Consider the following 141,399-nt stretch of genomic DNA (forward strand, 5'->3'; position numbering starts at 1 on the left):
CATGAAAAGGTGCTCACATCACTCATCCAAAAAATCAAGCAATAAATGCTGGAGAGGGTGTGGAGAAAAGGGAACCCTCCTACACTGTTGGTGGGAATGCAAACTAGTACAGCCACTTTGGAGAACAGTGTGGAGATTCCTTAAAAAAATTGCAAATAGAACTACCTTATGACCCAGCAATCCCACTGCTGGGCATACACACTGGAAACCAGAATTGAAAGAGACACACGTACCCAATGTTCATCACAGCACTGTTTATAATAGCCAGGACATGGAAACAACCTAGATGTCCATCAGCAGATGAATGGATAAGAAAGCTGTGGTACATATACACAATGGAGTATTACTCAGCTGTTAAAAAGAATACATTTGAATCAGTTCTGATGAGATGGATGAAACTGGAGCCGATTATACAGAGTGAAGTAAGCCAGAAAGAAAAACACCAATACAGTATACTAACACATATATATGGAATTTAGAAAGATGGCAATGACAACCCTGTATGCAAGACAGCAAAAAAGACACAGATGTGTATAACGGACTTTTGGACTCAGAGGGAGAGGGAGAGGGTGGGATGATTTGGGAGAATGGCATTGTAACATGTATACTATCATGTAAGAATCGAATCGCCAGTCTATGTCCGACGCAGGATACAGCATGCTTGGGGCTGGTGCACGGTGATGACCCAGAAAGATGTTATGGGGAGGGGAGGTGGGAGGGGGGGTTCATGTTTGGGAACGCATGTACACCCATGGTGGATTCATGTCAATGTATGGCAAAACCAAAACAGTGTTGTAAAGTAAAATAAAGTAAAAAAAAAAAGAAAGAAAGAAAAGTTGAATAACAAAGATTCTTAAAGTAAGGGTTGGGGGTAGTTGGTTGGTTTGTTTCACCTTAATGGCTCTCTAGTTGTTCCACCACCACTTGTTGAAAAGACCACCGTTTCAGGATGCTTGTTGCAAGTCAGCTGGCCGTATATTTGAGGGTCACATTTCCCTGGTGGCTCAGATGGTAAAGCGTCTGCCTACAATGCAGGAGACCCGGGTTCAATCCCTGGGTCGGGAAGATCTCCTGGTGAAGGAAATGGCAACCCACTCCAGTGTTCTTGCCTGGAAAATCCATGGACAGAGGAGCCTGTTAGGCTACAGTCCATGGGGTCGAAAAGAGTTGGACACAACTGAGCGACTTCACTTCACTTCAAAGAAAAATAAGTACTTACAAATCAGACAATTCTAAATACAAGTGAAGTTAACCTAAATGAATATCCGATTCACATGAACTGGGAAATATTCAGTATTAAATATCTAGTATTAATGTTTGTTTGCTAATCTAATGTAGACATGTCTAAGAGTCATTAACATTAAGCATAATGTTTTCAATGTGCCTAGGTTTATTATAAGTTAAATATTGTTATATTGTTATATCTGCTACAAGTTTGTCAACAAGGAAAACTCTAGGGGGAAAAAAAAAACTCCTAAGAAATGTAAATGAGATGTGAACTTTTAGATACACTATTAAGAATAATTATATTTTAGGAACGTCTGTCTAAAATAGTCTCTCCAGATTGGGGTAACTTGAGTTTCTAGGGGTGTGCTAAACTAAGTGACAGAAGCTTATTGAATAGCTAGGTCATTTCCAATAAAATGAGATTCTCAAACATTCATTACTGAACACTAACTTCCTCTTAGAGAGAAACTAGAGATTTTGGACCATTAATGAATAATGTTTGAATCCATCCTGAGATGTTCTCTAGAATTTTCCTTAGAAATTATCATTGGTAATTATGTTCACCAATCTATAGAATGCTAATATAAAGGTCAGTTCTTGGTTGATTAAGGAAAGCAGGATGTATGTTATCAGTAAAAAAGATATGAGAAATGAAATTACATTTTATGAAGGGAGAAGGAAGTAGGTCTGACTTACAGGTGGCTGTTTCAGGATGGGAGAACAAAGAAAAGGATACAGAACGTGATGAGAAGGTTTTATGGGAAGTGGACCCCAAGGGAAGAGTTTTGTGCATAAATACAAGTTTTCTTGAGATGTTGAACTGCCTTTGATAATGGATTTCAAGTTTCTTCATCTCTGAAGTAATCTACGTTTACCTTTGAAATCTTTTGTTAACTTTGGCTAAGTGAGTAACTATTGTTTCATAGTGACTTATATGATCCAATCCGACTGAGTGTTATAAACCCGTTTGATATTTATTGAAAACATTTCCTAAATCATTGACTTCTAGCTAACTTTGGGGTGCTTCTCAGGGCCCCTGAGACATCCTGAAGAGAGGTATTAAACTACCTGAGTCCATCTGACATGTTAAATTACATGGGGAGCATTGTTGGAGGAGTGATGAATCTTCTCAGGTTATATTGTATGGTTGATGTTACTAATATGGATATCCTAGAAGGTATGTGGAATTCATGAAAATCTGATATGTCCTGGTAAAATGTTGTTAGTTATAATTCTAGTTATCATATTAAAGTGTTACATATCACAGCAATGATCAGGCTACTTTGTCAATTGCAATTTAATCAGATTTTAAGCATGCCTTCTATGGTCTCATTCTGAGGCCTTTGCAAGAATACTGCTACTTCAAGATTTATGGAAAAGACTTCTAAGATTAAACGATAAACACATTTTGTTTGTTTGTTATCTGGTAAGCTGGTACCAGACTGGAATTTAGTCTTCTCTGTGTTAAGAGAACAAAATTTTGTTAGAATGAGGCCTTCAAAAACAGATTATGAATTTCTTTGGCCTTTAAGTGATTTACATTTGTTTTTAAAATCTTTTGTTAATTTGGTAAAGTAAATAGGCATTATTTAAGATTGGAGCTTCCCTGGTGGCTCAGAGGTTTAAGCATCTGCCTGCAATGTGGGAGACCCGGGTTGGATCCCTGGGTTGGGAAGATCCCTGGAGAAGGAAATGGCAACCCATTCCAGTGCTCTTGCCTGGGAAATCCCATGGATGGAGGAGCCTGGTGGCCTACAGGCCACGGGGTAGCAAAGAGTCGGACACGACCTGAGCGACTTCATTTCAAGATTATGGAACTTGTAAAAGCTCATTCTGCTTCCACAAAAAATAACCCTCATTGTTAGACTTTTGCTATTCTGATGTCTTTAAAACATGGCAACAGTCTACTCCTAAAATGGGGAATTAAAAATGCATGAACAGTAGCTGTAAATCAAAGAGTCAGGGGCGGCACTTGGCTTTTCCCGGCTCCCTGACAAACCTCATTTTTAGTTGATGGGTTAAAGCCTCCCTGGCTACAGGGTTAATGCCCTCACAATGACAAAAAAAAATTATATTTCACTTAATATTAAGTGAAATTTTGTTAGTTAAGGTCTGTATTTACTACGATTCACTTCTGAGATAGTTCCTTGTTGTTATGTTATATTGCTAAAAGGTTTAATTAATTAAGTTATTTAAAAGGACACTCTAAGTTTGTTTCTAAAGCTTATCTCAGTAACCAATCTTTGGATAAAGGTCAGGTCCTCCATGATGTACAACCAGGAGATTAACACCTGGCTATAATCATTTAACTAAGTCAGATAGCCTGATATACTGGGCTCTACCTAATGAAAGTTCTTGACATAAATTCTTGCTTGTGACCTTACTAATAACTGCTAGCTATGTTATTTACTGTTGCCTGTTTCAGAAGATTGTTTCTTACATTACTAAATGTGTGACTGACCTGTGATAAAATGCTGATATGCAGTCCCGTATGATGTCAATGACTGTAATAATGCAACTCTAGATATGGAAAGAAGCAACAAGAGGGAGTATTCTCCTGGGCCAAGAGGCTAGTAAGACAGGTATGGCCTGAGGCTTTTGCTACTTGCAAGGTCTGGTCTAGTAACAGCACACAGTGGCCTGTCAATGGAATCTTCATTAGACCCGGGACACAAGGGCCGTGAAATGCCCCAAAGCATGGTCAGATCTGTGGCTATGAAGGGACCCTGCTGACTGGAAGTTGGCACTTGCCAGCTGTCTCAACAAAGATTACATCATGACCACTGCAAGCTGCTGACCTTGAAAGGAGTTCAGGGTGGAGATCAGAAATAAGGCACTCTGTGCTCTGGGAAAAACCCAGAAGAACCGGCCGGCAGAGAGTCGGGTGTTTTCAGGTAAAGGTTATTATGAGCCCAGCTTCTCGCCTCTTCTTGCACCTAGAGAGACACTAACGTCGCAGCCCAATGTCTGATCCTGGTTCTCCCCCAGCTCCTCAGGAGCTTTTCTGCTTCTCTCAATCTTTGGACCATGTATCTTTAACTTTCTTGTTAAGTTTGCTTCTTCTAGAATACAACAAATCTCCAACTGATAGTCTGACAAGAATATTCCCTGGCCAACACCCAGACAACGCTGAAACAAGCCGCCTTATCATTCCATGGACTCTCATCTCGTTCTGTAAAGGCACCCTGGCAGAGAGCAGGCAAAGGGAACCTAGAGCCCACGACGCCCCTACAGCCTGAAGAAGCCAGAGTGGTCATCGCCCCTTTTCCCCTGAGGCCAGATTCCCATTGCCTGAGAAGGGAAATAGGTAGATAGTTAGACATGAGCAGGGGTATCAAACGGGGCCAAAGAATGGGCCCTAAAAATAAAGAGAGGGAGGAAGGTGGAGACCGAGGACGGAAGAGCAGAGAAGACCAAGGGGAAGGGAACGCAGGAATGGAGGACCCGCCCCTGACCATCCTTCCCTCCCCCATGGTGTGCCTACTAATGGATTTCAGGTCCTCCTGAGCAGTATAACCTGTCTCCCCTCCTGGCCCATAGGGAGAAGGTCTTTGCTTTACTTCCCCACCCTCCCCTTCTCATCCAATCAGCAAATGACCCACAAGACCCCTATCCTGCTCCCTGTACCCTGGGTATAAAATTGAACTAAGGGCCCCTGTTCAAAGACGGTTCTCTCTTGAGCTGGCCTCTAATAGCATCTCCCACTCAAATAAACTTTATTTCCCTCTCACGCTGTCTCATGTCAGGAAATTATTTTCCAACCAGCGCCCAGACCACAATTTTCCTTACTGCTGTTACAAAATACTGATTAAATTTTCCTCTCTAAAATAGGAATGTCTGATTTACTTACAAGGATGACTCTAACTGACACAGGAAACCCCACGAGGCTATCAGGGGATGTCTCAGAAGAAAACTACAGGCCAGGAGAGAGTCAAATGAAGTATTCAGAGGGCAGAGCAATAAAATTGCCAACCAGGAAAACTCTATTCACCAAACTTATACTTCAAATATGAAGGGAGATAAAGGCTTTATTTCTGGAGTTCATCACCACCAGACCGGCCTTGCAAAGAAGCTGAATAAGTTCAAGCAGAACAAAAAAGATGCAAAGAAACACATGAACACACATATGGTGGCTCAGAGGTTAAATCATCTGCCTGCAATGCGGGAGACTTGGGTTCGATCCCTGGGTCCGGAAGATCCAGTGGAGAAGGAAATGGCAACCCACTCCAGTACTCTTGCCTGGAGATCCCATGGAGAAGCCTGGTGGGCTACAGTCCACGGGGTCACAAAGAGTTGGACACGACTGAGCGACTTAACTAACTTAACACACGAACACACACAAAAGTATATAACACACTAGGCAAGGTAAAAATATGTAGTCAGATTTAGTTACTTCCGATTACTTAGAAGAGGGCTATATGAACAACTTCAAGTATAAAGGCTCAAGGAAAGGATGACTAAGAGTAACTACAGCTAATCCACCTTATTACCAAAGACAGCATAAAAGAGAGAACGGGACCATCAAAGCCTTACAGAGGAAGAGGTGAATGGGGGCCGCTTAATTGGCGAATAAAGACCGGCTGCAATCAGCACAGGAGAAACGGCTTTAGGTATACATTTTACTGTAAGCTTCATGGTAACCACAGTAAAAATCTAGAGTAGATGCAGGAAACATAGAAAGGGGAAACAATACCCCGATGAAGAGCCACCAATTTACAAAAGTCAGAAACGGAGGGAAGAGGAATCAATGGAGACAAACAACAACCAGAAGGCATCACCCAGACGGCAGGAGTCGGTGCTCACACATCCACACCCAGTCTAAATGCAGCCAGAGTGGGCGCACCAACAAAAGGACACAGGTGCTTGTGAAAATAAGACCCGACTGTGTGCTGTCTACAAGAAACGCACTTCAGCTTTAGGGATACACAAAGGCTCAAAGCGAGGGGATAGTAAAGGTATTTCACAGAACTGAAATCAGAAAGAAAGGGAGCATGGTAATTCTTCTATCAGACAAAACAGACTTTAAGAAAAAAACGATACAAACATCAAGGAGGCCATTGTATGACAAAGGGTTAATACATCAAAGAGTATACATACACACACTCCTACATATGCAAACATATAAAACAACATTGGATCACCCAAGCATTTTAAGCAAACAATAACAGATCTATGGGAAAAAAATAGGCAACATTACAAAGACGTAGGGGGTTTCAACATCTCGCTCTTAGCAATGCATAGATCATGCAAACAGAAAATCAAGAATGACATGTTGGAATTAAACCAAGCTTTAGACCAAACTAAACTGAGAGACATATAGAGAACATTCCACCCAACGGAACCAGAATACACATCTTCTCAGGTCTACAGAAAACCTTCTCCGAGGACAGATAACGTGACAGACAGGACATAAGCAAGTCTAAGCAGACGTCGTTGTTGCTGCAGATGTTGTTGTTGTAACGTCACTCAGCTGTGTCTGACCCTTTGAGACCTCTGTCCGTGAGATTTCCCAGGCAAGAATCCGGGAGTGGGTTGTCATTTCCTTCTCCAGGGGATCTTCCTGACCCGGGGATCAAACCCAAGTCTCTTGCATTGGCAGGTGGATTTTGTACCATCTGAGCCACCACAGAAGCCCCCAAGAAGTGTATATTGCATGTGTTACAAATAATTTTATTCCCTTAAAGACAGTAAAGTGCTGGCTTAAAAATTGTGCACAACCTAAAAGTTTAGAGTTATGTTTTATTCAGCAGAAATTTTTAGGATTTCAAAACAGGGAGAGAGCATCTCAAGAAAACCCGAGGGAACTGCTCTGAGGTGAGGGGGGAACCAGGTTATGTAGAAGTTTTGCACAAAGGGCAAGTAGTCAGAACATCAGCGATTATTGTTAATTAAAAGAAAGCCAGATATCTCAAGTGAATGAATTCAGCACTTTTCTATGTGTGGGAAGATGCAAGAGGCTGGGCTCACTGAAATCCTTGCTTGGATATGCATCTCAGCTGTTTGGGGACAGGATCCTGTGGTTTTGCTTTGAAAGGAATAGCAGTCTTTATTTATTTATTTATTTGGCTGTGCCAGGACTTGGCTGTGGCACGTGGGACATTTTAGTTGTGGCATGTGGGACCTAATTCCCTGACCAGGGATGGAACCCCGGCCCCCTGCACTGGGGGGCACAGTCTTGGTCTTGAAGTAGGATCTTATTTCCCCATCTAGGAAATGAGCCTAGCTGCCAGTCCACCAGTGGCTAGAGGCTACAGGCTAAGTTCCTTGATTCTTACTCCATTTGAAAGCAAAAATGTTTCAAGGAAGGAAAGACTGCAGAACAGGTGCAAAGTTGTTTATATAGAGACAGAGCGCAACATGCAGGAGAGCACGCAGAGAAATAATTAATTACGTCAGAAGCACGATGGTAGCACAGACTGGGAGAGGAGCACGGGGGTGCTGAACGGGGAGCGCAGTCAGGAGCCGGTTTAAAGCACTTATACAGGAGTGCCCTTATATGGGGTCTTTGTTCACATTTGGCCAATTATTTTGTTTCTTTTCTCACACCTGGCTGGTCCTTCGACCCTAAGATGCTTGTGCAAATTTTTGCTAATATGGATTCCACCACACAAGCCAGTAGGTGTATGTCCTCACTTATGGTGCGGGACTCCCTTCCCTTTCTGACCCTCAACAAGCCTTCCTGCACATGTGTGGACAGAGATGTCCTCTTAAGGAGTGAGCACTGTATCTCTTTACTTCAGCAGAGCTCAGTGTTTGCCACTAGCTTTGTCCTTGGAGTGTCTGGGTGAGAGCAAAGCTTCAACTTTACTCCCCTTGACAATCACCACGTGTCCAGGCTGGGACCCATCTCTATCCTACCGCATTTTCCCATCTTGAGTTCCCTCGGGGCTCGCCATGGGGCACAGCTGCAGTCTGAAGGCTGCCAAAGGGCAGATAGCCTTTTCCTCCCGAGTCCCCTCAGGGCGTCACCAGCTCAGCTTTGGCTGGCGGCTGCAGCACTGATGACTGTGAAATCATTTGTTACTGATACTGTTGTAGCCACTCATTCCGGGAAACAAACTCACTCAGGACAATGCAGATACTGGAGTGCAGTTTACTACACCGGCGGGCCCAAGGCAGAGTCTCCTCTTAGCCAAGGACCCCGACCAACATTTGTGAAAATCTTTTATACCCCATGTGTACGTGTCTGAATCACCACTCCAAATTCCTTGAGACTTACATAAACCAAGGAAAATACAATCCCAATAACCCCATCATTCACGTGCTATGTGCTCATGTCCTCAAAGAGTCAAACAATAAGCCAAATATCAGTAAGCCTGAGGTTACACTCCAATACAGAAGACTTGATGGCCTGTCTGGAGGAAGGGTGATAGTGTATGTTTTCTCTTAGGCGATGAGGAACCTAGATACGCTCTTCACGGTTCCCCTGTCTGGAGGGGGTCTTATCCTTCTGTTGTTGTTTTCATAGGCACTAAACCCAGAGTTCAGAGTCCATTGGAAAGGTGGCCGAGCATGACCAGCATGAACAGGCCTAAGATGGAGTCCAGGCCCTATGAATTCCTTCTTCATTATGGCAGGAAATATTCCATTTCTCAACGGGAAAGCAAACGTATAATAAATTCTGATTCCTTAAAATATAAAACCTGCTGACTCAACCACCATGAAGGATTTTAGCACTTTTCTAGATACCAAGAGGTACAAGAATCGGTCTTATAAACTTGACTCCTGAAAATATCTATCTGAAGCCTTGTCCCACCAGCTTCTCCCGCAGCAGAGAGGGCTTCGTTCCTGCTCTCCACCCTGAGCTCCTCTCAGGGGGTGCTGAGAATCAGCAGCTGCAGCAGCGCATTATTTAATCCTTGCAGAGGCGGAAGGCACGTGGCCATTGCAAGCGCCAGTTTGCGGTTGACAAGCCTAACCGAGTGCGTTTTAATACAGCTCAGTTTTACCTTTTCAATATTTTCTCAACTACTTCCACATGACATCACTGTCAGCTACAAATCCGCACTTGTAAAGAGCACTCGACAGGGACTGACCCGCAGCAGGGGATTTGCCAGCTGCCTCAGGGGAGACGGAACCCTGTGCTGCTGAGGTGCCGAACTTCAGCATCTGCTGAGGGGGATTCAGGGTGGAGAAGCAGGCACCCTGCTCCAGGGAAACTGGCGGAACAGGGCTGTTAGATAGTCAGATATTTTCAGGAACTGATTTCTTGATCTCAGTTCTTACATTTCTTCATATTTAGAAAATCACTAAATCCCTTCTTGGTGACATCGTGACCAGCAGAAAACCTTTTGTAAAATAAGCGCTTGATTGCACTGAACTCCCCATTCACCAAAATCTTATATATTGACCTTCTCCCACTGCCTCTTTGGAGTAGTCTCTCAGAGTTATCTGAGGCACTGTCTCCTGGGCTGCAGTCCTCATTTTGCCCCAAATAAAGTTTAGCTTGGCAACTATCACATTGTGCACATCTCCAGTTTTCTCAATGAGCTCTCTCAGTTCAGTGCAGTCGCTCAGTCTTGTCCGACTCTTTGCGACCCCATGAATCGCAGCACGCCAGGCCTCCCTGTCCATCACCGTCTCCCAGAGTTCACTCAGACTCATGTCAAGTCCATGATGCCATCCAGCCATCTCATCCTCTGTCGTCCCCTTCTCCTCCTGCCCCCAATTCATCCCAGCATCAGAGTCTTTTCCAGTGAGTCAACTCTTCTCATGAGGTGGCCAAAGTACTGGAATTTCAGCTTTAGCATCGTTCCTTCCAAAGAAATCCCAGGACTGATCTCCTTTAGGATGGATTGGTTGGATCTCCTTTGCAGTCCAAGGGACTCTCAAGAGTCTTCTCCAACACCACAGTTCAAAAGCATCAATTCTTCGGTGCTCAGCCTTCTTCACAGTCCAACTCTCACATCCATACATGACCACAGGTAAAACCATAGCCTTGACTAGATGGACCTCTGTCGGCAAAGAGACCCCTCAGGCTGAGGGAGTTTCACCAGGCCCCTCTCCCACAATTAGCATTTTTGAGATAGAATGGCACAAGGTGTGTCATCCCCAGCCATAAAACAATTGACATGAATACTGATTTATTGAGCCATTATCAACCCAAGGTTTGAGACGAAAGTTAGTCTTAGGCAGAACCGACTTGAAGAAAGTGAGATCCCAAAGCAAGTACATAGTTTCATTAGCATAGCTGAAGAAACACATTTCCATAAGAAAAAAGCATTGTTTAGCTCAAGGTTTGAGAAAAGTTAGGTTCAGACAGAACCCGGTGTCACTTGCAGCTTATTTCTTTCTGCTGCTTTGGGGCCCCTGGCCTCCCTACCGAGGCTGCTAACACTCTCAGTTGTTACCATTAGCACCACCAGGCAAGCTCTCTTCATTTAATAGCTCATAAAAATAAAATAAAAATCACTTTCAAATGGCAAGTGATCCTTCTTGTTGATTCTCCTCCAGTCAGAGATTCTGGGACCAGCAACCTTTATCTGTGGATTTTCCATCATCAACATGTGTTCCTTGGGCTTATTTCACTCGGTCGTAAAGCGGAAATGCATGGCACATCACGGGGCATGTTTCCATAGCCTGAGCGTATACACGGCAAACACCCCTTCCACATTCCATTTACTTGCTGGGAACCACTTCCATGTGAATTATCTGTCCTTAGGGCTCCAGAAAATGTGTGCCTTTTAGAGGCTGCAAGTGGGGTATCCGAAATAACTCACCTTCTGAGCAGAGCCCTTGGTCCAGTGTTGGTGCCTGTGCAGGGAGGCGGGGCACAGGTGCGCTCACTGTCCCCGGGCCTGCACATGCCCTCTGGCTGGTGCTGGGACAGGGCAGGTGTCCTAGCCACTCCTGCTACAAGCTCACCTGCCTCTGCTCACATCAGGAGCACAGGCCTCCTGAGACCACCCATGCCAACGACCCGCCTATTGTTGCTGGAGTCAGAGGACACGTTTGCCTGTGCCTGCGCTTATGCAGCTTCTGATCCAAGCCCCTTGGTACAATTTGAAAACTAAAGCCTAGAAAGAGGCAGACTTGTCCGGAACACAGTATGTGAGCAGAGGCCAGTAGGAAAGTGAGGACCCCAGCTCCCTAAGCCAGTTCACAGTCCTATTCTTCACGCTTGCTTTAGAAGTGAGAGACCCTAAGTTCCTGGTGAACTCTACCAACCTGGCCCCATTTGGGCCATTATTCTCTGTGCATTTTCATGCTCACACAAGCAGGCACAAACAGAAATAGGGTCCATGGTGGGGGACGATGTGAGATGGTAAAGGAAGAGAACACACAGTGTCAGTGCTGGGAGTGCAGGAAGGGCTGGAGGCAGCTCTGCCATGGAGCAGGGGCCTGCACACCCCGCTCCTGGCAATGGGCGATGCGTTCAGAAGTCCAAAGCGTGAGGGGATTCTCCACATTCCCTGAGTCCTGTCTGGGTGTGGGCCCTCTCCACAGTGTTCTCCAGTGAACACTGGCTCAGTCCCACAGTCCACCTTTCCAGGCTTTTAAACCCAGGCTGAGCACACACCCCATTCCCCAGTGTAGACGGTGCTACAGGACAGAAGGACTTGCTTTCCTTTCCTAAACATTGTGTGCTTGCTATTGGACCCCCCAGGGCTCACTCAGTACGCTTGGGAAATCTGTCCACCTTGGTTCTCCACCTTTGACCCCTGTGTTCTGAGAGCTTGGGAAAATGCTTTCCACTCACAGAGGCCCCTCAGACGAGAGAGGAGCTGAAGGAACAAGGGCTTGTGGTGGGCAGGAGAGGGCACAGTTGTGGACTCAGAATCAGGGTTCCAGAAAGGAGACCAGCCCTAGCCGGGTTCTAGAGGTTCTCATCTGAAAGCAGGAGGAAATCATTGTCCTGTGTGAGCCGAGGACGCAACATGAACGAACTAAACACCAAAGAGAGGAGAGGAAATGAAGAATCAGAAGGCGATTCCTGGGTCTCTCCACAGCCCTGGAAGCCTGCCTGAAGCACACTTTCGTCTCTGGAACTCTGGAGAGCCTCCACCTTGAAGACCTGAATGAAGGTTCCGGTTAGTCCTGCAATGCTAGCGCGGGCCACCAGGAGGCACCAGGTCGGGGTTGCTGGCTGAGCTTTGCTGGAGCAACTGGAGAGAGAAAAAGGATGGCGGAGGTCATTGTGGCCATGCTCCCGCCTCAGAAACAGCATGCGCTTCCTAGTAAGAGTGATCATCTCAAGAAACTGACCTGGACAGAAGGGGAAGGGGAGCCCCAGGATCCTCCTGTTTATTTACTCAGCACCCAGGCTGTGAGTACTCACTCTATGCCAGGTGACTCAGTGGTACCGAGGACAGTGCTGAAAATGACCAGTGGCCCCTGCCTTTCAAGAAGCTCTCAGTCTGGAGTGAGGAAAGAGAAAAGTATGGAAACCAGATGGGAAGGAAAAGAACAAGAGCTCTACAGAAAATAAAAAAGGGCGTTGTGAGGGAGGCCTTGGAGTCACTGGTCAGGAGGGTCTAAAACACCTTGCTGCGGTGACCAGGCTGAAGGGAAGGCACTGGGCCTGCACAATTCCAGGAGAAGCACGTCTGAGAGCAGGCAGCCCTCACACAGAGACATGGAGGCAGCAGTGAGCCGCCAGGTGAGGCTGGGAATGTGAGCGTTGTGTCTGGAGGGAGGCTGGTAGGCGATGGTGCTCAGTGGTGGGGTCAGTTCCTGGTTCCTGGTAGACCGTGCTTTCTGTTCCTCTCTGACAGCATTACTCCAAGACTGCACTCTTAAACCTTGCCTATTAAACTCCTCACAGTCTGTGAGCCAGAAATGGCTTACTTGGGTGCTTCTGCCTCAAAGTCTCTTTGCTGCTGTGGCAGAGAACTCAGCTTATATTATTATGGAGCTTCAAAATCATTGCAGGTGGTGACTGTAGCCAGGAAATTAAAAGATGCTTGCTCCTTGGAAAAAGAGTTATGACTAACCAACACAACATATGAAAAAGCAGAGACATTATTTGCCAACAAAGGTTCTATGAGTTAAGGCTATGGTTTGCCCACTAGGCGTGTATAAATGAGAACCAAAGAACTGATGCTTGAAAACTGTGGTGTTGGAGAACACTATTGAGACTACCTTGGCTGCAAAGAGATAAAACCAGTCCATCCAAAAAGAAATCAGTCCTGGATGCTTACTGGAAGGACTGATACTGAAGGTGAAACTCCAATAATTTGGAAATCTGATGAAAAGAAATGACTAATTTGAAAAGACCCTGATGTTGGGAAAGATTGAGGCAGGAAAAGAAGACAACAGACGATGAGATCGAAGGATGGAGCCAACAACACCAAGGATATTAGACTGAAAACTCTGAGACTGTGCTAAGGATACGGAAGCCTGCCGAGTGGCAGTCCACAGAGTTGCCAAGAGAGGAACACTAGTTACTACACAACTGATATGAAATGAATGAATTCATGCATGCAGGGGAATTCCGAGGGCTCACCATTCACATCCTAACACACTTCTGGAAACATGTCTGCCCACCTACCCTCTCCCCTTTAGGGGTCTCCCCACCCCAGACCCCTGCCTGAGGACAACCCCTCGCCAGACACCAAGAAACCCTTGCCTCAACTTTGCTCTCCAGTGAGGTCCACTCCGATTTCTATGCTTTCTCATGGGACACTCTTCTAGCGTTCAGGGTCCTGGCACCAAAAGCTGCCGGGAGAGGGGCACATATGCTTTTCTCCCTTCAGAGCCGTTGGTCAAGCCCCAAAGCAAGCTCATTCCGAAAGGCATAGGCTTGCTGCAACTTTGGATTCATTGCTTCAGCTCCTTTTGTGTCTCCGTGGCCTTTTTCCTTCCTTTTCCTTCTTCCATTTGTTCTGATTGTTGTTGTTGCTGTCGTTGCTTCCTTTGTTTGTTTTGGGTTTTGAGGGTTTTATTTTTTTGTTTTTTATTTATTTCTTATTTTTGTCTGTGTGTGTTCATGTTGTTATTTATTTGCTGCTTGTATTCTCTTTCAAATTTTATAAACACTACTTGACACATACAGTCGTCTTTCCAATTCCAGGCTCAAAACGCACTATAACTCAAGGTATAAAAAAGGTTTCCCTCCTGGAGGAGGATGACTGTTGCTTTCCTTCTCGGTGTGGGACAGGTGTGTTTGTTTGCTCTCGCGTCCTGGACATTATGCTTGCCTTCCAGGACGATGGGGGTTTCACGGTCCACGTGTTTCCCATACATAGCTGAAGCGTTGATTCCGTGGATCCTTACTAGGAAAGAACGGCCCTGACCCCGCTTTCTTCCTTAGCCTCTTGCACCCCTCCCACCTCCCGCTTCCCCATCCCATCCCAGGACCCTACCACTTTGTGCTTTATCGTCCAGGTGCTCACACCCTTGCTGTCCTCTTGCCTCCTTCCCATGGCACAGAGAAGCGAGATCAGCCAGTATCTTTCTCGCTTTTGCACGGATTTCCCCCAGCGTAAGGCCACCTTCCCACTCCCTCTGCCACGCCGCTCCAGTCGCCATTCTTCTCCTTTTTCTCCTTCTCCTTCTCCCTCTTCTTCAGAGGGGGTGGGTGGGGCAAGCAGTAAGTCCATTGGAGACGATGGGGCGGAGGAAGATGGGTGGTGATGATGAGGGAGGGCTGTGGGTGGCTCCACGTCCTCGCGCGGGGCACGCTTGTTCCTGTTCTTGGGGGAAGATACTGCTCATCATTCTTTTTCCTCTCCACCTGTGGAGGGCATGGTGCGCTGTAGGTGAGCATGCGGGGGAAACGAGCCATCGGAACGTTCTCTGTTCCTTGCCACGCCGACTGGCGCAGTCAGCAGCCAGTTGTCCCTCGAGGTCTGAGGTGTTAAACCGCACATTCCCGGTCTGCCCTTTGCTGGAGGGTTTGGGGTTCGCAGCCGTCAGCCAAGAAACAGAAATAAAACGCAAGAGGTGATCGATAAAGGTCCTCAGGCCCCCCTCCACCGGGTCACGGGTATCATGAGGCAGTGGAGAAAGCAGCTAGGGGAGGAGAGTTTCCCCACCGCCCCAGGCACTTTGGAGGCCGGCCGCATCTCCTCGAGTCCAGCGGCGTTTGTCCGGGGCCCAGCTGGAAGGGACAACTGACTGCCAGGCAGGACGGGCAGAGTCGGAAGTCCAGTTGGCTTGCTATCCCAATCTAGGGTAGGCTCGGGTCTTTCCTCAGGGCAGGGAGGACCTTTGCTTCCAGAAATGAACGCTGCGTGACGGATCTCCACCTAGGCCCTGGTGCACTGCTGGTGGAGAGGTTTCTTTGGCACTGGTTGGCTCGCCTTTCTCCCCGTGGCCTTCATGTCGGTGCTGGTGGTGCCGGTGGTGGTGCTCACGGCATTGTGGATCGCGTCTCCTGTTTGGCACTTGGCGCTTCTCCAGCACGCTCCTTGCACCGGAAATGGAGCCCCAGGGAACTTTGCCGAGGAGAGTCCTGCCGGGGACGCACGGATCCCCGCCTCATTCCTGCCGGACCCTCTGCCTAGTAGCACGAGGCCTCCCGAGGGCAGCCACCCATAAAGACTGCTTGCCCATCTTCTCCGCAGACGCTGCTCGACGTTTGGGGCATTCTCGAGAGCCTGGCCGGCCGGAAGGACACTGTGTGTGGACCTGCATCCGCTCTTCCCTGCACCTCCCCCCCGAAGGGCTCCGGAGAGCGTCTCCTTGCTCGGCTGGCTGTGAGCGTTCTGTGAGGCGTCTCCAGGCCGCGTCACTCACCAGAGGCCAGCGGTGCGGCCAGGGACTGGAGACGGGGGAAGAAAGGCAAAGCCACACCCAAAGTCCCATCCAGAGAGGACTCTCCCACCCTCGCAGAAGTGGCAGGCCCTGGCACCGTGCTCAGACCCGCTCACGCACCCCATTCGCTCCGCCCCGAGCCGCTCGGGCACAAACCCGTTCCCGGGGAACACCGAGACCCCGGGCACGCTCCAGGTACCGCCTTTTCCCCCCGGAGGCCGCATCGTCCTCACCGCCAGAGAGGAACTCGCTCCTCGTCGGCACTCTCGCTGCGTCGCCCAGGGCGTGCCCCACGCAGAGTGTGCCCGGGCGTCTGCACGCATGTGCATCAGAGCCGGCCTACCGCCACAGCCCCAGAGATGGCCGCGGCTTCTTGTTCCTCCCCTTGGTCGCTCTGGCCCTCCCGCTGGCACAAGGGCCGCGGTCGACGTCCGTCGGCCCCGGAGGCGGGGTGTCCGTGCTGGGCCGGTCGAGCCGGTGGTGCTCCTGTGCGGGCGGCGGGCGGTTTCTCCCTCCTCCAGGTCTGGACCGGTGAATCACGACTGCGCCGGCAGGCAGGGCAGCCTGGACCTTGCGCAGCTCCAAGGCCGGCTTCGGTCGGTTGTGTTCTTGCAGGCGTCTCCACTGCTCTAAGCTCATCCCTTCGGCCTCTGTGTCCCCCGGGGACTCCTGCGACCCAGGAGCTCTGCCGCTGGCATCTCCTGCAGGCTGCCCGGGGTCTGTGGGGTCAGCCCCGAGGGGGGCCGCTGCCCCTCCCCCAGCGCCCCCTTCCCACGCACCCTCCCGGCCGTAGAACAGGACGTAGGCGCTCTGGCTCAGGGCAGCAGTCTCGTCACAGGCGGTCACCTTGGCATCGTCCATCTTATACCATTGGCCGTTGCCCGCTCGGACGTAACAAAAGTAGTGTCCTCGCTCACAGCTCCACCCGGAGTGCACCAGCACGGCATAGAGCACGTAGCCCAGTGGCCCTGCCTTCCCCTCAGACGTGTAGGGCTGCACGTCCAGGCGCTGGGGATAGCGCACCTCCTGAGCCCTTTTGGCCCCGCTCAGCTGTGTGAACCGCTTTAGCACCAGCATCAGGACCTGGGACGTGCTGTGCAAAGTCAACCTCTTGGTGGCAGGCACCTTCCGGAGACAAACGCCACAGTCATAGGCATTTTCCGCCTCCAGCTTCTCGGGCTTGACCAGCTCTCTCAGAGCTTGCTCCACACTCTGAGCCGCCGTGATATCCAGGCTGACGTCCAGATGAGGGTCGAACGTGTCCGAGACACCGAGGCAGTGGAGACACTGGATCTGAGACCTCCACGTCCCGCCGAAGATCTGACGGACGACGCTGGTGTCCTCGGAGGCGTGGCCCGACGGCTGGGATGCACTCAGGCACCCTTGCTGCATGCCATTCAGAGTGAACATCAGAAACTCGTGGGCATCTTCCTGCTGGTGTCTGTGGAAGCCCGCCAGCAGGTCCTTGCGGGGCCGGATCACCTCTCCCGCGTGAAGGAGGGCTCGGGTCACGTGAGCTCGCATGGCACAGAGCGTGCAGGAGCTGCCGGCCGGACAGAGGGTGGCGTGCTGCCGGGACACCAGCCAGCTGGCCAGGGGCGGCGTGTGGCTCAGACACTGCAGCGCCGCGTTCACGTAGCAGGTGTTCCCCAGATTCTGAAGCCCAGGGCCCACCCACCATGGCCCCTAAGCTAAAAGCATAGGAGAAAGGAAAGTTATAAGCATTTGAATGCAGAGTTCAAAAGAATAGCAAGGAGAGATAAGAAAGCCTTCCTCAGTGATCAATGCAAAGAAATAAAGGAAAACAACAAAATGGGAAAGACTACAGATCTCTTCATGAAAACTAGGGATATCAAGGGAATATTTCATGCAAAGATCGGCTCAATAAAGGACAGAAATGGTATGCCCCTAACACAAGCAGAAGATATTAAGAAGAGGTGGCAAGAATACATAGATCTGCGCAAAAAGGATGTTCATTACCCAGATAATCACGATGGTTTGATCACTCACTTATAGCCGGACATCCTGGAATGCGAAGTCAAGTGGGCCTTAGGAAGTATCGCTACAAACAAAGCTACAGGAGGTGATGGAATTCCAGTTGAGCTCTTTCAAATCCTAAAGATGATGCTGTGAAAGTGCTGTACTCAATATGCCAGCAAATTTGGAGAACTCAGCAGTGGCCACAGGACTGGAAAATGTCAGTTTCCTTTCCAATCCCAAAGAAAGGCAATGCAAAAGAATGTCTAAACTACTACACAATTGCACTCATCTCACACACTAGTAAAGTAATGCTCAAAATTCTCCAAGCCAGACTTCAACAATACATGAACCATGAACTTCCAGATGTTCAAGCTGGTTTTAGAAAAGGCAGAGGAACCAGGGATCAAATTGCCAACATCTGCTAACTCATCAAAAAAGCAAGAGAGTTCCAGAAAAACATCTATTTCTGCTTTATTGACTATGCCAAAGCCTATGACAGTGTGGATCACAATCAGTTCAGTTCAGTCAGTGTCATGTCCGACTCTTTGCGACCCCATGAATCACAGCATGCCAGACCTCCCTGTCCATCACTAACTCCTGGAGTTCACTCAAACTGATGACCATCGAGTTGGTGATGCCATCCAGCCATCTCATCCTCTATTGTCCCCTCCTCCTCCTGCCCCAATCCCTCCCAGCATTAAGGTCTTTTCCAGTGAGTCAGCTCTTCACATGAGGTGGCCAAAGCATTGGAGTTTCAGCTTCAAAATCAGTCCTACCAATGAATATTTAGGACTGATTTCCTTTAGGAAACCTTTTGATCTCTTTGCAGTCCAAGGGACTCTCAAGAGCGTTTTCCAACACCACAGTTCAAAAGCATCAATTCTTTAGCTCTCAGCTTTCTTTATGGTCCAACTCTCACATCCATACACGACAACTGGAAAAACCATAGCCTTAACTAGATGGACTTCTGTTGACAGACTAATGTCTCTGCTTTTGAATACACTATGTAGGTTGGTCATAACTTTCCTTCCAAGGAGGAAGCAGCTTTTTATTTCATGGTTCTGCATTCGCTATCAGCAGTGATTTTGGAGCCCCCCAAAATAAAGTCTGTCACTGTTTCCACTGTTTCTCCTTCTATTTGCCATGAAGTGATGGGACCAGATGCCATGATCTTTCTTTTCTGAATGCTGAGCTTTAAGCCAACTTTTTCACTCTCCTTTTTCACTTTCATCAAGAGGCTCTTTAGTTCCTCTTCACTTTCTGCCATAAGGGTGGTGTCATCTGCATATCTGAGGTTATTGATATTTCTCCTGGCAATCTTGATTCCAGCTTGTGCTTCTTCCAGTCCAGCGTTTCTCATGATGTACTCTGCATATAAGTTAAATAAGCAGGGTGACAATATACAGCCTTGACGTACTCCTTTTCCTATTTGGAACCACTCTGTTGTTCCATGTCCAGTTCTAACTGTTGCTTTCTGACCTGCATATAGGTTTCTCAAGAGGCAGGTCAGGTGGTCTGGTATTCCCATCTCTTTCAGAATTCTCCACAGTTTCTTGTGATCCACACAGTCAAAGGCTTTGGCATAGTCAATAAAGCAGAAATAGATGTTTTTCTGGAACTCTCTTGCTTTTTTGATGATCCAGCAGATGAAGGCAACTTAATCTCTGGTTCCTCTGCCTTTTCTAAAGCCAGATTGAACATCTGAAAGTTCATGGTTCATGTACTGCTGAAGCCTGGCTTGGAGAATTTTGAGCATTACTTTACTAGCATGTGAGACGAGTGTAATTGTGTGGTAGTTTGGGCATTCTTTGCCTTCGTCTTTCTTAGGGATTGGAATGAAAACTGACCTTTTCCAGTCCTGTGGCCACTGCTGACATTTCCAAATTTTCTCGCATATTGAGTGCAACACTTTCAGAGCATCATCTTTGAGGATTTGAAATAGCTCAGCTGAAATTCCAACACCTCCACTAGCTTAGTTTGTAGTGATGCTTCCTAAGACCCACTTGACTTCACATTCCAGGATGTCTGGCTCAAGGTGAGTGTTTACACCATCATGATTATGTGGGGCATGAAGATCTTTTTTATACAGTTCTTCTGTGTATTTTTGCCACCTCTTCTTAATATCTTCTTCTGTTAGGTCCATACAATTTCTCTTCTTTATCAAGCCCATCTTTGCATGAAATGTTCCCTTGGCATCTCTAGTTTTTTTTGAAGAGATCTCTAGTCTTTCCCATTCTGTTGTTTTCCTGTTTCTTTTCATTGATCAGTGAGGAAGCCTTTTTTCTCTCCTTGCTATTCTTTGGAACTCTGCATTCAAATGGATATATCTTTCCTTTCCTCCTTTGCCTTTTGCTTCTCTTCTTTTCACAGCTATTTGTAAGGCCTCCTCAGACAGCCATTTTGCTTTCTTGCATTTCTTTTTCTTTGGGATGGTCTTGATTTCTGTCTCCTATACAGTGTCATGAACCTCCATCCATAGTTCATCAGTTACTCTATCAAGTCTAGTCCCTTAAATCTATTTCTAACTTTCACTGTATAATCATAAGTGATTTGAGTTAGGTCATACCTGAATGGTCTAGTGGTTTTCCCTACTTTCTTCAATTTAAGTCTGAATTTGGCAGTAGAGATTTTATGATCTAAGCCACAGTCAGCTTTTGTTCTTGATTTTGCTGACTGTATAGAGCTTCTCCAACTTTGGCTGCAAAGAATATAGCCAATCTGATTTTGGTGTTGACCATCTGGTGATGTCCACATGTAGAGTCTTCTCTTGTGTTCTTGGACGAGGGTGTTTGCTTTGACCAGTGTGTTCTCCTGGCAAAACTCTATTAGCCTTTGCCCTGCTTCATTCCACATTCCAAGGCCAAATTTGACTGTTAGTCCAGGTGTATCTTGACTTCTTACTTTTGCATTCCAGTCCTCTATAATGAAAAGGACATCTTTTGGGGGTGTTAGTTCTAAAAGGTCTTGTAGGTCTTCATAAAACTGTTCAGCTTCAGCTTCTTCAGCATTACTTGTCAGGGCATAGACTTGGATAACTGTGATATTGAATGGTTTGCCGTGGAAACGAACAGAGATCATGCTGTCGTTTTTGAGATTGCATCCAAGCACTGCATTTAGCACTCTTGTTGACCATGATGGCTACCCCATTCCTTCTGAGGGATTCCTGCCCGCAGTAGTAGATATAATGGTCATCTGAGTTAAATTCACCCATTCCAGTCCATTCTAGTTCGCTGATTCCTAGAATGTCGATGTTTACTCTTGCCATCTCCTGTTACACCACTTCCAAGTTGCCTTGATGCGTGGACCTAACATTCCAGGTTCCTATGCAATATTGCTCTTTACAGCATCGGACCTTGCTTCCATTACCAGTCACATCCACAGCTGGGTGTTGTTGTTGTTGTTGTTTTGCTTTGGCTCCATCTCTTCATTCTTTCTGGAGTTGTGTCTCCACTGATCTCCAGTAGCATTTTGGGCACCTACCAACCTGAGGGATGTATCTTTCAGTGTCCTATCTTATTGCCTTTTCATGCTGTTCATGGGGTTCTCAAGGCAAGAACACTGAAGTGGTTTACCATTCCCTTCTCCAGTGGACCACTGTTTGTCAGAACTCTCCACCATGACCTGTCCATCTTGGATGGCCCTACACAGCATGGCGCATAGGTTCATTGAGTTAGATAAGGCTGTGGCCCATGTGATTAGATTGGTTAGTTTTCTGTGATTATGGTTTTCAATCTGACTCCCCTCTGATGGACAAGGATAAGAGGCTTATGGACACTTCCTGATGGGATAGACTGACTGAGGCAGAGTCGGACATGACTGAGTGACTGAACTGAATTGACTGAAACTATGGTGGAGGTAATGATGATAATGGTGACCTCTCAAAAGATCCCATGCGTATACTGCTACACTCAATGTCCCCAACCCTGCAGCAGGCCAATACCAACCCACACCTCCACCAGAGACTCCTGGATACCCACAGACATGTCCGGGACAGTCTTTTGTGGGGTCACTGCCCCTTTCTCACGGGTCCTGGTGCACAAGGTTCTGTTGTGCCATCCAAGGGTCCATTTCCTAGTGCGGTGTAGGTTCTGGCAGCTGAACGGCGGGCTAATCACAGCGTCCTCAAGAGGGCTGCTGCCACTCCCAAGTCTGCTGCACCCAGAGCCCCTGCACCTGTGGCAGACCACGGCTGGCCCGCACGTCCAAAGCAGACGCTCAAACACTGGGGATGGCAATGGTTGTCGAACCACTGATCACGCAATCAAACCCTCTTTGGCATACATCTTCAGTATTCTAATACAGTCTTCTATTAGAACCTGACAGCAATCTCCTTAAAGATTGTCTAAGCCATCCTCACACTTTTTTTTTTGTTTGTTTTTTGCTGTATTTCACATCCGTCTCTATCATAGTGAACATGTTTGGTTCAGCTTGACTATTTCACATAATGAGCCCCCATCTCTGCCTCCTAGAATGAGCACATCTTTTCCAGTGTAATCTTCTGATCCTGATACCCTGAAAAGTGAAGAATGAAAGTGGTTCAGTCATGTCCGACTCTTTGTGACCCCATGGACTATACAGTCCATGGAATTCTCCAGGCCAGAATCCTGGAATGGGTAGCCTTTCTCTTCTCCAGGGGATCTTCCCAACCCAGGTCTCCTGCATTGCAGGAGGATTCTTTACCAGTTGAACCACAAGGGAATCCCACAATGATAGCCTGGGGTATATGCCAAATCACTTTCCACCAAATTAACAACCCCACTGAGGATAAGAACATTTCGAAATTGTTTTATTTTTTCATTTTTATTAATTTATTTTTTTATTGAAGGATAATTGCTTTACAGAATTTTGTTGTTTTCTGTCAGACTTCAACATGAATCAACCATAGGTACACATATAACCCCTCCCTTTTGAACCTCCCTCCCATCTCCCACCCCATCTCACCCTTCTAGATTGATACAGTGCCCCTGGCTTGGAGAATTTTGAGCACAACTTTATTAGTGTGAGATGAGGGCAATTGTGTGGTAGTTTGAACATTCTTTGGCATTGCCTTTCTTTGAAATTGCAATGAAAAGTGACCTTTCCCAGTCCTATGTGGCCACTGCTGAGTTTTCCAAATTTTCTGGCATATTGAGTGCAGCACTTTCACAGCATCATCTTTGAGGATTTGAAATAGCTCAGCTGGAATTCCGTCACCTCCAGTAGCTTTGTTTGCAGTGATACTTCGTAAAACCAGTTGATTCACACTCCAGGATGTCTGGCTCTAGGCGAGTGATCACGCCATTATGTTTATCTGGGTCATGAAGATCCTTTTTGTACAGTTCTTCTGTGGATTTTCGCCACCTCTTGTTAATACCTTCTGCTTCTGTTAGGTCTATACTGTTTCTGTCCTTTATTGAGCCCATCTTTGCATGAAATGTTCCCTTGGCAACTCTAATCTTCTTGGGGAGAGCTCTAGTCTTTCCCATTGTACGGTTTTCCTCTGTTTCTTTGCATCGATCACTGAGGAAGGCTTTCTTCTCTCTCCTTGCTACTCTTTGGAACTCTGCATTCAGATGGGTATATCTTTCCTTTTCTCCTTTGCCTTTCACTTCTATTCTTTTCTCAGCTATTTGTAAGGCCTCCTCAGACAACCATTTTGCCTTTTTGCATTTCTTCTTCTTGGGGATGGTCTTGATCCCTGTCTCCTGTACAATGTTAGAAATCTCCGTCCAAACTTTTTCAGGTTTAATTCCTTGAATCTATCTGTCACTTACACTGTACAATTCTCCTTGGAGGGGGAAAGGCTGCCCACCTCAGTATTCTGGCCTGGAGAACTCCATGGATTCCAGAGGACTGCAAAGAGTCAGACATGACTGGGCAGCATTCACTTTCACTTTTTACTGTGTAATCGTAAGGGATTTGATTTAGGTCATACCTGAACGGTCTAGTGGTTTTCCCTACTTTCTTCAATTTAAGTCTGAATTTGGCAATAATGAGTTCATGATCTGAGTCATAACCAGCTCCAGGTCTTGTTTTTGCTGACTGTATAGAGCTTCTTCATCTTCGGCTGCAAAAAACTATAATCAATTTGATTTCAGTATTGGCCATCTGGTGATGTTCAAGTGTAGCGTCATTTCTTGTGTTGTGGGAAGAAGATGTTTACTATGACCAGTGCATCCTCATGGAAAAACTCTGTTAGCCTTTGCCCTGCTTAATTTTACACTCCAAGGCCCTAACTTGCCTGTCACTGTAGCATCTCTTACTTCTTACTTTTGCATTCCGGCCCCTATGATGAAAAGGACACCATTTTTGTTGTTGTTAGTTCTGAAGGTCTCGTAGGTCTTCATAGAAACGTTCAGCTTCTGCTTCTTCAGCGTTAGCGGTCAGACATAGTCTTGGATTGTGGTGATCTGACTGGTCAGCCTTGGACACGAACAAAAATCTCTTTGTTGCTTTTGAGATTGCACCCAAGCACTGCACTTTGCACTCTTTTGTTGACCCTGAGGGCTACTCCATTTCTTCTAAGGGATTCTTGCCCACAGTAGTAGATTAATGGTCCTCTGAATTAAATTTGCCCATTCCAGTCCATTTTAGTTCACTGATTTCTAAAATGTTGATGTTCACTCTTGCCATCTCCCGCTTGACCACTTCCAATTTGCCTTGATTCATGGACCTAACATTCCAGTTTTCTATGCAATATTATTCTTTTCAGTATCAGAATTTACTTCCATCACCAGTCAAATCCACGATTGGGCATTGTTTTCGCTTTGGCTCAGCCTCTTCATTCTTTCTGGAGCTATTTCTCCACCCTTCTCCAGTAGCATATTGGGCACTTACTGACCTGGGGAGTTCATCTTTCAGTGTCATATCTTTTTGCCTTTTTTTTTTTTTTTTTAACTGTTCATGGGATTCTTAAGGCAAGAATACTGAAGTGGTTTGCCATTCCCTTCTCCAGTGAACCACGTTTTGTCAGAACTCTCCACCATGACCCATCCATCATGGGTGGCCCTACGTGGCATGCTCATAGTCTAACTGAGTTAGACAAGGTTGTGATCCAAGTGATTAGTTTGGTTAATTTTCTGTAATTTTGGTTTTCATTCTGTCTGCCCTCTGGTGGATGAGGATAAGAGACTTGTGGAAGCTTCCTGATTGGAGGGATTGGCTGTGAGGGAATCTGGGTCTTGCTTTGACATGCTTAGTAAATCTTTAATCTAATTTTCTGTTGACGGGTGGGGCTGTGTTCCCTCCCTGTCGTTGGCTTGAGGCTGAACTATGGTAGGGGTGATGGCAACCTCCTTCAAAATGGTTTACGCCAGGACTGTTGTACTCAGTGTCCCTGACCTCGCAATAGCCATGTTAGCCCGTGCCTCCCCTGGGGACTCTGGACACTCACAGGCGAGTCTGCCTCAGCCTTGTGAGGGTCACTGCTCCTTTCTCCTCATTACTAGTGTGCTCAAGGTTTCGTCTGTGCCCCCTAAGAGTCTCTTCCACCAGTCCCATGGAAGTTCTGTAATCAAACCCCACTGGCCTTCAAGGTCAAATTCCCTGAGGGTTCTCAGTCCCTTTGCTGGATCCTCATGTTGGGAAATCTGTTGTGGGCCTTAGAACTTTCTTTGGAATAATTGATGTCCAGTTTGTGAGTTGTCTACTCGGTGGCTCTACGGTGGGGCTCACACATTGTGCTTCCCCAGTCTGCTGAAGCCACAGCCCCGGTCCCCGCGGCAGGCCACTGCTAACCCATGCACCTGCAGGAGACACTCAGACACTCAAAGGCAGGTCTGGCCCAGACCTGCATCCGTGTTTTAAAAATGTGACAAGTTTCCTTTTTGCACTAACTTGAATGCGAGAATCTCATTTTGAGGTGTTGTCTTCCTCTGTCCCACTCTTTCTTAAGGACTGTTAGGGGTTAATGTTATCTCCAAGGTGAAAACAGCCTTGGGAGGAGCAGCCTACACCTGGTGTATAAAGGCAAAGTCTGCAGGAAGAAGAGTTGCGGGGTGAAGAGTGTCAAGTGAGGTTTGTAGTTTGAGTTATCAGTCTCAAGGAGGAAAAAAGAAAAGTGAGTCCTCATCATTTGATCATGGTATTCAGAGCCAGAGGCAGGGACCTTGGGAAAGTGAAGAAGAGAAAAGGAAAGAAAAATGTCAAAATAAAATTGGGATGTATGGGGGCAAGAGGAGGGAGAAAGTCTGAGAAGATGGGGTTGGGTGTATGATTGCATTGATTTGCTCCTGTTGTTTAGTCTCTAAGTCGGGTCCAACTCTTTTGTGACCCCACGGACTGAAGCCCACCAGGCTCCTCTGTTCATGGGATTTCCCAGGTGAGAATACTGGAGTGAGTTGCCATTTCCTTCTCCAGGGGAATCTTTCCAACCCAAGGATCAAACCTACCTCTCCTTCATTAGCAGATGGATTCTTTATTGCTGAGCCACCAGGGAAGCCCAATCACATGGTTACTGGCCTCAAACACAAAAATTTGCTATTCCTAGTGAAAAATGGAATCAGCTCATTTGAGTCACTCAGTCCTGCCTGACTCTTTGCAACCCCATGGACTGCAGCACGCCAGGCCTCCTTGTCCATCACCAACTCCTGGAGTTTATTCAAACTCATGTCCATTGAGTGGGTGATGCCACCCAACCATCTCATCCTCTGTCATCCCCTTCTCCTCCAGTCTTCAATCTTTCCCAGCATTAGGGTCTTTTCCAATGAGTCAGTTCTTCACATCAGGTGGCCAAAGTATTGGAGTTTCAGTTTCAGCATCAGTCCTTCCAATGAATATTCAGGACTGATTTCCTTTAGGATGGACTGGTTTGATCGTGCCGTCAGAGGGACTCTCAAGAGTCTTCTCCACCACACAGTTCACAAAGCATCAATTCTTTGGCGCTCGACTTTCTTCGTAGTCTAATTCTCACATCCATACCTAACTACTGGAAAAACCATAGCTTTGACTAGGTGGACCTTTGTTGGCAAAGTAATGTCTCTGCCTTTTAATATGCTGTCTATGTTGCTCATAACTTTTCTTCCAAGCACCAAGTGTCTTTTAATTTCATGGCTGCAATCACCATATGTAGTGATTTTGGAGCCCCCCCCCCCCCCCGCCAATAAAGTCTGTCACTGTTTCCATTGCTTCCCCATCTATTTGCCATGAAGTCATGGGACCAGATGCCATGATGTTAGTTTTCTGATTGTTGAATTTTAAGCCGACTTTTTCACTCTCCTCTTTCACTTTCATCAAGAGGCTCTTTAGTTCTTCACTTTCTGTCATAAGAGTGGTGTCACCTGCGTATCTGAGGTTGTTCATATTTCTCTCGGCAATCTTGATTCCAGCTTGTGCTCCATCCAGCCCAGCGTTTCTCATGATGTACTCTGCATAGAAGTTAAATAAGCAGGGTGACAATATACAGCCTTGACGTACTCCTTTCCCAGTTTGGAACCAGTCTGTTGTTCCATGTTCAGTTCTAACTGTTGCTTCCTGATCTGCATACAGATTTCTCAAGAGGCAGGTCAGGTGGCCTGGTATTCCCATCTCTTTCAGAATTTTCCACAGTTGATTGTGATCCACACAGTCAAAGGCTTTGGCATAGTCAATAAAGCAGAAATAGATGTTTTTCTGGAACTCTCTTCCTTTTTTGATGAGCCAGTGGATGTTGACAGTTTGATCTCTGGTTCCTCTGCCTTTTGTAAAACCAGCTTGAACATCTGACAGTTCATGGTTCATGTACTGTTGAAGCCTGGCTTGGAGAATTTTGAGCATTACTTTACTAGTGTGTGAGATGAGTGCAATTGTGCAGTAGTTTGAGCATTCTTTGCCATTGCCTTTCTTAAGAATTGAAATGAAAACTGACCTTTTCCAGTCCTGTGGCCACTGCTGAGTTTTCCAATTTTGCTGACATGTTGAGTGCAGCACTTTCATAGCATCATTTTTGAGGATTTGAAATAGCTCAACTAGAATTCCATCACCTCCAGTAGCTTTGTTTGTAGTGGTGCTTCCTAAGGCCCACTTGACTTCACATTCCAGGATGTCTGGCTCTAGGTGAGTGATCACACCATCGTGATTATCTGAGTTGTGAAGATCTTTTGTGTACAGCTCTGTGCATTCTTGCCACCTCTCCTTAGTCTCTTCTGCATCTGTTAGGTCCATACTACCTCTGTACTTTGTTGTGCCCATTGTTGCATGAAATGTTCCCTGGGTATCCCTAATTTTCTCGAAGAGATCTCTAGTCTTTCCCATTGTATTGTTTTCCTCTATTTCTTTGCATTGATCACTAAGGAAGGCTTTCTTTTTTTTTTTAATTTGATCACTGAGGAAGGAGATATGGAATAGTTTCTGCCATATCAATAAACAAAGGATATCGCAGTCATCAGCAATTGCAGCCACCATGGAAGGTAAGCTAGTGAGCCCTGAGGGTAGTCAGGATGGAAATAGTGCCTGCCGTCTAGCAGCCATCAAACTGCAGCCTTTCCCTATGGTGAGTCCTGAGGGATCGCAGACGTGCAAACAGACTGCTGGCCCCAGGTAGTTGAGGGCGTATCAAAGGAATAACCTCAGTAAGCCTAGTCTTTTGCATCCTCCTTTACGTAGAAAAGCGCTAACTTTCTCAACTTGCGATATCTGGTTTTCTTTAAGTTACAAAACATTTTTGACGTTCAGACTACCTACACTTGGTTGCAAAACTTCTGTGTAACCTGTCCCCCACCTCCCTGCCTCCTCAGAATAGTTCTCTCAGGGTCACTTGAGCTGGTATCTCCCGGACTTGAAGCCCTAAAAATTCTCACCGAATAGAACATAACTCTCAACTTTAAGGTTGTGAATGGTTTTAAGTAGACACTGGCTTAGATTAAAAATAAATATGTATGCGCATGTATTAGTGTGCTATGTTCTGACTAGGTAGGTGATGAGATGCTCTTTAAGAAGAGTGAAGACCAAAGTTATTCAAAGGTGCTCCCTTAAGAAGAGTGAAGACCCAAGGGTACTCCGACCTCCCAGCTGGATCTGAGCCAGACCTGGCGCAAGATCAGGGAGAAGATCCTGGAAGAATGCTGCAGGTACATTTTTCCCAGTGGAAACGGTGGCTGGAGAGGAAGCCCCAGACTCCTCCAGCCAGTGCCCTTCAGCCTCAGACCTACCTCACTGGGAGCCAGACTGCCCAACCCAGCTTGCCTGAGCTGCAGTGCCGCCCTCCGCCGAACGGAGGCAGCGTGACCTGCAGCGCGGCGGCAGCGGCGATGCCCTCGCCCCTCTTGGCGGCGGCGGGCGGAGGCCGGCCCGCGGAGCCCTCGCTGATTGGCCCCGGCGCGGCCGCTGCCATGTTGGCGGAAGTGGCGCTCTCCGTGCCGCGGCGACTGGCTGTGGCTGCGGCTGCGGCTGCAGCTGCCGGGTCGGTGCGCACAGGGCCTTCCTTCTTCCCCTCGCCCGGGGTTGGCGCTGAGAGGCGGCGTCCGGCGGGATGGAGAAAAGTAGGATGAACCTGCCCAAGGGGCCGGACACGCTGTGCTTCGACAAGGACGAGTTCGCGAAGGTGCGCGCCGGGGCTGCGCTCTCGGAGCCGGGGCTGCGCTCTCGGAGCCGGGGCTGCGCTCTCGGAGCCGGGGCTGCGCTCTCGGAGCCGGGGCTGCGCTCTCGGAGCCGGGGCTGCGCTCTCGGAGCCGGGGCTGCGCTCTCGGAGCCGGGGCTGCGCTCTCGGAGCCGGGGCTGCGCTCTCGGAGCCGGGGCTGCGCTCTCGGAGCCGAGGCGGGTGGCCTGCCGTCCTTTCCCTCCGGGGCCTCCTCGGGCTGCTCTTGCTGGGTCCTGGGCCGCGCACACCCCGGATCAGCTCCCGGCGGGACCTCGCTGCCTTCGCAGTGAGTCTTTGGGCCTCAGGTGTGGCAGGGGCAGCCTTCTGTGAGAAGGCACTTCTGTGAAATTGTGCATAGTGACCAAAAGGCCTGAAGTTGTGAGCAAGTGGTTTCGCGCTAGGTGTAAAAGCTCCTGTTATTACCCGAGCCCGTTACCATGCAGTGCAGTCGGAATTGCCAGATCCTGGGCAGACAGAAGTTTGTCGACCGCCGCCTTGCACCTAGAAGCTCAGTACGAATGTACTGACCAAATCTCTGGACCCACGTCCCTACCCAGGGATTCAGTTCAGTTCAGTTCAGTCGCTCAGTCGTGTCCGACTCTTTGCGACCCCATGAGATTAGGTGGGTGGAAAAGGCAATCGAAAGTTTTTCCTTAACGTTCGCCTAAAGTTTCTGAATGGGATATTTAAAAGATTAGAATCGTATTACTGATTTTGTTGCAGTACAACAAAACAAACCCCAGAAACAGAATTGCTGGATCGGATGGTAGGCCTATTTTTTTAAAAGGTATACACACTTAAGGAGTATAGCATTATACTTCAACATCTGTATAACTACAAAGTGAGCACCATCACAAATTTAGTTACCAGTCATCACCATACAGTTGGCCCCCTTCCCCTCTGGTAACCACTAATCTAATCTCTGTATCTAGGAGTTTGTACTGTTTATAAGGTGAACTTGAAGTTGGTCTGCAGGTAAATATAGGACATAAGCTTACATAAACAGAATTGAAATATTATGGATATTAAGGGTTTATCAGGCACAGCCTTGAAAATGTCCAAGATTTGAAGCAGAGCTGGGTGGAACTTCGCATATTTTTTTGGTGCAATGCTCTGGGACTGTACATACACCATCAAGAAATACAGTTATCCTGTATTTCTAAGGACTGAGGTTTTTGATACCACTTAGTGGCTGCTTTCAGTGTTAAAAAGTTAAACGTTTTGGCTCAGTAGACACTTAAACTTTTGAGCAACTGAATTTAAGTCTTACTTTTCTTGTTTTTTTGATGACTTCAAGTCATAGTATTTTTTTTCTTTGTAGCTTCATTAGTTTATCTTTTTGATACTTGCATTCAGCTCACAGTATCTGGTTTTAAAAAGTATTTACATCTGTTCTTTTTTATAGCTGAGTAGTATGTACCACCAGAGAAGGCGATGGCACCCCACTCCAGTACTCTTGCCTGGAAAATCCCATGGATGGAGAAGCCTATTGGGCTGCAGTCCATGGGGTCATGAAGACTCGGACACAACTGAGTGACTTCACTTTCACTTTTCACTTTCATGAATTGGAGAAGGAAATGGCAACCCACTCCAGTGTTCTTGCCTGGAGAATCCCAGGGACGGGGGAGCTTGGTGGGCTGCCATCTATGGGGTCGCACAGTCGGACATGACTGAAGCAACTTAGCAGCAGCAGTATGTACCACATGGACATGAGCTTGGGGAAACCTGGGGAGACGGTGAAGGCCAGGGAAGCCGGCGGTGCTGCAGTCCATGGGGTCGCAAAGAGTCAAGTGTGACTTGGGGACTGAACAACACCGCATCTTCTTTATCCATTCCTGTGAACTTTTAGGTCGTTTCCATGTCTTGGCATCTCAAATAGTGCTGCAGTGAATATTAGGGTGTGTGTATCTTTTCAAATGGTGAGTTTCTTCAGATATATGCCCAGGAGTGGGGTTGCTGAATGATGTGGTAGTTCTGTATTTAGTTTTTAAAGGAGCTTCCATATTGTTCATAAAAAAGAGCAGGATAATGCCATTTGCAGCTACGTGGATGGACCTACAGATTATCGTACTAAGTGAAGTAAGAGAAAGACAAGCACGCCATTTACATCCGGGCTCTAATAAAGGTGATGCGTGCACGCGTGCATGCCCAGTCGTAAGCGACGCTTTGCAACCTCATGGACTGTTGCCCGCCAGGCTCCTCTGTCCATGCAGTTCTCCAGGAAGGAACCCTGGGGTAGTTTGCCGTTTCTTTCTCCAGGGGATATTCTTAACCAAGGGGTGACACTCACATCTCCCATGTTTCCTTGCTTTGGCAGGTAGTTGATTTACTACAGAGCCACCTGGGAAGCCTGAGAAGTGATAACAAAGGAACTTATTCACGAAGCAGACACGCAGATCTCGGCATTAAATGTATGGTCCAGTTCAGTTCAGTCGCTCAGTCGTGTCTGATTCTTTGCGACCCCATGGAGTGCAGCACACCAGGCCTCCCTGTCCCAGAGTTTACTCAAACTCATGTCCATTGAGTAGGTGATGCCATCCAACCATCTCATCCTCTGTTGTCCCCTTCTCCTCCCACCTTCAGTCTTTCCCAGCATCAGGGTCTTTTCCAACGAGTTAGTTCTTTGCATCAGGTGGCCAAAGTATTGGAGTTTCAGTTTCAGCATCAGTCCTTCCAGAGAATATTCAGGACCAATCTCCTTTAGGATGGACTGGTTGGATCTCCTTGCAGTCCAAGGGACTCTCAAGAGTCTTCTCCAACACCACAGTTCAAAAGCATCAGTTCTTCAGTGCTCAGCTTTCTTTATGGTCCAGCTCTCACATCCATACATGACTACTGGAAAAACCATAGCCTTGTCTAGACAGACCTTTATGGTTAACAAAGGGGGCACATGGGGAGAGGTGATAAATTAGGAGATTGGGATTAACATATACACATTACTATATATGAAATAGATTAGCAAAGGTTTACTATATAGCACAGGGAACTCTACTTAGCACTCTGTAATAACCTACATGGGAAAAGAACCCAAAAAAGAGTGGATACATGTCTGCATAGAAACGACCTACTTTGCAGTACATCTGGAACTAGCACAACGTTGTATGTCAACTAGAATAAAAAAAATTAAGTGATGTAGTTTTTTTTAAAAAAGCATTTCCATCTGGCTCTTCTCCAGTGTGGCCATGTCGTCTATTTTATGCAGGCCATCTAGACCCAGGAATGATGTGCTCTTGTTCTTGTACAGTGATATTTCTGCTTAGCCTCTGTAACGAAGGGCGTAATTTGAAAGGGAGTGCAGAGTGAACTTGCTGATCTAGAAACACTTTGTTCCATGTCCTGGCTGAGAGCTGTCCTGGAGCAAGGGGTAGAAGGAGAGCGTGATGAGGAGAGGTGTGATGGACGAAGCCGAGGCACAAGCAGCGATTAGGGGTTTGGCCTGTTCAAGAATCTCGGAACACAGAGAGCTTAACGTGACCAACTGTTGCCTCCTTCAAGGCTTCCTTCAGGCTCAGCACCAGCATTCTTTCTGACTTGCTAGCCCCACCATGTTTCTTGCTCTGAACTGATAGAATGCCTTTGGGAAGAGAGGGTTCGGAAAGTAGAAACCTCAGAATAAGTTCGAAAGTAGAACCTGATGAAGGAGAGAGCAGACTGGGGGGGTGGCTGACATGGCAGCAGTTTCACATTCTTTCATGCCTCTGAGTGTGCTCTGTAATTTGTAGTGCTAACAAATGCGACCGCTTCACATGTAAGAGAAAAATACACAGGACAGCTGCCCTGTGTCGCATGTTGGTTCCTCGGTGAGACTCGGAGATAAAGGCTGCTTGCAGTTCATGTTTCCTTCAGAGAGACATTTAGAAAGTTCCGGTCACATGGCAGAAGTGAGAGAGAGTTTGCCTTCGGGGTTATATTTCTTAAGTCTGTCTGATTCAAAGCATATTGTAATTTGTGTCTGTGAGAAAGTTAGAGAATGTCCGATTTGCATTAGGAGAGTGGAGGTTACTCAGAAAAAATCCAGTCATTGGAAACTTCGTTTCCAGTCAAAGGGAACTTTGTCACACACGTGATGAGGCCCTGTTAGGACAATGGCAGCAATCATTCATTTAATAAACAGGCACTCATTGATCACCTTGGAGAAGGAAATGGCAGCCCACTCCAGTATTCTTGCCTGGAGAATCCCATGGACGGAGGAGCCTGGTGGGCTACCGTCCACCGGGTCGAAAGAGTTGGAGACGACTGAGCGACTTCACTTCACTTGACTTCACTTCAGATAAGATTTAGGCTTTTGAGTATGGTCACAGAAAGACCACAGTGTGTGCTGAGAAACTGGACTTAGTCCAGAGAAGCTGGGAGGATGACCGGAATTGAGGCGGGAAAAGTAGGACAGCTGGGTGGGCTGCGGGCCGCTCTCGTGTGCCGCACTGAGGGGCCTGCGCTGGATGCGCTGCGCTCAGGTGTGAAGCAGGGAATGGCGTAGTCATGTCTGCTGCTTTGAAGCCGTGTTAGAGGATGCCGTGCCACTGGTTACCTCAAGTTAAATTAGGGTTCTGTTTCAAGGGGAAATTATGGTGCATTTGAACTGATGAGCTAGTATTTTGGTTTGGGACATTCTTGCACATGTATTTCAGCCCTAACTCAATGTCATAGTGGTATCTCAGACTTTTAGGAAGTTATTTAATAAAAGCTTAAGAAACAACCAACTACCTTTCTGAACTCAGAAAAAAGAGGCTGCTGAAAATGCTTCAGTGGTCCTTGTAAGATCTAACGAGGGATACAGAGCAGAGGACAGATTCGTGAAAGGTGTAGGGTGATCAGAAGACGAGAGTGGCCGATGGTAGTAGGCTTCTATCACTTGGTAATAGAGGTGGTGATGACATCACAGCGTTAGTTTTGTCAGCTTAAAAAATACAACAATCCTTAGCGAGGGTTGATAGCCAAGTAATACATGAAATAGGACATAAGATACTAGTAGTACGGGACAGAAGAGGCTGCTAACAAAGACAGGTGAGACCCATTCCCCTAGGGGTGCTGCTGAAATCTATCCTTCTATCCCAGCATATGAGTCCTATTTTATAGAAAAAATAGTGCCATCAGGTGGGGACGTCGTCATCTTAACTGATGACTGCTCCCTTCCTGTGTGTGTGCCCATCCCCTTTCTCCTCCTCGCCTGTTTAGGAAGGGGTTTCCTTCCTGAGGTTGGTCCTTCCCACCCCGGTCCTTCCCACCCCACTCCTCCCCGTGCTTGCAGCCCAGACCCCCTGGTGCTCTCCTCTGACCTCACCCCCGGGGGCTTTTAAACACGCTCCTGCTTTGGTCTCTTCCTCTTGGCCCTCCTGCCTCTAGTCATTTCCATATCACTCTCTTCCGCCTCACAGCCAAACTCTTGAGTAGTTTTTAATTTCTTATATGCTGATTGGCTATTTGTATATCTTTGGAGAAATGTCTATTCAGATCCTTTGCTAATTTTTTAATTGGTCTGTTTGTCTTTTAACTGTTGAGTTGTAAGAGTTTTTATACTCTGGATATTAGACCCGTGTCAGATACATGATTTGCAAATATTTTCTCCCTTTCACTGGGTTGTCTTTTCACTTTTTAAATAATGTGTTTTGACGCAGAAGTTTTCATTTTGATTGCGTTCAGTTTATCTGTTATCTTGATGCTTTTGTGTCAATGACTGCCTAATTCAAGGTCACACATATTCTCACCTGTTTTCTCCTTAGAGTTTTATTGTTTTAGCTCTTCTATTTGTCTTTTAATCTATCTTGAGTTAAATTTTTTGTATAGTGTGAGGTTGGTATCTAAATCCACTCTTCCATATGGATATTTTCTGGATGATAATGTCAGTCGCTGGATGCTTAGCAAACCCGCAGTATAAAGTGAAACTTTGTGGTGTATGAAGTGCGGCAGCTATTCTGCGCCACGTGAGTTTGAAGCTGCTTGCTCCCATAGCAGAAGCTGCCCCATCCAGTATCCACACGCGTTCTGGGTCATTTTCTCCTGTGTAGTGCATCGTTTGTCTATCCGGGAACAAGCAGACAGATGGCAAACTGAGCACTAATACTGGCCAGTAGCATTTGTTAGAGCTCCAGCTCTGTGATCTAGAATGCCGTCATGGAGCTCAGACCTGAACTGCGTCCATTTGGAGTTCCTGCTCTCAGAGTAACAGGCCGAGTGCTCCGCGCAGCCGTGCGGCGGGTCAGTACCGAGGCCGAGACGTCAGGCTGAGCCCTGCCCCCACATTCTTTCTGATTGTTGTGTGACTGTGAGTCTAAGGTGCTATCTGAGGTAGTCTCAAGAAGTAAAAGAAACAGATGGTTTTCACTAGGTGGCTGTGAAATTATAGTTTGGTAAGAAATTGCTTATCTGACACTGTTACAGCAAGTGTTTGGGTGATTAGTTAAGAAAGTCCATTTTTATAAGTACTCTTGCAGAATGGTGCATGTTGTCCTTAACATACGTGTACATCTGTTCTACATTGATGCGGCATGAAATTATTTTCTCTGAAAATTTGTCAGTGAATTGGACTTTTTTGTTGTGCTTCAAGTTGAATGAGAACCCTAAGGCATTTGCAGAGAATCTGGTGGAGAATCCTTCAAGATCTGTGTGATCCTCCTTTGCACAGTGCTGCCTGGCTCGTGGTCATCTCGTATATCTAATGTGATTCAGCAAAGACTGTCTTATCAGTTTCTCAGCATCAGGTCTTTGCAAAGCATCTGCCTTAGTTTTCATGAAAACAGTTATCATTTTGTACTTATATTTTGTTGGTTTATACAATGTTTAATAAAATTATGTAATTTTGGTGATAAGTATAAGTGGCCTTAACAAGTTTGGGAATCATCATACCTGATACTTGATAACCAAACAGCTCAGTTAGTACCAAAGTCATAAGTAGACAGTGATTTGCTGTCTGTATGCCTGTGTGCCTACCGGGGGCATCAGAACGTTATGAAGGGAAACCGGGCATAATGATTCTGTGAACAATGCTTGGAAGTTGGTTTTGAAAGATTTTGAACATCTGTTCAGTTGAATACTCAACATCCATATAAAAGGTCAATACCAATTAATATGTATTATGAAAAGACATTGGAGTTATATGTAAAAGGAGAAAAATAGCTTAGAAAAGGTTTATTAAGATTCTGTGTATGTGTATGTTTGTGCGTGTGTGTGTGAACATAGATAAAGGTCAAGGGTTTCATTCAAGGAGGATCCTACAACACTTACCTCGTCCCGTGGACACATGAAATCAGTAGCTAAACCTGGAATAGTTTCCTCCTCTGAGCAACTCCTGCACATCTGGCCAACAGCCCACATCAAAGTGGATAGGAAAGGCTGAGACATGGTCTCACCGTCCACCCAACTCTCAGCATGGTGACCCACAATTGGAAGGAAGCTGCCATCCCCAGCTGCTGCCTGAGAAGTGAAGGGTGTGAACCCTAAGCTTGGCACCCCTCCTGTAAAGACTTGCATCTGGGAGCTGAGCCCCCAGATGTCTACCTTTGAAAGTCAGTGGAACTGCAAGACCCACCAGGCTCATGATGGGAGAAACCGCTTTTGAAGGGCAGCGTGAATTTGGTCATCCTCCTGGGGCCTGGCACGGGGACAGCAGCTGAAAAGGGCCCAGACTTTCTGTGAAAGAGGCTTGTTTATCTCAAAGCATCATCAGCCTGAGGGGCCGACCTCTAATTTAACACTCTCTAGGGGCTTGGCGGCGGGCAGGAGCCGTCTTTGCTCTCTCTGCCTTGTTCCAGCCGGACAGTATCTCCTAGAAAGGAACTTGAGTACTTGTCTGGTGCCCTGATGTTTGCAGTTGCTGCCCGGAGATAACTCTAGGTCACCCGGCTTTGGTGGCCAGTGAGGCTCACACTTGTAGGTCCCCAGTGTTCACTGCAGGATTATTTGCAATAGTCAAGACATGGAAGCAGGCTTAGCATCCACTGACAGATGAATAGATAAAGAAACCATGATCTATACACTCCGCACACACAGAGGAATATCATCCAGCCATGAAAAGGAGATAAACCTAGACTCCCCGGCGGCCCTGAAACGGAAAAGTCACGCTTTTACATGGCCTCCTGCTCTTTCTGCCTGCGTAACTCAGCTTGCTCCTTGCAAAGTCAGTCACGTAGGTCACGTAGTCTCAGAAAGTGGGGACGCAAAACACTAGGAACTGGAGCTTATCTCGCCACCCTTGTGCTGCTCTCTGCAATTCCCCAGGCCCTGTAAACCTGCTTAATCATGCCTGTCCATGTAAAGGTCAGGCATTCCCCCCCCCCCGCCCCCCGCCCCATCTTGACTGCTGTTCCCGTGCACACGGAACTGCTTAGTTTAAACCAGCCTATTAGCAGCTAGTGTAGCCTGCCGTAGTCTGTCTGTGAAAACTCTGTAACCCCTTTGTTTGGGGCCCAGAGCTTGGAGTGTTAACTGCTCTGGGCCCGCTGGCATCATAAATGTGAGTTCTCCAACTCTCTGAGTGTGCTGCTTGGTGTCTCGATGACTGGTTTCTGCAACACTCCAGTGGCTAAGAATCTGCCTACCAATGCAGGGGCGCAGGTTTGACCCCTGGTCCGGGAAGATTCCGCCTGCCACGGAGCACAGGAGCCTCTGAGCCACAGCGGCTGTGCCTGTGCGCTGGAGTCCATTGCCCACAACAAGGAAAACCACCACAGCGAGGAGTCTGCAGACGGCAACGCAGAGCAGCCCCTGCTCACCACAGCTAGAGAAAGCCCGCCCGCTGCAGTGAAGGTGCAGCACCGTCAGGAACAGTAAACAAAGGTGTTTTTAAACAAGAAAGAAATCTTGCCATTTGTGGCAACGTGGATGGACCTTGAGGGCATTAATGCTACGTGACATAAGTTAGGGAAAGGTGATCATGATCTCAGTTTTATGTGAAATATAAAAAACAAAACAAACGTTAACTCAAAGGTACTGAGGACAGATTGGTGGTTGCCAGAGCAGGGGTTGGGGAATGGGCGAAATGGGTGCAGGGGTCAAATGGCACAGAGTTACAGTCCATTAGTTAAATGACTCATGGGGATGTGATGCGGAGCATGGTGACGGCAGTTAATAATGCTGTGCTGCACATTTGAAAGTGTAAGAGAGTAAATCTTAGAATTTATCATACCAAGAAAAGGAGATTTGTAACTGTGTGATAGATGATACCTCATCGATCCTCACAGTGAAAATATTTGGGGAAAAAATTCCAGAAAGTTTCAAAACACAAAATTTGAATTTGCTGCAACAAATAGTTGGCAACTATTTGCATAGTATTTTCCATTATCTATATAACATTTACATTTTATTACGTGTTATATAATCTAGAGATGATTTAAAGTGCATGTAAGTACTGTGCCATTTTGTATTAGAGACTAGGACATACTAGATTTTGCTGTCCTCGGCGGTCCTGTAAACAGGCCCCCATGGATGCTGAGGGATGGCTTTATTTATAGGTTGAAATTGTCAGAGTGAATATTTGTTACTTTTAAAACTTAAGGGAAAAGAAACTATTTCTGTTTTGAGAAGAGCCTATTTAATGTGTGTAGTTAAAAACGAATGAAATCCCTTTTAGGGTTTAGGCAGCAGGAGAGAATGCTCTCGGTCAGGGGCCTCCCTCTGGGCACCTTGATCGCATGCAAGCGCCTTTATGTCCTGTGTGTTTAAAGGGCTTTATCCTGACAGCAGTTAACCTTTCAAATGGACAGAATGGTGTTTCTCTGTTATTCTCCCTCCTTTTATTTTTATACGTAAGATGTGATGTTGTTGCGATAATTCTTTTCTTCTGGCTTTATTTTCAGGAAGACTTCGACGTCGATCACTTTGTGTCTGACTGTCGGAAGCGCGTCCAGCTGGAAGCGCTTAGAGACGACCTGGAGCTCTACTACAAGCTGCTCAAAGCAGCCATGGTCGAGCTCATCAACAAGGACTACGCGGACTTTGTCAACCTGTCGACGAACCTGGTAGCCCTGCCTGCGCGGCCCTGCCGCCAGTGTGCTCGCACAGGCGCTGCGCACCTCCTTCCTCAGTCACGCTCAGTCTTGCCAGCTCTGAGTCGTTTTAGAAACCTTTCAGTTATTTTTTTTCCCCAGAAACTTGAAGGGATTGCTAATCTTATTAATAAAGGACCGAAGCTTTCTTGATACACATTTCTTGTTTTTAGTTTAGTTTGATTTTTTTTGAATGACTTATTAAGAAGTGTTGAAAAGTAAAGGATAGCAATACCAAGAATGTTTGTTTTTGTTAGTTGCTAATTGATTACCATGAAATCTCACCAGTTTAGACTAATTTCTGAGAGCAGATATCAACTCTTCTTAAGGAAATGTTTAATTTACTTTCAGGTACATGTGCTAGCCAGAGGTAGGTTGAGAAGACATTGGCCAATATTAATCATTAAGAAGCCTATTTTTACACATTTTGTAAAAGTGTAGGAATTGTTTATAAGAAGCATGTCAATTACTTGGAAAAGTTGCTTAGAAATACTTGAGTTCTCATGGTTGTGAAAGTCTTCTTCATATTTTAAGTCTGTTTGTCAAAAGACAAATGGAAAATAGCCATCTGTATGGGAATTTCAAGAAGCATTGAGAATAACGAGCCATAGTTGCTTTTGGGAAATACACCACTAAGATAAATGTTCCAGTAGGATTAGAAACCCTGAAAATTTTATTTCCATCCTGTTTAATTTGGATTTTTCTGAAGGGTTGTAATAATGCTTAGGAGAAATGTAGTCCATCAGACTTTCATATCAGCTGGTTGACTGTCATAAACAACAGATATAGCTATTTTTCCTGTTAGTTTTTTAAGTCATTTAAAATTTCATCCAAAGGCAAACTGTGCATAGGAATTTTTGATTTATTATGACTTTCCTTATTTTTATAGTTCTTGTATATCAACATGTTTTTCACATTCAATGAGCAATATTTATGGCAGAGTAACATTTTTGTTACGTGGTTGCTAGCAGCGTATAATTGTGCAGAAAGAATAGCCTAAGTCTGGTACGGCTCTGATCGTTAAGCGTAGGCTTCACTGTTAATCCTGGCCCTGATGTGTTTGTGCCAACTTGCCTTTAGGTCGGCATGGACAAGGCCCTCAATCAGCTTTCTGTGCCTTTGGGACAGTTACGAGAAGAGGTTCTGGTAAGTCCCCAAATAGCAGTAAACAATCTACCATAAGGCGTATTACACTTGTTTGCCTTCTCCAAGAATTCTTTTATTAATCTGTTAGAGTGTTGTTGGTGGTGTTTTTTAATGTTCCATGATTATAGTATAATACTTTCAAAATGTAAATGATTTGCATGTGATATTACAACCTAAGAAACATATTTGGTTTGAAGAAGGCAAATTCTCAAGAGTAGACACTTTTAAATGTCGGGGAGGAGGAGAAGGGTATTTCAAAATTTAAATTTGTTAATACCACCTCACCCAGTGGTCTCCAGCTTAGAACTGGCTTACTTATATTTTAAAATTTGTCATTTTACAAGTATTTTCCCAGACAATATTTTATATGTAGTTAGATTCGTGGACCAGTTTATACCAGCCATTTAACCCCTGATGTAACTGAAGGATAATATAAATGTCATGTAATACCTAGTTTCTCTGAGAAGATCTCTCCCTTGGGAATGGAACTGTCTGCCTCTAAGCCATGAGAACAAGGACTTCATCCAGATGAACAGTGGAGAGGGAGTTTCGGTATCACCTCCGACAGAAAACTGTGCCGCCCTGTCCCCCTCACCCTCTGAGCTGTGCTGGGCACCTGGACCTCCATCCTCCCCTAGCTGTGACGCACTGCGCCGTCACTTCCGGTGTGAGTCAGTGCTGGGCCATGCCGGACCCAGTGGCCTTACGCACCTTGCCTCGAGACAGCGGCTGGCACACGCAAGGCTCTCAGCAGATAGTGTGATAGCGAGCTTCTGCTTGGATAAAGCTTCAGGAAATGCAGGGCAGTGGGAATGGCAGGGCTGAGAAGTCCCGAGGAGGCCAGGCAAGAAATTCGTAAAAGAGGTTGAGTTGTGAGCTGTGCCTTGAACTAGCAGGTTGTTTGAAAGTTGGTGTCTTGTTTGAAGTTTACAAAGCTTATTACAGTGCCTTTTGTTGGAATGGAAAAGAAAGAAGTTCTTGGTCTGCTGCTGGATTCCACACCAGCCTCTGTGTGGCCTTCCTGCCCCCTTTTCAGGACTCCTCTTCCTTCTCCCAACCTGTAGCCATGACAGTTCCCGAACCCCATCCTTTATTAACCTTCCACTTGTCTCCTCCACTCTGCTGACCTGTGCTTGAACTTCCTCGACGGCTCTCATACCTTCAGGCTCTTGTCCTGCACTGCCAGCTGCCAGCCCCACCTCCCGTCCCTTACTCTGCAGCTGTCTTTATAACCTTCCTTCTCCTCATCAACCATAGACCTTACCTGCCTTTTTATTCTCAACTCAAGAAGCTTCTCTGGGATTCTGAAATCATTGAGGGATAAGACTGTTTCTGTCCAATTCATCATGTATCCTCATTGGCTGACAGTTGGTAGACATTTCATGGTTGCTGAATGAATTAATTCACTTTTCTGTAAAATCTTTGTGATTTGGCTGGTGGTGGTGGTTTAGCCACAGAGTCGTGTCTGACTTGCGACCCCGTGGACTGTAGCCGCCAGGCTCCTCTGTCCGTGGGATTCTCCAGGCAAGAGTACTGGAGGGGCTGCCATGTCTAGTTTCTTCTGATCGTTTCTTTCACCTCTGTTTTGGCCTGATTCTTCACATTTTGTTTAATTTTTTAGCTTCTGGACATGTTTCTCCACCTGTGAGCTGCCTTTTCCTGGCCCTTCTGTTCCTCATTCCTTGATTCTTAATATCCTTAGAACAGCATGGCATCGTGGTGTATCAGTGCTTAAGGACTGCTTAATTCCTGATAGAATCTAGTCTAACATTCTCCTAAATCAGCCCCCCACCCGTTTATTTCTGCTTCTCTCCTAAAGGAAGCCTGCTGTGCATGCGGGTGTACCCTCCAGCCCCGCGTGTGCCCTGGAAGCTCTGCCCCTCCACCCTCTGTCTTCTAGCAACTCCTCCCCTCCACCGTCGGCCCCCTCAGCTCTCCACGGCAGACTCGAGTTCCATCCCCTGTGCCAGATCCTCCTGTTCTTTGATTCGGGCGATTCTTTCTGTTCTCTGACCAAGTATGACGGTGATCGTATATGTATTGGGTTGGCGAGCAAGTTCCACTGGTTTTTAGGTAAAAATAAAAGCAGTTTTCATTTCGACCAAGAACTTTTTTGAGCAGTGTATTCACAGTTTTGTTCCACTACCTTCCGCTGTTTTTTTCAGGCAGCTTCCTAATTCCATCTTCCCAAAACTTTTCATATTTTTGAGCAAAGAACTGTTGCGAGTGTCTCTTATGGTCTTCCAGGGAATTGAAATTTTTCCATTAAGAGAATTTTGAAAGACCAAAATAAGTGAAAATCTGAAGGTGCAATGTCTGGTGACTGTGATGGATGAATCAGAGCTTCCCAGCCAAGCTGTAACAGTTTTTGCCTGGTCATCAAAGAAATGTGGTCTTGAGTTATCCTGGTGCAAGACTGTGCGTTTTCTGTTGACTAATTCCAGACGCTTTTCATCTAGTGCTGCCTTCAGTTTGTCTAACTGGGAGCGAGTGCTCGTTAGAATTAATCACTTGGTTTTCCAGAAGGAGCTTATGATAGAGAGCTCCCTTCCAATCCCACCACGTACACAGCATCACTTTTGGATGAAGAGCAGCCTTTCGTATGATTGTGGTGGTTCGTTTTGCTTGCCCCACAAGCGCTTCCATTCCGCACAATTGTACAGTATCCACAGGGGAAGAGATGGTTGGATGGCATCATCGACTCAATGGACATGAGTTTGAGCAAACTCTGGGAGATAGTGAAGGACAGGGAAGCCTGGCGTGCTGCAGTCCACGGGGTCGAAAAAACGGACACAACTGAGCCACTGAGCAACAACAGCAGTCCAGTTTTCTCTCTCTTGTCACAATGTGTTGTATTTTATTTTTTTTAATATTTATTTATTTTAATTGGAGGTTAATTACTTTACAATATTGTATTGGTTTGCCATACATCAACATGAATCCGCCACAGGTATACTCGTGTTCCCCATCCTGAACCCCCCTCCCACCTCACAATTTGTTCTTAAAAATTTTTTTTGTTGCTTTTAAGTAGAGAATTACCTGTGGAAATACGGTCAAGAAGGTTCTTTTTTCACTTCACTTATGTGGAACCCAAACATCAAAATGATTCACATAACCAAACTGGTACAAATGGTGTTTAGCAGTTGATTTGAATGTTTTGAGTATGTTGGCCATCTCCTGCATGGTATAATATTGAGTGTTCTCAGTTAAGGTCTCAATTTGATTGCTGTCAACTTCAACTGCTCATTTCAACCGTGGCGAAATCTATCCAGTTAGAAGTCTCCAGCACAGAACTTGGCAAGGCATTTTGACACTTGAGTCAGTCACAGCAGCTTCTCCATACACTGCACAAATCTTCCTTGCGTTTCAGTTGTATTTTTACCTTTCTTGAAATAATAAATCATAATATGTAGAAAATGTTGATTTTTTTCCTCCTTTCATATTAAAATGACTACACAAAAATGCAGTAGTCTTGGTTTTTTTTTAGTGCACACTGATATGACAGCTGTCACAGTACAGTCTTACAAAATTATTTCTAATGAAATTAAAGACAGCCAAGCACTACCAGAGCCATCTTATGATAAAAAGTAAGCTAACTTTTTTGCCAACTCAATATTATTATTCTTTTGGCCGTTAATCCTAGCTTTATATGTCATTTTGCCCTCAATTCATGAGAACCCTCAACAGCAGTTGTATTTGATATTATGTATTTTTGTCAATATCTACATAATACTGGCCCAAAGATACTTAAGTCACTTGGAATTTAGTGTATAAGTTTCGTAATGCCACGAAACAGTTTCTGCAGTACGTTTTCTTTATTCTTTTAGAGTCTGCGGTCATCTGTCAGTGAAGGGATTCGGGCAGTAGACGAGCGACTGTCTAAGCAAGAGGACATTAGGAAGAAGAAGGTATCCTTGAGCGTCAGACTGGGAAGCATGGGCTCATGGTAGCACCTTGGCACTAGCGGCACTGTCATGGATGCGGTGTGGTATACTCCTCTTGGTACCTTTGCAGAGAGGAGTGTGGGACCTCCCTTTCTCTTTGGGCATCAGCATTCAGCCAAGCTCCGGAGGGGTTCAGCCGGAGCTGGAGCCCAGGTCTCCTCATTCCTTGGCTGATTAAAGTCCTATTAATAAGAAGGGTGTGGTGAGGTGACTAATGGAAGAAAAAGACGAAGAACATTGCATATTCTTCTTGTGCTTTATTAACGACAGCGTGAAGATTTAAATGTGGATTTCTCATGCTACATGCCAGCTAAAAGCCTCATGTCTTCTCACCTTCTCACCATATGAAACTTTTTTTTTTCTTCCCAAAACTGTTTCTGTGCTTCTAATGTCATGTTAACTGTTTGAAATAAAGCAGAATTTTAGAGGTACCCAAATGGGCACAAAATTAACATTCCTCAATTTTTCCAGAATAAGAAACAGCAATAACCGGTATCAGTGAAGCATTTTGCAGTTTAACAGGCATGAAACTGATTTCTCAGCACCCTCAGCAATTTTAGTGATTAGGGAGCAAGTAGGCCTCTACGGCCAGCTCTCCCGGTGTTCTGCTGCAGGTTGAAAGGCCAGTGAGTCGCTCTCTCTTTCTGCCAGGTTCGCTGCTTTTGTTTCCACTTCGTAACTGCGCCTCTGCATGCACCGCTTTTAATTTTTAGCAGTCTTACGTTTTGGTTTTATTTTCTGACTTTAATGGATATATAACATTATATATCCATTATTCTATATATTATAATAATATAGAATATATATCATATATATCCATTATTATTGGATATAATAGGATTCGAATTTGAGGCCATTATCCGCTTTTGCCCGGAGACGTCAAGCATGCAGTGCCTTCCTAGAAAGGCTGTGAGCTCTCTGAGAGCAGGGGCGCTCTGACTGTTCCATTCCGTCGCGCCCTCCCTGTCTGGAACAATGTCTGCACAATAGGTGCTCAGTAACTGTTTACATATTTTATTTTGTCTTTTTTAAACTAGTTTCTATTGGCGTATGCTTGCTGTACCGTGTTTTAGTCTCTGCTGCACAGCAAAGTGAATCAGTCACGCAGTGTGTTGCATGTATTCCCTCGTCTCTAGGTTTCTCCCCATTCGGGCCACCGCAGAGCACTGACTAGAGGCCCCTGTGCTCTGCAGTAGGTGCTGGCAACTGTCTGTCTAATGACTGACTTCATATCTTTCTGTTCTTTTAAGGATGGGATTTTTTTATACTGCTCAACTTCTTCGATAATGTTGTGTAGTAATGTCATTAATGAATTGGTGCTTAAGCCTATAATTGTGTCATATACATGTAAACAGGGCAAAGATGATCAGAAGCTACGGTTACAACGTGAAAAAGGCTCATAAGAAGAAAATGTAGCACCTATAGAGAGGTTCGTTTAAGACAGGACAAGAAAGGAATAAAAGTGTGGGAAATGAGAAGACAAACAGTCTGGTTTTCTTCTTTAACTATAAACTTGCAGCAGAATATTGAAAATGTGCTTCTTCTTGACACCTAAAATTGAGATTTGCGTTCTTGGGAATTCAGTTTTATGTAGAAGTATTCAAAATATAGAATGCCCTACATACCCTAAGTTGACTTTTTGCTTTGTATTTCCCTGTATTTAGAATGGGGAAATAAGATGATTAAGATTAAATATCGTGATAACTTTTTTTTTGCTTAATTATTATTTTATAGATATGTGTATTGCGGCTTATACAGGTTATTCGATCAGTTGAGAAAATTGAAAAAATCTTAAATTCTCAACATCCTAAAGAAACATCTGCTCTAGAAGCAAGCAGGTAAGTATTTTCTTTACTAAATATTACATAAATTAATACTTCACATCTAGCCTAATTTTTCTTTTTCTTTTTTTTTCTGTTAAAATTCATTTCTGAAAGAGAAGAAAAGCCAAGTCTGTGGTTCAGTGTTTTTGAGTGTAGCTTGTGGAAAGTGGAGGGTGTGAGATGGTAAAGTTTGTAATACATCCTTATAAAGCCTTTATGGTTATGGGCCACAGTTCCAATACATCACTTCACAGGGAATCAGAGGAGTGTGTTTTATTGCAATAATTTTATCTTTGGAATTGCCTTGTAGAAGCACTGGCAAAATTTTGTTGATCTTCAAGATGTGAAATAGCTTTCATCCTTCCTAAATTCATTTAGACCAGAGTAACGCCCAGAGTGTTGTCACTTAAGTGGCTAACTCTAGCATTACATCATTAAGAAGCAGGATAGGCACGTTTAGTTAGCATTTGTCAACAAGAAAAAAAAGCTTGTGAAATTAGAAAAAGATGACCATTTTCTTTTTGTTATATACTGCAACTGTCTTATCTTTCTAGTCTGAATTTTAAATCAGCCAGGTAGGTGAGTGACTCGGAAAACGAGCCGCTCACACCAGCGCCATGGGAAGCGCCGCGGCGCCGTGGACAGGTCTGTGCTGCATACCCCACTGGGCAGCCTGAGCCGTGGAGCCCAGCTCCTGGTGTCGTTGACAGTGGGGGGCCAGTGGGAGCTCCGCTGGCAGGGCTGTGACACTGAGACACCGCCAGCCCCTGCCTGGCATGCAGTTGGCCCTCCGTTCAGTGTCGTTGCCCAGTCGTGGTCGGCTGTTGGTGACCCCGTTCGATGGGTCGTCCCCCCGGCCCGTCCAGGGGCGCCGTTGCTCTCCGCTGTTCCAGGCCTCTCGCCTTGGCAGCTCCTGCCGGCCTGTCCTCACTCGGCATCCGCCGTGCCTGCCTTCCTGATTGCTTCCCGTTCTTGCCCAACCCTGTTCTTCCTGGGATAGAAGTGCGCCACAAGGTCTTTTCCTATAATACTGTCCCTTAGTGATACTCCATCTTTAATGTAATAGATGCCATGCTGGTTCTTGCTCAGAATCACCTTCGAGGACTTTTTCAAAATTCAGATCGGCAGCTTAGGGTTGTAGAGGAGGGAAACCAGGGCAGTGTGATGAGAAGAACAGGGCAGAGCTGGAGGGTGGGGAGTTAGAATGAAGAAGGCCCCGAGTGGGGGAGACTGGGGCAGGAGCTGTAGACACCCACGCTGGCCTGGCCACTCTTGCTTCTCGGCTGGACCCTGTGGTGGGGCTGGCCGTGTCGGGCGTATGCCTAACTGTTAGAGTTTCCCGCTGCCCTAGAACAAGCTATAAAAGCTCATGGCACAAAGGATGCTATAGCTTCTGCCTTATAACAGGGGGGCTATGGAAAAGCACGATGGAAGCATCAGGATTGCTGATCGTGTGATGTATTCTTGGAAATTAAAAACCTTTAGGAATTAACTCTTTTCAATTGTCTCCACTAGCCCGCTTTTGACTGGACAAATTTTGGAGAGAATTGCCACAGAATTTAATCAGTTGCAGTTTCATGCTGTTCAAAGCAAAGGCTTGCCTCTTTTGGACAAAATAAGACCAGTAAGTGTTGTTTTAGATTTTCACCCTTTACTATTTAGGAATTTGCTAAATGGTACAGGCAGACCTTGTTTTATTGCCCTTAGATTTATTGTGTTTCACAGATATTGCACTCTTTTTAAACAGTTGAAGGTTTATTCAGCTCTGCGTCAAGGAGATCTATCACCATGCCAGTACCCTTTTAACAGCACTTGCTCCCTTCACGGGCTCTTATCCCTGTATCTCATTCTGGCAGTTTCCACAGTATTTCAGACCTCCACCAGCAAAACGATTGTAGCTTACTGAAGGTTCACATGACGATGGCATTTTTTAGCAATAGAGCATTTCTTAATTAAAGTAAGGTCTGTATCTTGTTTTTCTACATATAATGCTTTTGCAAACTCGGTATGCTCCCTGTAGTACAGTATAAACATCCCCTTTATATCTGCTTGGAATCCAAGAAGCCCCATAACTGGCTCTGTTGTGGTGGTTGTCGGCTCACTGCGGCCGCCTGGAGCCGCCCCTGCAGTATTGCCAGCACGCGCCTGTTTTCTGACAGTTGTGGTCTGCAGGATTTTGAAACTAGCTGTGAGTTTTCTCTTTCAGTTTTTGTTTTTAGGCCCCTGCCTCCTAATGTGTCGCACATTACAGATTTTGTGTAAAGACACAGGCATATTCTCTGAATTATGAGGGTAAAATTAACTCTGCATTTCATGTGATTGACACACTGTATGATTTAGTCAGAATTAATTTACCCAAAACTCTTGACTGGACTTTAGAATCATGATGTTTGTCAGGTTTACTCTGTAACTTAAAAGAACCTCATTCTGAAGTGGTATCTAAATCCTCCTTTGATACAGCCAGGATTAACTTACAAAGAGATGTGAGGAGGAGGAGAGATTCATTGTTACTCTCCAGAAAATGTTAATATTCAATCTTACGCATCTTCTGTTGGAATAGGAGACGTGTTCTGTGTGTGTTTGGATCCTTAGAAGTTATTTCAGCTGGAGCTTTTTAACCTGTCTCTCTTGCAGCGCATAGCTGGTATCACAGCCACGTTACAGCAGTCACTGGAAGGCCTGCTACTAGAAGGCCTTCAGACTCCCAGTGTCGATATCATTCGGCGCTGCTTACGGACTTACGCCACGATCGACAAGACCCGGGATGCGGAGGCCTTGGTCGGTCAAGTCCTCGTGAAGCCATACGTAGACGAGGTTTGTGTACTGTGGGATGAGGCCTTCATTCAGCAGATGTTCGTGGAGCATCTGCTCTGTCTTGGATGCTTTACTGGGTGTAAGGGGCGGCTTAGAGGCCTTTCTGTAAAGATTCTCAGTTACTGTAGTACCATCAGTTGTGAGAAAAGGTTGGTCCCTGGTGGTTACAACCAGCATGCCGGAGTCAGGCACCTTCTCAAGTGTTTTTAGTGATGCTATAGCCCAGGGGTCATGTTAATTTAGTGGGAGGAGGGTCTTGCCTAGGGAGAAGGAATGTTATCAAAACATTTTTAGGTCAGTTTTATGGTATGTGAATTATTTGCCACTAAATTCTTAAAATGAATTTTTAACTACTGGTCTAGTGGGTAAAATGGAACGAGTAAGCAGATACCGGAACTGCAGTGTCGCTGGTAAAGGAGCCTGCTGAACCCCTGCCCATGGAAAGCCTGTGCTGAAGGGTGTCTTCACAGAGATGTGGCCTAAGTCTTGACTACTGAGCAGTCTCTTAGCCAGGAAGATGGGAGGGAGGAAACAGTCACTGACACAGGCCTTTCATAGGCAGATGAGCGGCACAATACCCTAAGTCCAGAGCTTGCCTATCCAGTGTCCTTCATCTGCAAGGATACAGTTAAACTTTGGAGAGTGAGCATATTCCTTTGAGCAGCCAGAATATAAACTGTACCACATGAAGCTGCCAATACTCAACATTTTTTGACACACAAAAATGGCAGCTTCATCTGGTCCAAACTGGTGAGAGTCACAAGCCCGCCCTCAGTGTCTGCAGGCTTCTCCAGTCCTCCGTCGGCGCGGACTCTCTTTCTGCCCAGTAAGCACAAAGCCCTGCTCTCCGTGACTTTGGGATGAAAGTCTCCCATCTATAAATGAGGGAAATTGAATCTCACTGATAAAAATGAAACTTGAGGATTAACGTCAGTAATCCTCTCAGCTTTTATCAGAGTTACTAAAAATAAATGATCTGTCAGACTCCTCTCTTCCTATCCTGTTAAGTTTCATATCTAACTTGATAAGAATGAAAAAGACAAATTACCTACATTATTTCTTTATCAGTAAGTGAAAATCGTTACTAACTTATGCCTTTGTTTTTCATTGAACTGAACCTAATGTGCTAACTTAGAGAAACATTTGATGTTTCAGTGGCATATTAAATAAACTAAGGCCACATTTTAATTTTTTTTTAATTCATATGCTTATCTTGTCATTAACCTTTTAACTCTCAACCTTAACACAAAAGATAAAATAATAAAGTAAACTAAAATATATATTTCCATCTTTCTCTGTCTCACACCTTCCCCTGATCTAAATTATGGTAAAAGAAAAGGCCAAGGTCAGTACAGGGAGGGGCTGTCGTTATGGGAAATTGTCATTTTATTTTGCTTTCAATCTCGGGAGGGAAGGAGGCAAATGTGCTTGGCTTCCCAGCTTCAGGCCAGTCTCTGTCACCCAGCCTGTGTCTCCCCTGGGTCAGAGCTGTGCTTCCAAATCTTGAAACTAGTTCTGAGTATAGCTGTTACTGTTAGAAACATGTTAGCTGGGGAGGAGGGGCATGAGGAAGCATACTTTTGAGGTTTTCTCTATTATTTTTCCTGTAGTGTGTAATTCACACCTCTCTTTTAGATGCTTTTTAAAAAATGCTGTTCGTTTAATAGGTGATTCTAGAGCAGATTGTTGACAGTCATCTGAGTGACCTCCAGCTCATGTATGCTAAGCTCTTGGAGTTCGTTCCCCATCACTGCCGCCTTCTTCGAGAGGTCACAGGAGGAGCCACCTCAAGGTAGTTTGAGCAGCTGTACTTAGAGCTTGCGCCGGCTGATTTCCGCTGCCTTGTTTGGGGCGGGTTCCTCTGCACTCTCCTAGTGAATTGTTACCGTGGCACTGCGAGGTGGGTGTGGGTCATCCCCTCAGAAGGTCATCGTCTTAGAAGGGAGCTGTAATGAGCAGGGCAGAGGTGAAGGCAGCATCTTTCTGAATTCACGACCCATACTTTCCCCTTTTCTATACTTTTTCCTAAATTACTTGTGAAATAAAAGTTGGTTTCCTTACATTATTCTAATGTTGTAATCTGTTTATAAATATCAGTTCAGTTTAATTCAACAAGTTTTACATTAATTGTGGTTAAAGTCATCTTCAGTGTTCCCTCCTCTTGCCTGATTTCCATACTTTTAGCTTTGTTTCATAAATACCCGACTGCCTTTCACCATCACCACTGGCCTGATCCGGGCCTTTGTCATAGTTTTATCCAGAATAACAGGATCTGCCCACCTCCTCTCCCTGCCTCCACCCTCTCCCTTCTCACCCTTTCTCTCTGCCCTTCGGCTGTTGCATTTACCCGCAGTTCTGATATTTAGGCACTGCCTTCTTCCTAGGTCTTCAGTGGCTTCTTGCTGCTCATCGGGGAGTCTAGGCTCTTGACGCGGCACTGCCTTCTCCCTAAGCCTGCAGTGGCCTCTTGCTGCTCATCGGGGAAAGTCTAGGCTCTTGACGCGGCACACGAGGCCCTGCGTGCTCTGGCCTCGGCGGTCCTTGCACGTGGCACTCTGCAGGCTCCCCTTGCTCCGCTGGCCCCCAGCACACACCCCGTGGGCCTGGGTTTCCCTCCGAGTCCTCTGCCTTTCCCTTTCTCCTTGTTGGTCTGTCATTCCGTGTGAAGCCCCACCTCAGATGCCACTTCCTTCAAGAGACCACCTTTCATCCTGAAGTCTAGCTTTAATCCTGTTCTCTGCAGGCGATTGCATGTTGCTTTTACTTCTGTTGAGGACTAATTTCCATCTTAACAGCTTGCTCCCATCCTGCACAACGCATACTCCCCACCCTTGGCACAGTGTCTTAAGACAGCAACTATCCAATGTTTTTGAAATGAAAGACTCCGTCAATGTGCAGCATTAGAAAGGCAAATAGAGTCCCTTTCTTCATGGAGTAAAAATTATTTTTAGTCTTGAATTTTTTCTTTGAAAGGAGAAACCTGGGAATCAATGTGCCGATAGACGGTGAAGTGCCCTCTCTGTTTCCACTAGATGACTTCAGATGAAGCTTTGTTTTGCCACTTTTGTTTAATAATCATGAAGATTTAGTTGGATTTGGATTTGGGGTAAGAATTTAACAGAAGTCATCATGTGAAATTAAAGAGGCCACAGTAACGAAACAGCCAGTCATTAGATTTGACAAGTCTTGGTCCTGAAATGTCAAGTCTCATGCCTCATGTTTGTTCTTTTCCACAGTTTTCAGTGTGGCAGAACTCATGTAGAAAGCTCAGAAATTTGAGTGTCTAGACTGTGCCTTGGTAGGTCATCTGCCTTCGCTTTACGCCCCATCGTCTTGTTGCCCTGGACCCTCCCTTGCTCAGCATCTGCCTTTGGGTGCTTTGTATGCCCGGCAACACCAGTGATGTTCAGGAGTTATTTTCCAGAGAACGTAGATTAGCCTTTCTAATTGTTGATCTTGCAGATTTAAATTTTCTTTTTGAGGCTTTAACTGTATATTTAGTTTGGAAATGAGGTGATCTTGTCATTCATTGTTGCTCATATTATGTGCATTTTTATTATAAAATCTTCAATTTTGTTCTCTCTTCCTATACCTGATTAGAGCTAGTTCTTATTGTGATTAAAAGCATGATATGATACGTGGAATTGGGTATGTGGGACGTAGGCATCTCCTTTCCCTCATTGAATGTAAAGAAGATTACCTTAATATAGAGCATGTTAACAGTGCACCAAAGTGGGTAGGTCAGTGAGGCGGTGTTGCCTAAAGATATTTACAGATTTTTAAGTGCAGAGAAACTTAGGGAGCCCACCTTTTTTATTTACGTACTGTGTATTTCACACTGTTAACGTAGTACTTACTATATGCTGCTGCTCTTGCTGCTGCTAAGTCGCTTCAGTCGTGTCCGACTCTGTGCGACCCCATAGACGGCAGCCCACCAGGCTCCCCCGTCCCTGGGATTCTCCAGACAAGAACACTGGAGTGGGTTGCCATTTCCTTCTCCAATGCATGAAAGTGAAAAGTGAAAGGGAAGTCGCTCAGTCGTGCCCGACTCCTAGCGACCCCATGGACTGCAGCCCACCAGGCTCCTCCGTCCATGGGATTTTCCAGGCTAGAGTACTGGAGTGGGGTGCCATGGCCTTCTCCCTACTATATGGTAGTAAGTGCTAAATGCTTTACAAATCTTATTTCATATAATGACCCTATGATTTTAAAGATGAGGAAACCAAAACACAGAGAAGTTCAGTGACCCGAGATTTGAACTGAGGTGCTGTGGCTCCTGAGAGCATGAATTTGTCTCAGTGTTCTCTCTCACCTAAGTGTGTGAATTAGGAACTCAGGATTTGGCCTTTTTGCTGACGATGCAAAATAGAGCATGTTCATATGAAACCATGAATGTTAGCAGTCTTCTTTATTAAGGTTTGTGATCCAGATTCTACGTGGAATGAAATTTTACATCAGACCTGAAGATAGTCAGAGGCAGCTGAGTCACAGAGCTGTTAGTGATTGGTAAATTAGTGTGATTTATAGTGTTTTAGAGTTGAGTGTGGAGAAGGCAACGGCACCCCACTCCAGCACTCTTGCCTGGAGAATCCCATGGACGGAGGAGCCTGGTGGGCTGCAGTCCATGGGGTCGCTAGGAGTCAGGCATGACTGAGTGACTTCAGTTTCACTTTTCACTCTCATGCATTGGAGAAGGCAGTGGCACCCCACTCCAGCACTCTTGCCCGGAGAATCCCACGGACAGAGGAGCCTGGTGGGCTGCCGTCTATGGGGTCGCACAGAGTCGGGCATGACTGAAGCGACTCAGCAGCAGCAACAGCAGCAGAGTTGAGCGGTGTTAAGATTGAATACAAAGATTGCTTTTCCTGTGGTACTAGATTGCTGCTTTTTCAAGATAGTGTGTAAACGTGGTAGCCCATTTTAGGGGAGAAAGCTGTGCCACGGCACGTCGGCGTGGTTTTCTGTTACCTTGACCCCAGCTGTCTGCTCTGTGATGATCGTAGGAGTCGGGACACAGAGGGTGTGTCAGGCTCTAGGCGAGAATGAGATCAAGGAGCGAGAGAGAAGTCTGGGCCTGAAACAAAATAATTGACAGATACAGTTGGTTTAAAGGTCAAAGTAAATTTTAGGCTGAGGAACTTTTATTTTAATAAAACACCACAATGGAATTTTGCTTTTTGTAAGTAGATGTTTCTGGTGTATTTGACTGAAATTTTTCTCTTATCTCACAGTGGAAAGGGCAATACTGTTCCCGGCTATGATTTTTTGGTGAATTCTGTCTGGCCAGAAATAGTACGAGGATTAGAAGAAAAATTGCCCTCGCTGTTTAATCCTGGGGACCCTGATGCATTTCACCAGGTACCTTTTCCTCTGCTGTCTGGACTTTTGATGGTGCTGACCTGAGATAATCATGTCTTTTTTGCAGTCTTGGTTCTGTGGTTTATTGAAAATCCCAATCTGAGTTGCGGAGCCAGCATTTACCTTAAAAATACAGACATTGTTTTATTCAAGTCATCGTCTCTGATACTTTGGGGACTAAGAATATTTTTTAGGATGTAAGGTAGAATTCAGTCGAGAAGCAATTATGACTAGATATGGATGTTTTTTATGTAAATTTTAAAAAAGATCTTAAGGACCATTGAAAACAAATCTCTTCGCAGTTGTTTTCGATGAAACATTAAGCTTGTAGAACTCTGCTATATCAGTTTGAAAGAAAACAGGAAGTAGTGATTGGATTGCAGTATATATTATATCCAATCACTGCTTCTTGTTTTCCTTCAAAGTGATACAGCAGAGTTCTACAAACTTGATTTTCATCGAAAACAACTGTAAAGAGATTTATATAGTTAATATTATAATTATTAGTGGAGTATAAAAGTATCCTATATAATTTGAACGATTAGGAGGCCTTGATATTTCTTTTAAAAAAAAATCATGTTTTTTATTTAAAGGACTTCGTGGTTGATATATCAAAAGTGAACCCATATGTTGATTTTCCATTTTCAAAGACGTCACGTAGTGTCCTGGAGAAGAATGAAGACTCTAGGCCACACGGCCTGAGTCTGCACCCCGCTCTCCTGCTCAGTACCCAGCTGCTCGGCCTCTTGGTGCCTCTCCCCCTCTTCTGCTCTGGATTTTGATTCTTGTTTTTTATTCTTTTATTCAGTGTGACCGTCTTTGTCTTATAATCAGGTAATTTATTAACTTTGCGTGACTGTAGTGACTGATATACTTGTGGATTTTTCAGTTCTTCCTATGTGTCCCATTTTTCTTCCTTCTTTTCCTTTCTCTCTTCTTTTTTTTTCTTTTCCACCTTCTTTGTATTTTTCACTTTTGGGAATTTGTTTCTCTCATTTATTCTCTTTTACCCCTCTACTAATTTAGAAGTTCTGCCCTCTATTTATTTGTGTATTAGGTAACCTTAGTGGTTACTTAACAGAATTTAAAGTTACTGGTGTCCTTCGGCCTCCCAAACAGTGCAAGGATCTCAGACGCCGATCATGCCGTTCCATAGTGTATGTTGGTTACCAGGGTCTTCTTTCTATTTTGATTTTTTGTGCCCCCAATTGGGCATTTTCTCATTGCTCTGACACGGCCGTCCTCCTCCTCTGAAAGTCCCTCTGCGTGCTCGTCGTGTGCTCTGCTCACTGCTGCGTCTTGGGTGCTGGGCCTTTTCTCTTGGATCATTTTCCTTCCTCCTGAAATTCATCTGTTACCAATTTCTCTTGGTAATAAATTTCAGTTTTTTATGATAAACCCTCAGTTAATATTTGTTTGAAAATAACTTTGTTCCTTTTATGTTTGAAAGGTTGTTTTGCTGGAAGCAGAGTTCTCTGCACTTTGAACTTTGTCACTTGAAGGCAATAGTTGCTGCTGTCTCTTGGGGGTCACAGCGGCTTCTCCCCCCGCTGCTGCCGCTGCCGCTGAGTCACTCAGTGGTGCCCAACTCTGTGCGACCCCACAGGCGGCAGCCCACCAGGCTCCCCCGTCCCTGGGACTCTCCAGGCAAGAACACTGGAGTGGGTTGCCATTTCCTTCTCCAGTGCATGACAGTGAAAAGTGAAAGTGAAGTCGCTCAGTCGTGTCCGACTCTTAGCGACCCCGTGGACTGCAGCCCACCAGGCTCCTCCATCCATGGGATTTTCCAGGCAAGAGTACTGGAGTGGGGTGCCATTGCCTTCTCCGCTTTTCCCCCTGGCTCCTTTTAAAATTTTCCCAGTGACTTTGGTGTGCTGTTTCATTATGATATATCTAGTGCGGACTTCTTTTTATTTGCTGAATTTAAGATTTGTTGGGTTTTCTGAATCTGAGGATTGGTGGTTTTTTAAATCGTTTCTATATCATTTTTATTCATTAACTGAATTGTGCTTCTGTCTCATTCCTTTATTATTTGCTTTTAGAACGCTTAATTAATTATCCTCACTTTATCTTTTGTGTTTCCTGAATTTATTTTTATCTCTTTGTGCTACATTCTGGGTAATTTCTTGGGACTTTTCTTCTAGTTCAAGAATTCCTTCTTCAGTTGTGTCTAAATTCTTTTTCACCTGTTTCAAATTTGTCATCGTTTTCATTCCTAGAAGCTCTATTTGCCTCTTCTTCTAATTGTGCTTGGTCGCTTTGCTTACTAATTCTTAAAGTGTGGAGAGGCAGAAGCTGAGTGTGGTGAGCCTGGGCCTGATGACTTCACAACAGATAAGACACCAAATTTGGAGCTTTATTATCCCAGAAATACCACTTATCTGTTCTCTTGGCCCTTGTTACAGTGTGTTGAACCATATAATTAGGTAATATGATTTTCAACAAGTTGTGTGACACTGAGTTTTGTGAGTTTATAAAATAAACCTTTATAAGTAAATAAAGTAGGGCTTTAAAAAATAGATACCATAAGCAGAATGAAGTAATGGTTTTAAGCATTAGCAATTTAGACCCTTTAATCCCTCTTTGAGAATCATATTGATCATGTTAGGCTCAGGAGATTTTTCAGCTCAGAAATGAAGCTTTCTGGTGAAATGTTGACTTTAAAATTCTAAACCAATACTTAATGTTCATGGTTAAACATTTCTTGCAAGAAATGCTTTCAGTTTTCAGTGTTAATGGGACATGCTTTTGAGAAGAGAGAAGTATTTTTACATTTCTTTAACATCCATTATATGCAGGGGTGTAGTTTTATCCCAAAAGGGATGAGTAATACTTTTCTTTGTCTCGGCTCCTCACATCTAGACCACACTTAGGAAATTCAGTAAGTGTAGCTGAGAGTCTGACACGACTGAGCAACGTCACTTTCACTTTTCATTTTCATGCACTGGGGAAGGAAATGGCAACCCACTCCAGTGTTCTTGCCTGGAGAATCCCAGGGATGGGGGAGCCTCGTGGGCTGCCGTCTATGGGGTCTCACAGAGTCGGACACGACTGAAGCGACTCAGCAGCAGCAGCAGCAGCTCAAAACCGGCTGAAAGGAATTTAACACTATGGTAGTGTTTACTGTCCTACAATTCCTGTGTAGTCACAGGCGCCATATCTAGGTGAGTGACCCGTGTAGTCACAGGCGCCATATCTAGGTGACTGGTTTGGTGACCCAGAATAGAGCTTCTCTTAAATGGGAAGTGCATGGGAAATCCTGCAGTGTTCTCCCTAGAGCCTCGGGATTCAGAGCCCTCGCCAGAGGATGTGCAGCTGCAGTTTTGCGCTGCTAACTGACTGGGCTTCTGGTTCCTCTATGTCCTTGCTTTGTTTCTGAGTAAATTCTCTCTGAGCCTGAGCAGAAGAGGAAGTGTCATCTCTGTGGGAGATGATAATAAAAGCAGTTAACCTAGTAGTGTGGTTTTCTGGGTTAAATTATATAATACAGTTGTAAGCACTGTGTCCAGATGATACATGTTAAGTAAGCGTTACCTGCTGCTCTTTCTGGTGTTGCTAGATGCCCCTTGTCAGTCTTCATGGTGGCCCATCTATAAAAATGATGTAATTACTCACATGGTTTCAGTAATTTCTTTCCTTTCTTCTCCCCCTCTTTCCTTTTTTTAAATTTTCTACTTCTTTTCGAAAGGCAGTGAAAATTATACCACTTAATCTGTGATCTCTTGTGGTTCCAGTGGACAGTTAGGGGTGCCCTAGAAGACGAGTGAGAGCTATCCCTTAAAGACCGCTGGGCTTAGAATGCCTGGGTCTCTTGAGGGGCTTGCCACCTAAGACCTTGAACAAGTCATAGAGCCACTTCGGGCGTTACTCGGTGTGGGGACCTTCGAAGGAAGATGCTGTAAGGCCTTAATGAGGCCCTAAACTTGGGATTCTGTGTGCTGGTCTTCATCTTGATGTCCATTTTTCAGGATTTGATCCCGATTCTGGTTAGTTTACTTAAAATGAAAATTCCACCTGTTTGTTCTTATTTTAGAAATATACCATAAGTATGGAGTTTGTAAGAGCGTTTGAACGGCAGTGTGGATCACAGGCCAGTGTCAAAAGATTAAGAGCGCATCCTGCCTATCACAGCTTCAATAACAAGTGGAACCTGCCCGTTTATTTTCAAATAAGGTCAGTGATTTATTCCCATCGCCTCCACCCTTCTGAAATAGAACGTGAACACCAGTTCAGATGGACTGAACTCCGTCTCACAGCCCCTTCCTGGAGATCATCACGCTATTCCTGGGAAACAACTTAGAGCAGAAGCGCACAGAAGTACCGCGATCGCCAGAGTTCTGGCTTATGTGACAGACGGGTTGCGCTTCACTCCTGTGTCTCTGGCAAGCTGAGAGCGCCAGTCCAGGGGAGCGAGCCCGGCCCGGCTTCCTTCCCAGGTGCTGCGCCTCACTCGCCATGAAGCACCGCGGGAGCTGGCCGCCTGGCAGCTCCCCTCCCCCTTCCCCTCCGCCAGCGCCTGCTCCGCGTGGCAGCCCTGCCCTCCGTCTGTAGCTCTGCCCAGCTGTGACAGTTTATCCTCAGAGGGAATCACGAAAAGTATCCCATCTTGAATTATTTTTTGTAGCTGATTCCATCCATCAATTTATAAGAATTGTAGTTATTATTTTGGCTTCCTTTATAATCTTGGTGAGTATTCTGGAAAATGGTGACACTTTCCTTCCAGATAGCATAGTGATATCACCAGTGTCAGTTAAGTGGTCGTGTAGACAGTTTGGGGCAATTTAGGATAAATTCTTAACAATGTATGTTCCCCTAGAAAAATAGATGATAATATAGCCATTTTTGCAGATTCTCTTGAATGAGGTCGCAGTAAGTTCCTCCATAAAATGGTGTTAACTAGAGCATTTCAGGTAGGATGGTCTTAAAGACTTGCAAGCTCTGTGTTCAAATTGTGGACGCTTCCATTAATCATGGTGGAGCCCTTCCCTGGAGTTCTGAGGACTCATTGACAGAGAGGGAAATACATAGATACCTTGACTTGTAATCACTTGCCATGATTGGGAACGTGTATAGTCACCTTTCGATGATGAAGTCAAAGCTGTCCAACTGTTAGTATGGTGCTCTTGTACATATAAGACTGAGCTTTATACTTAACTTTTCAAGGTTACATTATCATGCAGCCAAGACATTAAGGACTTGTTTGTCTGAGAGACTCGTGGACTGCTTGGGAAGTAACCGTTGTGTGCTGATCAGGATGTAGCCAGGGCAAGAAGCCCTTTCGGCTTATGAGAAAAATCTAAGATGGTGAAGCATCATTTTATAGTGTAAGAGTGCCATGGAGAAATAATGCTGAGACTTTCCGTGTCTCCTGTAGTCTACGTTTTGGGTTAGGTTGCTTTAGATCCCCAATAACCGTCACAGCCCATACCCCTGCTCACTGCCTCCAGCCGCCTCTTATCCAGTCACTTCCCCAGGCCCCACACCCCCACACTTGGTCACCTTGCACTCTCGCATCATTCCGCCCTGGAGTTCTGGGCCCTGCAGGGTAGCACAGCCTGGCCTCAGCCCGTTCTCCTCTCACCATAGGTTCTCTCAAAGCTGGTAATTGAGTCTTAAACAATGCTGAAATTCAGCCAGTCCCATGAAAAACACTTTTAATCTTCACCAGAGTTTACCATAAGCATTCAAAGGAATTGCTTTTCTTTGTAAATAGTTTTATTCAAAATTTATGAAATTTAAAAAGTTACATTTGAGTTAGGAGGTGTGGAACCTGTTTTCAGTACATTTGCTCTTCCACTTAAAAAGAAATTTAAGTAATACTTTATAGAACGCCACTCTGTTGATTTTCGTCAGTGGTTGGGTTATTTATTCTCTGGGATAACAGAATGTTTTGCAAACACGGCTAGTGTCAAAGCTGTATTGCTGTCTGATTCGCTTCAGGGTCATTTAAAGTAAGCCTGAACGCCAGTAGGGTGGTGATGTTTCAACAAGTTTCTGGGAAGGAATATCAGTACTAACACTGCACTCTCAGTAGCGATCAGATAGTCCCGGGTCTGACTCTGCCTGCGTCCCCATCATCTTCAGGAAAGAAGGCCCGCCTCCCGCCGCCAGCGTCCTGTGAGCCACGGGCACCCCTTGCGTCTCTGGCGCCCTGTTGTGTCAGCACTCCGTCTGTCCTTACGGGAGTTTTGGAAAGTAGGGTTAGGAATTAGTTTTCGTAGAAAGAGATTAAATACACATGGGCCCCCAACAGTCTCAAATGGTAGTAGATCAGTGGCTGCCTGGAGGCTGGGTGTTAGCCCCTTAAATGCTACAGGCAGTGTTATCTCTTTTTAAATTGAACTCTTGCTGGAGTGTTCTGTGCCTCCAGGATGGTCACGTGTGTGCTCTGTTCCATTCAGCACGTGCTTAGCAGGGTGTAGCTCCTTCACAGCATGGAGTCTGTGTGGTGCTAGCCTGCCTTCCTTCCCCTCCACCCTCCTCACATTGTGTCCATGCGTCAGTAGACCCGTGCTTGGGGAAGGGGGTGTGTGTCTCCAGATCATCCCCATACCCAAATGTGAGACTTCAGGAGTGTTTGTACTTGGGGTGGCCTTTCTTACAAATCCTCTATCAAGAGTAGGATGGCACCCGATACACATGTGAAACTACAGCATAACTTCAAATTCCACCAAACCAGCATCTCGATGAATTTGTTTATTTTCTAAGAAGTACAACCTCACACTTCAATCCTGGAAGTTACTGGCCAGCAAAGCCACTTGAGGGGCTGGTGCTGGGGCTCCTGGAGGGCAGAGCGAGAGGGCACCTGGGTCACACGACACGGACAGTTTAGTTTTGAGGGTCTCAGGCCTGGTCACGCGTAACCTGCACGTCTGTGTAAAAGGCATTGATGTTGGGGCCTGCTGCGTTTGCTTCTGGCACTTTCTCGCTTGTATGGTTTTCGGCTTGCAGCATACGCGTCGTTTTATCCTGCGTCTTTACTCACACTGGATTATGCCTGTTCCTCTGATGGCCGCGGAACTTCAGGCTGGCCTCTCTTCACGCTGCCTTCAGTCGGAACTGTGCCGCACGCTACAGCAGCCTTCCCTTCTGGGGCTGCGAAGGCTGCTTCCGGTTTTCCGTGCTCTGAACAATGCTGGGTAGTGTCGGGCCTTTTCTGTGTTGAAGCTTACTTCCTGTGTTTTATGTGTTAATAGATGTGGGCAAAAGGTGGAATTAGGGTCTGAGGCTAATGCAGGAGCCGGTCTGCTCTCTTCGCCGCAGGGCAGCCCCTGCCCTCTCCTCCCCGCTGCGCTCGGGGGCGCCGCCTTCTTCGCGGCTCTCCAGCGCTCTCTTCTCTCCCTCCACTTTCTTCTGTCACTTGTTCCCTCCGTGCCTCTGCCTGCTGCCTGGAGAGACCCGCCTTTCGCAAGCTGCACGGGGCAGTTGCTGAGTTCTTTCCTCTGCGTGGGGAGCGGCCCGCTCCAGCAGTCAGGGCGGCCCGGAGCCCGCTGCTCTCAGCCGCCCGCGCCTTTGGGGGCAGGGCTGCTGCTCTTTGTGTGAAGCGCTGCTCCGGTTACGCTCCACTTTCCTGAAGATCAGTCTCTGAACCGCTTTTAACAAGCGTGTAAGTACTAAAAGGAGCCAAGATTATGGATGAGGTGAATTGATGTTAAGTATGTGTGAGAATTTCTTGGTAGCTAGGGAGCTAGTGGGTGACAGGAGAATGTATGGTAAAGAAAGCATGGACACGGAAGGTTACATAGGTGGGAAGGAGGGTGCTACACAGGCGGCTAAGTAAGGAAATAGGTGCACACACAGTTTCAGTTCACAGTCATAACGATGTGTCCACATCAGATATTGAAACAGAAGTCTGTGAGAAGATGGTATGAAATGAGAAATGGCTCAGCAGAGAAAACAGGAAGCGCATCGAGGAGCAGACCCTGAGCCTCAGGGTGGGCACGCAGTTCCCAGTAGCAGCACGAGAGACGGGCAGCAGGCGCTTGGTGAGCGCCAGGCAGAGACTTGTTCTAGCTGACTGCCTCCTTTCAGTGACATGTCTCAAGCTGCAAACAAAGATACAGAATAGAGCTTCTCCATTTCTTAGTTTGAGGGGCATTTGCTTTCTTCTCATAGTGTGGAGGTAAGAGGACTGGAAAAACCAGTCTTAGGGTCCTGAAGTGATTACCTGATTATAGGTGGTGGGACTCGCCAGAAATGGTTTCCCGGTCAAGTAATTCAGATAAGTGTATTTCCTGCTCAGTTAAGAAAAAATGTCTGGAGGCCAGGCATCAGGGCTGCTGGGACATCTCTGAGGCCCTAGCCCCACGGGCGAGCAGGAGAAGGGTCCTGTTGCCTGGGGCGGGGGAGGCTGGGGGACAGGCACCTGGAGCAGAAAAGACAGCCGTTTACACTCTTGTTTTTCTCTCAGATTTAGAGAAATAGCGGGATCCTTAGAAGCAGCACTCACAGATGTCCTGGAAGATGCACCAGGTAACACCCTCACAGTGACGAAGGCCAGCATTAAGTGGGTTAATTCCATTCGCCAAGTCTTCTTGGCGGCCTGAGCGCCCTGGGAGCACCTTGACCTTCCGCTGTCTTCCAGTAGTGTTGCTCGCTCGGTCGTGTCCGACCCTTTGCAACCCCATGGACTGTAGCCTACCGGGCTCCTCTGTCCATGAAACTCTCCAAGCAAGATTGCCGGATGGGCAGGCATTCCCGGCCCAGGGCTCAGACCAGGTCTGCTGCCTCGTGCGCAGATTATTCGCCGTCAGAGCCACCAGGGAAGAGAGTCAGGCCCTGAAGACAGGGTTTGCCTTCTTTTTTAAGCAAAAGGTTTATAGAGCTTCCGGCTGTATAGAGACGATGTAAAGGGTGCTTTAAGAGCACGGGAAGGAGGCCACATTTTCGCTTCTGGATATAGTGTGTCAAGGGGATATAACCCCTGCTATGCGCAAGTGACAGCCTTTTTTTGTAGCCATGTGGCCACCCTCCGCTCCCCTCTCAAGCTGAGGTAAAGGATCAGAATGACCCTTCCCTGCAGAGGACGACTCAGCCCAGACTGTTGCCTCAGGCCTCCAGAGCCCTTGGCCCAGCCCTGGGACAGTGGGCAGGCGACTGGGCTCAGCCTGCACTTTGCAGACATGTCTGCGTCCAGTCATGTCTTAGGCGTCCCTGGTGACTGCTCACCTAGGTGTCTGTTCCTGGAGCCACCAAGCTCCACTCCACTGTGCTCCCTTTTGTGGAGCCAAGTTCCATCTAAACTGCACTCTTTTAGCCTCAAAAGTTTATTTTCAGCTGTCTTTGCAAAAGTAGCCATGTGTAATTGACTTCCTATGTTTAAATAGCATATTCAGGAGTGGAAGAGAAGACAGGACAAATTCAAAACCAAAGATTAAACCCTTGCAAGTGATTGCCACTCCAATTCACATTTGCTGATTTATTATAAAGTACCTGTTAACTGATTATTTCTGATTGTTATGTATGTTTAATATGTGTCAAATGCCTGCGAGAAGGAGTCATATGAAATTGGAAGACAGCGTTACAGGAGAGAGGCAGGGATGTGTCCACGTTATGGCCTCTTGGCTGTGCACGCCGCCTCCCTAGAGCTTTGCTGACCTCATAGGATTCCTCAGAATGTCATCGGCTTCACTCTTGGCGTGTCCATTGAAGATTTTAGCTGTTAGCCCTTCTGCTGCAGCTCCTTAACTGTGCGTTTTTACCTCTAGCTGGGAGCTCGTATCGCCTTTTGGCTTCTCATAGGACATGGAGCAGCCTTCAGAGGTGCTGGTCTGACGAGATGTTCTTGCCACTGCTGGCGCATCGTCTGTGGAGGCTGACGCTGCAGATTCTGGCGCGGTACTCCGTATTTGTCAAGGAGGTGAGGGCTGGCTGGTGCTCATCCCTAATCAAGACTGAAATGAGTTACAGATAGGTTAAGCTAAACGTGCCAAGATTTTTAAAGCCCATGTGGTCATGAGAGGTTGATGCAAGGGCTGTAGTCCAGCTTCCGAAGTTTCTGTCCTTTTCACTGGATTTCCTTTTCACTCTTGTTTACGTGACCTTTAGGGGCGTCAGTCGTCGCACATTCGTTGCTTTGCCTTTTGAAAAGCACCACATTGACCTTGTTTCCCGTAGGAAAACCGGAATCTTTGTATGGTGCCTCCAGTAGAGAGGCACCATAAAACAGAGATGATCGTTTTAATGAAGATGATAAAAATATGCATATTTTTTCCTAAATATTTGGAAATTTAAAAACACCAAATGGCTGAGATTAGAAGGTCGTAGAATTGATTAATCTTCCCTTTGTTTCAGAAACCCTTTTCCGCTTGGGTGTGTTAGGTATTCACATGCCTGTGACGATTGATTAGTTTCTGTGCATAAAGCCACAGGAGCATTCGTGTGGTCCAGTGCTGAGCGCCCGGCCCCAGCTGGTCCGCTCCAGGTCTCAGAGATGCCTGCTGCACGGACAGCTCAGTGACAGCCACACACCCCGGCCAGTGCAAGGTGATGGGTCTAAGAGAGCGTGAGCAGTTTAGGAAAGATGACACGGAGAAGCCATCATCCGCGGACACGGAGGCCCTCTGTCAGCTGGAGGAAGCATCTCAGTGGAAAAAGCACAGCTTCAAGTCAAAGTCAGACCTTGGCGCTGCTGCTGTTTAATTTTGTGGTCTTAGGGAAATTGGCTGAATCTCAGATTCTTCATCTGTAAAATAGGAAAACAGCTTCTACATGTGCTTGTTGTGAGGAGTAAAGAGATTTCTTGCCCAGCAAAGTGATAACGAAGGTGCCCAGCAGATAATGGTGCTCCATCCAAGTTCCTCTCCTCTTCCTCCTCTGCCTCCCTCTGCTCAGAGGGGTCTCAGTAGAGCACCCTGCCCTGTGAAACTGTTCACGAAAATCGTGCAGTTCCTGGGACACCGTGGACTCGATACGATTCTGTGAGGCCTGGGCTTGCCTCAGCATCCCCAGCAAGCTGCCAGCCAGTGATCATTCTTACACCTAGAATACTCCGTCCTTTCCTCGATGCGAGTGCTCTTCTCAGGTTTTTTCCCTTGCAGCAATGCAGATGACATACGTGTTCATATGCAGAGAACACGTATGTTGTCTGCATTATTGGAAGCATAACTGAGGTTGAGACTTGTTTTTTACCCTTATGATAATAATTTATCAACTAAATACAGTAAATTGTTTACTTTTTAAAACCTATGAGGCTCCAGGTCTTAATTTTCCTTTAGTTTGGGACCTCTTGCTCTGTTTCTGACTGTTACTTCAGTCAAGGAGGGGAAATGCACATAGGGTCCAGGTGTGCCCTGCTCCTGGTTTCACACCTACCTGGAGAGACAGGTGTGGTGTCCTTGCCTGAGTCAACTTTCACTTGCTACTTTGTGGACAGCTGGCATTTCGTGTTGAGTTACGTGCTCATGTATCTCGCAGGTGGAAACGTTTTGTCACTGAAATCTTTTTTCAGCTTTTACTCAGGCCCATCTCTAATGAAAGTGCTAAGGATATTAAAAAGCCTTTGGTAACTGGCAGCAAAGAGCTTTCTATCACCCAAGGAAATTGCGAAGACCAAGCAAGTGGCCTGTCTGAAACAAAGCCCATCGTCTCCATTTCCAGCACTCAACTTGTCTATGTGGTCACAGACCTGGACAGGCTTCAGGAGCAGGTGGGTGAGCCTCTGTCACAGAGGATTCTAAATGTGGGGTTCCGTGTTCTCACTGTCTGGCCTCATGGGGTTTAGACTTGTGGGCCCAGGGCCCCTGAGAGGGAGCATCCATTTACCTCCCTTCTGGTGTTGCCTCCACCCCGTGACTGGCGTGCTCTCCTCCTTGGGTAGCAGCCTGTCTACAGCGTGCCTGCCTGGAACCCTGGCTTCCCCTGAGCAGTGACGCCACAGGCCAGGAGCAAGCCAGGCCCTCGTTAGCTCAGCTTGCTCTGTGGAGCCATGGTCTTTAATGGGTTGGATTCTAATTATTTCTAGTCTCCTTACCCAGTACTTATACTTTAAAAGTGCTGAACTATTAAAATGTCTTCCTGTTTCGTCCACATAGGTTTCATGTTCTTGCTTTTACCATTAACAGGACTTTGTTTAAGAACAGAGTGTGTTTGAGTGCTGTGATACGTAATTCTGCTTTTTTCAGGCTTAAGTGTTTTGTGGTGCTTGGACAAATACTGTATGTGTTGAGCAAAAACATGGTCTTTCTCATAAGGTTTTTTTGGTATCGAGGGGAGCTACAGAATAGTGTTAATAGCCGTGAAATTTTGATTTTCCTTGTGGTTGAATTATTGTCTAGTGAAAGCATTAATTAAGAATTTTGTTTTCTTCTGATGAAAGTTATTGAAAGTTCTGAGTTTAGTTTTATCATTAATTAATAACATTCTAGAGTTGTAGGTGCATATAGAATTGCCTCTTCCTTTGATTAATAAAAAGTAACTGAATATATAAAGTACATATTTATTTCAGCTTCCAGAACTCTTAGAAACAATCAAGCCAAAACTTGAAGTGATGGGCTTTAAGAATTTTTCTTCCATCTCAGGTAAAAATGAATCTTTAAATTCAGCAAATCTTTGAATAAGAAATAACTTAAAATAGAATTTTAGAGACTGAGATATATTTAATTAACAGTTTTTTCTGGTCGAAATTCTTGGTTGTTTCTGCATTCTGTTCTGTGATTTGTAACTTCTCTGAATGAGATATTTAATTTCTAATAATTTGATTTGATTTGGTTTATTGTATACTCTCTTTAGGCCTGAGCCTGAATAGAGTGATAAAACACATCTTTCCATCTCCGCAGCAGCCCTGGAGGACTCCCAGCTGTCTTTGTCTGCCTGTGTACCCGCCTTGAGTGAGAAAATCACCCAGGACTTAAGTGAGTCTTGCTTTAGTCATCTGAAAAGCGCCCTGGAGGTTCCCAGGCTGTACCGAAGAACCAACAAGGTCAGTGCACTCATTGAAAAGAATTTTGAGGTGGGGAAATATGTATCAGGAAGGCCAGGAGGGAAGAAATGGTTAAGTGAGAATAGAAATAGGTTCTCCAGGGGAGACTCCATCTCATTCAGTTGTAAAAAGGAGGCTCCTCAGCAGATGGCCAGGGCCTGGGCACAAACATAATTTAGGTAGCTGGACTTAGGCAGTATGGACTTTGGGCCTTAAGGAAAAATAGTATTTTCGAAGAAAGCGTTTTAGTAAAATATTTTAAGTCCTGCACTTCTTTTGGGCTTCATATTCTATGTTGAGAAGATCTGAATTTACCTTATTTCCTTTATATTGCCATTGGAAGTACCTGCTTCTGTCTTTTACTGGATATGGTATAAAGAAGTTACATTAAAAGATATTAAAGGTATTTATAAAGTGAAAAATTGAGCTTATACTGGTATCCAAAGTCAGATTCTCCTTTGTCTTCACTTTGTGGAATAGGAATTGGGGATTTGTTTTCAGAGTGTTTCAGTCTTTCTCTAGAACTCTCATTTTCAACTGTTTATACTCATTTCATTCTTGCTAGTTCTTATTTTCCTTCTAATTTTCTCTTCTCCTGGTTGTAAAGTTGGACTTTAATTTGCAACTAAACTCATTCTCAGGAGCTGTGAAAGCATCCTCAGCGCTGTGCCATTCTGGAGCATCCCTGCCGTTTGCACACGCACACCGCTGTGGGGCCTGGCTGCTGCTGGTGTTGCTTCTCCCACGCAGCCCCCGCTCTGGATGCAGGGAGTGGCTGGGCTGGGTCCTGAGACGAGACGAGCTCATCTCTGTGGCTGTTCTCCTTTCCCTTTTAAAACCTAGGGCGTATAGCAGAATTCCCACTCCTGGGAACATCAGCAAGAGTATCTAATCTGATGTTCTGGTCTGAAGTGGGAGAGACAGACCTGTGTTAGTTTTCCAAGTTCATCACTTCTTCTTTAGGAATCTACCAGCTTTCCCTTTTTCATCAGCAGGGTGTTATTATATTTACCAAGTGCTTGCCTCTGGGTCAGGCACTGTACTAAACACGTTATACTGTCATCCGTCCTGTGAAGTGAGGGCCAGTGCCCTTATTTACAGATGAAGAAACCAAAATGAAGAAAAGTCTTAGCTTGTTATAAATGCATGGTCTCAAAACTCAGCCCCACTCACCTCCTGCCCAGAACACACACACACACAAAATCAGACCTGGAATTACTGAGGTGGCCAGGCGATCCGTGTGGACACAAGGTCAGGGCGCCTGAGTGTAGGCGATCCGTGTGGACACAAGGTCAGGGTGCCTGAGTCCAGCAGCTCTGGACACCACCCTCCGTGGCTCCCTCTTGGTCCCCAGGATCTTGCTGTAGACAGCACTTGTATGTGTCTCAAAACTGGCACCTGAGTAATGTCCTTTGGAACATGAGGTTTTTGAGTAACTTACTTTCTCTTTTTCTGTTCATCTTTAACCTCTACCAACATTATCCCAGGAGGTACCCGTGACAGCCTCCTCTTACGTGGACAGCGCTCTGAAGCCATTGTACCAGCTTCAGAGCGGGCACAAGGACAAGCTCAAGCAAGCCACGATCCAGCAATGGTTAGAAGCCACCCTCTCTGACAGCACGCATAAGTAAGTAACTTACAAGTAGACTATTCTGGACTTTCTTAGAAAAGTCCCAAGTCAGAGATCACTGGGGCCATCACAAGTTGCTGTCTGTGGCCTCATCACTGGACAAGGCTGGATGTGGGCACCCCGCCTCTTCCCATCTGTGCTCACTCCACCCCAGCCAAGGCTCTGCCTGGCCTGCAGCCCCGCCAGCCCCGCCTCCCACAGCTCTCACACCTTGCAGGACCCAGGCATATGCCACAGTCCCCCTGAGTGCGCTGCCTTTGGCTGCCCTTGATGTCACTTCATGTAGGAGTGCTCTGCAAATCTAGGCACACTTTCTCCTTTCAGGTCCTTTCTCCTCAACTCTGCCGGTCCATCGTGGCCCCAGTCCTGCCGATGGTCAGCAGACTTGCCCTGGGACAACCAGGGCGATCAGGGGAGCAAACGTGTTCATTGTGAAGCGCAGTTATAACTCTTACAGGACTGCTGTCAGATCCTCAAGCTGATGAGGCCAGAGCAGGTCTTCTCTCTGGTTGAATGTCTCTTCAGTTCTACTTCAGCCAACTGTTTTCCCCAAATCCAGCATTGAGTTACATCAAAATATATTATTTGATTTTGTTGTTGAATTTTAATTATTAATTTTGCAATAATACTTTGTTTCTTTCTACTGCTTATGAATTAAGCAGCATTTGTGAGTTAATTTAGAACACAGCAACGAGTTATAATGCAGTTTCTGTGGGCAGATGTATTCTAAATGCCACGTAACCAGCTTGTAACTAAAATTTTGAAATATATCTCATTTATAATTTGGAAATCATTTTGAAGGCAATTAGTTTTCTTTAAAATTTTTGAAATGCTTTTTACTCTTTAAAAAAGATAAGCTGTTCCTAGAACTGATTGTAAATGAATTTGCTAATTACATTTGTGAATTGAGCTGCTGTTCAGCGTTGATATAGGAAAGACTTTGGCCTGTGATTTCTCTTAGTGTTCAGGACAGACATTTTAGAGAAAATTCATATACATAGTCCTTAAATTCTGAGGGAATACAGTGCTAGAGAGTCAAAACCCTGTTTTCCTTTCAGTCTTAAACAGCACTTGCCGTGGCTGATCTCTTATTGGAATTGAATTTTTAACTAGACAAATCCCTTTTCTGGTCCTCCAAGCTCGTGGGTGTGTTTGGTACCACCTCTCTTTGACTACTCTGTCTTGTGTTCAAGGTACTATGAGACCGTGTCGGACGTCCTGAACTCTGTGAGGAAGATGGAGGAAAGCCTGAAGAGGCTCAAGCAAGCCAGGAGAGCCACTCCCGCCAGCCCGGCTGGCCTCAGTGGCGGTGGCATGAGCGATGATGACAAGATCCGACTGCAGCTGGCCTTGGACGTTGCGTATTTAGGAGAGCAGGTGACTCGCGCGCCGCTGCCCTTCCAGGGGCCTGGCTGCATTCCAGGGGCCCAGCAGGCACCGGGCGATGACTGGGAGAGACCAAAAGTTCGTTCCGGTGCTAGAAGAGAGGACCAGGGCCCCAGGCGCTTAAGGAAGAGGCTGTGCACCCAGTGATATGAGAAGGGAAAAGCAGACTCCGTGAGCCCAGGAAACTGGCATTCTGTTGGCTCGCTGGTGCTCCTGTTCCCAGAGCTGCTGGGACGTGAGCCCGTAGGCAGAGGTGGTGTCCTTTCGGTCCAGTGCCTGAAACACACTTGATATGGCCTTGGTGCTGGGTGCTGAGGATCCTTTGAGATATTTGTTAGTTTGGCTTTAGAATAACTAGAGAAGCATTAGGCCACTGATTTTACCGTGTGGTGCTTGAGAAATCATCTCAGCACGGTTTCTTTGCCTCCCTGCCTGCGGTTTTTAGGTTTTCTATAAAACATAAATTTTGGTCTCACACAGTGGATGGGTGCACATTCACGTAGGTACCATCACCTGTGGGCAAGTGTGGATCCTACGCAGGGCCTTCCATCCTTACTGAGTGTCAAACTTTCGAATGTTCAGAAACTGGCTTTCTCAACTGCTTAGGTTTTCTGCAGCAATAAATCCTCAAGAAAGACCTTCACTCACTTTTGGCTGCACTGGGTCTGTGCTGCTGCTCACGGGCTTTCCCTCGTTGTGGCAAGCGGAGCTGCCCCTGGCTGTAGCACACACTTCTCAGACAGCGGCTCCTCCTGGTGCAGAGCACAGGTTCTGAGGCCCGTGGTGCTTCGGTGGTCACGACTTGTGGCTCAGTTGCTCTGAGGCATGTGGGGTGTTCCTGGATCAGAGACTGAACCCACATCCCTCGCATCGGCAGGCAGATCCTTGACCACCGGGCCGTCAGGAAGACCTTTTTGCTAGAGAAGTGGCGTCATAACATTCCCATCACAAGATGCTTGGTTTTCTAGTCCCTCTTTCTTACGGCTCAGTGTCACCACTGAAAATCCAGATTTTCCCCTTTTCAGGTGGATTTACAGGGACATCCTGGCAGAAAGTCTATTACCTTCTTCTGTTTACTTACTCTATTTCACAGAGAAACTTAAAGTCTTTTTATGGGCAGAAAAGCTGGTCATAGACAAATGAAGAGCAAATAAGCAAAAGAACAGGGAGGTGGGTTCCTCCCAGCCCCCAGACAAGCCACAGCATGCCAGCAGAGGCGACATAGTCGGTCTGGAGTTTCCCAGACTCTGCTGCGCGTGGGCGCACGTGTGCTTGGTGGCAGCGTGGAATAAAGGGTGACGAACGCCATGCTGCAGCCCTGTTGCCGTACGCCTGCTGCGCCAGAGCTGTTTCTAAGAAAAAGTTGTTAATGATATGCTAAGAGATTAAGACCTCAGACGAGTCATTTCTTGAGAATTCTGCACTTAAAAAGTTCCTTTTCTTAGTGTGAATTTTCTTTCAGCCTATAAGAGAGGCTCTTATCCTGGTGAGAGTATGATTTAGTGAATGGAGATAAATTGACACTGACTTCTTAGAATGACCTCCAGAAATAAATGCTATAAGTACACTTTTTTACTTCATTTATTTGAAAGTAAAAAATTATTGTACCAGTCTTCAGGAAACTGCCTTTTTCTGGTTTAGTGGAGGGTGAGGTAAGGGTGGATATCTTGTTTTCTGCTTTGTAAGGGCTCTTCCACATTCAGCTAACTTGATTCATTCCCGTGGCCTTTACAGATAGAAAAGATGGGCCTGCAAACAAAGGACATAAGAAGCTTTCCAGCTCTTGCAGAGCTCGTTGCTGCTGCCAAGGACCAGGCAACGGCGGAGCAGCCTTAAGCATCTTGGAAGAGCCCAGGGGAATAGAAAGTTGGACCTCACGCCTGCAGGGAAGAAAGCGGCTCTGTTCTCTCTCAGGCTGCAGCGGGGACGCACATCCACTGGTCCCCGAAAGTGCGCCAGGGCAGCTTCCCTCAGCGCCCTTGGGTCTTCTTTCACCCAAAAAGAATGCAGAAGCCTTTTCCGTTGTATGGAAGATCATTTTAAGATGTTTGAACCTTTCTACTATAGTTTACAGAGCAAATTATTTTATTTTTATTGTAAATCTTAGCGTGGAAGAGATGATTTCTAAAATATGATTGAAGTAAATACATGTAGGTATGAATATAAAAAGTCATCTTTCTGGTCCTGCAGTTAGAAGTGACTGGCTGCAGAGGGGTGCCTACACTATACCAACACCCTTCTCTGTGATGACTCACTGCCTTTCTAGACGGAGCTATACTGGTGGCTTTCCATTCTCCCGCTAGGTGTTCAGAACAGTGCTCATCGCCTAGACCTCTGTCAACAGCAAGAAGCAGCAGGGGGGTCAGGTTCCTAAATAAAAGAGTCTGCCAAAGCATGTGCACCTCTTATGTGTGAATTCCGCAGTCAGATGCCATGTCCCGTCTCCTTCGCACCTGCAGGGTCCTGTCCATCATGGGGTGCCCTTCAGGTATGTGGCAGGTCTGGGCTGCGGGAGGGCGACCCAGCACCCCTTCCTGCTAAAGTCAGCAGGACCCCTTCCTAGCAACCTGCCCCTGCGTGTGGGAGAAGCGGGCGAGCTGGGCGTGTTGGGAGGCGGCACTGGAAGCATGTGGTCGCTCTGTTCGCCCCCATATTCACACTCGAGTGCAGAGCACTTGGCCTGGCTTCGGCTCTGCCCCTTCAGCCCCACACTGACATGAGGGCAGGTGCACCTCCTCCTCTGGGTTAACTGTAGGGGGAGAGAAGGAATCAGTGACAGGGAAGGAAGCGAGCAGGCCTGGGAGCTGGCGGGAGTGACAGATGGAAGTGGAGAAGCGGGAGGGAGCGGAGCCGGGCCCCAGAGAGCAGTGAGCACTGCGGGCGGGGCGCGGGCCCGGTCCAGGCTGCCAGCCTCCCGCGGGGCGCGCTCTGGCATCTCTGCTCTCTGTTGGAGGACGGGCACCCTCATCTTAGCAGGGAGGGCCCTGCCCTGGGACAGATGTGTGTCTGAGCTTTAGGAAGCTGGTGAGAGGAGCAACACTGAGTGAGACGGCAGGAGGGACCCACCCTGAGGGCCTGAGCCCTCGTCCGAGGAGCCAGCTCGCCAGGCTAGGCTGTGGTGCTGGGCACGTGGGCAGCAGGGGCAGGACAGGGAAGGGAGCTAGGTGTACAGTGGAGAGCTGCTGAGCTGGCACCTGCAGGCTGAGTGGGATGCTGGTCACCCTGGGACTCCATGTTCAGCGCTGGGGTGCCTGGCACACACACCTAGGATCTGAAGAAGCTAAGGGAAAAGGCCTGCGGTGCCCCCAGCCTCATGCTCCAGGGTGAGCCTGTAACAGCATAACGGGGTGCGTGGCACACCCTGCGTCGCCTCGCGAGTCACACCTGTTCCCTGAGGCCCCGCCGAGCTCTCTGCACCAGCGCAGCCGCCCCGGCAGCTGTGCCGTCCAGCCTTGGGCAGAGGTGGGCTCCAGCACTGTCTCCAGCCACTCTACCTCTCTTGATTGTTTCTGAATGTGGCGGACAGCAGTCAGGTGTACCGCCCCTCGTCACCAGCACTGCTCTTCCCAACCTGCAGAAGAGGGGGCAGAAATTAAGGCGTGAAATGAGTAAGAGATTTGGGATCTGATGACGTTCTTCATGGGGCCTTGAGCTGGCTGCGCCTGGCTGGCCCCAGGCCAGGGCTCGTGCCCACCAGGAATACCAGATCGGAGGTGACTGACTGCTGGGCGGCGACCGTATCTACTGGGTAAGCATCTGCAACCCCAGGGAGATGCAGGATTCGCTGCGGAAATACTGAGGAGAAATCTCTACAGTTAATATTTGTGTGTTCAATAATCTAGACCATGCTGCTATTGAGTGTCCTGACCCAACTTTCGTGTTGTCAGTATAAAAGCTCCACAAGGACAGCGAGTGCATCAGTCTGCTGCCAGCTGCTTCCTGAAATAAAGTCAGAAACACCAACCTTCCTCTTCCTCCCGGTGCCGTGGCAGTGCCGTCCCCGGCCTGTGCAGACAGCTTCAGACCCCAGTTATGAATCAGGACAACTCGTCCGGCTGGGTCCCCTCACCCAGCACAAAGCTGGGCTTTCAGGGGGCCCCTCACAAATATATGTCAAATGAAGAAAGGCATTTCCTGGGAGGCTATTTTTTGACAGACAGCTCTGAATCCAGTAATCACATATTTTGAAAATGACCATTTTTTGTTTGAAGTTGTCTTAGGAATTACAGAAGACACTGAAAAGGTTCTGCTCCTGATTTGAACATGTGCCCCTTTGAGACCCTAAATCCCAGAGGCAAGCCCTGACCGGCTGTGGCCACGTTCCCTTCTGGGGGCCTGTGTTTGGAGGAGAGGTGAGCCCTGACCGGCTGTGGCCACGTTCCCTTCTGGGGGCCTGGGTTTGGAGGAGAGGTGAGCCCTGACCGGCTGTGGCCACGTTCCCTTCTGGGGGCCTGGGTTTGGAGGAGAGGTGAGCCCTGACCGGCTGTGGCCACGTTCCCTTCTGGGGGCCTGGGTTTGGAGGAGAGGTGAGCCCTGACCGGCTGTGGCCACGTTCCCTTCTGGGGGCCTGGGTTTGGAGGAGAGGTGATCCCTGACCGGCTGTAGCCACATTCCCTTTAGGAGCCTGGGTTTGGAGGAGAGGTGAGCCCTGACCGGCTGTGGCCACGTTCCCTTCTGGGGGCCTGGGTTTGGAGGAGAGGTGAGCCCTGACCGGCTGTGGCCACGTTCCCTTCTGGGGGCCTGTGTTTGGAGGAGAGGTGAGCCCTGACCGGCTGTGGCCACGTTCCCTTCTGGGGGCCTGTGTTTGGAGGAGAGGTGAGCCCTGACCGGCTGTGGCCACGTTCCCTTTAGGAGCCTGTGTTTGGAGGAGAGGTGAGCCCTGACCGGCTGTGGCCACGTTCCCTTTAGGAGCCTGTGTTTGGAGGGAGGTGAGCCACGGCTGCAGCCGGCTGTGAGACCTGAGCTGTGGCCACGTTCCCTTAGGAGCCTGTGTTTGGAGGAGAGGTGAGCCTGACCGTGTGCACGTTCCTTTAGACCTGTGTTTGGAGGAGAGGTGAGCCTGACGGCTGTGGCCACGTTCCTTCTGGGCCTGGGTTTGGAGGAGAGGTGAGCCTGCCGCTGTGCACGTTCCTTTAGGAGCCTGTGTTTGAGAGAGGTGAGCCCTGACCGGCTGTGCCACGTTCCCTTTAGGGCCTGGTTTGGAGGAGAGGTGAGCCCTGATGTTTGACCGGCTGTGGCCACGTTCCTTTAGGAGCCTGTGTTTGGAGGAGAGGTGAGCCCTGACCGGCTGTGGAGCCTGTGTTTGGAGGAGAGGTGAGACCGGCTGACGTTCCCTTTGGCCTGTTTTGTGAGCCCTGACGGTTCCACGTTCTGGGGCCTGGGTTTGGAGGAGAGGTGAGCCCTGACCGGCTGTGGCCACGTTCCCTTCTAGGGGCCTGTGTTTGGAGGAGAGGTGAGCCCTGACCGGCTGTGGCCACGTTCCCCTGTTTTGGAGGAGAGGTGAGCCCACTGGTGGTTGGGAGAGAGGTGAGCCTGACCGCTGTGGCCAGTTCCCTTTCTGGGGCCTGGGTTTGGAGGAGAGGTGAGCCCTGACCGGCTGTGCCACGTTCCCTTTGGGGGCCTGGTTTGGAGGAGAGGTGAGCCCTGACCGGCTGTGGCCACGTTCCCTTCTGGGGGCCTGGGTTTGGAGGAGAGGTGAGCCCTGACCGGCTGTGGCCACGTTCCCTTCTGGGCCTGGTTTGGAGGAGAGGTGAGCCCTGACCGGCTGTGGCCACGTTCCCTTCTGGAGCCTGGTTTGGAGGAGAGGTGAGCCCTGACCGGCTGTGGCCACGTTCCCTTCTGGGGGCCTGGGTTGGAGGAGAGGTGAGCCCTGACCGCTGTGGCCACGTTCCCTTCTGGAGGAGAGGTGAGGCCCTGACCGGCTGTGGCCACGTTCCCTTCTGGGGGCCTGGTTTGGAGGAGAGGTGAGCCCTGACCGGCTGTGGCCACGTTCCCTTTGGGGCTGGGTTTGGAGGAGAGGTGAGCCTGAACCCCTTTAGGAGCCTGTCGGTGTGGCCACGTTCCCTTTAGAGAGGTGAGCCCTGACCGGCTGTGGGTTCCTTTGGGGGCCTGGGTTTGGAGGAGAGGTGAGCCCTGACCGGCTGTGGCCACGTTCCCTTTAGGGCCTGTGTTTGGAGGAGAGGTGAGCCCTGACCGGCTGTGGCCACGTTCTTCTGGGTTTGGAGGAGAGGTGAGCCCTGACCGGCTGTGGCCACGTTCCCTTTAGGGCCTGTGTTTGGAGGAGAGGTGACCCTGACCGGCTGTGCCACGTTCCCTTAGGGGCCTGGGTTTGGAGGAGAGGTGAGCCTGACCGGCTGTGGCCACGTTCCAGGAGCTGTGTTAGGAGAGGTGAGCCCTGACCGGCTGTGGCCACGTTCCCTTAAGGAGCCTGTGTTTGGAGGAGAGGTGAGCCCTGACCGGCTGTGCCACGTTCCTTGGGGGCCTGGGTTTGGAGGAGACGTGAGCCCTGACCGGCTGTGGCCACGTTCCCTTCCTGGGGGCTGGTTGGGAGAGAGGTGAGCCCTGACGCTGTGCCCACGTTCCTTCTGGGGCCTGGTTTGGAGGTGGTGGGTTCCGGAGGAGGTGAGCCCTGACCGGCTGTGGCACGTTCCCTTCTGGGGGCCTGGGGTTTGGAGGAGAGGTGAGCCCTGACCGGCTGTGGCCACGTTCCCTTTGGGGGCCTGGTTTGGAGGAGAGGTGGCCCTGACCGGCTGTGGCCACGTTCCTTTCCTTTGGAGGCGAGGTGAGCCTGGTTTGGAGGAGAGGTGAGCCTGACCGGCTGTGGCCACGTTCCCTTCTGGGCCTGGGTTTGGGGGAGAGGTTGAGCCCTGACCGGCTGTGGCCACGTTCCCTTCTGGGGGCCTGGAGTTTGGAGGAGAGCGTGAGCCCTGACCGGCTGTGGCCACGTTCCCTTTAGGGGACTGGGTTTGGAGGAGAGGTGAGCCCTGACCGGCTGTGGCCACGTTCCCTTTAGGAGCCTGTGTTTGGCAGGAGAGGTGAGCCCTGACCGGCTGTGGCCCACGTTCCCTTAGGGGCCTGGGTTTGGAGGAGAGGTGAGACCCTGACCGGCTGTAGCCACATTGCCTTCTGGGGGCCTGGGTTTGGAGGAGAGGTGAGCCCTGACCGGCTGTGGCCACGTTCCCTTTAGGGGCCTGTGTTTGGAGGAGAGGTGAGCCCTGACCGGCTGTGGCCACGTTCCCTTCTGGGGCCTGGGTTTGGGGAGGGAGGTGAGCCCTGACCGCTGTGGCCACGTTCCCTTCTGGGCCTGGTTTTTGGAGAGGAGGGTGAGCCCTGACCGGCTGTGGCCACGTTCCCTTTAGGGGCCTGGGTTTGGAGGAGAGGTGAGCCCTGACCGGCTGTAGCCACATTGCCTTCTGGGGGCCTGGGTTTGGAGGAGAGGTGAGCCCTGACCGGCTGTGGCACGTTCCCTTCTGGGGGCCTGGGTTTGGAGGAGAGTGATCCCTGACCGGCTGTGGCCACGTTCCCTTCTGGGGCCTGGTTTGGAGGAGAGGTGATCCCTGACCGGCTGTGGCCTCGTTCCCTTTAGGAGCCTGTGTTTGGAGGAGAGGTGAGCCCTGACCGGCTGTGGCCACGTTCCCTTTAGGAGCCTGTGTTTGGAGGAGAGGTGAGCCCTGACCGGCTGCCACGTTCCTTAGGGGGCCTGTGTTTGGAGGAGAGGTGGCCCTGACGGCTGTGGCCACGTTCCCTTCTGGGGGCCTGGGTTTGGAGGAGAGGTGAGTGGTGTAGCCCTGACCGGCTGTGGCCACGTTCCCTTTGGGGCCTGTGTTTGGAGGGAGAGGTGAGCCCTGACCGGCTGTGCCACGTTCCCTTCTGGGGGCCTGGGTTTGGAGGAGAGAGTGAGCCTGACCGGCTGTGCACGGGCGACTGGGTTTGAGGTGAGACCGGTGCCTTTAGCCTGTGTTTGGAGAGAGGTGAGCCCTGACGCGCTGTGGCCACGTTCCCTTCTGGGGGCCTGTGTTTGGAGGAGAGGTGAGCCCTGGACCGGCTGTGGCCACGTTCCCTTCTGGGGCCTGGGTTTGGAGGAGAGGTGAGCCCCGGCTGTGGCCACGTTCCCTTCTGGGGGCCTGGGTTTGGAGGGAGGTGACCCTGACCGGCTGTGGTTTGTTTTGGAGGAGAGGTGCCCTGACCGGCTGTGGCCACGTTCCCCCTGGGAGGAGAGGTGAGCCCTGGGCTGTGGCCACGTTCCCTGGGGCCTGGTTTGGAGGAGAGTGAGCCCTGACCGGCTGTGGGTTCCCTTTAGGGCCTGGGTTTGGAGGAGAGGTGAGCCCTGACCGGCTGTGGCCACGTTCCCCCTGGGTGGACGGGGCCTGGGTTTGGAGAGAGGTGAGCCCTGACCGGCTGTGGCCACGTTCCCCCGCCTGAGACCGGCTGTGGCCACGTTCCCTTTTGGGCCTGTGTTTGGAGGAGAGGTGAGCCCTGACCGGCTGTGGCCACGTTCCCTTTAGGGGCCTGGGTTTGGAGGAGAGGTGAGCCCTGACCGGCTGTGGCCACGTTCCCTTTAAGAGCCTGTGTTTGGAGGAGAGGTGAGCCCTGACCGCTGTGGCCACGTTCCCTTTGGGGCCTGGGTTTGGAGGAGAGGTGAGGCCCTGACCGGCTGTGGCCACGTTCCCTTTTGGGGCCTGTGTTTGGAGAGAGGTGAGCCCTGACCGGCTGTGGCCACGTTCCCTTTAGGGGCCTGGGTTTGGAGAGAGGTGAGCCTGACCGGCTGTTTCCCTTCTGGGGGCCTGGGTTTGGAGGAGAGGTGATCCCTGACCAGCTGTTGCCACGTTCCCTTCTGGGGGCCTGGGTTTGGAGGAGAGGTGAGCCTGACCGGCTGTGGCCACGTTCCCTTCTGGGGGCCTGGTTTGGAGGAGAGGTGAGCCCTGACCGGCTGTGGCCACGTTCCCTTCTGGGGGCCTGGGTTTGGAGGAGAGGTGAGCCCTGACCGGCTGTGGCCCACGTTCCCTTCTGGGGCCTGGACCTGTGTTTGAGGAGAGGTGAGCCCTGCTGTGGCCACGTTCCTTCCGGGGCCTGGTTTGGAGGAGAGGTGAGCCTGACCGCTGTGGCCACGTTCCCTTTAGGGGCCTGGGTTTGGAGGAGAGGTGAGCCCTGACCGGCTGTGGCCACGTTCCCTTCTGGCCTGAGCCCTGACCGGCTGTGGCACGTTCCCTTCTGGGGGCCTGGTTTGGAGGAGGTGAGCCCTGACCGGTGCCACGTTCCCTTCTGGGGCCTGGGTTTGGAGGAGAGGTGAGCCCTGACCGGCTGTGGCACGTTCCCTTCTGGGGGCCTGGTTTGAGGAGAGGTGAGCCCTGACCGGCTGTGGCCACGTTCCCTTCTGGGGGCCTGGGTTTGAGGAGAGGTGAGCCCTGACCCTGGCCACGTTCCCCGGCCTGGGTTTGGAGGAGAGGTGAGCCCTGGCACGTTCCCTTTGGGGCTGGTTTGGAGGAGAGGTGAGCCGCTGACCGGCTGTGGCCACGTTCCCCTTTAGGGCCTTGTTTGGAGGAGAGGTGAGCCCTGACCGGCTGTGGCCACGTTCCCTTCTGGGGGCCTGGGTTTGGAGGAGAGGTGAGCCCTGACCGGCTGTGGCCACGTTCCCTTTAGGGGCCTGTGTTTGGAGGAGAGGTGAGCCCTTGAGGAGAGGTGAGCCCTGACCGGCGTGGCACGTTCCCTTTAGGGCCTGGAGAGAGGTGAGCCCTGCTGTGAGGTTTGTGAGCCTGACGGCTGTGGCCACGTTCCCTTCTGGGGGCCTGGGTTTGGAAGGAGAGGTGAGCCCTGACCGGCTGTAGCCACATTCCCTTTAGGGCCTGGGTTTGGAGGGAGGTGAGCCCTGACCGGCTGTGGCACGTTCCCTTCTGGGTGCCTGTGGTTTGGAGGGGAGGTTGAGCCCTGACCGGCTGTGGCACGTTCCCTTCTGGGGGCCTGGGTTTGGAGGAGAGTTGAGCCCGACCTTCCTTCTGGGGCCTGGTTTGGAGGAGAGGTGATCCCTGACCAGCTGTTGCCACGTTCCCTTCTGGGGGCCTGGGTTTGGAGGAGAGGTGAGCCCTGACCGGCTGCAGCCACATTCCTTTAGGAGCCTGTGTTGGAGGAGAGGTGAAGCCCTGACCCGGCTGTGGCCACGTTCCCTTCTGGGGGCCTGTGTTTGGAGGAGAGGTGAGCCCTGACCGGCTGGTGCCACGTTCCCTTCTGGGGGCCTGGGTTTGGAGGAGAGGTGAGCCCTGACCGGCTGTGGCCACGTTCCCTTCTGGGGGCCTGTGTTTGGAGGAGAGGTGATCCCTGACCGGCTGTGGCCACGTTCCCTTTAGGAGCCTGGGTTTGGAGGAGAGGTGAGCCCTGACCGGCTGTGGCCACGTTCCCTTCTGGGGGGCCTGGGTTTGGAGGGAGAGGTGAGCCCTGGACTGGCTGTGGCCACGTTCCCTTTAGGGGCCTTGGTTTGGAGGAGAGGTGAGCCCTGACCGGCTGTGGCCACGTTCCCTTTAGGAGCCTGTGTTTGAAGGAGAGGTGAGCCCTGACCGGCTGTGGCCACGTTCCCTTTAGGGGCCTGGGTTTGGAGGAGAGGTGAGCCCTGACCGGCTGTGGCCACGTTCCCTTTAGGGGCCTGGGTTTGGAGGAGAGGTGAGCCCTGACCGGCTGTGGCCACGTTCCCTTTAGGGGCCTGTGTTTGGAGGAGAGGTGAGCCCTACCGTCTGTGGCCACGTTCCCTTTAGGAGCTTGTGTTTGGAGGGGAGGTGAGCCCTGACCGGCTGTGGCCACGTTCCCTTTAGGGGCCTGGGTTTGGAGGAGAGGTGAGCCCTGACCGGCTGTGGCCACGTTCCCTTTAGGAGCCTGTGTTTGGAGGAGAGGTGAGCCCTGACCGGCTGTGGCCACGTTCCCTTTAGGAGCCTGTGTTTGGAGGAGAGGTGAGCCCTGACCGGCTGTGGCCACGTTCCCTTCTGGGGGCCTGGGTTTGGAGGAGAGGTGAGCCCTGACCGGCTGTGGCCACGTTCCCTTCTGGGGGCCTGGGTTTGGAGGAGAGGTGAGCACTGACCGGCTGTGGCCACGTTCCCTTTAGGGGCCTGGGTTTGGAGGAGAGGTGATCCCTGACCGGCTGTGGCCACGTTCCCTTTAGGAGCCTGTGTTTGGAGGAGAGGTGAGCCCTGACCGGCTGTGGCCACGTTCCCTTTAGGGGCCTGGGTTTGGAGGAGAGGTGAGCACTGACCGGCTGTAGCCACATTCCCTTCTGGGGGCCTGGGTTTGGAGGAGAGGTGAGCCCTGACCGGCTGTGGCCACGTTCCCTTCTGGGGGCCTGTGTTTGGAGGAGAGGTGATCCCTGACCGGCTGTGGCCACGTTCCCTTCTGGGGGCCTGGGTTTGGAGGAGAGGTGATCCCTGACCGGCTGTGGCCACGTTCCCTTTAGGAGCCTGTGTTTGGAGGAGAGGTGAGCCCTGACCGGCTGTGGCCACGTTCCCTTTAGGAGCCTGGGTTTGGAGGAGAGGTGAGCCCTGACCGGCTGTGGCCACGTTCCCTTCTGGGGGCCTGTGTTTGGAGGAGAGGTGAGCCCTGACCGGCTGCGGCCACGTTCCCTTTAGGGGCCTGTGTTTGGAGGAGAGGTGAGCCCTGACCGGCTGTGGCCACGTTCCCTTCTGGGGGCCTGGGTTTGGAGGAGAGGTGAGCCCTGACCGGCTGTGGCCACGTTCCCTTTAGGAGCCTGTGTTTGGAGGAGAGGTGAGCCCTGACCGGCTGTGGCCACGTTCCCTTTAGGGGCCTGGGTTTGGAGGAGAGGTGAGCCCTGACCGGCTGTGGCCACGTTCCCTTCTGGGGGCCTGGGTTTGGAGGAGAGGTGAGCCCTGACCGGCTGTGGCCACGTTCCCTTCTGGGGGCCTGGGTTTGGAGGAGAGGTGAGCCCTGACCGGCTGTGGCCACGTTCCCTTCTGGGGGCCTGGGTTTGGAGGAGAGGTGAGCCCTGACCGGCTGTGGCCACGTTCCCTTCTGGGGGCCTGGGTTTGGAGGAGAGGTGAGCCCTGACCGGCTGTGGCCACGTTCCCTTTAGAGGCCTGGGTTTGGAGGAGAGGTGAGCCCTGACCGGCTGTGGCCACGTTCCCTTTAGGAGCCTGTGTTTGGAGGAGAGGTGAGCCCTGACCGGCTGTGGCCACGTTCCCTTTAGGGGCCTGGGTTTGGAGGGGAGCCTTTGAGCATTTCTTAGAGTAGTGCCCCCTAAACTCTGGTGTGACCCCTGGGCCTCCCCTAAGGGTGCGCATCGTGACCCAGGAGGTCTGGGTGGGGCCTGAGGGCCTGCCTCTCACAGGCTCCCAGGGCAGTGCTCCCACGAGGCTCTATGGGAGGGTCCTGTCCTTGCCTTTCAAGCTTCTTGGGGCTGTGCTCCCAACTTGCACTGTGGCCCCGAGTCACGTATGCTTTCTCCTCTTCCAGTCTCTCTGTTCCTCCCTCTGACAGTGATGGCTGTGACCGCACTGAGAGCTCACCAGCAATCCTGGGTTACCTCATCTCAAGACCTTTAATCATGTCTGCAGAGCCCCCTTTGCCATCTAAGCTCATGCTCATGGATGCTAGGGACTGGGACCTGGCTGGCTCTGGGTGCCATTATTCAGCTTGCTACAGCTGCCCACAGGTAGGTGCCCCAATCCCTGCTGTAGTTCTGTGGAACAGGGCTTCTAGACAGGGTGGAGGTCATGAACTCTGTATGGACTAAGGTGATTATTATTCATTTATTCACCCAAGCGTTTCCCATTTTACAAATAAGGATGGGGAGGCCCAGAGAGCCGAAATAAGTGGCTCTGGGTTAGTATCTGGACTCCTGCCAGCCGCTGTCTCTGGAACCCCTGCTCCTAAGCAATCGCATGCTGCCTCGTGTGCCCGGCGCAGCAGACTAGAAGCCTCTGAGGCCCACAGAGCTGGGAAGGACAGCCATCTCCCCTGATGTCGAAACTAGGCAGAGGGTTTTCAGCTGCAGAAGGGGCACTTGGGTGTGTGGGGGGAGAGCCTGAGATGCTGGCCTGTGCTGGCCTTGGACCAGGTACAGACCCTGCCTCCATCCTCACAGCTCCCTCTGGGTGAGCCAGACCCTTGGAATAGCTGCCATGGCCCAGCCGGGGCAGACTGGGCACCTCCTACAAGCAGACCGCAGACACCACCCGTTTCCACCCTGCAGCCTCCCAGCTCCCCTGTCCCCCACCCTGCTCCTTGACCCCTGTGATAGTGGCTGCACTGCAAGCCTACTTGGTCCTCTGAGTATTCATGGACGCGAGGGAGAGAGTGTGCTTTCTGTCCATTTCACAGTTAGGGGGAAACAGCACGGGCCCCCCTCCTTCCCAGGATTTAGAAGGTGGGGACCCCGCTGAGGGGGACATGCGCCCATGCTCATGGGTGAAGATTTCTTTCTCCATCTTCCGATTCCAGGCACAGGGTGAACAGCACTCCAGGGGGGTCCAGGAGGACGAGTGACAGCTGTCCCCTGCCCAGTTTTGCCAAGCGAGGTCTGTGCAGCTGCTCACCACCGCCAAGAACTTCTCCAGACAAGGCTGAGGACAACCTGTGCCTTCATGAAAGCCCCATGCAAACAGGGCCCCAGGCCCTAAAAAGCCCTTATGTTGCTACACTACAGCCTGCTACTACCTCACACATATTTGTCCTGCTGCTGCCAAGTGAAAGAATTTTTCTTTTTATTGTTGCAAGACATTTATTAGTAACACAGGGATAATCAGCCAGGGATTACGGATTAACATACATTCAGACACTTGTGTTTTTTTCATAATGTGCTTTTCAGAAACCGCAAGTATCAGGGGAAGGGAAAACAGAAACCCAGAGAAAGGAAGGCATTGGGGGACCACTTGCAGGTCATCGTCACCGTCAATAAGCCAAAGGTAAGCCTGCGGCAATGAGAAAGGGGTGTTTTAATTTTAATGCCCAATTTTGTTCTCAGTGAAAAAGGAAACCATTTTTGGTTTCACAGTCAAGCTGACATGTTCCAACTCTATCAGAAGCAATGGCCCGTGCAAAACATGGGCTCGAGGCCCGGCGTCCACCACCACCACCCGAAGGCTGCTCACGGCACACAGTGTGCGTTTCCTGAGGAGCGGCTGCTCTCAGCTCCGGGTGGACGCGTGGAAGCGAGCAGGGCGTGCACCGACACGGGTGGCGACCTCACTCGGCGCTCAGCGGGCGGGACACGCGGCCCAGGAAGTGCAGGGCTGCCGAGCTTCTCTCCAGGACAGCCAACAGGAACGGGCTGTTCAAGGTCACCTCCAAGGCCTCTGGCCCGGCCGGCTGTGGGACGGACTCGGGGGCCTGCTCTCCATCTGCTTTCAGTTCAAAAAGAACGCTGTTCAGCACCTGCAAAGCAGTGAGCCTAGGCATCACTCCTGAAGGCCTGGGCCCCAGGGGGGACCATTCTCCAGCCTGCCCACCCTCACTTGACCCAACTCACAGGACACGGCGGCTCCTCTCCAAAGTGTCCCTCAAACCCGCCCGTCTCCACTCTGCCCTGCTGTCCCGGGCAGGTGGAGTCTGGCCCCTGGCCCCTTGTGTGCCAGGGCTTGCTTCCCCTCTCTGCTAACACCACAGAGAGCTCCGAGGCCAGGACTGTGAGCCACCCCCACGTCTCGCCCTCCCAGCATTAAGGCACTTCTCAGCTATGGGGTTGCATCACCCCTGTGCTCCTGGGACAGTCCGTCCACTGCTGTGTGCTTCCCTGAAGCCAGGAGCGGAGTGCCAGGGCCGGCGGCCAGCCTAAAGGCTCTGCTCTCCAGGCCCTAGTCCTGACCCTGCTGTGGGATCTGGAGAGGACCCAAGGCGAGGCCTGGCTGTGCAGAGCCACGAACACATGCAGGGGAGGGTCCCCTGCTCTGCAGCTGTCCTTGGGGAGACCCAGAGAGCGCTGGCCACTTCCCCACCCTGGGCCAACAGCCTCCTGGCCACCTGCTCACTCCTCTCCATCCCAACTGCCTCTACCCAGCCCCGCACCCCACCCCCTCGGTGAAGCCTCCACTGTGTCCCTCTCGTGGGTGCCTCCCACTCCACGAGCACACAGCCTACGGCAGGCATGGATGCCACCTGCCCAGTACCTTTCCAACTCTAAGGTTGGCATCGCTGATTTTGCCCAGGTTTGCCTCGGCGCCCAGCAGGGTAGGCAGCTTGGCCTGGGCAAGCAGGTCCTGCAGGTCATAGGATGCTTTCAGCGTCAGCTGGGGCACGGTCAGGTGGATGGCCCTGGGGAGACGACACATGGTTACCAAGGGTGTCTCACAGCATGAGGCCCTGGGCACGCTGGGCTCACAGAAGACCCGGAAGCGCGTGCTCCTGAACGAGCAAGCGTGTGCTCCCGAACGAGCAAGCGTGTGCTCCCGAACGAGCAAGCATCGCCACGCTCACTCGGCTGGGGTCTCTCGGGAAAACGCTCCGCAGTAAGTGCACTGGCAGCTCCCATGTCCTTGGAAACTGCGAAAGGGCGGTGCTGAGTTCAGCGGTGGGCTCTCTGAGGGACCGGTGTGAATAGCTGTCAGTTCTACCTTCTGTTCCTTCTTTCGGTTGGCTGCACTGAAAGCGTACTCAGTGGATAATTCTCAAGTGGTGTCCTCTAAAGTAATGTCATGTCTCATTACCTCCCGGTGCAGTGGTGAGCTCCCCGCGGGAGGGAAAGGGGAGGGGCAGGCACAAGGTCAGCCTCTGTGTGGGCGTGTCACTTAGGCCAGTTCACCTCCACACGGAAGCCCTGCCTCCTTGGGCGTCCCTGAGAGCCCATCGAAGTCTCCAGCGACCGCACATGGCTGTCAGCACGCCGTGTCTGTAGCAGTCTATTCACAGGAGCCAAGAGCTAGAAGGGACCCAAGTGTCCCCGCAGTGGACAGACGGACACACGGAAGGTGGCGATGCATGCAATGGAATACTGTCGAGCCTTAAAAGGAAGGGAATGCTGACGCATGATGCAGTGTGGATGAGCCTCGAGGACGCAATGCTAAGAGAAAGAAGCCAACACGAGAGGCCCAGTACCACATGGCCTGCCACTTGCTGGAGGCACACAGAGGAGTCGGCACACGGAGACAGGGAGCAGAAGGGCGGTGGCCAGGGGCTGGGGGAGGGGAAATAGGAGTTAGTGTTCACTGGGCACAGAGTTCCCGTTTGGGAATGGGAAGAATAAAAGTTTCTGAAGATGGATGGTATAGCACAAAAATGTGAAGGTATTGATGTCATGTTGATAAACACTTGAAAATTGCTCAGGTGATCGATTTTATGTTACGTGTCTTTCACAGTTTTTTAAAATGACTTAGAAAGTGTTGACCACAGGAGGCCCCCTGTGCCCCTTAGTGCCTGTCTCAGAGCAGAGGGCCTGTTGGATGTGGGCCTCCCAACCCTGCAGCTAAGTGTCAGCACACGGGGAAGGGGATGCCTCCTCCCCTGCCTCTTCTGTGCCCAGAGAGATGAGAACAGCTGAGTCTGTGCCTGGAGAGGGTGCTTGTGTGGGGGTGCCCAGGCCTCTACTCACCTTTCCCACCCGCCATCCCCCCTTGCCTGCTGGGCCCCCAAGACTCAGCCGACACCGTGCGCTTGCCCACCCATGCCCCCCCCCCCGACTCCCTGGGCAGAACAGCCCACGCAGATCCCCATTCTCCGCGGTTGGGGGGCAGCCCAGGAGGGTCCAAGCAGTTTCCTGGAGCCATACCGAGGAGAGAGATTCTTCATTCGGGTCAGGAAGTTGTGCTGGAAGATGAGGGCCTCCACCTTTCGCAGGTCGAGGGTGTGGTGCGGCTGGATGAGCAGCAGGTAGCCGTTGGCACTCAGGGGCACGCGGGTCATGGAGAGCTGGTTCTGGCTGTCTCTCCAGTAGTGGAAGGTGCCGGTGCTGGAGAGCATGGGTACTGACACTGAGGTGGTGTTGTCCACCCAGAACTCCGTGAGCCCTGGCAGCAGGGAGAACCCCTTCATCTTTCCTGGGGACCCAGCAGGAGACAGGAAGGGGAGAGTAAGGGAGAGCACGGGCTCCGGTGGAGCAGAGGGGCAGGCATGCCTCTAAAGCCTCCAGCACCACCAAAGCCTCCTTCCTGGCCCCGCAGCTTCACCAGCCCCAGGGCACCCAGCAGAGCCTTCCTCCTGCAAAATCCTCCGGCGGCCAGTGTTGAAAACGTGGAACACACCAGGCCCCAACCTGAGGCCCACAGAGGAAAATCCTACCCCGCTATTCACAGACCAGGTAAACTCAGGCCCAGAGCTGTCCTGGCCCCAAGCCTGGGCTCTGCCCTGCTCACTTTAGAAAACAAAACCACTGTTTTTTAGAGAAGCTTTAGATTCACAGCAAAATTAGGAGGAAAGTGCAGATATTTCCCGTGTACCCCCTACTCCCCAGCAACATACAGCCTCCCCCACCACCAGCCCCATTAGATGGTATGTTTGTTAACACTGACGAACATCCTCATCACCCAGAGTCCATGGTTCACATCAGCGTTCACTCTTGGACATTTCACAGGTTTAGACAAACACGCAATGACGTATCCACCATTGTGCCGTTGTGCAGAATTCCTTCACGTTTCTTGGTACCGCTTGCTGCTAGAGACCCAGGATGACCAGTGGATGTGAGCTGTGTAAACCTTTGTGCTGGGCCCAGAGGGGACGGGCAAGCCCTCTGCTAGCACCCCTGCCAGTACGCTGTGGCCTTGGGCTTGAGGAGCTGAGCTGCCAGCTGACTCGGCTGCTGTTGAGCAAACTGTTGAAAGCACTGACACTTGGGCTGTGTCCATAGCAGCAGCTGGGCACACCAGCACACCCCTCCCTCGCAGTCTTCCTAGCCCCTTGAAAGGCCCAGTTTTGTGGTTGTTCCTGGGAGAACAATGTGAAGCTGAGGATGAGCCCCTCATGGAGTGGCCCCGGACGTCTGGCACTTGGAGGTCTGAACAGACGTGACTGAATGAGTCAGGGCTGTGAGTCCTCGGAGGAGCGGGAGTAGGGAGCTGGGGAGGGCGCCCAGGTGTTGTGAGACAGGAGTGGCAGGGTCCCCAGCCCCGCCTTGTCCTCTAGCCTGGGATCCCTGTGTCTTCAGGCAAGTTCAGCTTGCAGGGGGGCTGCACGCAAGAAGCTGGCCCACAGGACTGAGAGGAGGCTTGTTAGTTAGTTTATGGGGGAAAAAGGACACTACCTCCAAAAAGATATGGGAGTCTGAAACGAGGGTAGCTGCCGCCTACTCTGCTCATCTCATCGGACAGCATCCTGTCCTCATCCAGAGATTAAGAACATCTCGCCAGGTTAGGACAACAGGTGTGGCCCATTTCTGGGCCAGTGGCTCTCTCTGACTTTGCCTTTTGGGAAGCAGGCCTTTCTCAATGAGCTCTCCTGCTGGGCACCTGTTAGCGACTCTTGGCTCAGCCCAGGGGCCCCCTCGCTCCTACATGGGGTGCAGCCACCCTCAGCTATGTGGTCCCTGACTGGACGCTGCTCCCAAGACCTGTCAGTGCCGGGGTCTGTACGATCCTTGGCTGTCACCTTCCTCCTGCCCCCGGGGGCAGCCTGCTGCCTCTTCTCGGCAGCTTTTCAGACTTCCAGATTATTGTCAGAGTAAGAAAACAACTGTGTTTTGGTCAACCTTCCTCCGTCCCCACAGTTCTGCCTCCGGCCACCGCCGTCCTTGTCTCTCAGTCCTATTTGTTGCATATATTGATGGGACCTCACACACAGCTTCCCTGGCCACTCATCCATTCACAGAGCTTCAGAGTCTTGTTCCTGGAACCGTTTGCTGAGCAATTGCATAACCTTCCAACCACTCTCCCTGCCTCCAGTCCCCATAGCACAGGCCAGGGACCTCTGAGCAGAATGCCTGGCGCCCAGCTCCCAGCCACCCACAACTCCAACCTCCCATTAGCACATTCAAAGTCTCAAAATCTGGCCTTGACCCATCTCTCTGGCCTTGCCTAACACTGATCCCATTCTCTTCCTCTGAGCTCAGGCCAAACAAAATCGCCCCTGTTCTGGTTCCTCGCCCTGACCTTTGCAGTCTTGCACCATTTCCCAGCCTTCCTTCTGTCCTCTCCCAGGCGACAGCCTTCCCCGAGCACCCTGAGCCCCGGGCACCTGCACAAAGCACCTTGCCTTCAGCTCTGGGGCTGAGGCATTGGCCTGTGGGATCCAGCCTTCTGGTTAACCACAGTCAGCAAGCTGAGTCGGGGCTTGTGCTGTCTCCCTGTTCTCCCCTCTGAAATACCAGCTCAGACTCTTGCAAGTAATACTTCCCCAATCATCATTTCCGAATGAATGAACATCTTGTGTGTGACGCATTATTTTGGTAATAACCTTCTCCCAATATGAAAATGATCCCAGCAAACAAACTGGATATTTTTGCATGGGACAGTGAACTTCTCAAGGACAAGATCCCTTGACCTCAACAGACAGGAGCCCAGCCCTTCTGTGTGTGGAGCTGGGCCACGAGCTATGTGTTTAGAAACTAGGCCCATGCCTGTGGGTGTGGCATCAGGAGCGGTCACTTTGTCTGTCTGAGTCTTCTTCGTCACTGATAAACAAAGGCAGTCATACCTGTTCACCGCATCTCTAGGGGGTCCGATGACGCAAGTAAAAGGGTTCAGCATGGCAGGGGCACAGAGTAGGGTGGCAGATGGGGAGGCCAGTGCTCAGATAATGCTCATCCAAGGAGCTCCGTGGGGCAGCCACTTGGTACTTGCTTATCTGCCCCCGTGCCCATCTCTAGGCGTGGCCCTGCTTAGCGGAACTGAGATGCTGGACAGTAAGTTCACACAGAAAGAGGACTGCCACCCTCCTGCGCTGGCCAGGGGCAGAGCCCCGCCGAGGGCTGGCCTTACCTTGGAAGTGGACGTAGGCGTTGAAGAGCAGGGTGCTGTCTGGGCTGGCCGCTGCCAGGGGCCTGCCCATATTCCACCCCGTCGCTGCCTGCATGAACCTGTTGATCTTCTCAGCAGCGAGATTTGGGTCCGTGGACAAGTCTAGTGAGCGTGGGAGAGTGATGGGGGCGAAGGAAGAGAGGCCCTGCACAAAGGGCTGCTTCAGGTGCACGCCAGGGGCTGTGAACAGGCCAACCACCGTGGACAGGAGCAGCCTGGCCTGACTGCCGGCCCCACCCGGGGCGACCAGAAGGCCCTGGATGGTCTGCAGGGAGGACAGGACCTTGCGGCCGTCCAGCCGGGAGGTGCAGCCCTGACCCTCCCCAGGGACACCCAGGAATGCCTGTAGTCTGCTGGCCGTGGGGTCTAAGGCCCCCATGTAGAAAGAGGTCAGGGTGCTGAAGAGGGCCACTGGGGAGAACACAAGCCCACTGGCCACGCTCCATGTCTCGCTCAGTGTCTTGTACACGTGGAAGCCCATGAAGTTGAGCAGCAGCCCCACCTCGGAGGCCCGCAGCCGGTCTTCAGCCTCTAGCTTCTCAGTGGCTCGAACCAGCTGTTCCCACAGGGCCTCTTCATCCACTGGGGATGACTTGGCCTGAATGGGCACAGGTGTGAAAGTCGGGTCTGCAGGTGTCTCCACATCGGGCTTCTCCAGCTGGTCACAGTTGCTCTTGCTGTGGACGAGGAGGTGGAAGGGGTGTACGTACACCCGGTCGCCAGCAGCCAGGCCAGCCCAGGCCAAGAGGCAAAGGACGGCGGCTCCTAGGCTCAGGCCAGCGGGAGCCATCTCTGACCGGGCACTTGCTTCTGCTATCCTGAAATATTTTGTGAAGAGTTAAAGGGGATTATTACGTGTCTTCCAGCAATATTCCCTGCAGCCAGTCAGCACATGGGACACCTATCCCTGTCTCATACATTTCAAGGAGAAGGGGTGGCTCAACGCTCTCTGAAAGCCAGCTACAGAGGCACTCCAGCTGCAAGCACGCTAGCGTGGGCTGAGCTGGCCAGCTACAGAGGCGCTCCAGCTGCAAGCACGCTAGCGTGGGCTGAGCTGTGCTTTTGTGGGGCTTTATTTCAGGGGTGGGTTTGGGTTTTGTTTTGTTTAAATTTTAAAGTGGTAAGCATGTCTGAATATTAAGACATTAGTGGATTTTAAAGAAAAATACGAAATGGGGTTATTTTTAATGTAAACACATGTTTTCACAAAGTACTGCAGGTGTATTTTGTCAAGAATATGTAAGCGGCTGATACATTTTTACCTTTGTTAATTAGTGGTATGATGCTTCAGTCAATAATTACATGTTTAACAAAAGAATAATATGGAAGCATCTTAATTTATTTTTAAAGGAATACTTTGAGTGAAAAAAGTATCATGATAGTTGTTATGCAAAAATTTAAAAATTCATATGTCAAAGTTGATGGAAGAAATTTTTACATACTGAAGTATGGAGAAGTCATTCTGGTTTATCCAAAATGGAGCTGGTGGCCATTGTGGATGTTGTCTCAGACATGTTCATATATCACTGAGAACTTGAGTTTTCTGAACGATAACAGACCATAGCCGTAGCTGCCAGCTGCAACCTTCTGGTCTCAAGGTCTCCCCTTGTAACTATGCAACCATTTTGAATCCCAAACAATCCTTGCTGAACAAATACCCTTACTTGCCAGTTCCAGTCCTAATTCTTGACAAGCAACGTGCGTAATTTTGCAGTTCCTGCCTCCATAAGCCTCCTCTGTGTTCCGTCTGGTAGAACACAACTCAAGCGCTTCCTGAATCTGTGTCTCTCTGCGATAGGCCTCAGTTTGGCTCAAATAGAACAGTTGTGTATTCTTATTATAGATAATTTATTGATTATTTTTGTTAACAAAGTCCTGACCCCTAGTGCCTCAAAATGCGACTGTATTTGGAGACAGTCTTTAAAGAGGTAATTTAGGTTTAATGAGGCCTTTAGGGTGGGCATTAATCTGGTCTGACCGGTGTCCCTATAAGAGATCAGGACACAGGGAGAACCGCATGAAAACATTAGGGGCAGACGGCCAGGAGACCACCTGCAAGCCCAGGAAAGAAGCCTCGGAAGAAACCAACCCTGTCAACTCCCGGCCTCCAGAATCAAGAGAATACAGATTTCTTCCGTGTAAGACTCCAGTCTGTGGCTCCGCGGTGGCAGCCCATAACACCAATATGCCCACCTGTTCAAGGCTATAAATTTTCCCCAAAGAACAAAATGTGAGGCAGCAAGGGTCTTTGTGGGGCTCCAAGCCCTAGGGTAGGTGGTAAACCATTTTGGAATACAAGACCAACTCACACAGAGGCTTCTCCTGTGTTACAAATTAGCCTGACAAGAAAATAATCCAGCTGTGTGGGAAATGTTCCCTTATTTCCCCAGCCAAGTTGTGTAATTTAGAATGGAGATCTCGTATTTGTTTGGCTCTTTCCCATAGATTATCCAATCTAACGTGTCACGTGAGCCAAGATTGTTCCACTTCTTTGCAGACACAGAAAGGGGAGTTCTGGGATACGGAGAAACATCCCCAAGCTCATGTTACAGCAAGGATGTAACAGAGATCCGATTCCAACCTAGTTTACTCTCGCAGGCTATCCTCCACCCCAGTGCTCACAGGACTCACCCAGAAAGCCTGAGAAACTATTGCAATCTGAGTCTCACTTCCAGAGATGCTAATTAAGTGACCCTGGGAAGGGTCTGAGAAAGGGTTTTTAGTCTCCTGGTAGTCCTAACCTGCAGCTGGAATTAAGCACCATAGACTCAACCTGGGGAAGCCCAGACATCCCTGCCTGTCTCAACCCCCTCCCTAGCGCGCACCCGCCCTGCAGAGTAGATCCCCGAGGGGCTCCGAGTCGTCTGTGCCCGAGCCCATTCATCAGCAGCCAGATTTCACCGGTCTGTGCCCAGTTCTCCCAGGAGGCGCAGACGTGCCTCCACAGTGTAGAAGCTCTCCCTGCCTCACCTGGGGCAGGTGAGGTGGGACAGTGCTCAGCACCTCTGCCTCAGCCTCACTTCTAGCCAAGAGAATGGGCGTGGGCTGAGCTCCTGGGAGAAAAGGCTCCTGGGTCGGCTCTGCTGGCTTTTTCCGCGATGGGTCTCACTGAGAGAATGAATATTCCTTTATGGGTTCATTCCGCTCTAGCGGCTTCTATATGACACCGCCTTCATTTTGAGGGAAGGCGAGTGCTGTACTACCAGGTAGCCGCCCAGCCTTCCCATTCCCCACTCACTCTCCCCTGCCCTCCCAGAGCTGGCCTGGGCCTCCTTGGAGCTATGGTCCATCACCACCAACTCCAGGTCGCCTCAAAGCCTAGCTGGTTCCTGCACACCCACGCGTGCCTGGGCAGGTGCGGCGACGGCAGCCGCTGGGTGAGGGCTGACATGCGCTGCGCACCCTCTCTGCTCTAAGTGTCAAATTGCCAAGGGAACTCTGACCTCTGACCTTAACTCCCACCTACTCTCCTTCCAAGCTGTTTGACTCCACCCACTGTTCCCACAAGGAGTTACACAACACGGAAAAACAGGACAGAAACTTCTCTCTGTATAGGCCTTCCTGTCAGGCAGGCCTAAGTTGCCCATTGACACCTCTCCAGGGGAAACTGGCGGGGCCTGAGTGTGGAGAATCCTTCAGGAACAGGCCTAAGGGTCCTGGGCTGGGGCCGTGCAGGTGATTGCAGCCGCCTCCCAGCTTCCTTCAGGCACAGGCCCCGTTTCAGGTGATTTACCAGGTAGAACACAGGCTGTTGTTTGCTCTCGGTTGTGGTCTGTCTCACTGGCCTGGGTGCCAAGTCAGCGCACAGCTTCCCAGCCTGACAGCGGTGCCTTGGGTTTTCTCTTCCACCTGCCTACACCTGGCCTCCCCCTTGACCAGCCTCTCCTGCACGGCTTCCTACATCTCAGGGCTTGTGCTCAAGGCTGATGAGGATGGTAGCAAACACAAGTGCAAGGCTGCTCACAGCTTCAGTGACTTCAGGGGCCAAGTCTGAATCCTCACAGCAGCCTACCTTCTTGTCTGGGCCTCCCCACCACCAATTTCACCCTTCGACTGGCCCTCCACGCCTGGCACTCTGAACTCACTCCCCCTGCCCTCCTCTCCTCACCCTGTGGTGCTGCTGCTGCTAAGTCGCTTCAGTCGTGTCCGACTCTGCGCGACCCCACAGACAGCAGCCCACCAGGCTCCGCCGTCCCTGGGATGCTCCAGGCAAGAGCCCTGGAGTGGGTGCCATTTCCTTCTCCAATGCAGGAAAGTGAAAAGTGAAAGAAATCGCTCAGTCGTGTCCGACTCTGTGCGACCCCATAGACAGCAGCCCACCAGGCTCCCCGTCCCTGGGATGCTCCAGGCAAGAGCCCTGGAGCGGCGCCAGTGCCTCCTCCGCCCGTGGCGCTAGTCCCCTGCAGCTCTGATCACTGCGTCACTCATGTGTGTCTTATGTTCAGCGTGTATCGCCATCTCCTCCCACACGGATGCAAATCCTGTAGGACTGAGGTTCTTGCTGTTTTGCTTACTGATGTGTCCCACATTCCCGAAAATACAACAAGTGGTGGCTAAAGGATGCTGTTCTGCAGATGAAGAGACAGGTTTGGAGACTTGCTCAAGTTCCCACAGCTGGTAAGAGACAGATCTAGTGTTCGAGCCCAGAGCCCCTGACTCCATACTCCATACACTTAGGCACTGATCTATACTGCTTTGGAACAAGACTGTGTCTTGTTAGTTTATTCTCAAGTTTAGAAAGCACTGTCAGGCATTAGCACTCTTAATTTCTAGCATAGTTCCCGAGAAAGGGAGACCAGGTGTTGCCGCTGGTTCCATTTTATAGACAAGCAAACCGAGGCTCAGGACGCAGAGTGACGAGCCTGACTGCTCAGACCCGGGCCTTGAGCCCAGGACCAGAGCCGGCACTGCCTCCAAAGAGTGGCAGGGAAGTAGACCCCTGCTCCCCTGAGCCCTGTGGGGGCGCAGCCCCAGGCTCACTGAGCCTGCCCTTCTCCCCAGCTCCACTGCCTGCACAAGCCTTGCTCGTCCTCGGGCTGGAGGAGGACCCAGGGGACTCCTTCTGCGCCAGCCCCCTAGGACCAAGCCCTGCTCAGAGGGAGCAGAGGACCCCGCCAGCCTGCCTGCTGCTGAAAGGAGCAGTTCCTCTGGTGAGACCCATGATGCGCTCAGGGGAGGGCCAGCCTGTGCCTCGGGGAGAGGCACCCTCCGAGTCTGGTAATGCCACCTGTAGCCCGGGTCAGCGCTGTCCCCTGGTTCCTGGGTGCAGTTTAGCCACAGGCTTCCAGCAGCTCTCCCCCATACCTGTCCACCAGAGCACCCAGATTTCTCCTACCAGCAAACAAGGCAGCTGTGTGAAGAGAGCTGGGGAGGGGTGTGTGTGGAGAGGGCCCCCACTCACCTTCCGCTCTTGTCCTCAAGACAGGGTGGCCTCTTCCTCTGGCTGGGCCACCGAGGCCCTATTTATGACTGAGGGGTGGGGATGGAGCGGTTCCCAGACCAGCCTGTGCTCAGGCCGGGGGGGAGGGTGTTTACATGACTTGGCCAGGCCGTGGGGGTGGGGGCCTCAGCAGCCTCCCAACTAGAGGGACAAATGCCAGGCCAGGCGACTCTCAGGATGGGCCTCCTTCCAGGAATCCAGGGGGATCGATGCACTGTTGCTGCTTAGAGTGAACCGGTGCACAGTCAAGTTACACATTTACTGAAGTTTGCTCGGCCTGGGGCTGCTGTTATGGGACACGGGAGAAGCCCATGTGGGTTGTGATGCGTCTCTGCCCCTGCGTGTGATGGCCTGAGGTCAGCCACCCAAGCCTTGAGACTGAGCCCCCTTGGGGTGTGATTCTGAGAGGCCCCAAGAACATGTGGGCTCATGGGCCCAGCAGGAAGCGGAAAGCCCTGTTCAGGTAGCCTGGGGGTCACCTGACCCCATGGCCTTGAGTGGCTCAGTGGTTGTCCAAATAGCCATTGGGTACCCACTCCATGGAGAGGCCTCTGATGGAGACACACACAACCCAGCAAAGCACATTCTAGAGAACAGTGATTTATCTGGGGACACCACTAGACACCAACAGTAGGGAGATGGGAAGGTGCTCACAAGAGCTTTTAGATTCTGAGACAGTTTAGTCTGTTAGAGCTGGAGAAGCTTTCAAAGTTCTCTCTGTCATTTGAGTCACATCTTGAAGGATAAATAAGTTGGTTCTTTGAGGTTCATTTCAGTTCAGTCGCTCAGTCGTGTCCAACTCTTTGCGACCCCATGAATCGCAGCACACCAGCCCTCCCTGTCCATCGCCAACTCCCGGAGTTCACTCAGACTCACGTCCATCGAGTCAGTGATGCCATCCAGCCATCTCATCCTCTGTCGTCCCCTTCTCCTCCTGCCCCCAATCCTTCCCAGCATCAGAGTCTTTTCCAATGAGTCCACTCTTCGCATGAGGTGGCCAAAGTACTGAAGTTTCAGCTTCAGCATCATTCCCTCCAAAGAAATCCCAGGGTTGATATCCTTCAGAATGGACTGGTTGGACCTCCTTGCAGTCCAAGGGATTCTCAAGAGTCTTCTCCAACACCACAGTTCAAAAGCATCAATTCTTCAGCGCTCAGCCTTATTCACAGTCCAACTCTCACATCCATACATGACTACTGGAAAAACCATAGCCTTGACTAGACGGACCTTAGTCGGCAAAGTAATGTCTCTGCTTTCGAATATGCTATCTAGGTTGGTCATAACTTTTCTTCCAAGGAGTAAGCGTCTTTTAATTTCATGGCTGCAGTCACCATCTGCAGTGATTTTGGAGCCCCCAAAAATAAAGTCTGACAGGGTTTCCACTGTTTCCCCATCTATTTCCCATGAAGTGATGGGACCGGATGCCATGATCTTCGTTTTCTGAATGATCTTCGTTTCTTTGAGGTTCATTCATTCATTTCATTTCAGTCGCTCAGTCATGTCAGACTCAAGAAGGGCTTTTCAGAGGTAGAGGCTGATAAGGCAGTAACAGAGGTGGGAGAGCATGGGGCTTGTCTAGGGGCCGCCAGCAGGCCGGGGGCTGAGAGGGAGCTGCTCCTGCTTCTGGGCTTCCCCGCCCTCCCCAGTGGTGAGAGAGGACCCCAGGGAAGTAGAGCTTCTGCACAAGATGTCAGGCTGGGTCTGGGCCGCGTAAAGTGCGTGAGGGAAGGAAGGACGCTGATTAGTGCCAGACACCACGCGGGAGGGGAGAGACGCTGCTGAGGAAGGGACTGAAGACGCCTGGGTGAGGCGAGGCACATGAAGCCTGACTTCTGCTTTAAGAAATGTTCTCTGAAAGTGATACTGTCATGAGGAAAGATGGAGGGGGCCCGGGCACTGCATTGCCCAGTTCAGGCTCCTGAGAGAGTGAGGAAACCAAGAGCCCCGAGGGGACACAGGAGGCACGAGAGCTCTGGCGAAGGACCGTGCAAAGCTGAGTTCGGACGGTATCCTCTCAAGGTGTCTATTGGAACTCGGTGCTGAATACTCGCTTAGATGGTTCCGATGCTCAAGAGGGAGATCCAGGCTGGGGCCACAGATGTGGAAGGCAAAGGCACCATCATGCAACCCAAGGCCTGTGGGAGGAGGTGTTTTACCCAGGGAGAGTCAGAGCAAGGAGAGGAGAGGAGAGGGGAGGGGAAAACCTAGTGAGAGAGGGAATGGGGAGGAGTCGGCCACCACAGGGGGGACCCAGGGGGCAGCAACAGACACAGGGAGTGGTGTTCAAGGAGCCAGGAGGCAGTTGTGATAGGCGAGGACTTGGGGCCTGAAAGAGGTCTTTTGGGCAGAGTCATTACTACTGAGATGTCTCCTCCCAAACTATTTTTGATCCATCATTTACTAACATTTTACTGCTCAGCAAAGGCCAGGAGGAGGTGAGTGGAGATCACAGGCAAGTTGGAAAGCAGCCTCAGGGAAGGGTGAGGGAGGGACCAGGCCCAGATGGTTTGATAAGACCTCGAAGAGAAGCAGGCAGATTGAACAGTGAGCTGCTCTTTATTGAAATGGGATCATGAAAAAAGAGGATTGTTCTGTATTTTCAGCTTTAAAATAGAAGGATGAAGGGATTAACATTTATCCAGTGGTTGCTACATGCTGGGTATATAGATCTTTCAATGTGGCTACGATATAGATCTTACTAAGCTCTCAGGGGAAGCACGCTGACTGAAACCACCCATCCTGGCCAGGCACCATAGTAACCGTTTGCATGAGTTGTTTTACGACAGGAGGTCCTGATAAGGGAACTAATAAGCCACCACCCACCAGGGGAGTTCAGGAAAGGTCTAATACTGTGTGTCCAGCCACCTCCCAGAATCCTTCCTGCTGGTGTCCATCTTGGCTGAACAAGGCTTGCACCACCAGAAAGGACTCTGAGTCAGAATGATTGGCTAAGGACAACCCGGAAACTAACCCCATCACCATAAAACCCAAGACTGCGAGCCACGTGACAGAGCTGTTCTCCTGGTTCCCTTCCCCTCCTGCTCTCCACCCGGGTGCCCTTTCCCAATAAACTCTCTTGCTTTGTCAGCACGTGTGTCTCCTCCGACAATTCATTTCTGAGTGTTAGGCAAGAGCCCACTTTCGGGCCCTGGAAGGGGGTCCCCCTTCCTGCAACATACCCACTTTCCAGGGAGAGAAAACTGAGGTCCAAAGAGGCTGAGCTATTTTCTAAATGTCACCCTAAATGAGTGACAGGTTTATCCGAAACCAACACCCGTTCTTTTCATAGCACTTTTGTGCCTTTGTCCATCAACTGCTTATTGAAAACCCGTGACATGCCAAGACTGGAATTCACCTCTGGGGTGACAGCTGGAGGCAAACCAGGCATGATCGCCACCCTCATGAAACCTACAGTTGGCAAGGTGTCAAGATGAATCAATTGTCACATAAATAATGACTTATTTGCAGCTTGGATAAATGTTAGGAAGAAAAAGAATCGCGAGCAGCCTGAGGATGTGACAGTAAGCCCGGTCTAGCCCGCACAGTCAGGACAAGACCTTGAGGATGAGTGGAGTGGTCCCAGGAGCCGTGCTGGTGGGGCTGGGCCCACACTGCCCGGGGTCGACCTGCACCCACATCTAACAGTCAATGATTGTTTTTAAGTTTTTGCTTTGTATTGGGGTATAGTCGATTAACAATGTTGTGACAGTTTCAGGTGAACAGTGAAGGGACTCAGCCATTCATGTACATGTATCCGTTCTCCCCCACACTCTTCTCCCATTCAGGCTACCGCATAACATTGAGCAGAGTTCCGTGTGCTGAATGATAGGTCCTTGTTGGTTACCCATTTTAAATACAGCAGTGCCTACATATCCGAACTCCTCAACTACCGCCTCCCCCGTCCTTCCCGCCCTGGAACCATCAGTCCGTTCTCTCAGTCTGTGGTGACAGTGCGTGACGCTCGCAGAGCTGGGCCAGACTAAGGGATGACGCAGGCCCACACCAGCCTGGGCCGTCGCGATCCTGCTGGGCTGTGCGTGTTTTCCCATCCTCTCTCTGCCCTGAGTGACCAGGAGCGCCCTTCTAGCCCTAGGACTCGCTTACTATCTGTTTAGTAAACTCACCTGGCCCTGCAGGGGCACTGAGAAAAAGATGCGCTCAGCCCAGGGGAGGGTCTTGGCTGAGAAAGGTGCTCTCCCACTTGGCAGTCCGCTTTCCCTTCAGACACTTGGTTTCGGCATCACAAATAAAATTTAGATTGTGCTCCTCAATGTAGAATTGAAATAAATGGGTCTTAGCCTAGCTCTCAAAAGCACCAGAATGTTTCACCAAAATGACAGTATTGAGTTGTGGGGGGATAGCTGCCATCTAGACGAGTCATAATGTGCACGTTTATTGAACTAGCGAATTCGGGGAAGCGCCTTGAACCCCAAATATGCGTGTAACAAGATTTTGCTGCATCGTTTCAAACTGGCTCAGCAGCAGTGGGGAAACTGAGTCCCGCAGACTGGAATCTTGGGACCAGAACTAGAAAAGGCCTCCCGAAAGTTCCACCCTTAGATCCCACAAGCCGCTCTCCAGACACGTTCCTCTAAATGTTCTACGTTCTCTGACTCCTGGGACCGGTGGAGGGGGCGGACCATGGCCTGTCTCGTCCCTGGTTCCCGTTTCTCCCCTGCAGGCCACTCACTCTTCAGATGTTACCGGGGGTTGATCACATGTCCAAGTATCTCTGAGACTTGTACGTATAGAGCATTTCAGCTAGAGGGAGGCTGTCTACTAATGAGATCACTCTTGCTGGCTGGCACAAGATTGGTTTCACTGTCTGTGTGTAGCAGGATGTGGGATGTGTGTGTGTGTGCAGACTTCCGTGGTGTGTGTACAGACGAGTGGTATGTATGGTGTAATGTGTGTATTCATGTTTGGGTGTGGGTGTAGTGTGGTGTGCAATGGTTTATGTGTGTGATGTGGTATGTGATATGAGTGATGAGGTGGGCATGTGTATGTGGTGTGTGTGTGTATGGCATAGCATGGTGTGTGTATCTGTGTGTGTGAGGGGAAGTGCTGTGTGTGTGGTATGTGCCCATGTGTTCATGGCACGTGTATATCTGTGTGGCGTGGTGTGCATGTGTATATGTGTGTGGTATGGTATGTGTAGAAGCAGAAGATATTAGGAAGAGGTGACAAGAATACACAGAAGGGCTATACAAAAAAGATCTTCAGGACCCAGAAAACCTCGATGGTGTGATCACTCACCTGGAGCCAGACATTCTGGAATGAGAAGTCAAGGGGGCCTTAGGAAGCATCACTACGAACAAAGCTAGTGGAGGTGATGGAATTCCAGTCGAGCTGTTTCAGATTCTAAAAGATGATGCTGTGAAAGAGCTGCACTCAATATGCCAGCAAATTTGGAAAACTCTACAGTGACCGCAGCCTGGAAAAGGTCAGTTTTCATTCCAATCCCAAAGAAAGGCAATGCCAAGGAATGTTCAAACTACTGCACAATTGCATTCATCTCACATGCTTGCAAAATAATGCTGAAAATTCTCCAAGCTCAGCTTCAACAGTACGTGAACTGAGAACTTCCAGATATTCAAACTGGATTTAGAAAAGGCAGAGGAACCAGAGATCAAATTGCCAACATCCGTCAGATCATAGAAAAAGCAAGAGGATTTCAGAAAAACATCTACTGATGCTCTATTGTCTATGCCAAAGTCTTTGACTGCGTGGATCACAACAAACCGTGGGAAATTCTTTAAGAGATGGGAATACGAGACCACCTTACCTGTCTCCTGAGAAATCTGTATGCAGGTCAAGAAGCAACAGTTAGAACCAGACGTGGAACAATGGACTGGTTCCAAATTGGCGAAGGAGTATGTCAAGGCTGTATGTTATTACACTGCTTATGCAACTTATATACAGAGTACATCAAGTGAAATGCTCGGCTGGGTGAAGCACAAGCTGGAATCAAGATTGCCGGGAGAAATATCAATAACCTATGATAGGCAGGTGACACCACCCAGATGACAGAAAGTGAAGAAGAATTAAAGACACTCTTGATGAAAGTGAAAGAGGAGAGAGAGTGAGAAAGCTGGCTTAGAACTCAACATTCAGAAAATTAAGATCATGGCATCCTGTCCCATCACTTCATTACAGATAGATGGGGAAATAATGGAAACAGAGATTTAATTTGGGGGGGCTCCAAAATCACTGCAGATGGTGACTGCAGCCATGAAATTAAAAGATGCTTGCTCCTTGGAAGAAAAGCTATGACCAACCTAGACAGCATATTAAAAAGTAGAGACATTACTTTGCTGACAAATGTCTATGTAGTCAAAGCTATGGTTTTTCCAGTAGTCATCTATGGATGTGAGAGTTGGCCTGTAGAGGAGGCTGAGTGCTGAACAAGTGATGCTTTTAAACTGTGGTGTTGGACTCTTGAGAGTCCCTTGGACTGCAAGGAGGTCAAACCAGTGAATCCTGAAGGAAATCAGTCCTGAATATCCACTGGAAGGATTGATGCTAAAGCTGATACTCCAATACTTTGGCCACCTGGTGAGAAGAACTGGCTCATTGGAAAAGACCCTGATGCTGGGAAAGATTGAAGGCAGGAGGAGAAGGGGACGACAGGGGATGAGATGGTTGGATGGCATCACTGACGCGATGGACATCAATTTGAGCAAGCTCCGGGATTTGGTGATGGACAAGGAAGCCTGGTGTGCTGCAGTCCACGGCATTGCAGAGAGGGTATGTGGTGCACAGCTGAGCAACTGAACTCACTGACTGATGGTCTGTGTGTGTAATTGTGTGGTAGGGTGTGATGTGTGTATGTGGCATGTGTGTATGTGTACAGGGCATATGCATATTCATACGGGGTATGTGTACGTGTGTGTGTGGCGTGTGTGTGCACGTGTGTAATATGTCTATGTATGTGGTGGCGGTGGTGGCGGTTATGTCACCAGGTCGTGTCCGACTCTTGTGACCTCATGGGCTGCAGCCCGCCAGGCTCCTGTATGCATGGGATTCTCCAGGCAAGAGTGCTGGAGTGGACTGCCATTTCCTTCTCCAGGGGGTCTTCCCGACACAGGGATCAAACGATCGAACAGGTCCCCTCACTGCAGGCAGATTCTGTACCGCCTGAGCTGTGAGGGAAGCCCTGCAGGGTGTGGTGGCGTGTGTGTGTGTGTGGTGTGTTCTGCGTGTGTTTATGTGTGGCGGGCAGCGTGCTTGTTTCTGTTGTATATGGGTGTGTGTGTTTTCGTGTGTTTGTACGTGTGTGGTGGGCAGTGTGTGAGTGTGTGATGTGGTGTATGGATGTACATCCGCAGTAAAGGGTTTGTGTGTGCTCTGGTGTGTGTCTGTATGCATGTGGTGGGCTCTGTGCAGTGGTGGGGAGCTGGGCGTGTGGACTGATAGTTCCCCACCCACACGAACATCACGCGGCTCTTCTGTGAGCCCACTCCTCCCGGATGCCTCGCCCAGGTGTTTGGCTCCTGGCTTTTCCCCCAGCACTCTCTAAACTGGAGGGGAAGAAACACCAGGTTTACTCCCAATAAATACCCAGTTCCTTCCTCTGTTCTCCAGTCTTTCCCTGAGCCCAGGAATTGCTGGTCCTGACCTCTTCTACCCATCTTCCTGGACTCACTGGGTCCCCAGTTCATGCACAGGTTAGCCCCTGACTCTGCTGGATGGCCACTCCTTTCTGGGCTCAGCTCAAAGGCTCTCTTCCCATCTCTAGCCTTGGCCATGTTCACCAGACCCAGCTTTCCTCCACCTCCTCTGGGAGCTCCTGCAAACCCTACCCTTGTGTAATTCTCCTTGGAGAGTCCCGCTCACTCTCAGCTGGGAGGTAGCCTGCCCACGATCGTACATCTTTTAGTATATTTGAAGCAGCTTCTCAGGAATCGCAACTCATACCAAAGTTCATTTCAGCTTCGTCGTGACGAGAGAGGCTCTAAACCAATGAAGAAGTTTCTGTCTTGGTGACGATATGTTATTGGGAAAAATAAGGAAATAGTCATTGTCAGGTAGAACAGAGTAAACTGTATTTGCTCACGTTTTCTGCAGGATTAGCTCAAGGTCCTCGATCAGCTTTTAAGGGTGACTATCAGCTGGATGGGTTTCCTATGCGAGGCTTTAAAACTCATTAAAATAAGTCAGAAAGCCGCTAGAGCACCTTATCAGCATTTTATCAAGAATGTAAATTATCCTTGGCTGCTGCTGCTGCCGAGTCACTTCAGTCGTGTCTGACTCTGTGCGACCCCATAGACGGCAGCCCACCAGGCTCCCCCGTCCCTGGGATTCTCCAGGCAGGAGTGCTGGAGTGGGCTGCCATCGCCTTGGAGCACCTATTCCAACAAACCACAGAATTTTGACGCAGTCAGATTTAGGACAGGTGGTGCTAGTGGTAAAGAACCCTGCCACCAATGCAGGAGACACAAGAGACACGAGTTCCATCTCTGGGTCAGGAAGATCCCCTGGGGAAGGCCATGGCAATCCGCTCCAGTATTCTTGCCTGGAGAATCCCACGGACAGAGCAGCCTCGCAGGCTTATAGTCCATGTGGTCCCAGAGAGTCAGACACAACTGGAGCAACTCAGCGTGCACGTAAGACAACCTCTTTCCGATAGGTGCTCTTTCTGTGCTTTCACTGCAGCAGTGGAAGTTAGGGACAGTTTATCTGCGGCTGAATAAAGATTTGAATGAAAGTAAGTGTTGGCTGTGGAGGACTTCACTCAGAGTTGGATCCACAGACCCAGCATGGGACCAGTTGGCAGTCATGGGCTGCAGTGGCGCGGTGGTGAGGGATGTCCCTCAGGCCGATGATGTTCAGGCCTTTGTGGCTCAAGTCTGTTCCGTGCTTGGGAGATGAGGCTTGATCCAAACCAGAACTCCAGCTTCCCCAGTTCCTGACCGACCACCCCATCATGGGACAAACGCACACAGGACTACTGCGAAGTGAAGCAGCCAATCCAGGGAAGGAGAAGTGATTTATCTACGCATGTGAGGCAATCCCATTTGGAACCAGCTTGCAGGGGGTAAGGAAACAATGAGAGGAAAACACAAGAACTGGGTTTCTATTTTTATACCAGGACAAAGCTAATTGTTTCACAGAGGATTTGTCTCTGCCTGAATCAGACAGTTTTACTATGAGCATGCTTTGTTCAAGACACATAAGCACTAAACTCATTATTTACTGAAACCAGGGGATGGGGAGAAGCTCCCTGTCCTACATCCAAGATTTTCTGTTTGTGATGAGGACACTCCCACCCTCTCTGAGTCCTCATTGCTGCTCACCTTCATCAAGTGAGCTGGGACAGACCTGAGGGTCTGCCTTTGCAAAAAAGGCTCATTAGGGGAAAGTCCATTTCTTTCCAATAAAGAGCACTCACATATTAATACAAAGAGTTTTCTCAATTGGCTCAGTGAGCTTTAGATTTCTGGTAAATAAAACAAAGTATTCCCAGCCTCCCCATCTCCCCAGGAGGAATCCGTAGGGGGAGAAGACAGTTCATCATCTGTGTAACGATGCTTGGGGCCACACCTGCAGACTGCTGTACGCAGCCTTTGCTGGCAGAAGTGTGGCTGCTGCTTCGGATGCAGCAAGCCATGGACTGGAGCAGATAAGAGTCTGGGTTAGCAAGCTCTGGGAGATGTGACTGGATCCTGTTTCGGGAGTTAGAGCCAAACTGATGGCTTTTCTTGGCCATTGAGTGCAGCTGTATAAATAAGAAGTGGGTTATTCGTCCCTATTAATTTTAACATTAGATGACAAAATTTGTGAATTCAGTTCCACGTTCTTGTGAAAAGTGGTGATAAACTTAATGCCAAACACAAATGGACACTGAACCCTCCCCCTACACTTTTCTCCTTTGTCCATATCCCCGTAGAAATTGAGAAAAATAAACACTCACTTTCCTAGCCTCCTCTGTAACCATTAGTAGCCAAGTAAGAGACTTGTGGCCAATGGGAAATAAACAGAAATCTGCCTAGGGCTCCTGGAAGTGCTTCTGCTTTCCTTTCATTAGTGGAGTCAGTGGCTCAGACCCCACCCCTTCTTCCTCCCTCAAATGTTGATGTGATGTCTGGAGGCAGGGCAGTCTTCGTGCAACCATGAAACAGCAAAGCTGAGGGCCGAAGCCAGCCAGAGCGCTCGTGTGGAGGGGCAGAGCGACCTGGGCTTCCGGCCGGCATGAGGAGCTGCTAGACTAGAGCCAACAGTTGTCGTCTCTGACACCTGCTTGTCTGGACACAATTAGGGCATTTTTAGATGGTTACATGAAGCTGAAAACATCCGTAAATAACTCAATAACTGAAATTTTAGTCCCATCCAGAGGCCAGAAGAGCGTTAAAAACAAAAATTCAATTCCACTGATATAGTGTATTTCCTGTCAAATTTCAACCTCTTTGCAATGGGTTTTCCATTTTCCATTTGTTTCAGTTGGTTTCATTTTAAAGGGAACGTGCAAAGTATAATGAAGTATAGCAATTTCCCGATTAAGTTCAGAACTTAATCTGCTATGCCCAGATGAGGTTAATGACTCTAAACCTTGAATGAATAATAAGGTTAGTGTTATACCTTACTTTGCTATTGGTTTTTATTTTATCATATAATATGCTTCATCCATAATTAACCCTGTGATGAGGGTCTGGACAATATTTCTGCCTCTATTTGCAATAAGATTGGAAAACGATTACCATCCCTATACCCACTCACAGGAGGTGAATTGTTCTTAATGTAATACTGCAAGGTGTTGAGTTCTGAGAAAGCTAGGTGTCACTTTCATGATACACACATTGTTGGTGTACAATGTTTCCGTCACAGCTGCCATCCTGAATGACTAAGCGAAAAGAAACCATCTCTAATGTGTATTATAGGAACTCCCTACTTATAGCCGCCTGTGGTCAATCCTGGCAAGTAAAGGATACTTTTATAAAATAAATAGAATGAACATCCATTCCAGGAATTTGCAAACTATAGCCCATGGGCCGAATCTGGACCATGTGTGAACAGCGTTTTAAGGAACACAATCACAATCATGAGTTTTCACAGTCTGTGACTGCGTTCAGGCCACTACAGCAGAGATGACTGGTTGCCACAGAGAACATATGACCTGCAAAGCCTGAAATATTTATTACCTGGTCCTTTTTAGAAGAAGCTTGTTGACTCTAACCTAATCTGTTAGTTCAGATTGCCAATGAAAGACTTGTATATTCTCTCCTTTTAGTTAAAAATTAGCTTTGTAGGCGTATGCTACATTTATAGCCCTTATTTCATGTATAATTTACATTATTTCACTCCTAGATGAAGGAATTACTACCCAGAGAATTCTGAGCATAATGACACAAACAAAGTCAGGTAACATGATGACCGTGACAGGTTGAGAAAGCCTGCGTAGCCTGTCCACAGAGAATGGCTAGAACATCATGTTATACACTTAGTCACTGACGAAATTTGATTTAAAAAATACAGTTGGTGAAATTTAGAGCTGCCAAGTTTAAGCCTTGGATACTGGACTTGACCAAAGTGGAGAAACAAAGGAAAACAAAGGGAAATTGTGTGTCTGGCCAGAAAAGAGGACTTTCAGTTGCAGATGCTGTCATCAGGAAAGCTTAATGGTGACGGAATCTACTCGACTGGCCAGCTCTTCACTATAAACTCTAAACGGAAAAGAATTTATCCTCATGAAGGGTACTTATGAGAAATCAAAATGGAAAATGTTTCTTTAAGTAATTTTAGAAAAATAAAAATGATTTAACCACAGTATATAGAAATTGATTAAGGAATTAAATTGGCTTGTGATGTGAAAGTTGTTCAGTTGTGTCCGACTCTTTGTGACCCCATGGACTGTATAGTCCATGGAATTCTCCAGGCCAGAATACTGGAGTATAGCCTTTCCCTTCTCCAGGGGATCTTCTCAACCCAGGGATTGAACCCAGGTCTCCTGCATTGCAGGCGGATTCTTTACCAATTGAGCTATGAGGGAATTTATTCCAGAAAATACTTTTTTCAATGAAAACTCATTAGGAGTCATATAATTGTGAATACAGTGTTCTCATTTAAAATGGCACATTCTCACGTATCCTGTTTGTTTTGTGGGTGCCTCCCTAGTTCAGAAATGGCCCTGAACAGACCTGAAGAGATTTTTCTGTGTCAGTAGAGTGAGGTGCTGTGAAAGCAGACACAGAAATACTATTTCCAAGTCTACTTTTCCATTCAGACTCTCTTGCCCCTACACTACTGCAAGTGAGGTGGCTGGACTCCGTGTGTTTGTTTTGGCGCTCACGCAGTGGGAAAAGTCTACCAAGGACAGTTCCGCTCACCGTTCAATAAGTTTAGATAAGAAGCAGCTGTCGAAACGGAAAAATGTTATCACCCTGTTCCCACTGAAGCCCAGCATTGTGAGGATAGAAATTCTGTGCTTGTGGGCCTGAGATGCTATCTCTTATGAAAACCAAGCTCCAGAAATATTTAATTAATGATCAGTTTCTCTTCTTTGAGAATCATGGCAGAGAAATTTGGAAAGAGAAAAATTAATGCCTTTCTACTGCAAATGAGAAGGAGCAGAGGACTCTGAGTGTGGCGGGTCTGGCGCTGCCGGCCTGTGGGGAGGACTGCCAGGACACCCGCAGGGAGTCTGGGTCCCTCAACACCCCCACCCCCCGCAGTTCTGTGCAGAGAGCTGAACGGCTCCTCCTGTCTGAACGCCTGTGTGAGAAGTACCCATGAGAGTCGCTTTGGTCATCTTCACCATGAGAGAGACCAGCTGCCTTATAACTGGTTCAACGGCAGATGGTCAAGTTAACTGGACATAAGACTTGGCCTTACATGTCACACTAATAGCCGAAGTGAGAGAGAGCTCTATTTGGTTTGTACGTGCAATATTTTAAATAATGAAACAAAATTAAAAAGATTTAATTGACCACCTATATTACTTTATTATATCCGTAATCAATAGTAGATGACGTGAATCTCCTCTGGCATCCTTTCTGAATATCCTTGTTCCATAATTCAATAAAGAGTCATGTGTATACGTTTTTCGAACGGAAAGAGTCACGAAGTCCAGACGACCCAGGGTCCGCCATCCCATTCTTCCTCCTGTCTTCCAATTGTTTTCACTCCCCACCTCTCAACAGGGCCTCACTGAGCCCAGGTGCCATCCCCCAATCCTTCTCTCCCCTCCTCACCATTCCATTGGATCTCAAAATATTTTGCAAGAAGACACCTGGGCTATCTGAGTAAGGAATAAGAAATTTGGATGAAAAACCTAGACGTCTTCCCTTCTCCCTCTCTTCTAGATAATCATGTCTTGGGGTCCTTCTCAAGTCAAATTTGCCATCTTATAATCATAGTCATGTCTGTACCATGGTTGATGAGTTCTGGGAGTTTCTGGCACCCCAGCAGGCCCTGGGGAGCCCAAAAACCACACCAGTGTGGACCCAGGTGTGACTTTGATGCTCAGAAAAGACTATCTCTCCTCCTCAAGATTCTAGACAAGAGGAAAATACAACTTTGCTTAGCTCTCTGCTCCAGATATTAGAGATCCCCTGTGCCCGGAATTGCTACTCATATGTGAATCCAACTGGGTGACCCACCAGGTCAGGGCAGAGAGAGCATCTCATAACACCAAGCAACCAAACAGAATCCCAGATGTCTTCATCAGATGCAGACATCCAACCGCACTCACTGGGTTATTCTACAGCCGTAACCGGAAACTATCAATCAACTGTCAACAAGTATTTACTGAGCACACATAAACAGACCACAGTTGCAGAGGAAACCGGGAAAGTTGAGAGGGAATTCTAAACACAGTTCTAAGCTATGAAGGGGGGAAACCTAAGTGACATGCATAACCCATATAATCAATACAGGTTCAAGATGAAACAGAAACCCCAAGTAAATGAGCAGAACATGAAACATTCAGTCAAAATTCTCCCCTTTTAAGACCCCATGCTGGAGTGGGGAAAATGACAAGTTCTCTCCACTTGTAACGAACCAGTAATTCTCATCTTTTGAGAATCATTATAGAGCACCTACTCTATGTTAGGTCTTGACCTAATGCTAGGAGACATACCAAATAGGAAATTCTCCAGCCTTCTCCTGTCTTATGCCAAGCTGAAAAGGCAATATTTATACACATGAAAATATAGCCAGTGATGTATTCGCAAGAATAATAAGATGCTGTCGTTTACTAGGCACTTTTGATATCCTTACAACGTTATCAGCCGCTTTCCATCTGCTTCCCGTTCCGTCCTCCATCACACAGCATGCAGCACAGGGTGGCCGCACCATTTGCACTGTGGTCCTTTCAGGGCAGGGATTATCCTTGCTCTTGCATCATATATTCTTTAGATAAAGTCAAGGAACATATCTGGCACATCTTGGCATTCCATGAAATCCCCAGGAGAAAAATTCCTATTTCATGGTTCATTGTGAGGATAAAATTAGTTAACATATGCCAGGGTTTGGAAGAGGGCCTGGCTTGCAGTGAGTGTAGGTGAAGCCTTAGCTGAGCTGCCTTCACTCATTAGAGGTCAGCTGGTGGCATGATTCTCAGCCAGTAAGCTGGGGAAGGAGAGGAGACCCCCCCCAGAGCTAACTTGTCCAGGCTCACAGCAACAGCAATGGGTAGGCAGGCTGACCCTCTCCTGACCTGGAGCCCACTGCCTCTGCGATTTCTCCACCAACTGCCTTACAGGCCCCGTCGCCCTTTGACCACCACTTTCCACCTGCTGTCTGGACTTTCACCTACTCTCAGCAGCAGCCTGATTATGCCTGCCCTCTGCTCCCCGGGGCTTCCAACACACAGTGGACCCTGTGCAAGGACAGATATAAGTCTAAAATCCTTCCTGTTCAGGGTGGGAAAGAGATTCCCCTCCCATCATTCTTCTCAGAGCATTCATCCTAGAAAATGCCTCATTGTAAGTGCTTTCTCTTCCCTTTGAAATATAAACATTAAATGAGACAGCTCCCTACCTCCCAGTTCAGTGGGCACCTGGCTCCAAGTTGCAAAACTACCTCCTGTTGTAAAGATCTGAGTTTGTTTTTCCACTGCTCTTTCATAGCGAAGGGGCTTGTGTAACTCGATAAAGTTGTGAGCCATGCCGCGCAGGGCCACCCAAGGTGGATGGGTCATAGCTGATAGTTCTGACAAAACGTGATTCATGGAAGGACGGCAAGCCACCCCAGTATGTTTGATGTGAGAACCTCATGAACTGCATCAAAAAAGATATGACACCAAAAGATGACTCCCACAGGTTTGAAAGTGTCCAATATGCTACTGGGGAAGATCAGAGGAGGACTACTAATAACCCCAGAAAGAACGAGGTGGCTGGGCCAAAGCAGATACCACTCTCAGTGTGGGTGCGTCTGGTGATGGAAGTAAAATCTGATGCTGCAAAAAACAATATTGCATAGGGAACTGGAGTGTCAGGTCCACGAATCAAGGTAAACTGGACGCGGTCAAGCAGGGGATGGTAAGAATAAACATCAGCGTCTTATGAATCAGTGACCTAAAATGGACGGGAATGGGCGAATGTAATTCAGATGACCATTATATCTACTACTGCGGGCAAGAACCCCATAGAAGAAACAGGGTAGCCCTCATAATCAACAGAAAGAGTCTGAAATGCAGTACTTGGGTGCAACATCAAAAAAGACCAATGATTTCAGTTCATTTCCAAGGCAAGCCATTCAATGTCACAGTAATCCACGTCTATGCCCCTACCACCAGTGCCAAAGAAGCTAAAGTCGATCAGCTCTATGAAGACCTAAAAGACCTCCTAGAACTAACGCCACAAGAAAAGATGGTCTACTCATCGTCGGAGGTCGGAATGCAAAAGTAGGAAGCCGAGAGATTCCTGGAGTAACAGGCGAGTTCGGCCTTAGAGAGCAAATGGAGCAGGGCGAAGGCTGACTGAATTCTGCCAAGAGCATGCACTGGGCATAACAAGCACCCCTCCAGCAACACAAGAGATGACTTTACACACAGACATTACCAAGTGGCCAATAGTGAAATCAAACTAATTACATACCTTGTAGCTGCAGATAGAGAAGAGGTATTCAGCCAACAAAAACAAGACATGGAGCTGACTGTGGCTCAGATCATCAGCTTCTCATAGCAAAATTCAGGCTTAAACTAAAGAAAGTGGGGAAAACCAATAGGCCAGCCAGGTATAACTTAAATCAAATCCCCCATGAATATGCAATGGAGGTAATGAATAGATTTAAGGGATTAGAACTTGTAAACAGTGTGTCTGAAGAATTATGGATCAGTTCAGTTCAGTCGCTCAGTCGTGTCCGACTCTTTGCGACCCCATAAATCGCAGCACACCAGGCCTCCCTGTCCATCACCAACTCCTGGAGTTCACTCAGACTCACATCCATCGAGTCGATGATGCCATCCAGCCGTCTCATCCTCTGTCGTCCCCTTCTCCTCCTGCCCCCAATCCCTCCCAACATCAAAGTCTTTTCCAGTGAGTCAATATTGTACAGAAGGCAGAGAACAAAGCCATCTCAAAGAGAAAGAAAAGCAAGGAGGCAAGCTGGTTGTCTGAGGAGGCCTTACGAATAGTTAAAGAAAGAAAAGAAGTGAAAAGCAACGGAGAAAAAGAAAGGTATATCCAACTAAACCCAGATTTCCAAAGAACAGCGCGGAGAGACAAGAAGGCCTTCTTCAATGATCAGTGCATAAAACCAGAAGAAAACAACAGAAGGGGAAAGACTGGAGATCTCTTCGGGAAAACTGGAGATATCAAGGGAAGATTTTGCCCAAAGATAGGCACAATAAAGTATGTAAATGGTAGAGACTTCGCAGATGCTGAAGAGATCAAGAAGAGGTGGGAAGAACACAGGGAGCAACTGCAGAGAAAATCCAAATGACCCAGACTGCTGCGGCGGCATGGCCAGCCGCCCAGAGCCTGACGTTCGGAAGAGTGGCTGTCTGGTGGGCCTTCGGAAGCACTGCTGTTAATAAAGCTAGTGGATGTGATGGAATTCCAGTAGAACAATTCAGCACCATAAAAGATGGTGCCCTCAAGGTGTTGCATTCAATATGGAAGCAAATCCGGAAGACCCAGCAGTGGCCACATGACTGGGAAAGGTTGACCCTTACCCCAGCTCCCAAGAAGGGCGGTGCTAAAGCACGTGCCAGCTGTCAGACAAGCGCACTCACCTTCCACGCGAGTGAGGTCGTGCTTGCAACCCTTCATGCTAGGCTTCAGCGTTATATGGACCAAGAACTCCCAGATGTGCAAGCTGGGTTTAGAAAAGGAAGCGGGGCCAGAGATCAAATTGCCAAACTTCACTGGATCATAGAGAAAGCTAGGGAATTCCAGAAAAACATCTGCCTCTGTTTCATTGATTATGCCAAAGCCTTTGACCATGTGGATCATAGTAAACTGTGGAAAGCTCTTAAAGAGATGGAAGCAACAGACCCTCTTACCTGTCTCCTGAAAACCTGTATGTGGGTCAAGAAGCAGCAGTTAGGACCCTGAACAACTGATCGGTTCAAGATTGAGAAAGGAGTGTGGCAGGGCTGTCTGCTGGCACCCTGCTTGTTTGCCCTCTCTATATACTGAGGTCATCATGAGAAAAGCCAGGCTGCGTGAGTTACAAGCTGGAATCAAGACAGGTGGGAGAAACATCAGCAACGTCAGGTATGTGGATGAAACCACTCTATTGGTACAAAGTTAAGAGGAACTAAAGACCCTCTTGATGAGGGTAAAGGAGGAGAGTGAAAGAGCCAGTTTAAAACTAAATATTTAAAAAATAAAAACCTTAGATCATGGCATCCAGTCCCATTCAGTTCAGGTCAGTTCAGTCACTCAGTCGTGTCTGACTCTTTGCGACCCCATGAATTGCAGCACACCAGGCCTCCCTGTCCATCACCAACTCCCGGACTTCACGCAGACTCACGTCCATCGAGCCCGTGATGCCATCCAGCCATCTCATCCTCGGTCGTCCCCTTCTCCTCCTGCCCCCAATCCCTCCCAGCATCAGAGTCTTTTCCAATGAGTCAACTCTTCGCATGAGGTGGTCAAAGTACGGGAGTTTCAGCTTTAGCATCAGTCCTTCCAATGAACACCCAGGACTGATCTCCTTTAGAATGGACTGGTTGGATCTCCTTGTAGTCCAAGGGACTCTCAAGAGTCTTCTCCAACACCGCAGTTCAAAAGCGTCAATTCTTCAGCACTCAGCTTTCTTCACAGTCCAACTCTCACATCCATACATGACCACTGGAAAAACCATAGCCTTGACTAGAGGGACCTTTGTTGGCAAAGTCAGGTCTCTGCTTTTGAATATTCTATCTAGGTTGGTCATAACATTCCTTCCAAGGAGTAAAAGTCTTTTAATTTCATGGCTGCAATCACCATCTGCAGTGATTTTGGAGCCCCCCAAAATAAAGTCTGACACTGTTTCCACTGTTTCCCCATCTATTTTCCATGAAGTGATGGGACCAGATGCCATGATCTTCATTTTCTGAATGTTGAGTTTTAAGCCAATTTTTTCACTCTCCTCTTTTACTTTCACTTTCACCAAGAGGCTTTTGAGTTCCTCTTTACTTTCTGCCATAACGGTGGTGTCATCTGCATGTCTGAGGTTATTGATATTTCTCCTGGCAATCTTGATTCCAGCTTGTGCTTCTTCCAGTCCAGCGTTTCTCATGGTGTACTCTGCACATAAGTTAAATAAGCAGGGTGACAATATACAGCCTTGACGTACTCCTTTTCCTATTTGGAACCAGTCTGTTGTTCCATGTCTAGTTCTAACTGTTGCTTCCTGACGTGCAGACTTCATGACAAATAGAGTGTGAACAGGTGGAGCGAGTGACAGATTTTCTCTTTTGTGGCTCTAAAATCACTGCAGATGGTGACTGCAGCCATGAAATCAGAAGACATTTGTTTCTTGGCAGGAAAGCTATGACAAACTTAGACAGTGTGCTGAAAAGCAGAGACGTTACTTTGCCAACAAAGGTCCATATTGTCAAGGCTATGGTTTTCCCAGTGGTCTCCTGCGGTTATGAGAGCTGGACCACAAAGAAGGTGGAGCACCAAACCATCGATGCCTTTGAGCTGCAGTGCTGGAGAAGACTTCTGAGAGTCTCTTGGACAGCAAGGAGATCAAACCAGTCAATCTTAAGGGAAATCAACCCTGAATACTCATTGGAAGGATGATGCTGAAGCTGAAACTCCAGTATTTTGGTCATCTGATGGAAAGAAATGACTCATTGGAAAAGTCCCTGATGCTAGCAAAGATTGAGGGTAGAAGGAGAAGAGGGCATCAGAGGATGAGATGGCTGGATGGCATCCCTGCTGCCATGGACATGAACTTGGGCAAACTTGGAGATGGTGAGAGACGGAGAGGCAGTCCATGGGGTCTCAGAAGAGTTGGACATGACTGGGCAAGTAAACAGTAGCAGGGCCGAGTGGCCAGCACACACGGTTCCCCAATTACCAAGTAAAGCTGGGACGGACTCTGTGTGACCAAGATGCAATCCAGCCCGTCCACATGAGGTCTGATTACTGTTTATCACGACAACATACATGGGATTGGTTTTATTTGCTTGTCTATAGAAAAAGGGCAAGGTTGCTTCTTGTTTTTGCAGCCCCTTAGTAGACTTCCTGTGATACCCACAACATTCTGGTGCAATGCTTATTCAGTAGTGAAAGTGTTTGCTTTCCCGGCTACTTTGTGGAGAAGATTTGGGGGATTCGGAGATGACTGTGGCCCCAGCAGCGCCCTGTAACTGAAAGGTTGTTGCTGAACCCACGAAAGATGCTGGGATTCTTGGCCTCCAGAGGAGAAGAATTCAATCTGGGGCCAGAGACGAGGCTTGATCGCTCAGAGCTTTTGTGCTCTGAGTTTTATTAAAGTATAAAAGGGATAGAGAAAGCTTCTGACATAGATATCAGAAGAGGGCAGAAAGAGTACCCCCTTGCTAGCATTAACAATGGAGTTATATACTCTCAAACTAGTTATTACAGTGAATCAAAATAATGTCTGGAGGTTGTAAAGACCTCACCAGACCTACTCCCATAATTTACATTTTGAGATAACAGAATTAGCCAGAGGGTTTTTTGACTGTCCTCAAGCAGGACACATTATTGTCATATGACCCTAAGGAACGGAGAGGGGAGAAGAGTTTGTCCTTTATTCCTCCTTGGGAATTCCAGAGCTTTCTCCCCTTGGGGACCCCTGGACTTGCTACCAACCTGCCCAGGAAATGGCTCTCCCATAACTCTGTCTGATGTTTGCATGGCTCCTTCCACAGGCCTCCTGACCAGGCTTCCTGCTTTCCCTGCTGCCCCTGCCATCTATTATTTATGCGGCTTTCAGTGGAAATCAAATCACATCATATCCCTTCCCAGAGTTAAAGTCCCCAAAAGGCAGCATTCCCATGAGCCAGCTGCTGCCTGTCTCTAAGCCTCACCCTGAGCCCATCCCTGTCCTCTGGACTCCAGCCATGCTTTCTCTGTCCCCTGAACACAGAATCTCAGTGTTGCCCATCTCCCCACCCCTCTGTGCCCCTCCCCACCCCACCACAGCAAGGTTTCTTTCTGGATCTGAAGCAGGGGGTCCTAACTACTCAAATCTCAGTTTCTTTGTTTATGAGGGTGTGCTTTGCTGGGCAGTGTACCTGGAGCAAGCTATTTTTGGAGCACCTCAGAGGCCAGGCTGTTAACTTAGACCTGGAGTACTTTCAGCGTTTGCATACTGGTATTTAACTCTTGTTCTGTTACTACGGAGAGATTTAAGATTACTTTTTCCAATTCATAACCTCTGAAGTTTGGGAGCAAGATCTTCAGTGCTGAAAAGAACTTGGAGTTGTGATACACAAGTAGGTTCTCTACAATTTCTTAACTGGCACAATTATATGGCACCAACATCATGAACGAAGAAGCCCAGGTTTGTAACTTGGTTGGCATTTGGGGTGAAGGATTTGGTGACAGAAGAAACCAAGTGCCCAAGTCTACAGCGTCCAGGCCACTGAGATGGGAATGCTTTAAGTAGTTTCCACATAAAATTTTTAAAAAGCGTGGTTTGCCGACAAGCTTAGAGTGGAGTCTGTGATCTCCAGGGCCTGGAGCATTCCGTGGCCACTGCTGTTGGCGTCCCGAGACCTCCATTTCCCACGCGCCTCTGCCAACGTCCGAGAGCAAAACACACTTGCAAAATAGCTGGCGCCGGAGGCCCGTCGTCGGGTTTCGGTGGATGTCGGTGTGGCTCTTCCACTTAACCACGGAAGTCCAGACTTTTGATCCACCCATATATAGTCTGGGGATTGGTCAGCTTAACTATGCGGGGTAGCTACCATTCCTCCAAGTTGTACAAGGATGGCTTATGAGCCATTCAGAACATGCGATTTGGCAGACATTGGCACCAAAAAGGGTGGTGCTGGGGTTGCTCACATTTTTATTCAGAGGTTTGAGGATGCCACCCATGGGCTCAAACTGCAGAGTGTGACTGCAACATTGTCCTGGAATGTCACACTAGGAATGTCCAGTATCTGGTTTGTTTCGGTGAAAAGGGAAAGCTTCTGTTGTCCTTATCTGAGTAAGTGACAGACGGGGCTTCTGCGGAGTTTTCTGGGGTCCAAGTGGCACTCCAGAGAGAAGACAAAACATGACACTGGGCCATTCCTGGAGCGAATTTTCTTCTGAAGGCCCTGCTGTACACCCAGTCTCCTGGTCTAAAGGGATGGAAGCCTTGGCAGTCGGTGGAAGCCACACCCTGTCTACCTGTTAGGCTTCAGCGACACTTGTTCGTTCTTATACCTAGTGAGTCATTGCATCAGTTGCTCACTTAAGTCTCAATAATGTTCATTTAATCCAGGAGGGGCAGGTTTACAGATGCCAGTAGGCATTGGTTGTCCAAATACTAATTCAAAAGACATCAATTCATGTTCCCTATTTGGAGTATTACAGATCACAGAAAACTAACCAAGCTAATCAAAGGGATCACAACCTTGTCTAACTCACTGAAACTACGAGCTACGACAGGTCCAGCCACGCAAGACAGACAGGTTATGGTGGAGAGTTCTGATGATACGAGCTCCACCGGAGAAGGGAATGGCAGACCACTTCAGTATTCTTGCCTTGAGAACCCCACAAACACTATGAAAAGGCAAAAAGATAGGACACAGAAAAATAGATATGAGCTACCCACACACACACACACAAAGATAGGGCACGGGAAAACCTCCCCAGGCTGGTAGGTGCACAGCACACGCTGGAGAAGAGCGGGGATACAGCCCCGGGAGCGATGAAGAGGCCGCGCCGAGGAGGAAGCGGTGCTCAGCTGCGGTGCGTCTGGTGGTGAAAGGAAAGTCCGATAGGAACCTGGAACGTCAGGTCCACGAACCAAGGCAAATTGGAAGTGATCAAACAGGAGACGCCAAGAGTGAACACCACCATTTTAGGAATCAGTGAACTAAGATGGACCTGAATGGGTGAATTTAATTCAGGTGAACATTATATCTGCTACTGTGCACAAGAATCCCTTAGAAGAAATGGAGTAGCCCTTGTAGTCAACAAAAGGGTCCAAATGCAGTACTTGGGTGCAGTCTCAAAAGCAGCAGAATGATCTCTGTCCATTTTCACGACAAACCATTCAGTATCACAGTAATCCAAGTCCATGCACCAAACACTAACGCTGAAGGAGCTGAGGCTGACTGCTTCAGTAGACCTACAGGAACTTCTAGAATTAAACCAAAAAAAAAAGAAAAAAGAAGATGCCTTTTTCATTATAGGGAACTGGAGTGCAAAATTAGGAAGCCGAGAGATACCTGGAGTAACAGGCGAGCTTGGCCTTGGAGCACAAAACGAAGCAGAGAAAAAGTTAACAGAGTTCTGTCAAGAGAACGCACTGGTCACAGCCAACATCCTCCTCCAACAACACAAGAGATGACTCTACACATGGACATCACCAGATGGCCAATGCCAGAATCAGATTGCTTATATTCTTTGCAGCCAAAGATGGATAGGCTCTATAGATTCAGCAAAAATGAGAGAGGGAGCTGACTGTGGCTCAGACCATGAACTCTTTTTTGCCAAACTCAGACTTAAATTAAAGAAAGTAGGGGAAAACCTGAGGCCATTTGGGTATGAGCTAAATCAATTCACTTACAATTATATAGTGTCAGTGAGAAATAGATTCAAGAGATTAGATCTGATAGAGTGCCTGAGGAACTATGGACGGAGATTTGTGACATGGCACAGGAGGTCTTAATCAAACCATCCCCAAGAAAAAGACATGCAAAAATGCAAAATGGTTGCCTGAGGAGGCGTTACAGATAGCTGAGAAAAAAGAGAAGGTAAACGCAAAAGAGAAAAGGAAAGATATACCCATCTGAATTCAGAGTTTCAAAAGAATAGCAAGGAGGGATAAGAAAACCTTCCTAAGTGATCAGTGCAAAGAAACAGAGATTAAAAATAGAATTGGAAAGACTAGAGATCTCTTCAAGAAATTTAGAGATACCAAGGGAACATTTTGTGCAAAGATGGGCTCAATAAAGGACAGAAACAGTATGGACCTAACAGATACAGAAGATATTAAGGAGAGGTGGTGAGAATACACAGAAGAACTGTATAAAAAACATCTTGATGACCTAGATAACCACGATGGTCACTCACCTAGAGCCAGACATCTTGGAGTGAAAAGCCAAGAAGGACCACTATGAACAAAGCTAGTGGAAGTGATGGAATTCCAGCTGAGCTATTTCAAATCCTAGAAAATGATGCTGTGAAAGTGCTGTACTTAATATGCAAGCAAATTTGGAAAGCTCAACAGTGGCCACAAGGACTGGAAAAGGTCAGTTTTCATTCCAATCCCAAAGAAAAGCAATGGCAAAGAATGTTCAAACTACTGCACAGTTGCGCTCATCTCACACGCTAGTAAAGCAATGCTCAAAATTCTCCAAGCCAGGCTTCAACAGTACCTGAACCGTAAACTTCCAGATGTTCAAGCTGGATTTGGAGAAGGCAGAGGAACCAGAGATCAAATTGCCAACATCCTTTGGATCATTGAAAAAGCAAGAGAGTTCCAGAAAAACATCTACTTCTGCTTCATTGACTATGCCAAAGCCTTTGACTGTGTGGATCACAACAAACTTTGGAAAATTCTTAAAGAGATGGGAATACCAGATGACATGACCTGCCTCCTGAGAAATCTGTATGCTGGTCAAGAAGCAACAGTTAGAACTGGACATCGACTGGTTCCAAACTGGGAAAGGGGTACAGCAAGGCAGCATATTGTCACCTTGTTTATTTAACTTCTATGCAGAGCACATCATGTGAAATGTTGGGCTGGAGGAAGCACAAGCTGGAGTCAAGATTGCCGGGAGAAATATCAGTCACCTCAGATACGCAGATGGTGCCACCCGTATGGCAGAAAGTGAAGAGGAAGTAAAGAGCCTCTTGGTGAAGGTGAAAAAAGAGAGTGAAAAAGCTGGCTTAAAACTCAAGATTAGAAAAACTAAGATCTTGGCATCTGGTCTCATCACTTTATGGCAAATAGATGGGGGAACAATGGAAACAGTGGCAGAATTTATTTCCTTGGGTTTCAATAACTCTACAGATTGTGACTGCAGCCATGAAATTAAAAGATGCTTGCTCCTTGGAAGAAAAGCTATGACAAGTCTAGACAGCAGATTAAAAAGCAGACATTAATTTGCCAACAAATGTCTGTATGGCCAAAGCTATGGTTTTTCCAGTAGTCATGTACAGATGTGAGAGTTGTACAAGAATTCCTGCTTTGAACTGTGGTTCTGGAGAAGACTGTTAGAATCCCTTGGACTGCAAGGAGATCAAACCAGTCAATCCTAAAGGAAATCAACTCTGAATTTCATTGGAAGGACTGATGCTGAAGCTGAAACTCCAATACTTTGGCCACCTGATGTGAAGAGCTGACTCATTGGAGAAAGCCCTGATGCTGGGGAAGATTGAAGACACAAGGAGAAGGGGCAGCAGAGGATGAGATGATTAGATAGCATCACCAACTCAGTGGACATGAACTTGAGCAAACTCCAGGAGAGACTGAAGGACAGAAGAGTCTGGCACGCTGCAGTCTATAGTGTTGCGAAGAGTCAGACAAATTCAGCAACTGAACAGCAACATAGATGAGGAAGTTTGTCAAAATTAGGTAAGTCGAGAGCTGGGGGTGTGGATAAAGCTTATTTTAAGGCTTCAAAGGAGGTCCATGTCTCTGGAGGTCAGGAAATGGGCTCTGGGGTGGTCTCTGGGAGGCATCCATGCAGAGGCTTAGCAGAGGCTGCAAAATTAGAATTCCACTGGCAGCAGTAGCCACTGCTGATGGCTACTAACGTTTAAAAATTCTGAATCACTACACTGTACACTTGTAACATATAATATTGTACATCAACTCTACTTCAGCTTAAAAACAAAGGAGAGGGGAGTCTATATGGCTTCAATTCCTGGCTTTGCATCCCTGGAGAGGAGGGTTGGAAATGCTCTCTTCTTTTCTTCAAGCAGTGTGAATATATTCTGCACTCAGTAACAATCCTACTTCATTTGCTTGTGAAGCCCACAGTCTAACTGGGACAATTTTTTGATTTTAAAGAACTCATCTCTTCAGAGACATTTAAGTCAAGATGAGTTTCTAGTAAGAAAAGTAGAAGATTTGAGATTTGGTCTGGGAGCAAGGATGAAAAAATGCTTTTCTCCTTACAATGTACAGTGGCATTAAATGTACATAACAAATCTGTGCTGAAAAGATTTGCTGGTGAGTAGTTAGAAAGTAAAAAAGTGGGTGCTCAGAGGACCTAATGTTGTGGGGAAGAGCTGAGGTGTGTGCAGGGACACAGCCCAGAGGCTCCGACAGCTTGGACTGTATCAGAAGTGACAGGTGGAGAGAGATCCTCTGAGCAGAAAGAAAGACACCAGTGTCAGCTGCGCTATCCAGGCCCCAGGCCTCCATCTTAAATGGCAGGCTCTGGGGTTTGACCGAGGATCTGCTCACACCCTCACTTTAGAGAAAACTGTCCCTCAGGTGGAGAAAATGAAAATTCTGGGGGTGCTGAGGCCTAGGAGGGCTTTTCTTTAAACTTCCCTTTCTTGTAAGTTCAGCGCAATTTCTCTCTCGAGGTTCTGCCTTCTTGAAAACCGGCAATTGTCTGCAGGTACACGGGGAGGGCGCCGCCTGACCTTTAAATTACCCTCAGAGTCTTACTTCTTTTTCCTGAGGGTTCCAGCTGCAAAGCAGGACTGTGTGTGTGTGCTCAGTCGAGCCTGACTCTGCTTCCCCAAGGACTGTGCGCAGCCTGCCAGCCTGCTCTGTCCATGGCACTTTCCCGAGCCAGAATGCTGGAGTGGGCTTCCTTTCCTTCTCCGGGAGATCTTCCCAACCCAGGGGCCGAGCCTGCAACTCCTGCATTGGCGGGAGGATTCTTAACCATGAGGGCCACCTGGGAAGCCACCTGAGAGCAAAGCAAGAATGGTCGCTTTCGATTCCTTTTCCCTCCTGCTTCCTATAAGCTGTTTTCAAAGAATTACGTGGCAGCCTCCACTATCATGTTTAATGGCTGTCCTGATTAATTAACCATGCTATTTTCAATTTGTTTTTGTTTTTTTTTTTATTATCAAGGAGAGAATTTCCTACCAAGTAGAAATTAGGAGACTAATTTCTGAAGCCTCTGCTAGGGCTTCCAGATTTAAATGCAGTGAGACTTTGAAAGGTTTGTACAAAAGCTTCAACACATAAAATTTTTAAAAGTTCAACAAAGGCTTTTGGATGTTCTCTTTTCAGAGTGCACAGTTTCAATCTCTGACCAATTAACTTCAGGAGGAAATGCCTCTGAAATTGCCCCTACTAAGCTATGGTTTTTCTAGCAGCCACATATGGATGTGAGAGTTGGACCATAAATAAAGCTGAGCACCAGAGAATTGATGCTTTTGAACTGTGGTGTTGGAGAAGACTCTTGAGAGTCCCTTGGACTGCAAGGAGATCAAACGAGTCAATCCTGAAGGAATTCAGTCCTGAATATTTATTGCAGGACTGATGCTGAAGCTGAAACTCCAATACTTGAGCCACCTGATGTGAAGAACTGACTCATTGGAAAAGACCCTGATACTGCGAAAGATTAAAGGCAGGAGGAGAAGGGGACGACAGAGGATGAGATGGTAGGATGTCACCACTGACTAGATGGACATGAGTTTGAGTAAACTCCGGGAGTTGGTGATGGACAGGAAAGCCTGGTGTGCTGCAGTCCATGGGACTGAAAGAGTCAGACATGACTAAGCCACTGAACTGAACTGAAACCTTGAATATTAGCTTGCAGTAAAGCCATCGCTGGACTTCCCTGGTGGTTCAGAAGGTAAGGAATCTGCCTGCAATTCAGGAGACCCAGATTCAATACCTGGGTCAGGAAGATCTCTGGAGATGGGAATGGCTACCCTCTCCAATATTCTTGCCTAGAGAATCCCATGGACAGAGGATCCTGATGGGCTGCAGTCCACTGGGTCACAGAAGAGTCGGACACGACTATGCGACTAACGCTAGCTAAAGTCACCTTCCGGTCATCGACAAAGGGCCTGGAAGAGGGTGTGGCCGTCTGTCGCCTCTGGGGGTGCAGGGCTTCTCCAGGGGCTGCCTAACCTGTCTGGTAACTACAGGCTGTGTGCTCAGCCCCAGTTCTGTCCAGCTCTTCACGACCCCGTGAACTGTGCCTTCCCTGGCTCCTCTGTCCACGTAATTCTCCAGGCAAGAATACTGGAATGGAGTGCCTCTTCCTACTCCAGGGGACCTTCCTGACCCAGGGATTGAACTTGTCTCTTGGGTCTCCTGCATGGACAGGAAGATTTTTTACCACAAGCACCATCAAGCTACGGTGGGCAGAAAGAATCCCTGCCAGTCAAAGGGTCTATGAGTGGGGTTAAGAATAGCAATTAATCTTCCAATTCCTCTACGAATTTTGTTGGATCTTCTAAGTGGCGGTAAGAGCATTTTAGATTTTCACAGTCAGCTGCTATCCAGGGGACTGCACTTCTCTGGCCTGGGGAGCATTTCGGGGCCTGAGCACAGAGCCTCGGAGAGTGGGAGGAATCACAGGGACGGCAAAAGGCGCTGCCCCGCCCTTCTTGGTTACTTCTGCGAAGCTCACAGCTGGCTTCAGCATCGACACAGGTAGCCTCTGAGGCCCTGGCTACAGGCCAGGCCCGAGTGCCCTTTGCAAGTCTTCTTGAGGAGAGGAGGGTGAAACCAGCAGCGAGACGTCTTCTGTAGAAGCTGGGGTCTTAGGATCTGAGGGAACCGTTTGAGGGTTTTGCAGTGGGGGTTAAACCAGGGACCCAGAGATCCAGAAGGCCTTCTGGGGAGTCAGGGAGTTAGGGACATAGGGGAGTACCGGGTGGAAGAAACGGGGGATTTTAAAATTTTTATTTATTTTTAATTGAAGTACAATTGCTTTACAGAATTTTGCTGTTTTCTGTTGAAAGGGGGATTTACATCAGACTTAGTTTTTAATTTTGTTCTAAGTCTGACTGTGTTCTTTCATTTTATTAAGGGATTCCCTAAGCCTAGATATTATAGCCCTTCTTTGGATTTTCTTTTCAATTTGATCCTCCCAAAATACCAGTAAGGCAGCTGCTTGCTACTGCTACTGTTGCTAAGTCGCTTCAATAGTGTCCGACTCTGTGCGACCCCATAGACGGCAGCCCACCAGGCTCCCCCATCCCTGGGATTCTCCAGGCAAGAACACTGGACTGGGTTGCCATTTCTTTCTCCAATGCATGAAAGTGAAAAGTGAAAGCGAAGTCGTTCAGTTGTATCCGACTCTTTGCGACCCCATGGACTGTAGCCCACCAGGCTCCTCCAAGAGTACTGGAATGGGGTGCCATTGCCTTAGTGTTGATGAAAACTTAGTTAGTCAATGTAAGAGAGGAATGGAAAATCTTCATTTGAGCCAAATTTGAGGCTTATTAACTGGGAAGAACATTTCAGAAAGCCCTGAGAACTGGTCTACCCATTATCACAGTTATGCTAGTGTTCTGAGGCAGAAGGCTGGACATCAAATGACATATTACTGACAGCTTACACAATCCAGACCTAAAGGTCATTGTGGCCCCTTAGGAGATCAAGAAGGAATGTGATCTTTAAGGAGCTGCCTTGTTGATGCTGGGAGAATGTTGCTCCTTATGGTTGAGTGGGTGTTTCTGCCACAGGAGAGGTTTGGTGAATGCCTAATGCAGATACGCACGCGCGGTATGGAGAGAGGAGGCCAAAGTGTACAGAAGATTTTTTTATGTTTAAAATTTCTTGTCTTGCCATAAAATATGAATCTTTATTTCACATTAACCCTGAAATTTTTTCCAGTTTCTTTTCCAATTCAAAAGATCTGTCTTCTGGCCACTGATGAGTAAGAGCTCCATTAGAGTATTCCAATAGCAACTCAATCTGAAACTTAGCCAGACCCTATGGGGCTCCTGGGATAGAAGCCTTTCTGTGTCCCCTGTTACTTGTTTGTAGGGGACAGACTCCAGCTTCCATGATCTTTCCTGAGTTCCAAAGGGCAGAGTGGAACAGTTGCTAATTAGGGAAGGGAAGGGATGCAGAAACAAGGGAGGGACAGTAAGAAACAATGCTGCAGCCTCGAGGCAGAGTCCTGGTTCCACCTCAAGGGATATCAGTTCAGTTCAGTTCAGTCGCTCAGTCGTGCCTGACTCTTTGCGACCCCATGAATCGCAGCATGCCAGGCCTCCCTGTTCATCACCATCTCCCGGAGTTCACTCAGACTCACGTCCATAGAGTCGGTGATGCCATCCAGCCATCTCATCCTGGGTCATCCCCTTCTCCTCCTGCCCCCAATCCCTCCCAGCATCAGAGTCTTTTCCAATGAGTCAACTCTTCGCATGAGGTGGCCAAAGTACTGGGGCTTCAGCTTTAGCGTCATTCCTTCCAAAGAAATCCCAGGGTTGATCTCTTTCAGAATGGACTGGTTGGATCTCCTTGCAGTCCAAGGGACTCTCAAGAGTCTTCTCCAACACCACAGTTCAAAAGCATCAATTCTTTGGTGCTCAGCCTTCTTCACAGTCCAACTCTCACATCCATACATGACCACAGGAGAAACCATAGCCTTGACTAGATGGAACTTAGTCGGCAAAGTAATGTCTCTGCTTTTGAATACACTATCTAGGTTGGTCATAACTTTTCTTCCAAGGAGTAAGCATCTTTTAATTACATGGCTCCAGTCACCATCTGCAGTGATTTTGGAGCCCCCAAAAATAAAGTCTGACATTCTTTCTGCTGTTTCCCCATCTATTTGCCATGAAGTGATGGGACCAGAGGCCATGATCTTCGTTTACTGAATGTTGAGCTTTAAGCCAACTTTTTCACTCTCCTCTTTCACTTTCATCAAGAGGCTTTTTAGCTCCTCTTCACTTTCTGCCATAAGAGTAGTGTCATCTGCATATCTGAGGTTATTGATATTTCTCCCGGCAGTCTTGAGTCCAGCTTGTGTTTCTTCCAGCCCAGCGCTTCTCATGATGTACTCTGCATAGAAGTTAAATAAGCAGGGTAACAAAGTACAGCCTTGATGTACTCCTTTTCCTATTCGGAACCAGTCTGTTGTTTCATGTCCAGTTCTAACTGTTGCTTCCTAACCTGCATACAGATTTCTCAAGAGGCAGGTCAGGTGGTCTGGTATTCCCATCTCTTTCAGAATTTTCCACAGTTGATTGTGATCCACACAGTCAAAGGCTTTGGCATAGTCAATAAAGCAGAAATAGATGTTTTTCTGGACCTCTCTTGCTTTTTCCATGATCCAGCGGATGTTGGCAATTTGATCTCTGCTTCCTTGTGTATCAAGGGATATACCCAAGGCATATTCCTCAAGGGAAACACTTTTGGGCTGTTTATAGAACTAAAAACCCCAGAGGATGGAAGATGAACCAATCCTCATTCCAGAGAGAAGGTCACAGTTTGATAATCATGAGAAAAAGAGAAGTTTATCTGGAGACCACCTAGACCAGATTAAAGGAGTCCGGGCTCTGAGCATACCGTAGTATTATCAGCAATCCCACTCTTGAACCACTGCTATAAAACTCCTTGACCAAACCTCCCAGGTCAGGAAACAGTTTTTTGAGGGTCACAAGCCTGCTGTGCCCCGCTTTGACTGGCAAAACAATAAAGCTACCCTTTCCTACTTCAGCTAAACTCTGTCTCTGAGATTAGATTCAGCACCGCTGCACAGAGGTTGAGCTTTCAGGATCAATTTAAATAAGCCTATTTATGGAAATAACCAGAGGTCATTTTCCAGGTTTAGAACAAATCTTTGCCGCTGATGTAAGAAGCATCCCTGGTGAGGGGCAGAGGTCGGCCCTATGATTCAAAAAGGCACACCCCCAGAAACAGTCTAACAAAGCAAAGACCTCCATTACATAGGTGGTAAGGCTGGTATAGTGAAAACAGTACCCCTGGTCTCCAGCAGAAATGTGGGGTAAAGAAAGCGTTATCCCTCAGTCATGTCCTACTCTTTGTGACCCCATGGTCTGCCCATGGAATTCTTTAGGCAAGAATACTGAAGTGGATTGCCTTTCCCTTCTCCAAGGGATCTTCCTGACCCAGGGATCAAACAGGCCTCCTGCATCATCTGAGCTTCCAGGAAAGCCCCAAATGTGGGGTACCTCTGCCTACAAAGCCACTAATTTATGGCCCTGGGCAGGTTCTCCTGGAATGGGGCATTTCCAGCCGTAACAAGCAGCGAATGTTGAGACAACAAACATACAAGGATCAGCGGTGGGAGCTGGAATGGCTGGACACAGAGACTGCTGCTTGTGACTCTGTCTCAGAACCCCAGTCTACTCAACTGGCTGTGAAAGGCACCCCCTCTAAATGCACCTTCTAAATGGCAGAGACCAGAGAGAGTTAGCCAGATCCTCACTGGCTAAGCAGTCAAACTCTTTGGGACTTAGAACAGGACAGAAGGGAAAACTTCACCCAGTTTTTTTTTTTACATGCACTTGAACAGCTTTGCCTAGGTCTTGGGTTTCTTGGAATCAAGATAATGCCTGAGGGGCTGGGGGCTGAGTAACCAAAAATTTTCTCTTCAAGAAAATTAGAGATACCAAGGGAACATTTCGTGCAAAGATGGGCTCGATAAAGGACAGAAACAGTATGAACCTAACAGAAGCAGAAGATATTAAGAAGAGGTGGCAAGAATGCACAGAAGAGCTATATGAAAAATATCTTAATAACGCAGATAACCACAATGGTGTAATCACTCACCTAGAGCCAGATATCCTGAAGTTCAAGGTCAAGTGGGCCCTAGGAGGCATCACTTCGAACAAAGCTAGTGGAAGTGATAGAATTCCAGCTGAGCTATTTCAAATCCTGAAAGATGATGCTGCAAAAGTGCTGCATTCAATATGCCAAAAAATTTGGACAACTCAGCAGTGGCCACAAGACTGGAAAAGGTCAATTTTCATCCCAATCCCAAAGAAAGGCAATGCCAAAGAATGTCCAAAGTACTGCACAATTGCACTCATCTCACACACTAGCAAAGTAATGCTCAAAATTCTCCAAGCCAGGCTTCAGCAAAATGTGAACCGTGAACTTCCAGTTGTTCAATCTGGATTTAGAGAAGGCAGAGGAACCAGAGATCAAATTGCCAACATCATAAAAAGGAAGAGAATTCCAGAAAAATATCTACTTCTGCTTTAATGACTATGTTAAAGCCTTTGACTGTATCACAACAAACTGTGGAAAATTCTGAAAGAGATGGGAATACCAGACCACCTGATCTGTCTCCTGAGAAATCTGTATGCAGGTCACGAAGCAACAGTTAGAACAAGACATGGAACAATGGACTGGTTCCAAACTGGGAAAGGAGTTCTTCAAGGTTATATATTGTCACCCTGCTTATATAACTTCTATGCAGAGTACATCATGTGAAATGCCAGGCTGGATGAAGCGCAAGTTGGAGTCAAGTTTGCTGGGAGAAATATCAATAACCTCACATATGCAGATGACACCACTCTAATGGCAGAAAGCAAAGAAGAACTAAAGAGCCTCCTCATGAAAGTGAAAGAGGAGGATGAGAAAGCTAGCTTACAACTCAACATCCAGAAAATTATGATCCTGGCATCTGGTCCCATTGTTTCACGGCAATAAAAAGGGGGGGGGGGGAACAATGGAAACAGTGAGACTTTATTTTCTTGGGCTCAAAAATCACTGCAGATAGTGACTGCAGCCATGAAATTAAAAGACGCTTCCTCCTTGGAAGAAAAGCTATGACAAATCTAGACAGCACATTAAAGACAGACATTACTTTGCTGACAAACTTCCATCTAGTCAAAGCTATGGTTTTTCCAGTAGTAATGTATGGATGTGAGAGTTGGACTATAAAGAAAGCTGAGCACTGAAGAATGATGCTTTTGAACTGTGGTGTTGGAGAAGACTCTTGAGAGTCCCTTGGACTGCAAGGAGATCAAACCAGTCAATCTTAAAGGAAATTAGTCCTGAATATTCACTGGAAGGACTGATGCTGAAGCTGAAGCTCCAATAATTTGGCCACTTTATTTGAAGAACTGACTCATTTGAAAAGACCCTGACGCTTGGAAAGATAGAATGCAGGAGGAGAAGGGGACAACAGAGGATGAGATGGTTGGATGACATCACCAACTCAGTGGACATGAGTTTGAGCAAGTTCTAAGAGTTGGTGATGGACAGGGAAGCCTGGCCTGCTGCAGTCCGTGGGCTCACGAAGAGTCAGACATGATTGAGCAACTGAACTGAACTGATCATGTAATATGCCTGGCTGGATGAGTCACAAGCTGGACTTGAGATTGCTGGGAGAAATATCAACAACTTCAGATACAAAGATGATAGCTCTCTAATGGCAGGAAGTGAAGAGGAGCTAAACGGCCTCTTGATGAGAGTGCAAATACTGGTTTAAAACTCAACATTCACAAAAAGTAAGATCATGGCATCCGGTCCCATCACTTTATGGCAAACAGAAGGAGAAAAAGTGGGAGCAGTGACAGATTTCCTTTTCTCGGGCCCCAAATCACTGCAGACAGTGACTAGCCATGAAATTAAGAGACACTTGCTCCTTGGAAGGAAAGTTATGATGAATCTACACAGCATAATAAAAAGCAGAGACATCACTTTGCTGACAAAGGTCCTTATAATGAAAGCTATGGTTTCTCCAGCAGTCATGTACAGATGTGAGAGTTGGACCATAAAGAAGGCTGAGCAGTGAAGAATTGATGCTTTCGAATTGTGGTGCTGGAGAAGACTCTTGAAAGTCCCTTGGATGGCAAAGAGATCAAACCAGTCAGTCTTAAAGGAAATCAACCTTAAATATTCATTGGAAGGACTGATGCTGAAGCTCCAATACTTTGGTCCCCTGATGCAAGAGCCAACTCATTGGAAAAGACCCTGGAGCTGGGAAAGACTGAAGGCAACAGGAGAAGGGGGTGGCAGAGGATGAGATAGTTAGATAGCATCATGGAGTCAGTGGACATGAATTTGAAAAAACTCCTGGAGATAGTGAAGGATGGCGGAGCCTGACATGCTGCGGTCCAGAGTCACAAAGAGATGGGCATGACTTAATGACTGAGCGACGCCACCAACGATGCTTAGGAGCGGAAGTCCCGGGCTATACAGCATGTGTTGAGAAATAAAACTCACATTTCATGGCAGGAGAAGCAAAATTTAATCCTAAAACTCTTCTCTGCCCTTTGACCTTCTCTCCCCATTCTGTGCCTGTCTGTTGTTGTTCAATCATTAAGTCATTTCTGACTCTTTGTGACCCCACGGACTGCAGCCCACCAGGCTCCTCTGTCCATGGGCTTTCTCAGCACTAGGCATTGACCAAACCTCCCTCCATGGGCAGAAATCCCTGCTCAACCGTAAGGAGCAACATTCTCCCAGTCTCAACAACTCCTTAAAGATGGTCATCCTTTCTTGGTTTCTTAAGGAGCCACTTAGATCTTCCTTGTGTAAACTGTCAATGTGCCATCTGATGTCCAGCCCCCTGTCTCAGAAAACCTAGATAACTATGCCTAGACAGCTAGTGGGCAGAGCAGCTCTCAAGGCTTTTGAAGATGTTCTTCTCTGTCTATAAGCCTCAAATTCGGCTAGAGTATAATTTTTCATTTCTTTTTTAAATTGACTGATTAGTTTTTTGTTGACTCTGTTTAATCATTTGAGGAACTGCCAGACTGTTTTACAAAGCCACTGTATCATTTTAAATTCCTACCTGCTTGCACATTTTCAATTACTTAAATTAAATAGGAAATTATATTCATAATCAGTCATAGTAACTGAACTTGTTACTGTGATAGCTCATACCATAGTACTCTGATGAAAAAATAAGTCCTGTCAAAGAATAAATGATTATTATGTTACTTTATGTCCTTACAGCTATGACTGACAGTCAGTGACTTTTAAATTATCTTCTCATAGGAACCTAAGCTGATACATTCCCTTTGAAAGTTGGATCATAAAGATTTCTAAAAGAATCTATGAGTGTTTTCTCATTATCAGAGAAATGCCAATCAAAACCACAATGAGGTACCATTTCACACCAGCCAGAATGGCTGCAATCCAAAAGTCTACAAGCAATAAATGCTGGAGAGGGTATGGAGAAAAGGGAACCCTCTTACACTGTTGGTGGGAATGCAAACTAGTACAGCCACTATGGAGAACAGTGTGGAGATTCCTTAAAAAACTGGAAATAGAACTGCCTTATGACTCAGCAATCCCACTGCTGGGCATACACACCCTGGAAACCAGAATCGAAAGAGACACGTGTACCCCAATGTTCATCGCAGCACTGTTTATAATAGCCAGGACATGGAAGCAACCTAGATGTCCATCAGCAGACGAATGGATAAGAAAGCTGTGGTACATATACACAATGGAGTATTACTCAGCCATTAAAAGAATACATTTGAATCAGTTCTAATGAGGTGGATGAAACTGGAGCCTATTATACAGAGTGAGGTAAGCCAGAAAGAAAAACACCAATGCAGTATACTAATGCATATATATGGAATTTAGAAAGATGGTAATGATAATCCTATATGGGAGACAGCAAAAGAGACACAGGTGTAAAGAACAGTCTTTGGGACTCATCGACTTGATGGCCATGGGTTTGAGTGAACTCCGGGAGTTGGTGATGGACAGGGAGGCCTGGCGTGCTGTGGTTCATGAGGTCACAAAGAGTCAGACACGACTGAGCAACTGAACTGAACTGAACTGGAGAGGGCAAGGATGGGATGATTTGGGAGGATGGTGTTGAAACATGCATATTATCATATGTGAAACGAATCACCAGTCCAGGTTTGATGCATGAGACAGGGTGCTCAGGGCTGGTGCACTGGGATGACCCAGAGGGATGGTACAGGGAGAGAGGTGGGAAGGGGGTTCAGGATGGGGAACACGTGTACACCCATGGCGGATTCATGTCAATGTATGGCAAAACCACTACAATATTGTAATTAGCCCCCAATTAAAATAAATAAATTTAATTTTTAAAAAGACTTTGTGAGTGTTCGTTATCACTGAGCCACCTGGGAAGCCCTAGCTTAAAGGAGACAAACAGTTCTTTCCCTGAGTCACTCACCCACACAAATGTGGCATGTTTGCTGCCTACTGCTGCCTTCCCAAGGCAAGAGGATACACGATTTGTGGGAATCTGACAATGGATATTAAAGAGAGAAAACAGTGACAAAAGAGAAGGCACAGGAGGAGATGCTGAAGGTAAACCTTTACCACAAAAAGGTAAGAATCAAAGAAGACCTGTGTCCCATAATTAGACATGCAACTGTAGTTGAAAGAGAGAGCTCCAATGAGGCGTTTCCAGTTACGTCAATTATTTTGATAGCCCAGGAGTATTATACTTGGAGAATACATCAGTTAAGTTCAGTTCAGTTGCTCAGTCATGTCCGACTCTTTGCAACCCCATGGACTGCAGCACATCAGGCTCCCCTGTCCATCACCAACTCCTGGAGCTTGCGTAAACTCACGTCCATAAGGTCAGTGATGCCATCCAACCATCTCATCCTCTGTTGACCCTTTCTCCTGCCTTCAGTCTTTCCCAGCATCAGGGTCTTTTTTAATGAGTCAGTTCTTCGCATCAGGTGGCCAAAGTATTGGAGCTTTAGCTTCAGCATCAGTCCTTCAAAAGAATATTCAGGACTGATTTTATTCAGGATTGACTGGTTGGATCTCTTTGCAGTCCAAGTGACTCTCAAGAGTCTTCTCCAACACCACAGTTCAAAAGCATCAATTCTTTGGTGCTCAGCTTTCTTTATAGTCCAACTCTCACATCCGTACATGACCACTGGAAAAACCATAGCCTTGACTAGATGGACCTTTGTTGGCAAAGTAATGTCTCTGCTTTTTAATATGCTGTCTAGGTTGGTCATAACTTTTCTTCCAAGGAGCAAGCGTCTTTTGATTTCATGGCTGCAGCCACCATCTGCAGTAATTTTGGAGCCCCGCAAAAATAAAGTTTGACACTGTTTCCACTGTTTCCCCATCTATTTCCCATGAAGTGATGGGACCAGATGCCATGATCTTTGTTTTCTGAATGTTGAGTTTTAAGCCAACTTTTTCACTCTCCTCTTTCACTTTCAAGAGGCTCTTTAGTTTCTCTTTACTTTCTGCCATAAGGGTGGTGTCATCTGCATATCTGAAATTATGGATATTTCTCCCAGCAATCTTGATTCCAGCTTGTGCTTCATCCAGCCTGGCATTTCACAAGATGTACTCTGCATAGAAGTTAAACAAGCAGTGTGACAACATATAGCCACGAAGAACTCCTTTCTCAATTTGGAAACAGACCATTGTTCCATGTTTGTTTCTAACTGTTGCTTCTTGACCTGCATGCAGATTTCTCAGGAGGCAGGTCAGGTCGTCTGGTATTTCCATCTCTTGAAGAAGTTTCCACAGTTTGTTGTGATCCACATAGTCAAAGGCTTTGATGTAGTCAACAAAGCAGAAGTAGATGTTTTTCTGGAACCCTCTTGCCTTTTCTATGATCCAACAGATGTTGGCAATCTCTGGTTCCTTTGCTTTCTCTAAATCCAGCTTGAACAACTCTCTATAATGAGAGGATTTTTTTTATTATGTCTCCTTCAGCTATAGAAAAACTGCACAAATTTTTATCTCACGCAGCAAAGAGCCTGATTTGTCAGCAGTAATTCATGTTAGCCATGCTCTTGCTGCTCTGCCTTGCTTGCACGTATCAGTGACTTCATTGCTGTTCCCTGTAAGTAAAAACACCAAATGCCCAGTCATTAATATTGTTGGTAACAGGACACATGTGAGGAGAAAGTTATCTCTTTTGTTCTGCTTATCATTTTGTGTTACTGAATCTCAAAAATCACAAAAATGTCAGAACTGGAAAACTATTTGGGAAATATGTGGTTTTTAACCCAAGGGGAAACAAGCTCATTTGGGAATCTGCTGAAAAATGTAGACTTTTGGCTGGAAAAATGATTAGCAACCATCAATAGTATCAGGGTTGCTAGTTAGCTATCGCTTACTCAGCTTAACCCGTAGGGTTGTGAGTGACAACCAGAAGCCCTTACCCCCCAAGAGTCTTACAGAACAGACGTCCTTAGAGTCTGCTGATGGGGCAGAAAAAAAGCGCAGGTGGCCAGAGGCTTCTGGAGATTAACCCCAGGGCAGGCGGGCAGAATGCCTCCAGTGGCAGACAGTTGCCAGTTTAGAAAAATTACATATGAAGGGATCTTCGGGAGCTGACTGTTCCAAGTGTAGTCTGAGACTCAGGCTCAGAAAGAACAAAGCCAGAAGCCACAATTGACCGTAAGGAGGCTGCCTTGGAGAAACGGTGTTGTCACTGACACTCACAGAAACATTGCTCTCCAGCCAGTCCTTCCTTCCTGCTTCTTTCTTCTCATCACCGGCTCTGGATCAGCCTCACACAGGAACATCTGATGAGCAGGTCCTGAGTCAGGAAGCTGGGCCACCAGGAAGACCCAGGAGTGAGATCTGCTTCCAGTGAGACCCAGGAATGAAACATGGGGCTTATAAAATGAGAAACCCTCTAGTTAGGAAGAAGGATGCCAGGCAGCCCAGACACAGTTTCCACTACTGGGGAGGGGATGGCTGAGACTGAAGAGTTGGGGAAGAAACTGATGGACCGACCTGGCAGAGGCTTCTCATTGGAGGAAAATGTTGGATCCAGGCTGAGCCCAGGGAGAGGCATGGTCCCGGAGGAGAAACTGAGCTGCCGTTACAGCAGCTTTGGTCCTTCCCCAGAGGCCCCGAGGTCCCACCCTGGCGCCCTGGATACCTAAGATCCATCTCCCATTCCTATGCCACTACTGGAAAGAAAGGGAAAGGAAGATGATGTGTGGGGAAATGCCCCTTATGGAGTGTTCAAGCTTTCGAGTGACTGCTGATTTACAGACAGAGGGACCGAGAGGGGGAGGCTATGTTAGAATGGAAGGTTGTGACATGCAGCAAATTTGAAATGGACTTTTAGCACCATGTGGAGCGGAGCTTCAGAGCAAGAGGAGATGAAATATATAGCTTAAAAATTGCAGTTAGAATGTTTGCACCTTAAATTATGTGGAGGAAACACCCAGGGTTCCAGTCACCCTGACTGCTGAGCACAGGGGCCCCTGACAGACCCTGGAGTGAGGTCAAATGGCAGAGAGAGCAGTGCGGGGCAGGAGAAGGAGCTGCGGAATATCTATCTCCTGCAGCACTTTTGTCTTTACTTTGTTTTCGTTGAAGTATAGTTGATTTACAATAGTACATTAGTTTCAGGCGCACAGCAGAGGGCTTTAGTATTTTTATCGATTACACTCCACTAAACGTTATTACAAGATAGTGACTGTAACTCCCTGCGCTATAGAACATATCCTTGCTGTTTATCTATTTTTTCTATTTTTTATTGATGTATAGCTGATTTACAATATCGTGTTAGTTTCAAGTACAAAGAAAAGTGATTCTGTTACACATATATATGTATATATCGAAATGATTTTTTGATTCTTTTAATTGCAGTTTGTTACATGACGCTGAATGTAAATCCTGCTGTTTATCTACGTTATATATGGTAGTGTGCGTCTGTCAATCCCAACATAGGAGTTTTGAAGAGTAGAGTTCCTTCTCAGGGATACAAGGGCAATTTCAACAGTGTCAGCAAGCCTCCAGAGGGAGCTGTGTTCCACAACAGAGTCTTCAGGCAGCTTCCTCAGCTCTGGGAAGTGGGAGGGAAGTTCATGGTCTGTATCTCCAAATTAGAATCCCTCTGGAGCCAACAAGGCCCATGACTGGGAGGAGGGCATGGGGGTGCTGGGCAGACGCCTGAGGATGATCTCCGACTCTGTGATGCGATGCCTTTGCAAGGCTCGTTCCCACCCAGAAGATGGACTCCTGCAGGGGAGGGATGCACAGCCCGATGGGGGATGGCAGGCCCCAGGGAAGAGAAGCGGGAGCCTTGTCTGGCGGCCAGGTTTGCTATATGAACTTGGGAGGTAAGAGGCGGAGCACAAGCCCTCATCTCATAGGGCAAGCAGTGACGTGCATGCCCACAACTGGGCCTCCTGTGCAAGCCCAGACTTCTGGGGGAGGCCCAAAGAGGGAGACAGAGCTCAGCCAGAGCAAAGACATCACTGCTCAGCTCTGAGCTTCAAGCTAGACTTTTAAGTCTATGGTAAGGCTTTGGACAGAGGATGAGATGGCTGGATGGCATCACCGACTCGATGGACGAGAGTCTGAGTGAACTCTGAGAGATGGTGATGGACAGGGAGGCCTGGCGTGCTGCGATTCATGAGGTCGCAAAGAGTCAGACAAGACTGAGCAATTGAACTGAACTGAACTGAACTGAAGGCTTTGGACAGCTGGACTGTCGATTGAGAGCAAAGAGTTTCTCAAAACCCACAAATGACACTTTTTTAACATCAAATCTGGGAGGAGTAACTGGAGAGTAAAGCAAATCGCCAAGGGACAACAGTCATAATGTAAAAGTCATTTCCACCTGAGAAAGAAAGCCTCCTGGGGCTGGGCGCCATGAGGACTTGGGGAGGACCGCAGCAGCGGTGGGCTGAGCAGAGGCCCTCTCCCTGCACCTGCAGGCTGACAGAGAGCGCGCGGGAGCGGGAGCGCTGCAGATGGCGCTCGCTCTGAGACCACTCGGCTTTCGCTGTGAGAGTAACTGAGACAGTCATCCTTAAAACTGACAGGAACTTACTGCATTGGACTGAACACCCTGTAGAAGGCCAGGGTGTCTGTGCGTTCCGTGCAGGTTTGGAGCTCAAGGGCTAGCGGGGAAGCAGGTGCTGGAAAGGGGAGAATAGCATTTCTGGACGCATGGGACGCAGGGTGGAATTCTGCGACACCAGACCCAGCTTACAGCAGAAACTGATGGTTCTCACCCTGGGTGTGTGGAGCTCCTTTGTGCCTGCTGTGAGTGCCAAGTACTGGGGCACAGGTTGAAGGAGGTGGCCAGGACAGCCAGTAAGGGGAGAGCGCAGAGTGCTCTGCGCTGAGGGAAGGCAGCCACCAGGATCCGAGGGCAGGGGCACTGGGAGCCGGAAAGAGACAGACGGCGTTGGCCAGGGCCGCCTCCTCTGTGAAACTTCCCTGTTGTCTAACCACCACTGGGAGTTACCCTTCCATGGACATCTCAGCGTAAGAAGAAAGTCAACCGAATGAGTCTAGGGAGTTCCAAGTGAAAGCATGTCCCTGTACTCAGCCCACCCCTCTCACTATGCCGCGTGTAGTTCCCTGGCTCTGCTCTGCGGCTGCCCGGCACCCATTTCCTGGTTGGCTGGACCATAACTGTTTTATTTATCATTCCCCCCAGTGGGGTCCACTGCGTGCCTTCCAGCTTGTTTCTGAAATGAGTGATGCTGCAATGAAACGGGTTAACTTGCACATCTTCACTTTTCAGGGGTGCAGGTTCATCTGCAAGATAAGTTGCTAGGAGTAAGTGGTTGGATTAGAGAGTCTGTGTGTTTGTAATTTTGATATTAATAAACTGCTCTCCAAAAAGAAATTATTCCCATATCACTCCCACCAGCTATTAGGAAGCTGTTTCTGTCTCAAAGTTTTGAAGCTGCCTTCCAGATCCGCCCCTCCTTTCTCCATTTTCTCAGGTCCCATCCTGCCCTCAGTGAGGAAGCCCAGGCAGGGATTTTCTGAAGACAATCTGCCTCTTCCTCTCACCTTCTCTCCTACCACACCTGGTGTGAGCCATGGCCCCACTCACCTGGACACCTGTGTGGGCCTCCCCACTCACCTCCTGCTTGTACCTTCCTCCACCTCCTCTCCACACGCAGGCAGCGGGGTGCACACCTCACCCAGAGCCACAGGCAGGCTCCTTATCACTTCCCCCTGCAGGGTCCTACGTTTTGCACACCTGTCTGAACCTGGTGAAGAGTCTGCTCTGCTGTAACTTCCGAGTCCACCTGAGTCCCAGGACGAGGCCTCTGCACCCAGGTAAGGTTCAGGGCATCGTTCTTGGGTTTTGCCCAGAAGCCTCAGAGATCTACCCAGGGAGCTTCTTGAATCCCACAGCCTTGCCACACACACGCACACACACAGACACACACACGCATACACACACACGCACGCACACACACGCACACGCACACATGCACGCAGACACACGCACACACACACACACAGGCTCACTCAGGCCTCTTTGCTGGAGAAAGAGAAACACAGCTGCCTCTGCAGGCCGAGGGTGTGGAGGAGAGAGGAGGAGAGCACGGGGAGTCCCCAGGGCCAGGGCGAGGGCCAGTTAACCTGGAGGTTACCCTAGCAGTCGATCTTTAAGGGAGGAACACGGCTAAGATGATGAGTGTTCCTATGGGAACCTCGAGGTTCCCACCTCTTGGCTGCTGCCACGTGGGTAGAGCTTGTCACAGGAAGCGTGCACTGTCCTGCCCTGTTGGTGAGCAAATCTGTGGGCCTTGCCTTCCAGAGGGCACTGCTCTTCCCAGTGTATGTTTGGGGCTGCACGGAGGAGGCTGAGATCCCCCTGGGCCTCCAGATGGCATGGCTTGAGTTCCTCTAAATGTTCCACCCAGTGAAGAAGCAAAGGTTTGGAAAATTCAGCTGAGAGGCTCAGGTATGGTATCTGCTTTCTGTGTTCCCACGGCAAATCTGCATCCAGCTACTCTTGCTGGGCTGAGTGGAGCAGGGCTCAGAGCCCAGGGACACAGCCCTAAGTCAGGGCAACAAGCTCTGCGGTGAGGGGAGGAAGCGGGGAACGGCGGCAACAGGCGGCCACACAACTACAGCACTCTCTCCTACGGACCCTCCCAGCAGCCCCTTGCAGGCGCAGGCCAGCAGGCCTGCCAGGGCGGAGTGCTGGCAGCAGGCCTGTCCCTTGCACTGCGATGACGGTCCTGGAGGGCAACGGGGCGGGATGACCTATAGGGCGCTAGGGCATTGCTCAGTCCTTTCAGTGAATTTCCCACTCCCAGGCATTTTTCTTTAGTCACAAATGACAATGCAGTCTCTGATTACCCAAGGTAAGCTTTAAATAAAAAGAGGAGTTCATCCAGTCCACAGGAGAGACCAACACGGAAGGGCAGGACCTGTCACCTGGAGGGTTGGGGACACTGTATTCAGATGCACATTCCTAGAGCCTGGGGAGCGCCCAGTATCCCAAAACCCTTTATGACATTGAGGTTGTGTTGCATTTCACTTCAAGGTCCTTTCCTCCAGGCTTGGGGAGAGGGGGTGATTTGAAGGGGAAATTCTGAAAAATCTGGGCTGAGGATCGTTTCCCTGACCAAGGTGTCACCAGAAGTGGGTGACATTGTCCATCCTCACATTGTCGCACAGATCTCCCTGGCTCTTCTCCGTAATCACCTGGAAACAGATGTCTGACACGGTGCCGGCAGCCCTGCCATCTGAGTCCAGAATCCTTTATTGTTTGGTCAAAGAATCGTAAGAAGTCTTCATTAGAGGCAGCAAGGGAGGCCCAGGAGGGGCGTCCTGAGACCTGGCGTCTAGGATGGGGCAAGGGGCAGACGGGACAGGGGAGGAGGCACCCGCGGCTCCCGACCCAGCCCACACACCTCAGCCCTCAAAGTCGCCTGTCGTCCAATTCACTGCAGAACCGGGGGCAGAGGGGTCTTGCCCAAGGTCACCTCAGGCGAATCTGGGCATCCAACACAGATGTCCCCAGCTTCACTGTCTGTACATCCCTGTGGACCATATGCAGGGTTTGTTTGACAGAAAGTGTGTGAAGTCAAGTGAACGTTCCTGGGAATGGGGGGGCCATATGAAAGCTCATGCCACGGTTTTCTAACCTCAGGTGTTACTCCAGACACCTTGGCTCCGCGCTAAAGAGCTCAGAAGCCCAGGGTTTCACACGGCGGCTGATTTTTATTGAACTGCTGCCACTGAACATCATTTCTTCTCAAATGCGAGAGCCTATTTGTAGAGTTCAGCAGGGGAGGAACTTCATTAATGCAATGTCTGTCTTTGCTACTGCTTTCCAAGACCAGCTGCAGCAGATGATGGAGACGGAGGAATCCACGTCCTGGGAGTGGGGAGGTGGACGGACGTCCCCTGCAAGCGGACCCACGTCAGGGCCAGGGCCACCCAGTTCCGGGGGGACGAAAGTCAGCCCTTCTGCCGGGTAAACGGAGTTGGACTGGCCGCAGCCCTGCCCTCTCATCCACGCAGCATCGCGGCTGCTCTTGCTCTACAGCCCAAAGCTGAATCGTCACAGCGCAGGCCGCAGGGCCCACAGGCCAGAAAGGTGTACTCTGGTTCTTCACAGAAAAAGTCTGCCAGCCCTGCTCTGCATCAGAATGTGAGACTGTGAGTAATCTGGTGTGAGACTGTGAGTAATCTGTCCACGCACCATGGACTATTGTGACTCACTAAGATCCCCTTCACCAACAGAACGCCACGATTCACCAACAGAACGCCACGATTCACCAACAGAACGCCACGATTCTCGGATTTAAGAGGTGATTCAAGATCACCCCACGGCCTCTCCCCACAGGAAAGCCAGCACTGCCTGCCACCTGCTGGACCAAGTTGGTATGGTACGCTCTTTCTCCATGAAGCAATGTCTCTCCCACCAGGTCTCCCCCTTAACTAAGCAGACAGCCCTGCCTCCACCCAGGACTGGCCCAGCCTCAGAGCTCCCTCTGTGCCTCAGGAGCCTCTGGGAGAGTTTGCCATCAGGGTGTGCCCCATTTCCGCCCAACAGGGAGGCTCCCGGAGAAGCAGGCGGAGGTCAAGGGCCAGTCAGCCCAGTGCCGCTGTGCTGAGTCGTTTTGACTGGCACATACACCTCATCTCTTCCCATCCATCACTGAGCCTGCGCCCATGGTCTGAGGACAGCCATGCCTTACCTCTACCGGGCCCAGGGCCTCAGGAGCCTGCCACCCCCAAAGAGGCCCGCATCATCTACTCTTCAGGCCAGAGCTTCGAGGAGCTGAGGCAGGCGTGCCTGGAGAAGGCGTCCTGTTTGAGGATGTGGACTCCCCAGCCAACAGCACCTCTCTATTCTACAGCGAGCGGCCCCAGATCCCCTTTGTGTGGCCATGGCCAGGGGTGAGTGGTGACAGGAGGGGTTAGGGCAAGAGAGAGGGGTGTGCAGTTCGGTGCCCAGGATGGGGCAGCGAGGAAAGGATGGGCAGGGGGCGGGGCTACACACAAACTGGACTGAGGCACAGCTGC

The 141,399-nt window shown here is 48.5% G+C and overlaps 3 protein-coding genes and 1 long non-coding RNA gene across 6 annotated transcripts in view; 2 read left to right on the plus strand and 2 right to left on the minus strand.

Moving 5' to 3' along the window:
* LOC108634128 (ubiquitin carboxyl-terminal hydrolase 17-like protein 6) lies at positions 15,899-29,191 on the minus strand. Its single transcript, XM_018042152.1, has 4 exons — positions 29,015-29,191; positions 16,268-17,610; positions 16,045-16,237; positions 15,899-15,931 (listed from the first exon to the last, which is right to left on the minus strand). Exons 1-4 carry the CDS (start codon positions 29,189-29,191, stop codon positions 15,899-15,901), a joined length of 1,746 nt encoding a protein of 581 aa, XP_017897641.1.
* Positions 29,171-72,832, plus strand: COG2 (component of oligomeric golgi complex 2). Of its 3 annotated transcripts, XM_018042285.1 has the most exons (19): positions 29,301-29,401; positions 31,755-31,848; positions 39,229-39,390; positions 40,498-40,563; positions 44,391-44,471; positions 46,242-46,345; positions 47,846-47,954; positions 48,965-49,144; positions 50,812-50,936; positions 54,376-54,502; positions 58,536-58,675; positions 62,913-62,974; positions 64,210-64,361; positions 65,952-66,149; positions 66,948-67,020; positions 67,279-67,421; positions 68,909-69,048; positions 70,245-70,428; positions 72,172-72,832. In XM_018042285.1, exons 3-19 carry the CDS (start codon positions 39,334-39,336, stop codon positions 72,271-72,273), a joined length of 2,043 nt encoding a protein of 680 aa, XP_017897774.1. In that variant the 5' UTR covers positions 29,301-29,401; positions 31,755-31,848; positions 39,229-39,333; the 3' UTR covers positions 72,274-72,832. The 3 variants fall into 3 exon arrangements, with proteins under 3 accessions (XP_017897772.1, XP_017897773.1, XP_017897774.1); XM_018042283.1 differs by lacking the exon at positions 31,755-31,848 and having other exon boundaries at positions 29,171-29,401; XM_018042284.1 differs by lacking the exon at positions 31,755-31,848 and having other exon boundaries at positions 29,171-29,401; positions 67,282-67,421.
* Positions 84,115-95,813, minus strand: AGT (angiotensinogen). The gene is made up of 5 exons (XM_005699373.3): positions 95,707-95,813; positions 90,267-91,123; positions 87,128-87,395; positions 85,533-85,677; positions 84,115-84,801 (listed from the first exon to the last, which is right to left on the minus strand). Exons 2-5 carry the CDS (start codon positions 91,093-91,095, stop codon positions 84,613-84,615), a joined length of 1,431 nt encoding a protein of 476 aa, XP_005699430.1. The 5' UTR covers positions 91,096-91,123; positions 95,707-95,813; the 3' UTR covers positions 84,115-84,612.
* LOC108634156 overlaps positions 140,745-141,399 on the plus strand; it is a 7,194-nt gene continuing 6,539 nt past the window's right edge. Inside the window, exon 1 of the long non-coding RNA XR_001917441.1 lies at positions 140,745-141,273. This is a non-coding gene — a long non-coding RNA (uncharacterized LOC108634156). The remainder of the gene's footprint in view (positions 141,274-141,399) is intronic.

This window comes from Capra hircus, chromosome 28 (assembly GCF_001704415.2).
Source record: "Capra hircus breed San Clemente chromosome 28, ASM170441v1, whole genome shotgun sequence".
Taxonomy (NCBI): Eukaryota; Metazoa; Chordata; class Mammalia; order Artiodactyla; family Bovidae; genus Capra; species Capra hircus.

What these genes read in the sequence shown, in the direction of transcription:
- LOC108634128 (XM_018042152.1), bottom strand. Translation starts at nt 29,191, where the DNA reads ATGGCAGCGGCCGCGCCGGGGCCAATCAGCGAGGGCTCCGCGGGCCGG. An exon ending in CCATCTCTGGGGCTGTGGCG is followed by an intron (nt 16,238 to 16,267) that starts GTAGGCCGGCTC and finishes ACATGCGTGCAG; the next exon opens with ACGCCCGGGCACACTCTGCG. An exon ending in CTCGGGGCGGAGCGAATGGG is followed by an intron (nt 15,932 to 16,044) that starts GTGCGTGAGCGG and finishes CCCCGTCTCCAG; the next exon opens with TCCCTGGCCGCACCGCTGGC.
- COG2 (XM_018042283.1), top strand. Translation starts at nt 29,330, where the DNA reads ATGGAGAAAAGTAGGATGAACCTGCCCAAGGGGCCGGACACGCTGTGC. An exon ending in TCAACCTGTCGACGAACCTG is followed by an intron (nt 39,391 to 40,497) that starts GTAGCCCTGCCT and finishes ACTTGCCTTTAG; the next exon opens with GTCGGCATGGACAAGGCCCT. An exon ending in TGTACCGAAGAACCAACAAG is followed by an intron (nt 67,422 to 68,908) that starts GTCAGTGCACTC and finishes ACATTATCCCAG; the next exon opens with GAGGTACCCGTGACAGCCTC.
- AGT (XM_005699373.3), bottom strand. Translation starts at nt 91,095, where the DNA reads ATGGCTCCCGCTGGCCTGAGCCTAGGAGCCGCCGTCCTTTGCCTCTTG. An exon ending in CGCCTACGTCCACTTCCAAG is followed by an intron (nt 87,396 to 90,266) that starts GTAAGGCCAGCC and finishes CTGGGTCCCCAG; the next exon opens with GAAAGATGAAGGGGTTCTCC. An exon ending in ATGAAGAATCTCTCTCCTCG is followed by an intron (nt 85,678 to 87,127) that starts GTATGGCTCCAG and finishes TCGTCTCCCCAG; the next exon opens with GGCCATCCACCTGACCGTGC.